The 120,138-nt window shown below is 40.7% G+C and overlaps 1 protein-coding gene and 1 long non-coding RNA gene across 2 annotated transcripts; one reads left to right on the forward strand and one right to left on the reverse strand.

The window, feature by feature from the left end:
• Positions 1 to 20,241: 20,241 nt before the first annotated feature.
• Positions 20,242 to 105,010, forward strand: Galphai (G protein alpha i subunit). Its single transcript, XM_065230552.1, has 6 exons — positions 20,242 to 20,871; positions 74,244 to 74,428; positions 93,415 to 93,701; positions 93,821 to 93,915; positions 93,975 to 94,163; positions 103,480 to 105,010. The coding sequence occupies exons 1-6, from the start codon at positions 20,757 to 20,759 to the stop codon at positions 103,668 to 103,670; spliced, it is 1,062 nt and encodes a 353-aa protein (XP_065086624.1). The 5' UTR covers positions 20,242 to 20,756; the 3' UTR covers positions 103,671 to 105,010.
• LOC135708489 (uncharacterized) lies at positions 88,803 to 89,691 on the reverse strand. Its single transcript, XR_010518299.1, has 2 exons — positions 89,473 to 89,691; positions 88,803 to 89,095 (listed from the first exon to the last, which is right to left on the reverse strand). It is a non-coding gene; the product is annotated as an uncharacterized LOC135708489 (long non-coding RNA).
• Positions 105,011 to 120,138: the final 15,128 nt, after the last annotated feature.

Raw genomic sequence — 120,138 nt, forward strand, 5'->3', positions numbered from 1 at the left:
TTAGTGAATGGGATCGATATTTCAACGCTTAGAATTCTTGAAACCATGAGGATTCAAACTTCAATTTTATTGTGCGAGAATTAAAGCGATTTCACTACGTCGTTTACACAAGCCGTAAGACTTCTTTTCACAATCAATCAATTAATGCAAAGCTTTCTATCGAAATTTCGACAACATACAAATCAGAGCCTTCACCTGAATAACATTACACCATAAAAAAATAGATGGTTGACTCTGGATGAGGAACTTAATAGAGTTCTTTAATGTCATGCACCCATAACAAATCAAAACACCCTCACAAACGCATTAACAAGTACGACATTATGAATCGATTTAATTTTTTAATGTTTGGAATATTTGTGAACATTCTCTGTTATAGCAACATCGGTTTAGAACTGACTTGCCTGTCTGCTGATAGGTTGATTTCCAAACTGGCTCCAGTGTATTATCAGGCCATTAGGGTCATATCAGATCTCCTCCCATCCACCCCCAGGTTGGCAGCCTGCCTGGAGAGTGGAAGGTTGCCTTTTGAAAAGTACATTGTTGCATCTGTTTGCAAGAAAGCGATTGGCTTTGCAGAAAAGACTATAGGGACAAGTGACGGAGTATCCCTTCTCATGGAGGCGAACGATCTCCTGAATATTACCGCTAACCTGGAGCTCCCCCTGTAGCCAGGGTCCACTGGTGTGGAGCCAGAGGTTGGAACTCACCCGGCCTGTCCATCGATACGGCGAACAGTTTCCGGGCGGGAACCAACTACCCTGCGCTAGTGAGAACAGTAGCCGAATTACATCAAACCAAATACAACAATCATCAAGTACGATACACCGACGGATCCCGAAGTGGCGGTAGAGTTGGTATTGGAATTTCCGATCCGGAGCTGTGCACCTTTTACCGACTACCAGACCCATGCAGCGTTTTCACTGCTGAAGCAGCCGCCATTCTCGTAGCTGTCACCCTACCCTCGAACAAACCGATCGCCATATTCTCCGACTCTGCCAGTGTTTTAGCAGCTCTTCAGACAGCTAAACACCCCTGGATCCAGCAGTTCACACCTAAGTAAACAACCTTTGTCTGGGTCCCCGGACACTGTGGGATCAGAGGTAATGAGGAAGCCGACCACCTGGCGGCATCCGGAAGACAGTCCAACTTTTACACCAGAAAGGTTCCGGCCCAGGACATAAAGCAGTGGATCACAATCACTATATGGAACTGCTGGACTAACGAATGGATGCGATCTCAAGACTTATTTATCCGGAAGGTAAAAGGGGATACCAGGAAATGGGAGGATCCACCTGAACACCGACTTCAAGTCATTCTATCTCGGTTGAGAACCGGTCATACCAAAGTCTCCCACAACATGGGAGGCGGAGGCGGATTCAGACGGCAGTGCGATACGTGCAATGTTCCACTTACAGTGGAGCATTTCTTATGCGAATGCCCCTTTACGGGATCTCAGGTAACATCAGGGGTACCCTGAGGGATGACCCATCCAGCATCGCTGCACTATTCTGCTTCCTTCAAGAGGCAGGTCTGATTAACCAAATTTGAACACCCAAGCAACGACAACGGACAATGATTCGGACTCAAAACTATACCTCGGCAACAAATACTGACTCGGACACGGATGAACGAAGATATTGAACCAAGCAAAGCACGTACAAGGACACGGAAATGGACGAATGACGGCACTAAAATTAAACACAGCGACTACAAAGGAACAGGACACGGAACTTGACCACTTGACCACGATTATTCAAAAGGACAGTAACATCGGTAGCATTAAAGGAAAATTCCCAACTTTGAAATATTAAATCTCTTTTATTATAGAGACTCCCTTCTGGAGCTCCCGCCCATCTCCTAACTCCGTATCCTCGGGGTTCTCTTCTAGAACCTCATCTCCCTTTCCTATTAGCTCTTTAATTAGGGGGACTCCCGTCTGAAGTCCCCACCCCTCGTTTTTAAGAGATGAACCAGACCAAGGCTGAAAATCTCTCTAATAAAGCAAAAAAAAATTATAGCAACATAAATTTGGCTGGTATCGTACGTTTTATTTAGATATAATCCAACTCACCGAACTGTTGCAAACATGTTAAATAGTATGTTAAAATAATGTAGCTATTTTTCAAGACATCATTGGAAGTTAACCACAAGAATTGTTTACGTTGCAGATGAGTGGAAATTAAAATGAATGATTCTTACTAAACTGCAACAACACCACAACGATTTGCTTGTTGTCCTCTGCTGTCCGAAGAAGTCGTCTCCATTCTACTCGATCCATGGCCACACTTCGCCAGCCTCGTAGTCTGCGAAGGGTCCGCATGTCACCTTCTACTTGGTCGATCCACCTTGCCCGCTGCGTGCCTCTTCTTCTTGTTCCTGTTGGGTCGCTTTCTAGAACCATTTTCACTGGGTCGTCGTGCGGCATTCTTACGACGTGCCCAGCCCACCGTAGTCGCCCAATTTTTGCAATGTGGATGATGGATGGTTCTCCCAGCAGCTGGTGCAATTCGTGGTTCATTCGCCTCCTCCACGTACCGTCATCCATCTGCACTCCACCGTAGATGGTACGCAACACCTTCCGTTCGAAAACACCAAGGACGCGTTGGTCCTCCACGAGCATAGTCCAGGTCTCGTGGCCGTATTGGACCACCGGTCTAATCAGCGTCTTGTAGATAGTCAACTTCGTGCGGCGTCGAATTCTATTCGACCGGAGCGTCCTCCGGAGTCCAAAGTAGGCACGATTCCCTGCCATAATGCGTCTTTGAATTTCTCTGCTGGTATCATTTTCGGCGGTCACCAGTGTGCCCAAATACACGACCTCATCAACCACCTCGATTTCGTCACCGTCAATCTGAACTCGGGGTGGGAGGCTAACATTGTTTTCCCTAGTACCTCTTTCTTTCATGTATTTTGTCTTCGATGCGTTGATGGCAAGTCCAATCCGCCTAGCTCCAGCCTTCAGTCTGATGTACGTTTCCGCCATCATCTCAAAGTTCCGTGCCATATTGTCAATGTCATCGGCGAAGCCAAGGAGCTGGATGGACTTCCTGAATATCGTGCCACTCGTGTCTATCGCAGCTCTTCTGATCACACCTTCTAACGTGATGTTGAACAGCAGACACGAAAGTCCATCACCTTGCCGTAACCCCCTTCGAGATTCAAAGGGACTCGAGAGTGTCCCCGATACTCGAACAACGCACATCACTCGATCCATCGTTGCCTTGACCAATCGCGTCAGTTTGTCCGGAAGTCCGTACTCGTGCATAATCTGCCATAGCTGATCTCGATCGATTGTGTCGTATGCGGATTTGAAATCGATGAACAAATGATGTGTGGGCACGTTGTATTCGCGGCATTTCTGCAGAACCTGCCGAATCGCGAAAATTTGGTCCGTGGTAGCGCGGGCACCCATGAATCCCGCCTGGTATTGCCCCATGAACTCTCTTGCATATGGTGACAGACGGTGGCATAGAATTTGGGAGAATACCTTGTAGGCGGCGCTCAGCAGTGTGATCGCGCGGTAGTTGCAGCAATCCAACTTGTCGCCCTTTTTGTAGATTGGGCATACGACACCTTCCATCCACTCCTCCGGTAATATCTCCTCCTCCCAAATCTTGGCAATTACCCAGTGCAGCGCTCTAGCCAGTGCTTCACCACCGTATTTTAATAGCTCACTTGGTAGTTGATCTACACCAGTTGCTTTGTTGTTCTTCAGCCGACCGATCTCCTCCTCAACTTCTTGAAGATCAGGAGCCGGTAGCCTGTCGTCTTCTGCGCTTGCTCCAAGGTCTGTTGCCGTGCCACCTTCGTTTTCTGCTGCATCACGGTTGACGTGCTCGTCATAGTACTGCTTCACAATCACCTCACACTCGTTCGTGAGAAGGTTACCGTCCAAGTCCTTGCACATATCGGCTTGCGGCACGTAGCCTTTGCGCGAACTATTTAGCTTCTCATAGAACTTCCGTGTGTCGTTTACGCGGTACAAATTTTCCATCGTCTCGCGATCTCGGTCTTCCTGCTGACGCTTCTTCCTTCGGAAAACCGAGTTTTGTCTGTTCCGCGCTTGTCTGTATCGCTCCACATTCAATCTCGTGCGGTGTTGCAGCATTCTCGCCCGTGCTGCATTCTTCTCCTCTACTAACAGTTTGCATTCGCCGTCAAACCAGTCATTTCTTCGGTCCGGGATTGCAGCACCTAGTGCCGCTGCAGCAGTACTACCTATGGCTGAACGGATGTCCCTCCAGCCATCTTCAAGAGAAGCTGCGCCAAGCTGCTCTTCCGTGGGTAGTGCAACTTCCAGCTGCTGCGCGTAGTCCTGGGCAACTCCGGCGTCCCGTAGTTGCTCAATGTTGGGTCGCGGCGTTCGACTTCGACGGGTGTTATGCACCGTCGAGAGTTTTGAGCGCATGCATACTGTAACTAGGTAGTGGTCCGAATCTATGTTCGCACTGCGGTACGTGCGGACGTTGATAATGTCGGAGAAGAATTTCCCGTCGATTAGAACGTGATCGATTTGGTTTTCTGTGTGTTGGTCAGGTGATCTCCAGGTGGCTTTGTGGATATCCTTGCGGGGGAAAAAGGTACTTCGAACTACCATACCCCGGGAGGCTGCAAAGTTCACGCATCGTTGCCCGTTGTCGTTCGATACGGCATGCAGGCTGTTTGGCCCGATTGCCGGTCTATACATTGCCTCCCGTCCTACCTGAGCGTTCATGTCGCCGATGACGATTTTGACGTCCCGTTGCGAACAGCCGTCGTACACCTGCTTCAGCTGCCATAGAACGCTTCTTTCTCGTCGTCGGGTCTCCCTTCGTGTGGGCAGTGTACGTTGATGATACTGTAGTTGAAGAAACGGCCCTTAATCCTCAACTTGCACATCCTCGCGTTGATCGGCTGCCAACCAATCACGCGTTGGCGCATCTTACCCAGCACTACAAAGCCGGTTCCCAGCTCGTTGGTGGTGCCACAGCTCTGGTAGAAAGTAGCCGCTCGATGCCCGCTTTTCCATACCTTTTGTCCCGTCCAGCAAAGTTCCTGCAGTGCTACGACTTCGAAGTTGCGTGGTTGAAGTACGTCATAGATTAACCTATCGCAACCCGGGAAGCCGAGCGATTTGCAGTTCCATGTTCCGAGTTTCCAATCGTAGTCCTTATTTCGTCGCGTAGGTCTGTGCCGATTGTTCCGATCCGTATTTCTTCCTTCAGTATTTGCAACTTTGTTTTTTTTTCAGGGCAGCTTGTTGGGCCTGCCCCAACCCCCTGTCTCGCCGGGGGACCATCGTGCACAGCTCTGTTTAGAGTCCCACGCTGGCACTAGGACGGTGATCAGCCGCTCCTAACATGGAGAACAGACACCGTTTTGAGCCGCACCTCCATGATGAACAGACGCTCAGGTTTGGTGAAGCATTTCCTCTATCACCGTACTATGGTTACCGCGCCAGTGTTCGCGTCGCACCTCTTCACTTTGCTATTGCCGGACTGGCAACATTGCCCAGGCTACGCCTCCCAGCTGTGTCCATGTTTCAGCTGGTAGTATTTTGTTATCATATGACAAAGGAGGCGTGAAGTAGGAACTTGTGAGGACCAGGGCTAGGTATTCAACTCCTTCCAGGTTGTCAACTCACCATTTTGTAGCCCACAATGCTCAATAGGTACAAAAACCATATAGTTCACGCTATGTGGAATTGCCCGGAATTTCGACCAATCGAAACATACTGGACAATTTCAAAGTAGCGACTTTGACGAAGCGGCTGGGCAGTCAAGGACATCCAGCAAATGCGGGTAAAATGAAAGAAATGCGCTGATTCCGTGTCCGTTTCTACTGTGCGGGCGCTGTTGAACTCCATCAAGAGGAAAGTTCGAAATTTCTTTCGATCTGGCGAAATGTAGTCATCTAATGCTGTAACTTTGAAGTTTTAACAAAAGTCCTGCAAAGCAACCATTTTAAACTTATTGAATCACGAATGCCAGGTCTTTTTGTGCGTACCAATTTACTTTTAGTCAGCCTTTGCATGGAAATACAACAATGCACTTAAACAAATTATGACAACAAAAAACCGGCATTCAATGAGCATATGAACTGGGTTTATTTATGTGTTTAAAAATGTTCTACTATACCTACAACAAAATATTTAACAATTTTCCGAAAATTTTGAAATCATACCAAGATGTAAGGGTGGGAGGGGGTTAACTAAAAATCTTCCAGTGTCTTCCAAGGGAGGAACTCACAACCCCTTACATAATTTGTGGAAGACCCCTTTCTACAATGCAAAATACAACCCAGCACACATGCGCTGCAGTCATTTGCGTTCATCTCTGCTGGGGATATATTAATTCTCCCACAGTGCGAAATCAAACTGTCAAGCCATCTCTTTGTTTGAATCAATTTTCACTTAACACCTCTATCGATTACGCATCAAGTCGAGATCTTCCCACACGGAATCAAGGGAACAACCATCAGCTCGACCGACGTCACTCGTGGGCCCATCAAGATGTGTTTCATCTCCTTCAACCCTAATAATACTCACGCTGGCTGACTTGGCTTGGCTTGGCTTGGCTGTATGGCTGCTGACTCGACGGATGCATCCGTCGGTCGACATACCATCGAACCTGCTCCGACCATTTTCGTTGTTCGCACCACCGAGTGAAACAGTCCAGACCTGGGAGACACGGGGTATTCCAGTACCGAACGTGGTAACGTAAATATTTAGATTATCGACCGGGTTTAATAATTCATAATTCGAGAAACTCTTCCTCTCTCTCTGGATCGGTCTTGGTTCTCCCATCACACCGATCACTGATGCTGTTGTGTGTGGCTGTTTCCACTGGGTGATGATGACGGTTCGAGGTTAGTTCTAAAGATCGCATACACAACCTGACACCGATAGCGCTTCGAGCTTCCCGTTTGCAATTGGCCCCGAGGACCTCCTGAAGAGCTTCGAGTTAAACCTCGTCATCGCCTCAATTTGATATTCATTAGTTCGCTACCTATCTTCAAGTGGTTCAAGTAGCGTTAGAAAATTTGTCAAAAGATCAACTCCTTCAGAAAGCGATCTGTCTGGTTTGCTGTCGTGGCTAGGACCAGGGCGTCATTAATCAAATCCGTTCGCATGAGCCTCGTTCGAGGGTCATTCTTCAACTTGTCGTAACTAACGCAGTGCTTGAACGCGTCGTCAGAAGAAGGGGAAGTCTAGTTTTATTACCTTTTCTGGTGTAAAACAGATAAACAGTAGTTTGCTCTGCCTTTGTCTGGTGCACTGCAATAAAGAAAAACACATGTTACATGTTACAAGGCATTCGAACATGATGTATTGTAATAGTTCAAGCAGACTTGCATCGAAGCAAGCGCACTGCAATACAGGAAAGACAAGTTAATCATAACAGATTTTTTATTAATATTAATGAAATTATTTTTTCGATGTAGAAGTCAATAAGATCATTTTTTTTTTTATTTTGCCTGGTCTCCTTTTTTGAACGAACAAAACGCAAGCCCAACACCCCACCCGTTGGGTATCATAAAAATATCCCGTTGCATCGCTCAATGTTTCGCATGTTTCGAACTATGGAATGCATATTGCCATGTCATAAAACTATCCAGCTTCATTTCGGGATTGGTGAGCAACCGCTTGCAATCGAAATGCGATCGGTTTTCAAAGTCCAACCGAAATAAAGAGCAGAATGATATTGGCACTTGAGCGGCACTTGTAGCCGCCTACGGTAGAAGGGCGTAGAATGCTGTCATAATTGTTTGAAATTTCATAATGCTCAACTTTTGCCGCCGTCCGACCGGCTTGCCGTTTTGATGTGGAGCGGAGTGGCACCCTTTGTGGCGAAATGCGCGTCCAATATAAATTCAAGTCAATGCTCATTTCAAGACGATTATTTTTTAAAGTCGAATCCTGGATGATCTTGATGAGCATGTACAATTGAATGGCGAGTTTATTTACTTAAAATCTTCGTTTCAATGTTTGTTTGTCGTCGCATGATACCACTTCTCAAAACAATATGTTGTAGAATAATAATAATAATAGGAACTAAAGCATCTTCAAGACCACACAAATCTGGTATGATGCATCGATGCATGTGTGCGTCCTTTATTTCATCGTCGGTTTCTACATTTCCATATTGTTACTTTGGAAGGAAAATATAATAATAAACATTAACATTCAGGGAATGCATTCGTTGAAATGACAAACTTCCGGAGGGCTAGAGGCAGAATGCGGAATGTTGTTTCAATACAATTTTGAAAATATAACCCGTAGCATGGATGATGTTTTACGTTAAGTTTGATGTTTTAGTGGTAGGTAATCCAGGATTTTTAACAATATATCCATCGTTCGATGATTACGCACAACAAAGAGATCCTGATTTTCGTAAGACTTATAGGTATTATACTTTATAGTTTACACAAAAGGCTTTGATGATGATGATGGTCCCACCTCTTACCCCTACAAAGGTTTGAGCTGAACGATTTATCTTTAAGATCATTAAATATGACATTTTAACCAGGTTAGCAAACAAAATCGAACTGGTTTCAGTTACAGTTATAAATTCCCTCTAGAGTATACAGTTGCTTAACAGCGATATAAATGAGGAAAAGCTCAGGCTTTCACCTCTTAGTTCGCCTTTTTGTCCACCTAAAATATTCATAAGTATTACAAGCAATCAAGAGTTAATGAACAATCAACAAAACATCCTATTACACTAGAAACCCCGCAATCTGATGCTATCATGATTTTCAGCAATGTCAGGAATGCTCACGAACCCTTAACATTTGCCAGAAAACATACTACCAACTCAAGGTTTCTTCCAAATAAGCTTCAAAATTGCATTTTTTTTTTTATCAAATGTTAAATTTAGTGCTCTATATCCGTAATACGCGCGCGAGGCTCAAACCTTTGTAGACTACTTTTTTAAATTAATCTACTTTAAATCAAATATTAAAAATCCATCATCATTATCGTGGCGAACCGAAATAGTTTTTGCAGTGCTACAATAATTATTAAAAAAGGTCGTTATGACAGCTATCCATATAAAATAATCTGTTAGAGATAACTTCGTCAAGATACATAATTTGTTTTTTTTTTTTTTTTTTTTTCCTTTGGTTTGTTTTTTCCGTCGATCTTGTTTTCCGTGCTGAGCACCAATGCTACCGACGTGCCAGGAAGGCAGCTCCCACACCTGGACCCTACTTATCGACCCATCAACTCATGAACCGGGGACCAACGGCTTTACTTCCCATCCGAAGGAAGGCGTGATCAGAGATGTTATGCCTCAGAACATCCCGGCGGCGCCGACTGGGATTGAACCCAGGCCTGCTGGGGTGAGAGGTAATCACGCTTACCACTACACCACCGGCGCCGTTGACATAATTTTTCAATGCATAAAATAAAAAAAAAATCACTGGATAACTGTTCAAACGACAGATTTAACGTGGGAACTGCAGTGTCTTTTGAATTCTGTAAGTGTTGCTGAACGTTTGATATGCCTAGGCATCGAATTGAAAACATTTATTCTTTTAAAATATAATTAATTTTGTGAAGCACAAGTCAAGAAATGTGGTGTTCTTATTTCAACCGCGTTTCTAGTATTATATCTATGAAAGTCACTTCCTCTTTCAATTCGATCAAACAAATATCGAGGCAACAAACCGTTAACTACTTTAAAAATGAACACCATAGTCAAATATACAATTCTCTGCTTCACCGACAACCATTGTAAGGCGTCTAGCATCAAAGTTGAGGAAGTGAATCTATTATATCTAAAAAGCAAACGCATTATTTTATTCTGCAAGCGCTGTAATCTCGATATTTGTGTTTCATTGGACAGAAATAAAATGGATGGGCAAAAGTCTAGATGAGGAGAGATGATTGATTTGTATAGCTGTATTTTACTGGCAATAGTTAAATCGTTTTTCAATCGACATAGAATTCCATACTTCTTGGCAATTTTCTTGATGACATTGTCAATGTGAGAGTTGAACTTAAGCGAAGACAACAAATCAAGAAGACTGGCAACTCTTTCATTTTCTCATACAAACGCTATGAGACAGGTACAATCGCGTCATCTGTCGCTCAAAGGTAAATGCTTCGAACGAATTTGATAGCAAAGATTACATCCTCAGAAGAAAGGTTTGTGTATTTGCTAATTTTTCTAAGCGTTGCTTCCACCTTCACTCAAGCGCAGCGCTATTGTATCTGTCGCTTTGATTCTGGAAAAGTTGCCAGTCTTCTTGATATGATGTCTTCGACTTAACCCGAATAGCACACTTTCATCACAATAAGTTACAGCAACCTGTTTATGAATGAAATAAGTCGTATATAAGTTTCTACAATTGATTTGTAACAAGCGTGATACTAGGGAAGTGTGTCATCAATAATCACGCCAAGATATTTAATCTCGTGAACGCGATCAATAGTCTCATCATCAATTACAACAGAGACGTTCTCATTTAATCGATTCCGCGAAATTACCATAAATTAATTTCTTCTAATTCTAGCATCACTGCTCTGTGTGTATAGTATTCGAAATTCCCGGTCTTGTTTTTTCCTGTTATTTTCTGTGTGTTTTCAACTCGGTAAATTTTGATTCCGATCTTACGACATCCGGTTAAGCTCCGTTAATAAAATCTGTAAGTGTACGATCTAGTTCTTCGTGTCGTGGTGATATAATATCACTTTCCGCGAGTGTTTTGTTTTCATTGGTGTGCCTAAACAACAAAGGCCTAGTACCATAGAGGTAACTCTAAGACTAGAAGGTCCCGAAATAACGTTCCCAACTTTTTGGCTCAGCTCTGGTACTCTCTTCGGTCCCAGGCTAATCGATTCACCCCTCGAAACATAGGAAAAACCACTAACCCCTCATTTTATCTGTCAAACTTTCATAGCCGCCGATTTTTTTTATTAGAAGCGACACCTGCTGGTGAAAAGTGCAAACTACTACTACTGAACTTTGCATCTTGCGTGCTTTTATCTGCTCGAATCTCACAAATTTGCTTGCGGACGATGTAAGCGTAGGCGCATTACCATGGAGAAACACTGCGGAAAGTGCTATGAGGCGATTACGGGCATCGATGTGGTTATTGTGGAGCTTTCTTCTATATCATCACCTGCTCGGGAGTATCACGTGCGTTGCAATCATATTTCACATCCAACAGTAAAAACCTGTTCTGGATGTGTGACAACTGCGCCGAATTGTTTCAAAACTCTCATTTTCGAGTTATATCGAGCCAAGTTGATAAGAAATCACCTTTAAACGCGCTTTCGACTGCTATTTCTGAGCTACGAACCGAGATTAAGCAAATGAATACAAAGCCCATTGCGCAACTCCTTCCAGCTACAAACTCTCTCTGGCCAACTATCGATCAACGTAGGGGAGCTAAACGTCCCCGTGAAATGGAATCAACTGCACGGGATCCTGATAACTGCCATATTGAGAGCAAACAAGTGCAGGATAATGTTACGTCAGTTCCCATTTTCAAAAACGATTTGGAATCAACATTTTGGCTATATCTGTCCAGACGTCACTGTGGAAGCTGTACGCGCCATGACGAAAGCCAATCTCGAAATCGACAGTGATCCACCGGTAGAGAAGCTCGTGCCGAAAGACAAAGACACCAACACGCTTTCGTTCGTGTCTTTCAAAATAGGACTCGATCCTTCGCTTAAAAGCAAATCACTTGACCCTGCTACTTGGCCTGAAGAACTGCTGTTTCGAGAGTTCAAGGATTACGGGTGCCAAAAATTTCGTTTCGCTCTGAAGACCAAAAAACCAATCACGCCGTTAGTACCGCCGGAAGCTCCATCATCCCCGATTACTCCCATTATGGAGCAGAGCTGATCTCTTCTAGCCCGGGACGCAATAAATCAAGCGATTTGGAAGACCTTCATCCCCCCACTACAGTCCAGCCTCTCCTGCCAGCGCTCTTCAGTTGTCCCGGCCCTGTGTTTGGGTGCGGAGATGGGGTCTTCCACACCGCTTCAACAGGCAAGTACACAATCGATTCAAACAATTAACTTCCGGTAATGCCCATCGCTTCCAGCCGTTCATCGCCATCAGATTTGTTTACAAACATGGATGTTCATGGCATATCCAGTCGATCAACATTATCATCGTCATTAGTTATGTCACCGGGATACACGCCTGCAAATCTCACGGAAGCTCCTAATCCCCTCGTCACAGTCGAGCCACTCCTGCCAGCGTCCATCAGTCATCCCGGTCCTGTGTACGATATTGGTAAAAAGGTCTTCCAGCCTGTTATCTCAGGCAAGTATACACTCATTATGAACGTCTCACTTCCGGTAATGCCAATCGCTTCCAGCCGCACATCGCCAGGATATTTCAGTTCAAGCTGTCGCCGTTGCTTCTCAGATTATCTTGGCGAATCCAGTCGAACGTTGTTCCCTACTCTCACATCATCAGCACTGACGCCGCCGGGATACAAGCCTCACGGAATCCCCTAATCCCTTCGCAACAGTCGAGCCACTACCGCCAGCGATCTGCAGCCATCCCGGTCCTGTGTGCGAAGTTGGTGAAGGGGTATTCCACTCTGTCGCAGCAGGCAAGTACCCCCACAACATGAACATTCCGCGTCGAGTGACGTTTGTCGCTTCCAGCCACCTGTGCTCGTCAACTCACTTCGACTCAGCCACACGTCGATGCATCACAGATGTTCCAGTTCCGGCCGTCACAGCAAATCCAGTCAACCTTAAAACGTTCCATCAATGCCAGGGAGATAATTCCCCCGCTGCTCCTGAATTCGAAACGCAAAAAACATCTTCTCAACGCCTCATTTCTGTGTACTATCAGAATGTTAGAGGCATGCGAACCAAAATTATGCAGTTACGTTTGCTTCTTTCCAGCTGCGACTACGATGTGCTCGTCTTCACAGAAACTTGGCTTCGAGCCGATATTGATAGTGCTGAAATTTCATCCGACTATACATTTTACCGTTGTGATCGTAGTGCGTTAACTAGTCAGCATTCTCGCGGAGGAGGAGTATTAATTGCGGTCAAAGCTCATCTCAACTGTGAGGCTATTCCACTGTTGAATTGTGACCACCTTGAGCAAGTCGCCGTCCGTGTATGATTGGATTCTCGGTATCTTTATTTTGTCGCTATTTACCTTCCATCAAACTTATGTGCCGACCTGTACTCTGCACACGCTAACGCAGTGCAGCATATTGCAAACTGTGCTTCTGCCGCTGACTTAATTGTATCTCTGGCTGACTTTAACCTCCCCAATTTGCGTTGGCAATTGAACGAGGATGTAAATGGTTTCATTCCCTTGAACGCTTCTTCCGAGCACGAACAGGCACTCACTGAAACTATGTTTGCTACTGGTTTGCAGCAAGTTAACCGATATGTGAATGCGAACGGAAGGCTTCTCGACCTTGTATTCGTCAGTCTTCCAGAGCAACTAGACCTCATTGAACCCACCACGCCTCTGTTGCCCGTAGACAATCACCACGTACCTTTTGTTTTGCTGTTCGATGAGAGTATCGACGATTTAGTAGTATAGAACTAGTCGGACGATAATCTTTACTACGATTTCCGCTCGTGTAATTTTGGCCAGTTGAAAACGGCTCTAGCTGCCATTGACTGGGATTCCTTACCGCTAACCGGGCCATTGGATAGAACATTATCAGCATTCTATGACAAGCTTTATGCAGTGCTTAACGACTATGTTCCTCGGAAAAGACGATCGTTCAATTCAGTTTTCAGCAAGCCATGGTGGACCTCTGAACTACGGCATCTTCGTAACATCCTAAGAAAAGCACGTCACCGTTTCTTCCTTTCGAAGTCTGAGAGCGACCGTAATTACCTTCGTGAAGTAGAGCTGCAGTACAAAACAATTCTATTATCCACGTACGATAACTACTTACTCAGGATCCAGGACAGCGTAAAACAAAACCCATCGTGCATCTGGGATTTCGTGAAAAAGCGGCAAGCATCTTCTCGCATCCCATTCTTCATCAAAACAGAATGGAAACTGCATCATTGGAACGTGTGTCGTCCATCTGTGACCTTGGCGTTACCATCGATTCAAGGCTCAGATTCAACGAACACGTGAGCATTACCACTGTCAAAACTTTTTCTGTGCTGGGATTCATCCGTCGCCACGCTTCCGAGTTCACCGACATCCACGCTTTAAAAACTCTCTATTGCTCGTTGGTTCGTAGCATTCTGGAGTACGCTGCTACGATTTGGTCTCCTTATTATGTAGCTCATGTTCTCACGATTGAACGGGTGCAGAAAAGGTTCTTACGGTTTGCACTGAGAAAACTTCCTTGGAACGATCCGACCAATCTTCCTCCTTATTCTGACCGATGCAAGCTCATAGGATTGGAACCACTATCTGTCAGACGAGTAACGATGCAGCGGCTATTTATTTTCGATGTCATTGGAGGATCTATAGATTGCCCTGAACTTCTCGCACAGATCCCGCTCAACATTCCTCCTCGAAGGTTTCGGAGCTCAGCTTTAATAGCAGTCCCATACCACAGAACAAACTACGGCTACAACAACCCTTTCGATTCGTGTCTTTGCTTGTTCAATGTTGTCTGTGACGAATTCGATTTTAACCTGTCTAAAAACGTTTTTAGAAATAGGATTAGTAGTAATTTCTAGTTTATAAGTAAAATAGTTCACTCTGTACGACTAGTCGAAGACGGTGATAAATAAATAAATTTAGTTTTACTTGTATTCAATTTTAACTGCTTACACTTCAACCATCTACTTAGATACTGCAAATCTTGATTCAAGTGTGAGGCGGCAACTTCTAAATCCTTAGCTGCAATGAATAACACAGTATCATCCGCAAAAAGATTTATGTCGCAAAACCGTAAAACACGTCGCAAGTCATTAATATACATAATAAATAAAAGGGGCCCTAATACACTTCCCTGGGGCACTCCAAGGTTATTCCCCACGGGACTGGAAACAGCATGATTAAAAACAATCCGTTGAGCTCTGTCAGACAAATAGCTTTCAAACCATTTATATGCAGTACTCGTAATTCCAAAGCGCTCGATTGCACTTAACAGGAAGGGCCTAGAAATTGTTTCAAAAGCGTGTTTCAGATCCAAAAAACAGCAACAATCGTATCTTTACGCTCCAAGTTATTTTTCCACTTCGCTTCCACTTCCACTATTTGCAAACAGTACTGCGAAGACCGTACATGTGTTACTTTCCACTCTTCACTCATCTTGATAAGATCTGCTTTGGATAGTTTTGAGTTCTCAGGCTCAATGTATTCGGCGAAAACTGGGTGTCCGTCGATATCGTGCTCAGACCATATTTCTGCTAAAGCCTCACCTGCGTTCTTGAAGTTCCGTTTTTCCAACTCCACATCAACCGTATTTCCCCGACCGTCAAGGTGGTTACCCCACTTGTCGTGAGGAAGAATTACACCGCAAAGTGAGCGTGATAAGGGTGCCATTCTTCTCTCAACAACATTAAAGGCGGATCTTCCTGCAGCATTTGTTGCCATGAAAAAAGCATCAAGTTTGTAGAACTTAAAATGATGAATAGCGACCTCTATTGTTTTGGTGTAACGACTGTTACAATCACAATTGGTTTGATGTCTCCAGACGATGTTTTCAGAACTGAAGCAAAACCAGGCAGTTCCGTGAGACGATTAAAATCGAGAGCGTGTGCGGTTGACGAAGAATGTTTCGCTGAACGCACAGCAACGTATGTCGGTCCAGACGATTCCACGAAGCCAGGTTCTCCAAATCCATATGGCTATATTGTCACGCCTAATAAATTGAATAGATACAACACTCAAAAATTAGCGTTCAGTGTCCATTTCAAAATTTCAATTACCTGCAATGACGGATGGTATCAATTTATGTTTGTTCGCTGCCACCCACTCGTGATCTGGCAATCGAACACGGTAATCAAGCTGCATTAGCATTGGTGCTTGGTTTTTTGCCGCCGTCACACCCAAGGGCACACGACCTTTGTCATCTTGGCTTAGTCTAGCAACATCTGTAGGGCCGAGAAAGCTGGCCAACTCATCCAAATTCCGAATTGTTGAAGTGCAAAACCAAGTATCCTCATGAAATATATAGTGGTCGTTGGTGGCACGAAAAAAACCGCACCGGGACGGTGCTGATGTGTTTCTTGGCTTCGTGCGAACCATCTCTTCGAGATCTCAAATGATAATAAAGGTAAGTTCGAGAAAGGTTGTGCCCGTAATCTCTGAAACAATATAGATAAAATGTTACTTCATGATCACATCAACATAGAATAGTATTTACTTCACTTTCTCGACAAGATCATCGAGAGTTTTAACAGTTCGCAGCTGTTCGAAACGGCGCCGTTCATGGGCAGAAGCTCCATACTGTGCGATTTCCAAAATAACCTTTAGTATTTCATCTTCATCGTCCCGGCGAGGTCTTCCCGGTGCTCGATGGATGTTCATTTTTGCGGCTTTAGCTGGTTCGTTTTCTAGAATTTCCTCGGTCTTGCGCTTTTTCTCACTCCGAAAATTTTGCTGACGTTGCTGATTGTCGATCAGTTTTTTGAGCTCTTTCTCCAGGTCCGTTTTCTGCTGCCGAAACTGGTGCAAATCCTTCTCTTGTTGCAAAGTAATGACATTATTTTGCAAACGAGTTTCAGCGTTGAGCACATTCAATTTTGAATTTAGCTCTTCCTGTGTATGACACTTGTACGTGCGGCTCAGGCCTGGCTGCGCAGGAAGTGGCTCCGTAACTTTTTCTGGCGTCGGGTCTTCGAGTGCTGGGGGTGTAGTTGTTTCCACGCATTTTTGGGATGATCTTTTTTCTGCAGCTTTTTAGAAGAATTGCAGATAGCGATTCTTTTTCTCCGTAGCCAAACGAATCAGATCCTTCTCCTTATCTTCCAATCGTTTGGGGAAGTCTTGTAGATGCTTCGAATTGTTCCAAAACTCTGTGCAGCATTTCTGGATTTCCTGCTTGTTTTTGTGCGGATATGCTTTGCAATAGCGATCAAAAAGACGTTTGAATGACAAGTTTTTGTCCATATTAGCCTCACTAAGCACGAAAAACACGGTTTGAATTTGAATTCTTGAGCAACACAATGCGCGACCGGAGTACTCGAAACGTCAAAATTGAAGCAACACGGTCATACATTGTTAACACGAAAAAGGTAAAATACACTCAGAAAAAAATCTACCAAACAATGTGTCAATCTGAACTAATTTTTTTTTTTTTTGAAAAGGGACTTCGCGTTACGTAACCAGATTCTAAAATACCACCACCCCCCTCTTATAACGTAACAGAACATAACACAATGCGAAACCCCCTCCCCCCTTAGCGCGTTACGTAATATGCAAACGAACCCTAAAAGAAATGAACAAAAATTGTCGATTTTTTATGGGTTTACCTTCACCCGTACTGACGAAACTACCCATGCAGCATCAATCATAGTAACTTATGAGTCAGCAGACAAAATTTGACAGCTCTATCAGTCGAACTATAGCCGTGATGGCAAAAACAGTGAAGCACCTCCGTTCAGAAGTGTGCGCGTTCAAAGAACGGCACCCCGCCGCGTCGAAAACGTACATCGTGCGGCACTTTGTGGACGCCGGATACGTCCGTTCTGGCATCTACAACATCTTGGCACTATTAGAAAACAATCAGAGCATCGAAAGAAAGCCCGGTTCCGGACGGCCGACGACCCTGAGCGACAAGAAGCTCCAAAGGATGTTGAAGAGGAAGACCGAGGGATAAGTGGCTACATCGCTGCGTGCGCTTGGCCGGGAGGTCAGTGCAACCGGCCAAACAGCGAAAAAGTACCTGGCGAACATGAACATACATGTCAGGAAGCGAAAGTCACGTCCACTGGTTTCGGAGCTGCAGGCAATGACGCAGCGGCAGCGGCTGAATATGATGGTCAACTCGTTTTTCCCGGCGAATCGCGACGTGACGGTGGTGATGGACGACGAGACCTATCTCACCCTGGATGACAACGACTGGCAGGGCACTTCGTATTTTATTTCCCCCACGAGGTGAAGTTCATTTCACATACCAAGTTCCCCAAGAAGGTGCTGCTGTAGCTGACAATCAGCGAGAAGGGGATGTCAAAGCCGCTTTTCTTTCGCTCCGGACTGGCCGTGAACGGGGAAATTTACAGTGCGAAATGCCTGCCGGAAGTTGCGTCGTTCATCAAAAAATACCATAAGGGCGAAGACGCGGTGTTCTGGCCGGATCTGGGCGTCGGCTCACTACTCGAAGCGATCGTTGGGGGAGATGGACCGGCTGAATATCGATGTGGTACCCAAGTCGGCGAACCCGCCCAACGTTTCCCAGCTGCGTCCCATCGAGAATTTCTGGGCCAACATGAAGCGTAACCCAACAAACAATTTTAGCTGCAGCTTAGCTTATACAGGCAAAAATTAGCTGCATAAGGCAAGTTTTGGCTGCATAAGCTAATCTGCAGCTAAAATTGTTTGTTGGGAAGATCTACTCCAACAATTTTGTCGCGAAAACTGAGGAAGAATTGATAAATAAAACGAAGAAAGAACTCAAAAACATGCCTACACGCATGTTTTCGTCCGCCATGCCGATTTTTCCGGTTAACAGTCGGAAGGCCACTCGCAAGGGCGTAGAACTTTTTTGCAGGTAAGCTTAAAAAATTACCTTCCATGGGAAATTTATCAAAAGAAATTATCTGTCTTAGTTTTTTTATCACCATCCGAAAAAAGTCCATTTTTTTAATGCAAACGTTAATCGTTCCAGCAACTTTTTGAATAGATACCACTAAGGGTTCCTTCCAAATTTGTGGCACATGTCCAGTTTGCAATGATTCAATAATAAGGTCCAGCAAGATGTGGCCAATGACATGAAAGCAATCTTGAATAACTCTAGAATTAACATTAGCTACTCCAGCCGATTTTCCTAATGAAAAACAAATAACTGTTATTGGGTGAAAACCTTCGAATGTACAACTATTATTAACTGGCTGTTTTATTTCGTCAGGTTCATCGACCAATTCAATGGATTGATTGATCAATGAAACACTGTCTAGCAAATAATCATTAAACTTAGATGCAATTACTTGGTCTGACTGAAAGCTATGGACCGCGGTTTGCAATTACTAGGTTTTAATAACGATTTCAAAAATTTTCAAAACCCTTTGCTGTTGTTTTGATGCTGATCAATCTTCCTTTGAACATATTCACAAAGAGTATTCTTTATCGATTGTGAATACTTATTACGCGCGATTGTGTACCTACTCCAATGCTTGTCATTATTTGATCTACAAAACTTTTTGTACCAATTGTCCCTTTTCCGTTTAAGACGCAAAAGATCCAGATTCTACCAGCTGTTCGAAATTTTCAAAGAAACAAACTTTTGCTCAATTAGTTGATTGGTACACGTTTTCAAAGCGTTATTAAGAACAGCTGTAGATTCATCTAAGTTACCGGCCGCGAATGGAAAATCCACGCTCCTCTCAACAAGATTCGAAACTTTACAAATCGTCGTTAGCGTCAAAATGGTCTAAGACATTAATCATTAATGTCTCATGATCGGTTATTTTAAAATCAGTATCCGCAACTGTACAAATGGAATCAAAATTTGAATAAACGTGGTCAATTATTGTGCCTGGAAATACGCGAATAATCATTTACCGTTTGCTTTAAATTGAAAAACTCAGCTAAACGCTTCAAACGATTCGAATTATCGTTATCACGCTAGTTCTCTAAAACTTCAACAAAACGCTGATCACTAGAACTGGAAGAATGATACAAAACACCATAATTATCCATCTTCATGCCATTGGATCAGCGAAGGGTTCCCACAAATGAGAAGCTACTCTACCGTAAAACGCCAAAAATTTTATGTTTTAAAAAATAACTACCCACAATGTATTTGTAATATGTAATCATCCAAAATAAAATAAATTTAAAAATTTCCAACATTTTACCGATTGTTACTGATGAAAATCAAATCCTGGTCCATCCCGGTTTCTACGATTTAACACTTTTGACAACTGCACAAAAATAAACCATATAACTGCCATTTCAAATACCCGCCCACAGTACATTTCGCACTGGAAATCATCCCTCCAGCAGTGCTTCCAGCTAAACTTCCCCCCATAAAACGGCCGCAGCCAGAAATGGTTCCCACTGGCGACGAGGATGATACACAAACACAACGTCAACGGCAACGGGCGAAAGTAAAGCAAAAAAAAAGTTATACTGAACTGCTTTCGTGACTCACACATCACATCACACCAAGCAAGGCGAGGCGAGTAAACTGTCCGTCAGTAGCGAAAAGCGAGTCCCGCGAGAGAGAACCATATTTTCAGCCGTCGTCCATCCATGCGTCGTCGCCGTCGTTGTCGTTGTTCTGTGCCCTGTGCTTCTTCTTCACCGCGCTGTTATTAGTTGTTCTCCGGGATTATTGGGTTCGGTTCCCAATATTTTTTAGTATTATTTTTTTAGTTTGTGGTATATCTCTTACCAAAGTGCAAAAGCAGTGCATTAGAAAGGGGTTTCAGCGTGTATAGTGTTCAACAAGTGTTCCCTGTGTGTGGAGTGCAGCGAGAGAACCTCCCGAAGCGTTAGGTCCCCATTGAAGCCTACTGCTTGGGGCACCTACAACAACCACCAGCGAGGAAAAGCGAGTGAAATTTCCAGTGTCTGTTACGGTGGTGTGCGCTGGGTCTGGTGCTGATTCAAAGAGCGAGTTTGGTGTCGAAGAAAACCACGAGCGCTAAGAAGAGGTGAAAGAAGCCGAGCAAGTGAAAGAAGAGTGAAGCAAAAATGGGTTGTGCAGTTAGTAGAGATAAGGAAGCCATCGAACGTTCGAAAAACATTGACAGAGCCCTGCGAGCCGATGGAGAACGTGCGGCCAGTGAGGTGAAGCTGCTTCTGCTAGGTAAAGATTGATCCTGAATTAATTCTAAGAAGGTGAAACCCGGTACGTCTAGCCAGCGGATAGGAAATCGCTGGGGACAGCGGAATCGCTTGCCGTACAGAGAAGAAGAGTAGCTGTTAAAACGTTATACAGATACACACCCATAAACTGACAGCCGATCTAACGCACACAAAAGCACGCTGAATCACAGTGTTGTATTTTGCAGTGTTGCTAGACACGGCACTAAACTCCATTCAATGGTATGTTTTTGTTTTGGGAAAATGCATTGGATTAGTTCACTTCTCTGTCAATCTGTCAATATCTGTCAACGAAGTCACAACCAAACCCAAGCATCGCCAACGACAAAAACACCTTAGAGGTTTTCTCAAACAATTAGCCCTCAGTTTGATCTGGTTGAATAGATCACTCAGCTGGCAACCGCCGTGTGCCACAACGTAACCCCACACGTAAACATCGACACCGCATCGGGTGAAGAAAAGAGCAACAGTAACAACAACCAAACCAACAGACAGAAAACGCGTCAGTTGGTAAAGAGGGGAAGTGAAGCTATTTCATCACCGAAAGCTTCCGCTGTAATTAGTAATCCCTCATGCAATAGTAATTCCGTTGAAACGCCACTGCCACCGACCTGTTATGGGAAATACGTTGCACAGGAATATTCCAAAAAATTTCAAATCCCATCCAAAGAACAACTCCAAACCTTCCATGAATGTTCCCGAGTCACGAACATCCTCGTCCCCGTTGCTCCACAACTCACCCGTTCTCTCTTCTCCAACGTAGCACGTAGACGATCATCAAAGTAACAGTTCGCACGCCGATTGATCCAATTTTTCCAAGAAAAAGAGAGAAGATTCGGAAACTGATTCCAATCTGATTCAGTTTTATTTTTTTTGCGAAAAGTCTGAATCACCCGTCAAAGACCGAGACTCTTGTTTGCCGAAAGAATCATGCGTCCCAGTAGAGGGAGATCGGCCTCAGATAAATACTAAACAAAGCTGTTACGTCGACAGGGCGATTGCATCCAATCCTCTCCGACTAACAGAGTGATTCATTTCAACCACCAGGAATGGAATTTATAAAAACAATCCCGCTGTGCTAGAAAAAGGGTGATCTCCGTTTACGGCTAGAGACAATCGAGCGGGGAATTACGTGTTCGTGCCATTTAAGGGTACTGGCGGAAAAGTTTATAGGTCGAGTTTTACTTCGCGTGGACCGGAGTCTCTTCGATAGGAAGAAAACAAGATTTTCTGTGTTTCAAAGTTACAGACACAAAGAAATTATCTAGAAATACACCGAAAACGTACGACACATGACTAAGGTATCTAGTTTATGTTCATGGACAAATTTATCGCTAAGCCAGTACATTAACTACGATTTTTTCCACAAATAGTTTGTCAATGGTAGTTAAGATAGACCATTTATCATGTAAATTTATCTGGATTCAATTGGTGACCAAATCATTATTAGACTCATGCACTAAAAATAAGTACCCAATGAAATTAACGAACTGGTCGAAATATAGAATTTTTTTTCAGTGGCTCAGCCGGCCGCATATGGTTGAAATCGTCGAATCGCTTGGGAGAAAATCGAAAAAAAATTAAGTAAAAACTGACCTAACTAAAATGACCTAGTTCAAAATAATTTCCATCAATTCATCTTTTTTCCATGATTGGACCTTGTCGACCTTGTTTCCCTATTGAGTACCAATGGTACCGACGCCAGGGAGGCTGCTTCCACACCTGGACCTCATCTATCGACCCATCAACTCATGGACCGGGGACCAACGGCTTTACTTCCCTTTATGCCTCAGAAAATCCCGACAGCGCCAACTGGGATTAAATCCAGGCCCTTTGAAATAAGAGGCAGTCACGCTTGCCACTACACCACCGGTACCGCTTATTCATAATGAAAATTCTCGAACCTTGACACAGAAAGTTTGCACGGTTGTTGAATTAAATTGTTCGATTAAAGGACTGGTAGCAGGTCACTTTTTAGTGGTTCAGTCACTATTTTCTGGTCTGGTCTGTCGCTAAAAAGCCATTTTCGTCCCCAAAAAGTTACTAAAGCTACTTTTTACCACCATTGTTGAGAGTAAATAATTTGTCTTACAAAAATCACATCAAATCAAAACTTGATTTGGTAGAAAATTTGTGTTAAGAAGATAAATTAAAAATCAGCATGTAAAGTCAGTTGCGGGAAGAGTTGCTAACAAACATGCACGTTAAAGGGCCACCCACATCCGTTTGTGTTGCAACGCGGTGAAGTAAATTTGACAGTTAGACAATAGATTTAGCTGTCACTTTGCCGCAACGCGTTAGATCCGGATTAAATGTAGGGGGCCCTTAACTGTCTAATTGGTGTTGACAAAATCACTAATAATTGGATTTTTGTTTTCTCTTACTCCGTGATCTAGACTTAAATCCAGTATGTCCAAAACGTGCCAGATTTTTTTTTTTAATATTTGTCCTGCCTGTGATCTCTAAATTGTCATAGATTTATCACAAATATTCTGAGGTATCAAAACAAAATTCAAACTTCGTGATTTTAAAAGTTTTCCAAGCCTAAGATGTCAAAAAATGGCCTAGGAAAATGTTCAAGCTCTAGACATTTTTCAAAGACCAGTATTTTGAAAAATCTTTGAAGCCCGGTAGCTTCAGTATTCCAAACATCTAGGAAAAAATGCATTGCTGAATCTTGAGTTCTATTATAAGTCAGGGCTGGTAGCAATCACTAATGTTAAAAATAGTGATTTCAGTGACCATTTTGATGAAATAAGTGACCAAATAGTGACTTATACTTGTAAAAATAGTGACTTTTTTTTTTTTTTTTTTTTTTTTTTCTTTATTAGAGAGATTTTTAGCCTAAGGCTAGTTCATCTCTTTTAAAAATTACAAAAAAGAATTGGGACCTCAAAAGGAGGATCCCAATCTTGGCAAGTGGGCATTTAGTTTAATTATATAAAATATTGTAAAACACTACCAAAAGGGCCAACGAATTCAAAAGCACAAACAGAAAACACTCAAATGTTGTAAAAAAGATTCGCGATGAGGGCGTCTGCTGAAGGCGATGAGGGCGTCTGCTGCCGGGGACTCGTCGCGAAGCAGACTTTGTATGCTGGTTCCCTCCAGACCGAAGGCAACCCGAAGGTCCTCGAGCTCCACACAGTTGATGAGGATGTGTTCTACGGAGGCTGGCACTCCGCAGGTTTCGCAGGTTCTCCGGAACGGTGTTCCTCCGAAATTATGGGAGGCCCTGCTATGCCCGGTGCGCAGCCTGGACACCACTTGCTGCTCCTTGAGGCTCGGTCGATCCTTCCAGGGATCGGTGGTCGCCTTGATTTTTCGTAGTTGGTGAGTTCGATTGTTCCTCCACTCGTTGTCCCACGCTCTCCGAACCGTCCGCTTGATCCATTTTTTGATGTCCTGGAACGGAACATTGTCAGAGAACCTGGGTCCGATGGGGCCTGAGCCGGCGAGGTGGTCGGCGATCACGTTCCCCTGGATGCCACAGTGCCCGGGTACCCACATGTATACGGTGTTGGGCGGCGCCTGCGTTACCGTCCCTTGTATCCACGGATGCTTTGGTGCTTCATCGGTTAGGGCCATTATTGCGCTTTGTGAGTCGGTAACGATGAGGATCGGCCGATTGGCCGGAAGGGAGGTTGCGTGAAAGACGGCCGCTGCCTCAGCGGAAAACACCGAGCACTGGGCCGGAAGTGAATTGCTGACGACCAAACTATCTCCTGAAACCCCCATTCCCACTCCGCTGCTGGAGAGCGAGCCATCAGTGTACCTGATTTCGTGATCTTGATAGTGCGCCCCGAGAGTTTCGACGACTGTCCGGCGCAAAGCCAGTGTATTGTCTCCTGCCCTGAAGCGGTCCTTGATTCGGCTGTCGATTCTGATCTGATGTGATTGCCAACTTTTGTCTCCGTGCCAGTGCACCCTGGCCACTGGAGGGAGATCTACGTCGGCGACCGTGCGGAGGAGTCGGTTCGCCTCGTCGAGGAGAAAGATCCTGCTGTTTCCCGACGTTTTAGCGAGGAAGGCAGCGGCTTTGGTAGCGGTAGCTGCGGTGTAGACGAGCCGAAAAGGCAGAATACCGGCTTCCACGCACGCGGCGTCGGCCGGGGTGGAGGGCAGGAGACCGGTTCCAAGATTTGGACGGCTTTCTCGGCGAAAAATAGTGACTAAAAAGTGACCTTAAAGTAAATTTTAATGAAAACTCTTAGTAATTTCTGAGGAGCTTCAGAGGGAAATTCCAAGGGCATTCTGAGCATAATTTCATAAAGTTTGTGGGAGAAAATGAATCCGGAGCATAAGTCCTTGGATTTTTTTTTTAAATACTAAAGGAGGATTACAATTAAATCTGAGAATTACTCCAGGACATCTTCACAGGAATTTGGAAAAAGAATTCAGGAGAGTTTGCCAACCAAATTATGAGAAGAAATCGAAGTAATTTGTGAGGAGAAATGCCAATTAATTCTTAGGTGACTTTCAATGTGAGTAGAATTCCAAGGGAAGGAGTGAGATTGAAAAGGAAATCTGAAAGAAATCTGTAGTTTGAGAAACTAGCCTGAGACTCACAATACTTCTCATCAAATTCTTAAGCTTCCCTGAACTTTTTAGGACTTCCTAATGTTTCCTAAATTTTTTCAATGATCATGGATCTCCTCTAAACGTTTAACAATTCGCTGAAGTTCTCTAAACTTCTTTAAGATTTATGTGACTTCTCTACTGTTAACGGAACTGCTCTGAGGTTTTTTGTTCTTTTCTGAATTTATCAAAACTTATCTAAAGTTTTAGCAGTTCTCATGAATCTTGTTGTATTGCGCTGAATTTAATTGAACCGCCCTAAAAATGATTAAGGTTCAGTGAGCTTCTGAACGTAAGCGAAGACCTCAATTAACTTTTTAACGTCTCTGAAGTTATCTGAAAATCTGGGAACTGCTTTAACTTCCCACTAATTTTCTAAAACTAAAGGAACTGGCCTCCCCAATGTTCATAAAAAATCCGGAAGTTCACGGATCTCTCCTTAAGCTCCATAGATTTCTATAAAGTTCTCAGAAGGTTTGTGAAGACCACAGTCTTTCTGTGAAGTTTTCGAAGTTTTTTCGAAGTTTTTTCTAAATTTCTGGAACTTTTGTGCTACCGCAATTTTCATGGAATTAGAACGAAATAATTAATATAGTTCTATGATTTTCATTAAAGTTTACTTCCCTTAAATTATCGACACTTATTTAAAACTTCTTTTATAGTCTAGACTTTTTTGGTGGTATTTAAACTGCCTAAACGATTATTGAATTTCCTTAAAGTTCTCTAGACATCCCTGAACTTTCAGTATTTTTTTAAGAACCCGCAACTTTACTGAAATTCAATTATTTGCCTTGAAGGTTCGACAATTTCCCTTAAGTATTATAAACGGTCCCTAATTTTCCCTGAACTTATCAGTGGTTACCTAAAGTTCTCTTAATTTGTTGTTTAATAATCCGGCAATTTGTTTGATATATATTCATAATTCCCTGAGTTTCTCGCAACTTCTTTAAGGTTTTTACAATTTTCTTGAAATTGTTTGAACTGCCCTTTGATTCTATAATCTGTCTTGATGTTCTCGAAGCTTCCCTAAAACTTTCAATTCTATTGAAGATCTCGGTTCTGCTGCTTGAAAATAAATTGAATTCCCGTAAAAACCTTTAATTTCCCTGAAATTCTCTGAACTTCTGTGAAGTTTCTGAAATATTTCTGAAGTTTTCATAAATTCTCTGAAGGCCTCTGTACTTCCTTGAAATTCTCGGAACATCTTAAGGGTCTCGATTTTTTTTCAGCATATTAAGAACCGCTTTGATGTTCTTAAGGGGAAGCTTACCGGCCCGAAAATAAAAAAAAATTTCGGTACATTTTTATTTCTTTAAAAATATTGGGAAAAAATATCAAAAATCAAAGAAAATCAGTTTGTTTCTTAGATTTTTGTCAAAAATAACATGTAAATTTTTTTTTCTATCTCATCATGAAAAAAAAAATTGGACTCTCAGCAAAACCGAAAAGTCGATGTTTTGTGGTTTTTTGAGTCCAACTTTATGCCATAATGACTTATAAAAAATGTTTTTGAACGTGAATTTTCTTTGAAAAATTAAAAAATATGTGATTTTCTTAAAATTTTGATATATTTTTCCAATATTTTTAGAACAATCAAAACGAAATTATTTTTTTCGGAGCGGTGAGCTTCCCTTTAAAGCTTCCAGTAAGTTCTCCATATTTTAAGCGTATCACCTTCGCTTATGTTCCCGCAGTTTGTTTATGAAGCTTTACTGAAATTCTCATCATTTCTTTTCATTGCTCATTAATTCGCCAAAGTTCCTACGAGCTTGAAATAAATCATTAATTTTTTTCCTTGATTCTGGCACTTTGAAAATTTTTAATATCTTGAACTTGTACATGCAATATACAATTGAATAATTTTAGATCTTGGAATCACTCAAATTGGGTAAGTTTTTTACAACTTTATTAAGTGAGAAATTAAGTAAGTGTTAAACTTCAACATTCAATGGATTTGAATGTAAAGCTGTTTCTTTAAAACTGATTGACATGTCTTAAAAACTTTTGGGTAAATTTCTGTTGTTTTTGATCTACAAAAAGTAATATTTTTAACGCATTTAAAAATTTAGCTTCATTATAAACCTGGAATTCATCCGTTAAAATATTGGAAAAATCTGGAAGTCAGATAATTTTATTAAGACAAATGAATAGACACCCTGTAGATAGAGAAAGACGATTAAACGTCTGAAGCAAAGAATGATCAATCTTGAAATAAATTCACGCTAAAAAAGTTGAAAAAAGTGACTGATTACAAGAAATAGTGACTTTAGTGACTTGGCCTTTAAAAAGAGACTTTTTAGTGACTGGCTTGAAAAAAGTGACTCGCTACCAGCCCTGATAAGTCCATTAAGTCTTTGTATTGCATTTTACTGGAATCAAAAATGTCCAGATTTTAGAAAAAAAAAGTATCTTTGTCCAAGCATGAGCATCAGCATGACAATGATTGACCGCCCGGGGATGCAACTCCGTTATTGCCTAATCAGCTATAATTACACAGAGAACTAATAGACGTTGCTTGGCAAACATCCTCAATGTGTAAAAACTAGTGATCTAAAACTAGGCAATACCAGCGCCGGCCCAGAAAACTTTGTAGAAACTCAGGAAACTTTGAAGAAGCTCAGAGAACTTCGTAGAACCTCATAAAAACGTAGCAGCTCAGAGAACTTCGTAGAAGCTCAGAGAACTTCGTAGAAGCTCATAAACACTTCGTAGAAGCTCAGAGAGCTTCTTAGAAGCTCAGAGAACTTCGTAGAAGCTCAGAGAACTTTTTGTAAGCTTCGAAAACTTCGCAGGAGCTCAGAGAACTTCTTAGAAGCTCAGATAACTTCGTAGGAGTTCAGGGAATATCGTAGAAACTCAAAAAGTATTGTAAAATTCAGCATACTTCATAGAACTCCAGGGTTTGATTTGGGAACTTAGTTTCGCTCAGATGTTTAGGAAAATTCATAGAAAAAATTTAAGGTTTTTCCTGAAGTTCAATAAAAATTTAAGCATTTTTTCCGCCCCTCAGGAATTTTTGGTGGCGAATCCCGAGCAAAGTCGGTTAACAAAATGAAAGCAAATCGATATTAAAGTTTGCAGTTTCCATCATAATGAAAACTCATTTTGATTTCAATTGTCGCGACATAAGTCTGATATCATATTGTGATTTCATTATGTAGTCAAAACTTTTTAAATGAAAGCAACTTAGTTCTGCTCTTAACGTCTTGTTTAAAATTTAATTTAAGTTCATCTGTTGTTGAACTAATGATTCTTGTTTATTTGTTTTGTTTAACACATTTTAGATCATTCCTGACTTGCCCGGGGAGAGATTTGACTTATTTAACTTTTAAGTCTTTCAGCGTGAGAAGCATGGATGCTAACCATTTATGCCAGGCCCGTATTCAGTTAAACATTATGAATGCAAAATGAGTAATCAAATTGATTTCATTGAAAGCAGGATTAGTTTTCCGTTTGCTTCAACAGTGTAAAATTTTGCTCTCATTTTTGCTGTGTTAACCGTTAAGTCAACCAAAATGAGATCAACTAGAGTATTCAAAATAAGTTACATCATAACAGCAAATTTTGATTTCAATTTGATCTTCAGCTTTGCTCGGGATGCCCCCTTTGCCACCTGCTGAGTACGGTGCTGCTAGTAAAAATTGGCAAAACATTATTTCGAACATTTACTTCGAAAATTTTGTATGGGCCCAATATTAGGGACACTTAGGCCGACATTGGGGCCAATAATCCTACGATTTACATTTTCATTGACCATACACTTTATTTAAGTTGTGCATTATCTGTAATAAATTCCTGTAAAGGTCTGATTTTCCGAAGCGTTTGAAGTCCTACGTCCAAAAACGATAAAAATACACGACCTCTGATTTGATCGGATAATTCTCAGACAAATGTCAAAAGCATCTGGCTTTGATTACAAGCGGCTCAGTTATACATTGAAAACTGCGTCCAAATACACTTTTAACCAGACTTCATCAAGATTCTGCATTAGCATAGCATAGCATAGCATATGCGATTGTACAAATCGTGGGTGGCTATATAATGGTCAACTAATACGTTTTGCAGAAAATATCGAGTGTTGACGCAGAAAATATCACTTGGGATTAGTGATTTTCCCCACACGAAAATAAAATCTACAATACAAGCATCGCATTATACACCTGGCCACATCCTTACAATCGCAGGGGAAGGGAGGGAAAGTTAATCCAACATCTACTTAAGAAGGTGCAGGGAACCCATACTACCTTCATAGGTGTCACAGGAAGGAAAGAGTTGTGTTAGTGGGAGGGTGAATGATTTGGCAACTCTATTCGTCAATATAGAGCATTTGATAAATCAGTGACAAAAAATAAAATATAAATAGATAAAATGGAAAGATCTCACCCGATTGGCCTAGAGACTTTGCAGCGTCATGTTTTCAGAAATGCTTTATTTAATTTTCCTTGAACCACCGTAATCACTGATAACGCTCTTCTAGCTGGTACGTACAAAAGAACGCACTCCACGCATAATCAAGGTCATGTATTTTCGGACTGTCTTCTTTAACACCACACAAAGAAGTTGCTCATCGCAGCAACAGAAAAATATATCAGCATGATAGAGGTTGTACGGGGCAACAAAGAAAAACGCAAGACCACACCAAGCACCATTGCATAAGCAACAAGAGATCAAAAAAAAAATCACGGTATTCAAAACTTTTAAATGCGATCACCAGTTCACCTCCAGTCACTCGAGAACAAAACGCATGCGAAAAGGTTTTCAGCAGCAAAAAAAAGCACAGAAGAAACAAAACACATCCGTTTCGGTCGCTGGTTCAATCAGCACCACTCATAACTGTTTCCGGAGATATGACCGGAAAATGTGCCGGTTTGTAGAGGCTGTGACTAAATTTGACCTGAAACGGCAAACAAACTTTTGAATTTAAAAACCAATAAATGTTCCATAACAAATTTAAAAACGCTGACTTCATCAAGATTCTGCATTAGGAAAAAAATCCTTGATTGGCTGTGGGTCTGGACGATATTATTTCAATATTCTAAGCACTCTGATTAATTTTTAAAATCTTAGGCATACCTCCAGGCACAAAAACATACAAATCAAGATCTTTCGTAATCCCTTACATCTAAGTACTACCACTCGTTTTCAAACAGATTTGAACAAAAATATCGAATGTTTCTACTGAAGATGACTTCTAAACTCATTTACCTTTCCATAAGTACCGTTGGATCTGATAAAGCGCCAAAAATTGCTGTGTGCTTTGTTAAAAACTATCTCTGAACTTGATTCCAATTTCGTCCAAAACTTCTTTTGTTTTTGAGAACAATGGTTGTAAATATTCCTACTTTGCGCTCTTAAAGATTCTGTTTTGTAGCGTTTGAACTATAGTCAGCGTTTCAAGATATACCAATTTATCGGTATTTGAACCGTTTTTAAAACTTGATACCAATATATCGGTTCCTAAAAATACCGATTTTTGAGATTTTATACCTATTTAAATATTATTTTTTTAATAATCAAAATGATTATTGCCTGCCTGCGCTTAAATGACAAATGTGAGAGACTTTTATCTTTAAGAATATGTCAAATTTAAAATACTCAAAAAATTCTCCTCCTTTAAAAATTTCTTATTCTTGCTACTCATTCGACAAGTGATTCCATTTCCTCGGCGTTTTTGGTTACCCAGGAATCGGAAAACAGCTGATGGCGCATCCCGGTAATTCCAGGGAATCGAGAAACACTTTTATCGTTTCTGTGACCAAAAACATCCGTCAGAATCTTCATTTTTTTTTAAGCTTTCTGAAGTTTATTTAATAGAGGGAAGACCCTTGCAACTTTCTTCAAACTTTCTCCTGGAATTTTCTTCAACATTAGCCTTTCGGAAAGTTATTTGACTTCCCAAGGAAGCTCCTTTAGGCTTCGCTCGAAAGGGCTTTTCCCACCAGACTTTCTTAAGAAGTTTTTTTTTCCCAACTTCCGCAGGAACTTTCTTCTAGCGTCTTCAGGCAGTTTCTTTCGTCTGCTCCAGGAAGTACCTTGAAACTCCTACCGGAAGTATCTATCAAATCTTCCCAGAATGTCATCCATTAATCTCAAGAAGATCGCGATTATTTGGTTGAATTCCTTTAAATTAAGATTTAAGACATTAATAATGTATAACGGAAATGATAATTTGGCTCCGTAAAATTTATTCGATTGAGCCTGTACAAATAGAGTAATAAACAAAAAAAATCCCAGATGTTTCTTTCGACCTTCCTCTGGAAGTTTCTCCATGAACTTCTTCTGGAGTTTTTTGCGGCTTCTAATGGAAGGTTTTTCCGAGCATCCCCCGGAAATGGCTACTCCAGGAAATCACTTCCGAATTCCGAACCTTTCTGGTTTCCTCTGGATGTGTCATCTGATTTCTTCCGAAAGTTTCATTACAAAAATTTCTCAGCATTTTTCTTGAAAGTTTCCCGGATGTTTTTCCTTCAGAAGCTTATTCAAACATTCCTGGAAAGTCCGTTTTTAGTCCAAAAGATTAAATTTTCGCGGAAACGGAAAAAAATGTGAATACCGATAAAGACCGATTTTTTAAAGAACCTTTGATACCGTTAGGTTTGAAAACAATCTGGCAACGTTGACTGTAATTGCGAATCAATCATACTGACACTACTGATTAGTGTACGCTGAAATCATTGATGTTTTCTACTCGATAGAACGGAAATTGGCGATAACGACGAAGTAGCATACTACCCTACTGATGTTTAGTGATTGTTCAAATTTCGATTTAATAGCCTATTGATCTGGTGATCCATTTGGCCTTATTGCGTTCGGCCCAGTGAAAAATGGGCTAACCGAGCAGGAACCAGTATCTCGATACCTTAAATTGGTATAGATTACCCAAGTAACAATTTAGCAGCCTTTTGGCTTTCGCACTGATTTATTGTTGTTTTATAATGGAAATAAGCAATCTTTTTAGCTTAAATACAGCATTTAAAAGTGCAACACATTCTTGGTCAGTAGTTCAGCATTTTGCTGTTTTAAAAACTTTTTAAAGTCTGACGAAAAAATCAAAACGGGTCTGATTTTAAAAATGAATTTAAAGTAGCAATCTATCCCTGTATAAAACTGTTCAGTTAGTCAATCATAAAATTAGACCAAAATACTCCATAAAGGTATTTTATCATTATAAAAGCAATTATAAAACCGTTCGGTTTCAAACGGGAACAAAAAATGTTTATATTGCTGCTGCGGTAGTAGGAGGAATAATTGTAGCGATGCTGTCGGCGGAAAGGAAAAGGACTCCAATTCCAGCACTTCCTGGGAGGCCCAGCAGCTATGACTTAACCGGTCAACAATGACAGAACAGCCGACTGAGAAGAGTGAGTGAATGCGGTTCACGAAGCACTGGAAGCCGTCAAATTAGACGCTTAAAATGGATGGGAATGCCCCAAATATTGTCAATGGCGTTTGCGACACGATCTGAATAAACACAGACCAACCTTCTCCAGAAACGCGTTTCGATGATGATTCTGCCGACAGGAAACTTCAGAAGCTGTCACTCAGCTGGAAACTGACTGCCTTCCGAACCATAGAAGTGGCTTCATTTGGCGAAAGGGTCAACTGTTCCAAAAAATCCAAGCAAGCGCACATTAACTTCCTCGGATCATCCGGGAGAAGGGAATCTTTTTGGGAACGATTGAGCTTCCATCTGTTTCAAGCTATGCAGATACACTTCCTGATTAACTGCTTCCAATGGATGATAATCGCCTTTATTGAGGATGCCACGCAACATGTTGTTCCAACGCAGGAGTAGAAGCTCGGTGCAACAAAACTATCAAAATAAAAACAAATTTTAACGTTTAACTTTTTCCAGACACCATTAATCCCATCATAAAACCAAACGGAATATAATCAAGTAAAATGGCTTCAGATAAATACAATTCAGCCTGCAAATTATCTTCATCAAAGCCAAATTAAAACGTTTTGTACTGTTAGCGATATCATGAAAGCAAAATAGCTTTAGCCATTGGAAAATCAATTTTTATGCCAAATGGCTTTTATTGTAGTTTTGATAAGGATTTCAAATGGTTTTCAATGCTTTCGTCGTATAACCTTTTGCATCAAATCAATCTTGAAGTTCCTCGAAAATATGCTCTTCAAAACCTTCTTCAGGGTGGGCCAACTAGACAGATTCTAGTCTTAATGAGGTTTTGGTGGATGTAATAAAGGCAAAGCCGTCTTGACCAGGGTTTTATGAATGTTGTTTTATAGTAGCCTTGTAGTATTCCATAAAACGTATAATGTTACTTAAGGGGGTAGTCCACTCTGGTGGCATGAAAAATAGGTCATTTTCACGATTTTTTTTTTTTTAGGGTAAATAACGATCAATTCAAAAAAGGAATGCATGGTTTTGTCAATTGAAATGTCCTCTTTAATTGAGATTTTTTTGGCGCGATTGGATGTCTCCAGTAGCCACTGCACCAGGTTCCCCAGGAGACATCCCGTCTGAGTCGTCGTGGGGCGGGACGTCTGGTGGTCACACCACTGGAGCTGGAACAACGAATTTTTTTTTGTGGTTATTCTCTGATAGATGACCCAGTCTTGTACGTAGCCGTTTTTGATTTGGTTGAAAAATAAAAATTTGGCGACGTTTTGAAAAAAAACAGTCCATTTTTGTACCCTAAAATTGGAGATGCAAGCTTTTACCAAAAATCCATTTTTGATTCTTTTGAAAATCGGCTACGTACAAGACTAGAAAAAAAGGTACTTAACTCGAAAATTCAACCGTCGTTTAAATCGAATGAGCCGTTTCTAAAATACAGCGCCCGCCAATTTTGAAAACATCGTTTAGAGATAATCGCGGCAGCAGTTGGAACTACTAAGACACGCCGTTTCGCCGGTAACGGGCGGGTACTCCGAGCGCTCACCTGAGCGCGCTTGGAGCGTCTGGACACGAGTCCACTAATCGGCCTATAACTTTGGAACGATGTCACTTGCGGACTTGCGGTCAAGTCTATGTCAAAGTAAACATTCCAAAGTATTTTTTAAGCAAAAAAAAAAGATTTTTTGAAATTTCCAGAGTGGACTACCCCCTTAAGTAGCCAGACCAGCTCAGTGGTAGACGCGTGGGCAACATGTTATACCGTGACAGTGGGCCCAGCACAGCAAAATAAACGATGCTGCCTACTGTCAACCGCTGCTGTTAGTATAGGTCTTACCATAAAATGTAGCATTATAAGACTTCAAGATAAAGTTCAGAGATGCTTTCAGAAAACTTCCAAGACCAATCCAGTGAAGTTCGAGGTCAACTGTAATGCAGCTTAATAAAAAATATGCTGATGGGAAATCCTGAAGTTATCTATTCAGTTCAGACAACTAGGACCTATAACTACAAACAAAGTGACATAGGACTAACTACCGTAGAAATCAATTAAAATAATGTGGTTCTCGGTAGTAAAATTTGCTTATCAGCCGCCAAATGCGCTAGTATTTTTATTTTTAATTGATCAAAGTTAGACTTATGTACGATGCTCTTTGACAGTGTGCTAAGAATATATCAATTTGTCAACAAGGTTTATGCGTTTCAATTGTGAAGAGTGAAAGTGAAAGAGATAGAACCAAAACATTCTAGTACATTTGAAGAAAATTCTAGTACAATCGAGTGGTAGTGTCAACAATCAATACGAAAGTATTAGCTGCTTCAATGAGCTTGGAACTGAAGGTTTGGTACTTCCTGAGCCAAAAGATTAAGCATGTTTCTTCGGGATCCCCTGGTCTTAGTGTTAGTCTATTGTAGTGTTGCTATGTGGTACACTGAACAGCAGGTTCGGCAACAAAGTTTTCGAATCACTCCGTCTGTCACTTCGTTTGTGCTATAACAATATTGAGCCAAAATCGTATTTATGAATGACATTCATAGCATGTCGTTCAATTTTACTCGAAATTTTGGGTTATGGTAAGCCAAAGGCAATCACTATGCCATCCATATGACAATATGGTGACAGCAAGCAACAAAACATTTTGATGACACAAACAAAGTAATGGGCAAATTTTAGTTTTGTCACGTTCCGATTCAATTGTTTCGCAAATGCATGACAAAGATCGCCTAAAACATTGCCTTTATTGTGGCTCGTTCTTCGTCACCTTTTCGAGTACATAGATCTACGGGCGAATCTAGTGGACCATTGCCATTAAATCCATAAAACTTCTGAGACAAGTACAGAAAACCTAGACGCAAGACCAGTGATCCGTTGATTTAGCCCAGTAAAAATGAAAGGCTAGTCCAGATTGTTCCTGGGGATTGATTTTGAGAATTTAGAGCTTTTAATAGCTAGCTCGAATACCTTTCTGTTTAATCTGTTCTATCCGTTTACTTCGGGATTTACATATTGTCGTTCGTTTTTCGTCTTCTGATAGAACTTGTAGATTTATTACGAAGTGGAAAATACACCAGTTGTTTAAATCTGTCAAAATTATCATGGTATTCTACTATATTGGGGCGCTTCAAATATAGCATCCACCAGAATTTCGATTTAGTTTTCCAACCCCTTCCCATCCCCTGTTCCACGCATTTCCAATTCCTAAATATACTGTCACAACTACAAGGACCCCTCCTCAAGAGTCGACGTCATATTTGAATCGCCCCAAATGTTCATACAGCACAGCTATCGGCTGTTCTGGAGCAAGTGTTGATTCCTTATTGTTCGAATCAGTTTGGAAATCACCTATTTGCAATTCCAACGACCAATTAACCTTGACTCACATTTGACGTTGTAAAATTCTGTCAAAAATCAAACCTCATAAAAACCATCCCCAAAAATTAACCTTGCCGATGCCGTTGAGTTTTACAACGTCGGATGAGACCACACCAGTTGGTGCGTCAATGTTGTGGACATGACAGCACTGCCCTCCATTATATACACGGCTGATGGCTATAGAGTACAAATTGCTTGACACGATGAATTGGCCTTTCTCTGAATATAGGGTAGGTGTACCAGCTATGGCTGTACGTTCCTATTGTTGTGTGTTGCCATTATGGCCTATGGAATTCCCACAGGCCATAATTGCAACACACCACAACAGGAACATATAGCCATAACTGGTACATCTACCTTATGTGTCACACACATGAAGTCAATTATCGCACCCGGCAAAGTCAAACCTCTCGGGCGCGCTTCTCCCTAACTACATACGATTTGTTTCATTCATCACATCGCATCGGTGCTTGATGGTGTTTCTCGTTTCTGGATATCGCTGACAGACACCGTCGCCGGTTGGCGAAAAATTAAACAAGTGCCCCCTTCATCCATCGCACCACAATTTACACACCCACCCGTCAAATGGGCAAGTGCAAAGGGTCGTCACTTAGCTGCACATCCTCGCGCTCTCGTGGGGGTTAAGCACAAGTGAGCAGCATCTTCTTAAGTGGTTAAAAGGGCCACGCGCTGGAAGTGTGGTTTGCGACGCAATCCCAGGGCAGGCAGGCACAGTGGGGAAATGTGATTTTAAAATTTCTAATAACTTAAAATCTCAACTTACTTGGTTCCCAATCAGATTCAGTCAAGATTATGATGGGCTGTAATTTTTAAAATCCCACACGTGTGGAATGAATGCACAGCATATTTTCAATGAACTGTTGAGCAGTTTCACGCCAAATAACGAATTGGAAATACTCGACTCTCCGGTTTGCATGAAATTCTACAGAATTATTTGCTCATTCACATTTTTTCTAATGTTCAGCCATTTTTTGTGGGGAGGGTGAGGTTATACGTTCGGTAAACGTCACTGGCAGATTTACGATAGCATTGGTTATGTTATATTTACAGTACTGGACAAAATAAATCATACACCCATAGAATTTTTCTTTGGAGCTCGATATATCAGGTAGATTCAAGCATGCAATAATGGTTTGTTCTGCAATACTTCTGTATGTTTTTCGCTAACACTGTGCAGGTAAAGAATATATTCAATATATTGTATGACTTTCTCAATCATCATTTATAAGTTGTAAAAGAAGAATTTCGAGTTGGACAAAATAAATCATACGCCTGATTTCTTATTGAAAATTCTTGTTTAATTCAACTTTCAACTTACATTTTAACACTCTCAGTATTTGGTATGACCACCCTTTGCTTTCAACACTGCTTCCAACCATCTTTGCATACTTTCGACGAGGTTTTGTAGATATCCTGAATCGATATTCTCCCACGCTGCTTCAAGTAAAAAAAACGTTTTTGTTGGAAACCGATGCGTTATCCACTTTGTTGTCCAAGTAAGACCACAAATTCTCAATTGGGTTGAGATCGGGAGATTGGGGAGGCCATTCCAGCGTTTTGATCCGATTTGATTTGAAAAATGCCGTTGTTTTCTTCGCTGTGTGCTTTGGGTCATTATCTTGTTGGAAAATGTAATTGGATTCCAGGCCAGTTTTCAGTAGCGAGACTTCCAGAATTTCACTTAACAAGTCAATGTACACATCTGCAGTCATTATTCAACACCAGACCACGCAAATGCTCCCCATACCATGATATTTCCGCCTCCGTGTTTAACCGTCTTTTGAATGTATGGTTCCTTAAGAGTGTCACCGGAACCTCGCCAAACCCTTGATCGCCTTTTCTGTCCTAATAACTCAAATTTGCTCTCATCCGTCCACAGAACTTGTTTCCAGCAGTCCACAGTCATTCCGGCGTACTTTTTAGCAAATTCCAGTCACTTCCGTTGGTTCCGCTTGTTGATAAAAGGACGCTTCGATGCCAAACAGCTTTTCAAACCGCTCTTTCAAAGTCGCCGGCGAACAGTACGTCGACTTACATTGAGATCCATCGATTCCACAATATGCCTCGACGAATACTTCGGATTCTGCTTAGCCATTCGAACAATTGTGATGTCATCACGATTACTTGTCGCACGATGCCGTCCTTGTCCGGATAAATTCCTCACAATTCCTCGTTTTTCGCACTTTTTCCATATGTGCTGAACAGCTCCAACTGAGATCGAGTACTTTTCGGCAATTTTCCGAAAAGAAATTCCTTTTTCACGATCGCGAATCACCAAATTTCTAACATCGAGCGAAATCTGCTTTCCCGACATTTTTTCACTTTTCAAATGACGCAAACAAAACACAATGGTGCGATGCGCACGCTTCCCGGAACAAGAACTGTCAAAAATTACGCCGTGATGCCAAATCTTTAGATTTTGTTTTTATTCGATGGCTAAAAAATAAAACCTTAGGAGTGTATGATTTATTTTGTCCAAGCACAAAAGTGAGCATATATTTATTTAAATTTGTAACAAAAATAGCAGAATATTATAACAATTTTCATTCAGCTAATTGAATGCACCATGAGAAATACTTGAACTCTTCTGAATATACTGCTGAAATTGCGTGCAAAATAGCAAAAATATAATATAATGTACTTTTTTGGGTTGAGCGTATGATTTATTTTGTCCAGGACTGTATATTTATATTTATAAAGTAAAGGTGTATGTGTGTGTGAGTGTCTGTGTGAGTATTTTAATAAATAAAAATGGATAGCTTTCACCAATTTTGTGATGTTTAAAGCTGCTTCTTGTTCTATTTGAATTCCTTGAAATTCATGGGATTCCATTGGGTTGGGCTTCTAGCCAGTTTCGATTTTTTCCAGATTTGGCAGACCTTTCTTCATCATTGGCGATTCTTGAAAAATTTCCGTGTAACATCGTACTAAACTCCAACCGAAACTCATCAGATTCAGTTAAGATTCAGATGGACTGTAATTTTAAAATCTCAAACGCATTCCGCACAGCTGATTACTGTAGTACTATCTCACTTTTCTAACGCATTCTTGATGGATGACTAATAGCGTTGACATTATTCCAACCCTTCGGCGCGTCAAACTATCAAGGATGTATTTCACACAATTAATACTGCGTAGCTTCCGAACATTAACTCAAACACAACTTTGTTGATTGATGATAAGCGTTGGATTGGTGGGTTTATATACTGATTAAATGGCAGTACCCAGGGCTGTGGAGTCGGAGTTGGAGCCAGACGCATTTTTGAGCATAAGAAAAAAAAACTGAAGTTTCTCGGAAATTGGTCGACGCTCAACTTTTTCGGCTCATAATAATTCGATTGGATTTGAGTGTCTTTCATGAAAATTTACCAGTATCATCTACGCATCTAACAAACCTCTTCGTCAGTGATGGGCAACTGAACCAACCGGTGCGCACTGCGTGTACCCAGGTCCGCGCTAAGTGACAGTTATTTTTTATGTACGTCTAAACTAAGTAAAGGGCAAGTTAGGCGGACTGCGGAACCGAAATAAAAAGATCACCGTTTTTGTTGTACTTCCAGAGTAAACTGAGCCCAGCTCTATGTATTCAATGTATTTTTATGCAGCTGGCCGTGCTGCCAGTTTAAGGTTTATAAACATAGTTTCGTCAATTGACGTTTGGTATCTCGTGAAATGTGCAGGTATACAACAATTCTTCCCCTTTCGAAAGTTAACAAATTCTATATTAAAAAATGGACCATTGTCAAACAATTCAAGATTCAATTTATACAATTCCTTAGTCGTAGTAATAATCTTCGAGCTTTTTTTCTTTTCTAGCCCTCTTTGACCTTCTTGGTTCCTCCTCCTTTGTTCCCAGCTGCTTCCTTTTTCTTCCCCCCTTTGGGGCCCTAACCTCGTCGGATCTGTCGTCTCCTGCTCTTCTATCACTAGCTTCCTCTATCGTAGTACTGTCGGGTTCACAGTTCGTGTCCGTTCGTGGTGTATTCACCGTCACTACCAAGTTCGGGAAGTCCCAGACAACCTCCCGGTACGGCCTAAGCTGAGAACGGTGCCTGGAATATATTGTGAGAGTACTTTTTAATAAAGGTTGCTTTTAACCATCTTAAAAGAAGGGAAGGATTGTGGTTTCTATACCACACTTCTTCTCCAGCCTTCAGTTTATCAATTGCATCATTTGAATGCCTCGGGATTGTCCCGACCAACTCTTGCTGGATGCTTTCATCCTCAGGCTGTGGTAAAGCTAATTGTTTTTTGTAATGTTTCTTTGGGTTTACCAAATCCAAAAGTGTCTTTGGTGCATAAGAGAATATTCTTTCTGATGGAAAATACCCATCACTAGTCATGTTTTGGTTTCTGAAGTTAAATAAGAAGAGGTTTATCTGATCCTCTATGTCTATCGCTGCTATCTCAGGTTCCAATAGGAATCTCTTCAGTGTCTCTTTAACTGTTCTAACTAATCTTTCAGCTTGCCCATTACTAGCCGGATGATATGGTGGACTTTTCATCACCCTGATACCTTGCCTCTCGAGAAAACTTATAAATCCATGCGAGTTGAAAGGAGGACCGTTGTCCGACACTAACACATCTGGCAATCCAAAACGGGCAAAAAACGCCACTAGTCTTTTTAATACCTTATTACAGTCTGTTCCGTGCTTCATCCATTCCACTTCAATCCACTTAGAAAAACTGTCAACTATCAACAGGTAGGTACGATGCTCAAAAAAGAAGAAATCCACATGAATTCTACTGAAAGGCCTTGTCGTCGGTGTCCATTTAGACATATCCTTGGCCTCCTTGTAAGCAGTCATGCCATTGCAAGCGTCACAGCCTGTCACATACCTTTCAATGTCGTTATTAATGCCGAACCAAAAAACCATGCGTCTCGCTAATTGCTTCATTTTCACTATGCCCGCATGATTTCTATGCAAAAGTTCCAGTATTTTCCTCTGATATACCTTTGGTATAATCACTCTGTCCGCGTAAAGCAAACAGTCATCCACTAATTCTAGGTCTTGCTGATTTGCGTAAACATCAGCAAAACGCCTTTCCACTCGATCAGGCCAACCATTGAGCATAAAACCTTTGATTTTCTGCAAAAATTCATCATCTTTAGTACCTTCAGCTATCATTTCTGAACTCATTGGTATATTTTTCCCAAAATTTATACTCTTTATAACGTCTACATCCAATTCCTTAGGAACACCCTGCTGTAATGGGAATCTTGAACAAAAGTCGGCGTTTCCTAACTTGTTTGACGGCCTATAAATGATATTGAAGTCATATATTGACAAGTCCAAAATAAAACGTTGAAGTCTGGTAACATATATCGAGTTTTTACCCACCTTCCCAAAAATTCCTACCAATGGCTTATGGTCCGTGTAAACAGTAAAAGGTTGTCCATAAAGGTACTTATGAAATTTTTTTATAGTGCATACTAAAGCTAACGCTTCCAAATGTAAAATGGGGTATTTTCTTTGTGCCTGATTCAATGAAAAGGACGTGAAGCTTATTGGTTTCTCAACTTCATCCACTACATGAGCTATTAATCCCCCCAGACCATAACTTGAAGCATCTGTAACAACCACTATTGGTTTCTTTGGGTCAAAAAATTCCAAAAGGTTTGCCCTCATCAATGAGGTTTTACTTTCCTCAAAAGCCCTTTGGCAATTGTCATCCCAGATATACTTGACATTATTCTTCAGCAAATTGTATAAATGATATAATTTAGATGATAATTGGGGGATGAACTTATGATAATAATTAATTAAACCTAGAAAAGATTTCAGTTCAGATTTATTTTTCGGAGCACTCGCTTTTTCAATAGTAGAGATTTTGTCAGGACAAGGCATCAATCCTTTCTCACTTATAATGTGCCCCAGATATGTAAGCTCTGTAACAAAAAATGGCATTTTTCAAAATTTACCTTTATGTTAGCAATGGCTAATCTTTCTAAAACTAAAAGGAGCTTTTTCTGGCATTCTTCCCTCGTTTTTCCAGCAATTAAAACATCATCTAGGTAGCATGACACATTTGCAATCCCTTCCAACACTTTATCCATTACCTGCTGAAAAATAGACGCACTGGAAGAAGCGCCTTGTGGCAGTCTATTGTAGGTGTACAAACCCTTCATAGTATTGATCACCACAAAACTCTTGGACCTTTCCGTTAGTTCTAGTTGCGTATAAGCACCTTCCAAATCGAGCGCGCAAAAAAAATTGCATCCCGCTAAATTGGCAAAAATGTCCTGTGCTGTTGGTAAAGGATAGGTGTTGGGTACGATTGACTTGTTAATTGATACTTTACAATCAATAACCAGCCGTATATCATTATTTTTCTTCATCACAATAATGATAGGTGATGCCCATTCGCTGGTATCTATAGGTGTAATGACTCTTTCTTTTTCTAATTTGTCTAAATATTCACCAACTCTGTCCCTCAACCTATATGGAACATCATACGCTTTTTTAAATATAGGAGTCTCATCTCTCAGCACCAATTCTGCTTTAAAACCATTAATTGGTTTACAAAAATCCTTTTCAAATACGTTACCGAAACGCTCTCTTAAATTTGTTACAGTACTTCCCCCAGATTCCTGATTCAAATGATTGATTACCAATGATTCAGTGAAGAAATTCCTCCAACTGGGATAAAAAACGTCTAGCCAAGTTCGACCTAATAATGGAAAAAAATCATTTTCACAATCGAGCACCAGCAAAGGCATTGGCTCCTTATTTCCATTAAATTTTACCAAAACTGTTGCTTCACCCATAATTTTCAGCTTAGCACCATTTACAACAATAAGCTGTTTCCCATATCCTCTCATAGGATTGTCAAATTTAGTTAGATATCTCTTTCTACTAATAACGGAAACGGAAGAACCACAATCTACTTCCATTTCAAGGTCTTTACCTTCCACATTTACTTGCACTAAACAAGGATTGCTTATTTTGTTAATGGACGAAACCAACATACATTGCAAATCACCTGAGTCACTATCCTCTTCCTCCGACTCGTTTGTGCGCATCCGCTCGAGCAGCTCCGTGATGTGCCTATCCGCTGAAGGTCCTGGTCTATAGAAATCCACCAGATTCACTGCGTCTCTGTGAAGGTTTTTCAGTTTAAAACACTTCTTCTTTATGTGACCCTTCATCCCGCAGAAATGGCATATCATCTCTGAATAATCCGGCCGCTGTCCCTGTCTAAATTTTTGTCCATATCGGAATTCACCGGACCCTGTTGTTGTGTTTCTTCCGTCACTCCTTTGTGGTGTCGTTTGGTAAGGCGTGTACCCTAGACGGTTTTTTACCGGTCCCTTGTTATTGCCTGCCTCGTGACGCGCCCAATCGTAAGTCCTTTCTAATTTCCTTTGTGCATAGCCTTTACCAATGGCTCCTACCAGTCCTTCATCCTTATGACCGTCTGCTGTTCCGGCATTTGCTCTAGCAACCTCCCACGTGGCTATCAATTTCTCAGCATTTTTCAAAGTCAGTTTTTCCTCACTTAATAGCTTTTGTCTTAGGCCTTTGTCCCTCATTCCCGCTATAATACGGTCCAATATGGCCACTTCCTTAAAATTGTTAAAGCCGCAAAATTCAGCTTGAAGCTTGAGAGATAAAACAAAATCTTCCATAGTCTCATCTGTGTTTTGCATCCTCGTGCTAAATTTATAGCGCTGGACCAAATCTGGATCTATTTTGTTAAGACGACTTTTGAGCTTGGAAATCAAGTCATTAAAAGTCGCCTCCTCAAAATTACCCGCGGGATAAAGTAGCTTGATCTCTTCAAACATGACTGGCCCACTTAACGTGATGAAGTAAGCCATCTTGTCCTCATCTTTCACTTTATTTACCCGAAAAAAATATGTCAGCCGAGTGAACCAATCGCTGAAGGAAGCACCACGACGATATGGTTCAATCGTGAAAGCCACGTTAGAAGAACTCATGATTTATGGCAATATTCGAGGAGTTTTTGGATTAGAACACAATTTCAGGCACCAATCTTTGATAATATCACCAAAAAAAATATATAAGGTATTTGCCGAATAATAAAATGATCATATAATGAATTTCAATGCCGAAAACACAATATAGTCGTGATAATAAAAGGAAGAAAAAAAAATAAAATGGACCCTATTTGAAATGGAACTTAGACAAAAAGGATCAGGGAACAAAACGTTTTGACTCACCAAACGAATCCAAAATGTCCCCGCTAACCTTCAGCTGACCTCCACGTTCCGAGTATGCCACCAACGGAACGGGTTTGCAGAACTTCCTGCTGCGCACAAGTGGAGCTTTTCCACCACTAAAAGCCGTTGCTTCCTTCTTGATTAATTTAGCGGCCTCCGTATAATCACACTCTGTGATATGAACACTAGGGACAAACTAATTGGCTGCCGCCCGGAGCACTTTTCGCTGGACCTTTATTAATTAGACGAAATAAAACACTCTTATAATTTGTTCAATATAAAAACCAAACCTAAAAAGAAAAGGTGTTAAGTCATTAAAACCACTTCTGGTCACCCTATCAACCAGTCGTCACAATGGAAACGCCTGAACAAAACACTATTAGAGAATCCTGTCTCTCTCCAGAAATAATGTCGGTGATGGCGATTTCTGCCAACAAAAGATTTCACCGCTTTAACCTTTTCACTTTACACTCTACTTACGGTTTTCCACCCTGCCTTCGATACCCGGAAAGTTACCGGCAAATTTTACCTTCAGCGCAGTAACCCAAACGGAGGAACAATTCTGGTGTAGGTGGGCACTGTCGCCGTCGTTGATAGTGCACTGCCGTATGACAGCTACACACCTCGCACCACTAAGCTCCTTTTTTTTTCTCCTAAAACTTCACTTTCACTTTTCGTGACCCCACTATTGCACGCGAATGTTCTTTTTTTTGCTATCGTCGCCAATTTTATGTACGTCTAAACTAAGTAAAGGGCAAGTTAGGCGGACTGCGGAACCGAAATAAAAAGATCACCGTTTTTGTTGTACTTCCAGAGTAAACTGAGCCCAGCTCTATGTATTCAATGTGTTTTTATGCAGCTGGCCGTGCTGCCAGTTTAAGGTTTATAAACATAGTTTCGTCAATTGACGTTTGGTATCTCGTGAAATGTGCAGGTATACAACAATTCATAAACAATTATTACAGAAGAAAACGAAGATGTGATTTGATATGCCGCTTGATATGGTTATGAGAGTTGTCCCAGTCTTATTATCCACCAGTTTCTGTGCTACATGCCCCTGCCCAGCCAGCATTTGGTCAACCGTTCGAGAGTAGTATCTGAAGGAGGCTTCAGAAACCTGCTTCCTACCTAGCTCCTTCCAATCGAAATTGTTACCCATGAACCTCGACCCCGCCACGAGCAATTGGTACCCAATACTAACCTAGATTTACTGCTGTTTAAAATGTTAATTCAAAAATTACGGATTTTTGGCTCCGCAAAGTGTCACACACGTTAGCAAATTTGACCATATGGAACCATAATCCGGAATATCCAGAATAGCAATGAAATCAGGAACTTTCCTACTGACCGAGTGGCAAGAAATTTATGTGAATGATTGATTTTAATTTGTTTGAACATTTTTATCAACATATTTGGCAACACTGAAGTGACCCCCGTGTAAACTCAAACAAAAATTACATGAAGGCATCTATCTCCGAGCTACACACTTAGTTTTTTCTACCGAGCTCGGCTGTGCAAATCTCGGCAAAATAAGTTTCACTGAGATCTCAGCAAAAGTGACATTTGATTGCTGAGTCTCGGATAATGCTTAGCTGAATCTCAGCAGACAAATGAAATGTTTGCCGATATCTCAGTAAAACTTTTTTTGCCGAGATTTGCACAGCCGATCTCGGTAGAAAAATCTAAGTGTGTAACACCGCTTGTCCTAGGTTTTACCGGAATCGGGGTGACGTCTAGAGACTGGTTACAGAAAAAGTAAGAAGTTGTATCCAAGACACGACCGTAGATTTGACGTAGCATCACGTGCTCGGTATCAATATTCGGCGACTGTGTTAGGGATACCACCTTTTCCCACCACGGAAACGCCTCGTTTTCTGATGACACAATTACGCATTTTCGACGATTTTTTTGGTTTATTCAATAGATAATAGAAAATGTAAAAATCGTTTGGAGAAATTTTTTGCTAAAATTTTCAATTCACCAGATATTTGCGATCAATCATTTAAATTCGAGATTTTTTTTATAGTTGAAGATGCTAATTTCAAATAACAGACTAAAGTGGTAATTTTTATACGATAGATGGAGGAGATGAAAGTCTAGAGTTGATAGTTCCATTAGAGTACGGCAGTGTGAAAATTGCATATAGATAGTAGATAGCGAGCTAGGACAACTTTTAAGCAAGGTGCAAATCGTTTTTTTCATCTCTCTTTACCAAACTCCCCCTTTGGAGAGGGATGGTGAGGGGTGTAGTAGCGGTGCGGTTTCTTTCTCTTTCTTCAGCGAATGGACGCTCTTGCGGGCACATTTCGTTGTGTACTGGATACCAATGTTCAACGCCACGTGCCAAAAGCACCGCTGCTACTGCTGATGATGACGACCGACCGGACACACACACGATGATTGAATAAGCACCGTTCAGCGAGAGCGGATGGAATTCGATTTTGAAATCTCTGTTAGGGAAAGCGCTTTTTGCAGGATATCGGAGATAATTGTGATCACCATTGCAACAGTTGGACATTTGCGCAATTTTCAATAGTGACCTATTGAAAATTGATAAAGTGTTCATTTTAGCAGGTTCGTAGAAATTTTTTTAATCGAAATTAAAATCAATCCGAGATTGTCAAAACCTGACCACTTTTCGTAACGCGGTCGATTGTAGTTTTTTTTTTAAATTGCACCTCCAATATGTCAACCCCACTGTCAACCTGGGGTGACGACTTAGACCTGTGCGCCGGTCATTTCATCGGCGTGTCAGGCAGAACATCCCGGCAGCGCCGACTGAGATTGAACCCAGGCCTGCTGGGGTGAGAGGTAATCACGCTTGCCACTACAAAAGTGGTTGTTCTACAATTTTCGTCAATTTTCTAGTGTCCATGATTTTAAATACTCCTATAGTTTGCATTTTTATTAGAGTCATTTAAAATGTATATTATACACCCAACCGGGGATGTAAGATTCGCTTACAATTATGTGGGATTCATCATCAGAGGATGTTAGTGGAGACCGCATTTTCTCGCATACTCGACTTCGTATGCTTTTTCTGCTGGAGAGATTCGAGGCAAGAGTGTGCGTCGTTCTACAGTGTTCTACAATGAGCGTCGTTCTACAAGCTTACTGGTATAGTCGAAAGCGTAGATAGAACACGAACCATTACATCGCCTGCATGGTCGATTTCTAACATTCGTTGCGATGAACAGAGGATGATAGGAAACGGAACTAACATTCAGTGTAATAGATTTTTGGTTTGCCTGTACATGCTGATGCGGAGCCAGAGGTTGAAACCTATGCGGACCCACTACCGACTTGACGATAAAGAGGAGAGGAACTTCAAAGTAGGAGATCGGTCGCAGAGCTCCAGAGAACCAGGTATAATAATCACATCATCCGGTACTCCGGTGGCTCAGTCTCGTGTGGTGGTGGCAGCATCGGAATCTCCGATCCCCATATGTCCATATGCCATCTACTACAGAATCAATACTCCATCTTCTGGGCGGAAGCTGCCGCTGCCTTCATCGCCGCCACTACTCCATCAAATAAGCCGATTGTCGTATTCACTGTATCCGCCAGCGTAGTACAAGCCCTCGACTCTGATCTAGCCAAACACCCGTGGATTCAAGCCATCCAAAAATACGCACCCCGAAACACCACCTTTGTCTGGATCCCTGGACACGTTGGCATTCGCGGAAACGAGAAGGCACACCATCTAGCGACCTCCGGAAGATAAGCGGCACTATTCACCCGGGAGATCCCAGATCTAAAAAAAAATGGGTTAAAAACTCTATCTGGAATTCATGGTCAACCTCATGGTCCCGATCGAGGGACCTTTTCATTAGCAAAACTAAGGGTGACACTCGTAAGTGGCAGGTAATCATGTCGAGGCTCAGAACGGCTCACACTAGAAAATCGCACAATTTCTCCGAAACGGGCCTTTCCGGAAAATTTTTAAACTCTGTCGAACGCCTTACTCGGTGGAACACGCTATCTGCACACTTCGTGGCAAAAAAAGTTTCACTGAGATCTCAGCAAACATTGTTCTCTAAGTTCTGTGCAAAGTTATCCTGAATCGGATACAGGAGAAGATCGACGCGACTCTCCGACGGCAGCAGGCAGGAATCCGTGCCGGAAGATCTTGTGTGGATTATATTGTCACGCTCCGCATCATCCTGGAGCAGGTCAATGAATTTCAAGAGTCCCTTTATTTGGTATTCATTGACTACGAAAAAGCTTTCGACCGTCTCAATCACGAGAATCTGTGAGGAGCCTTGAGACGCAAGGGAGTCCCGGATAAAATCGTCAACCTCATCGAAGCGCAGTATGAGGCTTTCACGTGCAGAGTACTGCATAACGGAGCCTTGTCCGACCCTATCCGGGTAGTCGCTGGTGTGAGATAAGGATGTATACTATCACCGCTACTGTTTCTCATCGTAATCGACGAGATCATGGTAGGTGCAATAGACCGTGTACCGAACCGTGGGCTGCTTTGGCAGCCTATCACCATGGAGCATCTCAACGACTTCGATTTGGCTGATGATGTTGCTCTACTAGCACAATGGCGCTCTGATATGCAGAGTAAGCTCAATGACCTAGCCGAACGCTCCTCTGCGGCGGCTCTCACCATCAACGTCAGCAAGACCAAATCGTTGGATATCAACACGGGCAACCCTTCCAACTTAAGTTTCCAATATCTTGGCAGCCAAATAGCGTCGGACGGCGGGACCAAGAGCGACATAGGTGCACGAATCAAGAAGGCTAGGGCTGCCTTTGCGAGTTTACGAAACGTATGGAGATCCAACCAGATAAGTCAACGCACCAAAATCCGAATTTTCAACTCGAACGTGAAATCTGTGTTGTTATACGCCAGCGAGACGTGGTGTGTATCAGCGGAGAACACTCAAAAGCTGCAGGTCTTCATCAACCGATGCCTGCGATATATAATTCGAGGTTGGTGGCCTCACAACTGACAACTCACTCGAATGTCGAGCTCCATCCTCGATGTCATCTTAAGCCGATAGCAACAGAAATTCGAGAGCGAAAGTGGAGTTGGGTCGGCCACAGACTTCGACGGGGCGGAAACTAAATCTGCAAGCAAGCGCTGGATTGGAATCCGGCAGGACATTGCAGCAGAGGCAGACCCAGGGGCTCATGGCGGCGGAGCCTCAATAAGGAAATTAAGCAAGTCGATAGGAATCTGACCTGGGCCCAGGTCAAGGCAAAAGCGAGCAGCCGCCCAGGATGGAAGTCTTTCACGTTGGCTCTTTGCACCGCTGGTGGTGCACAGGATCCTTAAGTAAGTAAGTAAGTCAGCAAACATTTCATTTGTTTGCTGAGATTCAGCTAAGCATTATCCGAGACTCAGCAATCAAATGTCACTTTTGCTGAGATCTCAGTGAAACTCGGTGGAAAAAACTAAGCGTGTGCCACTGCCCACAATATCAGGGTCCCCAGGGGCTCTGCGTACCTACCCTGCTTTACCGCAACGAAACAGGACCTTCCACATAACATCACAATGACTCCCGGCAACCACACAACAACTCTCGAATATCTCACAGAAGAACGCGATTAAGGAGACTTCTAGGCAACAAAATGACTACAACATTGACAGCAAACAAACATTTCAAACTCTGTAAAAGAACCCCTCTGGGGCCTCACTTGTTTCTTGAGACCCCCTTCCGCAATCCCCTACACCAAACTCTGTAATTTGGGGAGTTCCCTTCTGGAACTCCCAGCCTCTCTCACTAGAGAAACCTCGTTCTGGGGTTTTCAGAGACGAACCAGCCCACGACTGAAAGTCTCTCTAATAAAGGAAAACAAATATACATGCTGACGATATACTTTTTGAAATACTTCAGTTATTAACACTTGTTTTAATGTTTACTCAAAATTACAAATTACCGTTTATATTTTCCCAGAATTACTTTACTTTTCTAAACAACTTTGTATCACACGTCATCTCGATCATAAGTGACGTTTTAGTGCTACAATTTATTGCAAAATGCCAAAGACGCCATTTTGAGAAAAAAAATACAACATCCAAAATGACCGTATTTTTGCAAAAATATGAATGATTGCCCATAACGCATAATTATACAACGTTTCATGCAAATCTGAAAAGGTGAATTTTACCAGACCTCACGGTTTTGTGGAGTCCGTAGTAAGCACGACTTCCCGCAATAATGCGTCTCCGAATTTCTCTGCTGCAGTTGTTATCCGACGTCAGTAATGATCCATGATAGGTACACAAATTCATCCACCACCTCGAACTCATCTCCGGCGATTATCACACTTCTGCCAATACGAGCTCTATCGGGCTGGGTTACTCACCTCGGATGCCTCAAATTGAAGAGTTTTTATTCAGCTTGCTTGATGGGATAATCATTTTGGCTTTCCCGAAAACAGACTCCTAGGGATTCTCCTAGTGTTTGTGCAGAATTAATTTTCTTATTTCAAGTTCCAAAATCTATTTAAAGTTACGCGTTGGTCAATGTTGAAGAAAGATTACTTTCAACCAGGTTTTAAAAATGTCGCATAGGTCGAAATCTTTTATTTTGTCAAAGGACAGCAGTCAAATCAACGATTTTCTCTAAAGCTGGATTTAGACAGGGTAAGTCAATTGATCAACTCACTTGAATTGAAAAAAAGTGGAACCAGGCTCAACTTTTCAAGCCAATTGAATTCAACTGAGTTGATCATTTGACTTGCCCTGTCTAAACCCAGCGTAACGGTTCCTATCTAGGAAATTCAATTTGAAACCGTTCCAAAAAATGATTGCTATTCCCAGTTACTAATATTCAAAGGGATTTACTTCTTCCATCAAACGAGAGTTTTACACGCCTTTCATGCCAATGTCAAAAGTCCCCATCCGCGCAGTTCACCGAAATTCCTTTCAACTCCAATATGGCAATCTGCACCACTGGCTTACGGGTTGTGTAGTAGCCTCCGCCAAATACCAACATTGGCGAAAAGATAGAGATGTTGTCTGGATTTATTTATTTTTTTCGCTGCCGATTCTTTCTTTGCGCTCTCCCGGCTGTATCAGTAGAAGATGCTACTGAACTTGATCGCGGTCGTTTCATATCGCACTTTGCTGGCGAACTTATGCCGTTGTCTATCTGTGACTGCTGCTGTTGGTTGAAGCGAGGTTGCAGCAACATTGAAACAAAAACAAAAAATAAAGAAAGACAAACAAAGACGGCCGGGAGGTGGTAGGGGAAGAGCATCGTCGTGTCAAGTGGCAAAAATCCTACTACACTTGGCTGCTTGCTGCTGGTGGTGCGATTCATTCATTAATTTAGCCAGCTCACTTTACGCGTGGCATGTATTCATTGAAAGGGGGAAGATAGGAATGCATTGTGTGCGGAAGTCAGTTGCCATTAAAAAAAAGAACTAAGTACGTCAGTACAGTGGTTCTAAATTCGCAGGTTTTTGGTGAATTAATTATATGATTTGAATAGTAGCTATACTGAAGATCCGAGAGATGTCGCCCCTTCAGTGGTAGGAAAATCATTTTTGCAGTATGGAGAATATCAGAAAATCCACGATTTGTGACTAAATATGCTTTCACAGAAAGAAACAAATAAACGAGTGTTTACCTTATCACCATAGTAATGTACTCGTGCAATTTTCATGCATCTAAAACTGCCCATAAAGACGATAATGAATAAAAACTGAAAATTTCCATGTATTTCCAAATGGTTTCCTACCATTCCCATACATTCGAAAGTGACTGGCCCTCTGGATGTGGATGATGTCAAAGACAACAAAACATGATTAATTTACCGACTCCGACTCCAACTGCTCGGAATTTAACATCGCTAACTTCGATTTCGAGTTCGAGTTTAACTAAATACATTAAAATTTAACTACAATTTACGTTTGCTCAAGAATTCAAGACAACATCAGGAAAATGAGTAAAATTTTCAAATCAATGTTAGGTACATTTTCAAAAAAAAATTCATGGGAAATGAACTGAAAATTTATTAATTGATTTGGAAGATATTTACTCGACTAAGATAACTTATTCACAAGTTTCTAAATAATGTTTTTAAAATTACTTAACTATATATTTTTAAAGATCCTTAGCGGGCGATGTAGTGCTAAGCGTGACTGCCTCTCACTACAAAGGGCCTGGGTTCCATCCCAGTAGGCGCCGTCGGGATTTTCTGAGGCATTTAATCTCTGGTCACGCCTTCCTTCGCAAGGAAAGTAACACCATTGGTCTCTCCCAGGTCGATTAGTTGATGGGTCGATAGGTAAGGTCCAGGTATGGGAGCTGCCTCCCTGGCGTCGGTAGCATTGGTACTCAGTACGGAAAACAAGATCGACGGAAAACAAATCAAGGAAAAAACAAGATCCTTGCTTGCTAATAAAACGAGAAGGTAATGCTTCAATGGCTTTAAAGGAATATGGCCGATCAAAACTTTGCTTTAATGCCGGTAAAATTTATATTTTTTTTTATCAAATCTGTGGCCTTAAAATATATTAGACAAAAAAATTAAAAACAAACCCTCACTACGTTTGCATAGAAAATGAATACTAATTAAATGACACAGCTTGTAACGCGAAAGGTGAAATTTCTTTCAAAATTGATAACATTTGGCACAAATTTAAACGAAATCGGTCTCAACTTTCCGATCACATTTTCCAACATAAATGGTAAGACGTTTAAACGGAATTTGCGCATCTCACAATGAAATTATCAATTTTTTTATTAAAGAAATTGGTGCAAACTCAAAAGAAATGTTCTGCAACTTCTTAGTAAACTGAAAACAATTGTTTACCAATTTAATCGAAAATGATCATAGCTTTTGTAACTATCGGTCAGAATTCTCAAATAAATCAAAAAAAAATATTTTCAAAGAAATTGTTAATGAGATTAATCATTTTTATTTTTAAATCAGCAACTTTCAATGAAATATCTAACTTTTAAAGAATTAGATATCATTTCTTTAAAAAAAATGTCTCAGTTGCTCAAAGTAGTGAATTATGTTAGTAGGTCAATCACAGCTTCTATCAAAATCAATCAAAACTTTCAGCCTAATTGATCTCACTTACTAATAAAAATGGACATTTTAACTAGAGTCTGCATATAAGAGTCACGTCAAGATAAAAACAGTGGAACTCGCATCAAGGTTTTCTAAAGATTTCCTTCCCGAACTGCATCACGACTTCTGCATCAACTTCAAATGACTTCTAGCGAGAAAACAAATTGACGGCTGTAGTAAATCATTATATCAGTGACTATCTAAACAACAAATATTACAAATTCTCATTACTGATCATAACCAAACGCATCCCATGACAATTTAAAGCATCTTGTTAGTTATCATTTAAATAATCGATCGATTATATTTTATTGCATTTCGATTTCATAGCATCGTAAGCTTTGTGTTTATTTCGTACGATAGGTAGCCGGTTCAGCGGGGTAAAGTTTGTGTATGACAAATAAAATCTGTCAATTTCACTTCCAGAGTGTCACAATTAGCGATTAGCTAAAAACTAATAGTACGCACTCATGACGATTACTCATTACAGCTAAAATAGCTAATTGTGACCCTCTGAAAGCAAAATTGACTGGTTTACACAAACTTTACCTCCTCATCTTGCATCTTATATATAAAAATTATTATTATATCTCATCGTTTCAACGGCGCCGGTGGTGTAGTGGTAAGCGTGATTACCTCTCACCCCAGCAGGCCTGGGTTCAATCCCAGTCGGCGCCGCCGGGATGTTCTGAGGCATAACATCTCTAATCACGCCTTCCTTCGGAAGGGAAGTAAAGCCGTTGGTCCCCGGTTCATGAGTTGATGGGTCGATAGGTAGGGTCCAGGTGTGGGAGCTGCCTTCCTGGCACGTCGGTAGCATTGGTGCTCCGCACGGAAAACAAGATCGACGGAAAAAATAAACCAAAGGAAAAAAAAAAAAAAAATCTCATCGTTTCATAAATTCGAAAAGTAGTATTTTAGCTATAATGAGTATGTTCAAGCCTGCTTCTCAGTGCTCAATATTACCCGTAATTTTGCCTACCTTATTCCTCTTCTTCGATTCTCTTCGATCCTTGTTTGGACCCTACCCGAAGAAATCCTGCTTGGACATCGACTTGGAAAATTCCTCTTCAATCCTCCAGATTCTTATAGTAATCTGCTTAAAAGTCGACTCGGAAAACGTTTTACTGCCACCTAAACGCAAAAGAAAAGGGCAAACTCTTGATCCCCTTCTGATGAAATTTATTTAAGCAATCATGCTCACGGATGATGAGAATGATCCATCATCCAGGAAACAATTACAGTAAACTTTTCCGGCTTACTACCAAGAAGGAAAAGGTCCCCCCTATTGTGATAACTACTTCCGATTTCTATGCTCTTCGCATGGACCTTTTAAACTTCGTTAAATTCAAGTTCTCACTGCAAGACTCCGTTGAGAACGCAGGACATTAAGATTCAAATTTCAACATAATTTGGAGATCCCGAGCACGTTGTCACAACAACTATATATATCACATGATATGATGGGATTTCACGAACGAGAGAGGAAATATTCAGTTGAGAAATCATAGAATAGCTCGTTAATCTGAACTGCAGGATGATTCAGAGAATCTAAGATATCATTCCAGGGGCCTCATAGCCTAGTCAGTAAAGGCACGGTAATACCAAGCCGGATGCGGTAAATTTGATTCCGAAGGAAATTTGTACGACGTTCCTGGACATAAAGTATCGTTGTGCTTGCTTCACATTATACAAATTCATGCATTGGTATTAGCATCGAAAGCTCTCAATTAATAACTGTGGAAGTGCATTTAGAACGCGTTAATAATAAGAAGATGAAGATATAATTCCAACCACACCAATAAATCTCACACCTCAAGATCCATTCTCCATGACGATTTGGGGATCTTTTGATGCCACGTAAATGCTGTTTCGAATTTCGCATGTTGAATACAAATGTTTCGACAAAACATCCTATACGCCTCTTTAGAACCTGAAACAATTAATCAGATCAGTGGTTCTCAAACTATCGTTGACTGCGACCCTCTTACTCATAATCTCACGACCCACCAATATTGTTATAAAAAAATGGACCCAATGTTAAAAAGGCTTCAGATACGCCAAAAATGACAAAGAGCATGAGCATGAGCATGATTGACCGACTCTGTTATTGCCAGATCAGCTGTACTTACACAGAGAACCGATAGACGATGCTTGAGACTAGCAATCATCCTCAATGAGTAAAAACTGGTGATCTCAAACTAGGCAATACCAGTGCCGGCCGCACCCGTACGCAGGTCAAGAAAGGAATTGCTATGAATGTGTTGACGTGACACTCGCTTTGATGGAAGCCGAAAAATCCTCTGCATTTCCACGAGGAATCACTGGGATGTTGGGTAAGAGGGTAGGGTTTGCAGCAGGGTTCGTTTTGGTAAATGATAAGCTGAATTAATGTCCTAACGACAGGGAGAGGTTACTGTATAAATAAATAAAAAGGAATGATCTCGCCCAAATAACCAAGTGGAGCTGTACCAACAGCAACCGGTACAGCCTCGTAGACTTTCTTCGACCCATCCTTCAAACACAGACGTCAAAATTCCGGATAGTCGTTCGTCAGATACCTAACCTAAAACAAACAGAAAATTAGCAAGTTTTCTTAACACTCACCTGCAATCGGAATCCAACTTCCCTTCGGACCCGTGTCGAGTTTCTTCAATCCGGTCGGTCGGAACATTCTTTTTCCTCCTCCAAGGGCACATCTCCGGCACAAACGGCTCATGGAATTCATTTTCCGCTTCCGTCCGATCATCACAAACTTTTCCAGTCTCTAAAAAATGCTACGAAATTTCACGAATGGAGACCTCCTTCAGCTTCTCTTTGATGTGGACAAATGATAGGAAGTTGGAAGTTCACTAGAGATTTTGTTCGTAACTGCCACTTGACTCTTAACTCGAAGTAATTTTCAGCGACTGCAGCAACACTTTATTCCATACTTGAACTATTTATCTCACCAACAAATTTCTGTGCAGACCAGGTTTGCGATTGTTAAACGCCAAAAATGACCAAGAGTCGATAAATTAGTCCTAAAACTTTAAAAATTTAAAGTAAAATATGGCCTAGAACCACCAAAATTATTCTACAAACGCCAAGAATGCTGTGCTGATCAGGGCTCTACATTTTCGAAACTCTAAAATGAACCCGTGTTTTTTTTCTCTCATACATACGTGTTCGACGCTTCATTGCTATAACGCCTAGCTAGACTATCAGCAAGAAATGATAGTGAAAAAGAAACACGCTTAGAAGGAAACGCTGACTGTGGAACTTCTCGTCGTTGCTTTGCTCATATGCTCATCGCTTTCAATGTAACTAACGTCGATTTTCTAGTTAAACGAACCTCATTATGGCTTTCAATCCCCTTTCACGAACACTCTATCACCGATCTTTCAATTTGTTTAAAATGCGTTATGTCCCGTTTTTGATCATTTTTTTTTTGATAAATATATGGATGGAAGATAAATTAAAAAATATTACGTGATATCTTCACGTGTTTTCACGTGAGAAATGCTTTAAATCTGTTATTTTATTTTCCGTCATATACGTCATGAAACCTCTGTTGATGTGTTTCACGAAAGAGAAAACTATCAAAGTCGAGCGCTCTTTCGCTCATCCGTTTCACCGAAGCTTGAAAGGAAGACCAATTGACGAGTGCACGGATGGATTTGAGTTCACTCACTCGACAAAAAGTGACACAACAGCGGGGCCCTGTTTACTATAAATGAACACATATGTGTTCATTATTAGTAAACAGGGCCCCGCTGTTGTGTCACTTTTTGTCGAGTGAGTGAACTCAAATCCATCCATGCACTCGTCTATGGAGCGACGGGAGAAAGAGAGACAAGCGATTGAACTTTTGTTTGTGAACGCCGACTGAGGTTCTAGAATGCTGCGAAGCTGTTCGACTTTAACAGAAAAAGAAAGCCAGCAGTCTCTTCGTCGCATCGATTTGGTCGATTGAAGCTGATATTGTGACGCCCTGGTGCTGATGAGTAGTCAACGGCTACTTAGCATCAGCCCAAAAATTAAATAATTTTCAATGACAACACCAGGAAAAGCGCAATCGAATTTGGAGTAGGGTAGATGTTCATATGTTCAGATGCCATACTAAACGTATTTTTGCAACGAAAACACGTAATAAGAGATAATTTGGCAAAACAATAATGAATGAATTAACATAATATCGATAGCTGGACTTCTTTTTCAAATTAAAATGCATTTTCATTAACAAATTGTAACTATCTGGCTGTTTGAGTACTTTTTTTGAAACACATATTTGTTTAAATTTTCGCCACCCTTGAGATCTAATTTTCGCCTCAATCAGGAAATGCATGATCCTAGCACAGACAAACAGACATAACACATCGAATATTTCTGCATCGTCGCTAAAACATTACCGCCATCTGTTGAGCACACTATGGTGGGTATTACGCAAAACCGATGGCGGTAGTGTGGAAACGTCAAACGCAAGGGAATTGACTATGCGCGCAACAGGTGGCGGTAGTACCAACTAAGATACTTTTAAATTTACCGTTAAATGCTTGTTCGATGAACAACTTGCAAGTGTTATGTCTGTTTGTCTGTGATCCTAGTCTAATGTTTCATCGTTTAACTACTCAGCCACGAAAATAATGAACAAAAATAGCTAATAAACCAAAGTAACGTTTATTTAAACTTAAATGACAACTAAAATGAGAAACATATTGCTAGTTACATTAGTTGAAGCATAGATCACCAATACAGCTATTGAGTGAGTAGATCTAGTTACAATTAAGCTTTCTTTCTGCGTGCTTTATCCTTCAGATTTTGCATCAAGACTTTTTCTTTTTGCTTCGTTTTCTTTTACGCTTCTGCTTAATTTTTTTTTCTGCATTCGAATGAGTTTCCTGTGCTTCTTATCTTCCTCAGTTCGCCTTTTCCCTTCTTCCTTTTGCGTGAATTCTTGAACAAATTCATCGGAAGTCAACACGTGATAGCGTTTTGATTTATATTCTCGCTTAGAAGACCGTTTTGGAGATGGCGGTGTATTTAAAAAAAATTTCAATGGTATTCTGAAAGGTCCTGGAACTGCAGCATCAGGAGTCAACATTGGTGTTTGGTCAAGACTAGTTTGTGGTGTTCCTGACTCTTCAGGTGTATCTTTCTCACCTGGAGGAGCTTCAACTAGCTCAACATAATAAAAGTCACATAGTTGTAAATTGCCTTCGATGCTCTCTCTATCTGTTTTCATTATGTCCGGGTAGTTTTGCTCTATGACTGAAAATATTCTATACAATGCCGTATCTTCGTCGCTGTCCAGGCAAACAAAATCTGCTCTGTACTTTTTCATCCTTGCCCCACCAATAGCTACGGCGCATTCTTCGAGTGTCCTTTTCGCTTGTTGTAACTGACGAGACATCTGTGTAGGTTCCGGAGTCGACTCACGTTGCCTAGGATCAGACGGCGGTTCTGAAGACTCATCATGAACGGCAGCCTTTTTTAAGTACTTGGATGAATCAATTGCATTTCGATTCCACGGATGAAGTCCTGATACTTTGAATCCGTTCTGAATGGATTTCACAGTAAGAGAATTCCGTTGACAATCTTGCAATACTGTGGCAAACTTGTGCGCATTAACAGAACTTTCAGGATTTCCATCGCCGAACCGTTCTACAGCATTTTGCCAACCATTTTTCAATGGTTTAAATGCAGCGACATCTGCCGGCTGCATTATCCTGGTAACATTACATCAAAATGATATTCAGCTCTCGACACATTTGTGAAGTCTCTACATTTATATGGCCACTGTGGCCGTCAATGATGAAAATGGCAGGTTTTTTCACCTGTTTAGCCACCAGATGGAGATCCAAGACATTTCGAATGTAGTCACGAAAGACATTAGCAGTCATTCACCTGCTATCAGACTTGGCGATGGCCCCATTTCGGGGGAACTGAATCCACCACAGATTTTGGTATTGTTTTATAGGGGTAAATGATAGTGGGAGGAATAGTTTCCCCAGAAGCGAAGAACGAAAACATTGTCGAGTTTACTGGAGCATCGCTCAACATCGTAAACATTGCGACTCCCACATAAAGCGAGACAGGTTTTTGTTTTGGGGTTCAATTGAAATGAAGTTTCATCTCCATTTATAATGCGCTGCGGATCTTGAAGTATTTCCGTAAGTCCTTTCGCAGCCAAGAAAGCTTCTATCTTATCGAACCATGAATGTATATCAGAAATTTTTCGATGCCGTTTCAAGAGCAGCTGCATCCATGTTGACCTAAAATAACAAATAATACATTAGTGATAATCTCATGAAGCCAAAAATAATTCATTTTACCTGGAGTGATTTTGGGAAATTTCTTTGCTCTTGGGTTGGAATTCAAGTATTTTTTCACACTGTCCAGCAGCATCTGTTTCGATACGGGAAAACCCTGGTTCTGCATATCAAAGATCCATTCTACAAGCTCGAGTTCTTCCTTTTGGGTCAAAACTGTAGCTGGACCTGGACGGAACACTGTTTGAGTTTTCTTCGCAAGCCGCGATCGAATTGTCGATCGTGGGATTCCGTAATGTTTGGATGCCTCAAGCAAGCACATCTCCTTGCGCCGAATTTTATCAACCGAAGCCGCAATCTCAGCCTCAGAATATGTGTTCCGGTAATGTTTCGGCCTCTGAGTCTGATGTATAGTGACTAACTGGCTAACAAACTTAGAGATTATAAGCAAAATTTGCTAATAATTACCATTTTTACACAGCAGCGGAAAGGTGCAGCTCAACACATGACTCAAAATTTTTGTTTACAAATAATTTCTGATAGTTCACACAGAGGAGGCGAAAATTAGCACTAGGCAGGTTTTCAATTCGAAGATTTCGCCCGGGTCAAATTTTGTTTGCTATATTTCGCCACCTTTTATTTTCTAATTTATCTTTAAAATAAATAGTCTTTGCACTAACCGTAACTGAATTTGTGCAGTAAATGATGTAAAAAAGATAATGTATGTGCACTTTACGTCCAATATGATTGGTTTGTAGAACTTTCCCATTGATTTCTCAATTGCTATTTTTTCAATGGATCGTAAAATAATGCAATATTGAGTCACTATTTTTTAGACACAAAATTTTTCGACAATAATATCAACTACCGTATAATTTGAATATATTGAGGTATCAATAACAATTTTGTGCATCCATTTGCAGTGTGGTTAGAGTTATAAAATTATTGTTAATTAAATTAATCGTAAAGGCGAAAACCAAAACTGTGGCGAAATATAATATTTCTACCCTACAAGAAGCGAATCAAGTTTTACTTGGCAATAGAATTTGGATTACGAGAAGCGAAGTCAAATTTAACTTGGAAAAGTGCAATCGAATTTGGATTACGAGAAGCAAATTCAAATATAACTTGGAAAAGCACAAAGAATTTGGAATACGAGAAGCGAAACCAAATTTTACTAAGAAAACCGCAACGAATTTGGAATACGAGAAGCGAAGTCAAATTTAACTTGGAAAAGTGCATTCGAATTTGGATTACGAGAAACGAAATCAAGTTTAACTTGGAAAACTGCAATCGAATTTGGATTATGCGCAACGAAGCAAAATTTTACTTGGAAAAACACAACGAATTTGAATTACGAGAAGCGATGTTAAATTTGACTTCGATAAGCGCAACAAATTTGGAATACGAGAAGAATTTAACTTTGGATTTGGATTAAAAAAGCAAAGCCAAATTTAACTTGAAAAAGTGTAATCGAATTTTACTTGGAACAGCGCAATCACATTTGGATTACCTGAGGCAAATTTCAATTTAACATGGAAAAGCACAACGAATTTGGATTACGAGAAGCGAAGCCAAATTTTACTTCGAAAAGCGCAATGAATTTGGAATACGAAAAATGTACGAATTTGGAATACGGGAAAAGTGCATTCAAATTGAGATTACCAGAAGCAAAGCCAAATTAACTTGAAAAAGAGCAATCGAATTTGGATTACCAGAAGCGAAGCCAAATTTTACTTCGATAAGCGCAACAAATTTGGAACACGAGAAGCGAAGTCAAATTTAACTTGGAAAAACACAACGAATTTGGATTACAAGAAGCGAATCAAATTATTCTTGGCAATAGAGTTTAGATTAACAAAAGCAAAGGCAAATTTAAGTGTAATCAAATTTTACTTGGAAAAGCGCGATCACATTTGGATTACCTGAAGCAAATTTCAATATAACATGGAAAAGCACAACGAATTTGGATTACGAGAAGCGAAGCCAAATTTTACTTCGAAAAGTGCAACGAATTTGGAATACGAGAAATGTACGAATTTGGAATACGGGAAAAGTGCATTCGAATTGGGATTAATAGATGCAAAGCCAAATTAACTTGAAAAAGTGCAATCGAATTTGGATTACCAGAAGCGAAGCCAAATCTTACTTCGAAAAGCGCAACCAATTTGGAATACTAGAAGCGAAGTAAAATTTAACTTGGAACAGTGCATTTGAATTTGGATTACGAGAAACGAAGTCAAATTTAACTTGGAAAAGTGCAATCGAATTTGAATTACGAGAAGCAAATTCAAATTTAACTTGGAAAAGCGCAAAGAATTTGGATTACTAGAAGCGAAATCAAATTTTACTTCGAAAAGCGCAACGAATTTGGAATACAGGGTGCCTGACGAATTTTTGCAGTAAATGGCATATTTGAGAAAAAATACACCAGTTAGTTATTCTAGCAATGAATTTTGTGCGATTTATTTTCTTTCGCAACATATGGAAGTTGTAAGTAAATTTATTCAAAAAAATTGCCTTCCCTTTCGACGACTGTAGTTACACGCTTCCGGAAACTGCAGTATGCACGTTTTAAAATGTTTCGATCCATAGATGTCATCACTGCCTTGATTTTAGCTTTTAGCGACTTAAGTGTGGTGTGAGGGGTTCTATTGGTATCCCGTTGGACGACGCCCTATACAAAATAATCCAACGGATTGATATCGGGACTGCTTGGGGGCCAAATTTCTTCCTCCCAAATTTACCAAATATTTTCCGTAAGCCATTTCTGTGCTTTATTAGTAGTATGAGCAGGTGCTCCGTCTTATCACTTTCGAAAGCCTTTTTTAATATTATACACTGTTCTTTCAGACACATTTACCGACCGAATTATTTCTTTCATGCATACTCCGGCGCGCAACAAAGCGACAACGGCTGACAGATTGCTCTCTTGTTTCGACATCTTTACGTTTACTCAACATTGTGAGTTTAAATCTTACACCTAACAGTATAAGCTATCCAGTGCTGCCGAATATATCTAAATCATGATGCACAAGCATGAGAAATTACTATTTGAAATTTACTGCAAAAATTCGTCACGCACCCTGTACGAGAAGCGAAGTCAAATTTAACTTGGAAAAGTGCAATCGAATTTGGATTATGCGCAGCGAAGCCAAACTTTACTTGCAAAACACAACGAATTTCGATTACGAAATGCGAAGTCAAGTTTTATTTCGAAAAGCGCAACAAATTTGGAATACGAGACGCGAAGCCAAATTTAACTTGGAAAAGTGCAATCGAATTTGGATTACCAGAAGCGAAGCCAAATTTTACTTAGAAAAGCGCAAAGAATTTGGATTACGAGAAGTGAATTGAAATTTTACTTCGAAATGCGCAACGAATTTGGAATACGATAAGCAAAGTCGAATTTAACTTGGTAAGGCTACCATCAGGTTTAAAATCTGCATAATAAATTTAAAAAAAAATATGTTCACCTCGAAAAGCGATACACTAAAATGGCACTTTCAAATGCTAGTGTTAAAAAAACAGCTTTTATATCAGAGTATATTATGAGATACTTAGTTAAAAATTTGAAATTTAAGCCGTTATAAGCAAATTGGAGCAAAGTTCGTCTCAGTTTTGAGTTCATTTAATTTTTATTTTTTAACTCCTACGACCAAGGCTGGTAGTGCTGATGCGACATACTAGTAGTGACTTTAGTGACTAAAATTACGAAAATAGTGACCAAATAGTGACTTTTATATAATGAACAAGTAACCAATAGAGATATTTATATGGTGACTCAGAAATCCAAATACGGTTTGATATTGAAATAAACTAAATTTTTTGCCATGGAACCTAAAATTACATTTCATAAAATCCTCTAATTATATCGAATCTCTCAACAGCAGTTGAAGTGATTTGAATAATTTTCTTTTGATGACGTTATTCATGATGACCAGAAAATAGCAATTTGAAATTTCCCGGATTCTCTGGAGTTTTGTAAATTATACTGGTTGTGAAATATACATTTATACTAATGTATAAACCAATGAAGCCATTAGGTTAAATAGGGCTAAAGGGATCATTAGTAAAACAGCAGTATTTTTCGTAGATTCTGCTTTCGAAATATTAAAAAGTTGTATGTATCTATGTAAGTTAACCTTGATAATTTGCTATCCTCCTTCTCTTAAACTTTCCTCTGAAATAAGCTGAATAAAAATAATACTGCATTCTTGAAATACTCTGCAGAACAATCCACTAAATTGGAACTTCTAATGTTTCTTCCAGGAATTCCCTGAAGGTTCAGTTCAAAAACCATTTTAGATTTACTTGACTTCTCCCATGGTATTTCCTCAGAATTCTCAAAACAAAAATCCATCTCAGAAATCACACCAGACTTCCTTTATAACTATCCGCTGAGTTTGGAGACCTTTAGAGTTCACGGGATTTCCATGGAATTCCCATCACAGCTCTTAAAAAAATATCAGAACTTATCTTAATTAGAATTTGGAGCAAAAATCCTCATCCAATCGTCATAAAATTCTTTTTTTTTTAACTAGTTCGTTTATTTACTAGGCTCAGTCGTGTGTGACACTTTGCGGAGCCAAAATCAGTAATGTTTGATTTACATTTTAAATAGCAGTATTTCTAGGTTAGTGTTGGGTACCAATTACTCGTGGCGGGCTCGAGGTTAATAGGTAACAATTTCAATTGGAAGGATATAGGTAGGAAACTGGTTTCTGAAGCCTTCTTCAGATACTACTCTCGGACGGTTGACCAAATCCTGGCTGGGCAGGGGCAAGTAGCACAGGAACAGGAGGATAATAAGACTGGGACACAATGGCGGGAAATTGTTTGGAAAGGAGGGGATAGTCACATCAAACTCTAACATCAGACAAACAAAGGAATTCGTAGATCGCTTGCATGTAGGGAAGATCACGTGTTCCCAATACATCTCTTACTTCACGGAAGGGTTGTCTACCTCGGGCCACTAGGGTATCCAATAGTCGTGCTCTGGAGGCGTCATTACCCGGGCAATACCAAACTGCATGATCGATGTCATCATAACCGGTTCTGCACCTACATATATTGCTGTCAACGAGGTTTATTCTATAGAGATGTGCGTCTAGCGAGTAGTGGTTGGACATAAGTCTTGACATCACTCGAATGAATCCCCGACTTACATCCAGACCTTTGAACCACGCTCTCGAAGAAACATTTGGAATAATGGAATGTAACCACCGCCCAAGAGAATTATTTGTCCAATCGTTTTGCCAACTTAAAAGAGAACTCTGACGTACTAATGGGAAAAATTCATCATGTGAAATTCTTCTATCATAAATCTCGCCTTGTTGTGCGCCCACCTTTGCGAGAGAGTCTGCCTTCTGGGATTGAGCAATGTGAGGGGACCCATACAAAGGTAATCATATATGATCTTTCGACCAGCAAACTCATCTGTTCCCTTACCTTTGAAAGGAAATAAGATGAGTGCCTACCTTGTTTCATCGACCGAATAGCCTCAATCGAACTGAGACTATCCGAGAAGATGAAGTAATGGTCTATGGGCATATCGGAAATCATCCCCAATGCGAAGTTGATTGCTGCTAGCTCAGCAACATAAACGGAACAAGGTTCCTGAAGTTTCCGAAAGGCGGTTGAGTATTCATTGAAGACGCCGAAGCCAGTGGATCCATCAATGCGTGATCCATCAGTGAAAAATCTTCTATTGCAATTGACTTGTTGGTACTTTTCAGCAAAAATGCGGGGAATTGAGATAGGTCGAAGTTGATCTGGAACTCCTTGAATAGCCTGTTTCATGGAGAGATCATAGCCAATGGGGGAACTGTAGTTAGTAAAGCATACACGAGAGGGGTTATAGCAAGGAAGGCTAATATCCGATGACATATAATTAAGATAGATTCGCACGAATCTAGACTGGATGCTCAATTCGAGCATTTCTTCGAAGTTTTCCATCACAAGGTTGTTACTGACACTACATTTAATCAATATTCTTAATGAGAGCTCCCAGAAACGGTTCTGCAGGAGTTTTATGCCCGCTAGTACCTCTAGGCTCATATTGTGTGTTGAATGCATACAGCCAAGGGCAATACGTAAACAACGATATTGAATGCGTTCCATTTTAATTAGGTGGGTTTTTCTTGCCGAGAGGAAGCAAAAAGAGCCATACTCAAGAACTGAAAGAATAGTCGTTTTATATAGTTTAATGTGGTCTTCCGGGTGAGCACCCCACCATGTCCCGGAAATTGATCGTAGAAAGTTGATCCTTTGTTGACACTTTTGTTTCAAATACGTAATGTGGGTACCCCAAGTGCATTTTGAATCAAACCAGACTCCAAGGTATTTGAAGGTTAAAGATTGGGTAATGTCTCTGCCCAAAATATTTAGACGCAGTTGGGCTGGAAACCGCTTCCTTGTAAACACTACCAATTCAGTTTTTTGCGGTGAAAACTCGATCCCTAAATTTCTTGCCCAGAGAGACAGATTATTTAGGGAATTTTGCAATGGTCTTTGCAAGATTTCTGCACGTGGACCTCTCATGGAAACCACGGCATCATCTGCAAGCGTGCATTGATTATCTAAGCAGTTATCAATATCTTTGACATAGAAATTATAAAGTAAGGGACTTAAACATGAACCTTGGGGTAAGCCCATGTAGCTAATTCTAGAAGTTGTCAGTTGACCTAGATTGAAGGTCATTTGTTTTTCTGACAGCAAATTATACAAAAAATTATTCAAAATACCGGGTAATCCACTACTGTGCAAATTGTCTGACAGTATGTCTATGGAAACCGAATCAAATGCGCCCTTAATATCCAAAAAGACTGAAGCCAATTGCTCCTTGTGCGCAAAGGCCAGTTGAATATCAGATGAAAGCATCGCTAGACAATCGTTGTTTCCTTTACTCTTCCGGAAACCAAATTGCGTATTTGAAAGTAGATTGTTTGATTCAACCCAATGGTCAAGTCTTAATAGGATCATTTTTTCTAATAATTTCCTCAGGCATGATAACATAGAGATCGGACGGTAAGAATTGTGATCAGACGCTGGTTTCCCAGGCTTTTGAATAGCTATTACTTTAACCTGTCTCCATGCTGGTGGAACTATATTGAATTCCATAAATGAATTATATAGGTTAAGTAATCGTCTTTTAGCGATATCGGGGAGGTTTTTTAGAAGGTCGAATTTGATCATATCGCTTCCCGGAGCAGAGTTATTCGATGAAAGAAGTGCCATTGAAAATTCCAGTATTGTGAATGGTTCATCCAGAGAACCGTTACTTCGGACTGTATCCCGTAAAGTTGGTTGTGCTGGAACAGAATCTGGACAAACCTTTTTAGCGAAGTCGAATATCCATTGGGAGGAGTATTCTTCACTCTCATTGGAAGATGACCGGTTTCGCATATAGCGAGCCTTTTTCCAAAGCGTTGTCATCGAGGTTTCTCTAGAAAGTCCCTCGATAAAAGTACGCCAGTAGTTTCGTTTCTTTGCTTTTAGTAAGTTTTTAAGCTTTTTTTCAAGCTTTAGATACTTTTCAAAAAGCTCAGATCTTTCATGTCTACGATAATCTTTAAAGGCATTGGATTTCTCAAGATACAACTTTGTGCATTCGTCATCCCAGCCAGGGGTGGCGGGTCTTCTTTTGAGGGATGCACTTGGAACACGTCGTTTCTGAGCTTCTAATGCGCTTTTGTAGATTAGCTCGGTAAAGAAACGATACTCTTCCAGTAGTGGTAGAGGATCGGTAGAATCAATACCAAGAGTTACCGCCGATACAAATTTTTGCCAATCAATGTTCCTCGTGAGGTCAAAAGGAACTTGAATTGACTGATCTGTTTTTAGAAGACCACTTTTGATTGAAATAATAATTGGCAAGTGATCACTACCATGGGGATCATTGATAACCTTCCACAGACAATCTAATGATAGTGAGTTAGAGCACAAAGAAATGTCAAGACGGCTCTCTCGAGCAGGAGGGTTTGCTATACGTGTTGCTTCACCAGTGTTCAAGATAGTCAAGTTGAAATCGTCGCACAAATCATAGAAAATACCCGCTCTATTGTCATCGTATGATTCGCCCCAACCAGTACCGTGTGAGTTCATATCGCCCAGTATTAGAACTGGAGATGGAAGGATATTAACTGAACTCCAAAGCTGACGGCGGTTTATGGAAGTCCTTGGAGGGACATATACAGAAGCTATGCAAAGATCTTTGTTCTTCACATTTATTTGGCAAGCGACAATTTCAATGCCTGAAATTATTGGGATTGAGATTTTATAGAAGGAGTAGCACTTTTTGATCCCCAAAAGTACGCCACCATATGAATCATCTCGGTCCAGGCGGATAATGTTAAAATCGTGGAAGTTTAGTTCATCTTCAGAAGAAAGCCAAGTTTCACAGAGTGCAAATATATCACAATCAGAATTGTGAATCAAATACTTGAACGAGTCTAATTTGGGTATTAAACTACGACAGTTCCATTGTAATAAAGTGATCATATCTTGATCCTCACTCGACGAATTATCCATCGAAAGATATGAATTCACCAATGAGGGGCCATGATGCAGTCAATTGCTTGAAGTAGTTTCCGACTATAGGAACAAGCAGGTCAATAAGCCCTCGAAGTGGCGATTCGTCGAGAAAGCCGAGGGCATTCAAAATGTTATCCACAATGTCCTTAAATTTAATCTTTCCTCGCTTGGACGGGAGAGTTTTCTTTGAATTGCGAGTAGACGTGGTGTTTATTTTTGGTAATCTCTTACGATTACCTTTATTAGGTAGCGGCGGGGTGGAAAAGCTGCAGCAAGGATCAGATGGAGCAGCAATTACCGATTTGTTCGGCTTTTTCAATGAATCCCCGCTACCTTCAGATTTTTGCATGCTTTTGAGAGTGGTTTTATTTTTTTTCCGGCGCACTCCCGGGGAGCTAGTCGGCTTCCTTTTACCAGGGGCGTGTACCTCCGGAGACTCACTCTCAAAAGTGTTTTCATTTTGAGCGGCTGATGCCAACGAAGCAGAGGTTCCATTTTGCAACTTAACCATTTCTGCAAACGTCAGCTTGGAGCGTTCTTTTATTGAACGCTTCACATTGTTGGTACGCTTCTTGTACGCGGGGCAGTCCTGCAAAGCATGAAGAGGTTCTTTGCCACAGTAAGCACATTTAGTTGCTTCCTGTTGGCAAGCACCCTCCATGTGGTCTTGGCTACATTTGCCACAACGGGGCTTGTTGTCACAAAAAGCAGCTGTGTGTCCCAACTTTTTGCAGTTGGTACAATTGTATACCCTTGGTACAAAAAGTCGCACCGGGAAAAAAACATTTTCAATTTCTAAAAACTTTGGGAGAACCGATCCAGCAAAAGACACCTGTAGTGAGCCTGAAGGGGAATAAGTCTTTTGACCATCTACCGTGGTCGCTGAATACAATATCCTGCAACCCAGAACGTCCACGGTAGATGTTGCAGCATTTTGAAGGCGCCCCATACCTTCCATGACGTCATCACACGTCAGGCTCACTGCAGAGACCACGCCGTCTATCTCCACATCTCGAGATGGGATGTAGACGTAATACTCTTCATTATAACCCTCGTCGTCAGCAATCTCATTTGCGACTTTATATGTGAGTGCAGTTATACGCAGTTTGTTCCGATTGAATTGACCTGATGAAATTCGGTCCCCGGGAAACGACGCGTCAACGTTCTTTTAATCCCTAAGAAGTTTAGGGCTTTCTCTTTCTGCCGACAGTAGACAACCCAAGGCGAAGCAGAAGACGCCTGGTAATGACGCTTTCTAACTTTATCATTGGGAGGCTTGACGCCCCCCTGTGCATCATCCATACGAAATTTAAAACTTTCGTTAGAAAGTAAATAATTTTATTTTTACTTTTTTTGATTTACGAACCACCCTATGTGGAATCGTTTACTGGGGGAGAGACAGACGATTCACAAGCAAACAGTCAGAGGAATGGGTATACAAAAAAACAGATACGTGCTACTATTTGCCCTTACCGTTTCTACTGCTTTTATTGTTGCTGCTCTGCCACAATAGATGCCGGTCGTACACACCGTCCGTGCGGTGGCTCACTGCTTTCTGCTGGTTATTGTTTCCAGTTGTACACACCGTCCGTGTGTTTTGCCGTATGCCGAATTTCGATATCGTCGAAGCGGGTTTTAAAGGTGGACAGTCCGACCGTAGGCTTCGCCAGGATCGGCTGCTTGCTCCAGAAATGCGCGAGTCACCTGAGGCACAAAAACTTTTTCCGGAAAATAACGTTTCGCGGTGAAAAAAACACTTTCAAAGCTATGCCTTGTGACGAGACAACAGACCCTGATGTTGCTCATTCGCTAGCAGAACGAGGAATGGTCATAAAATTCTTCTCAGAACTCTCTTTAACATGCACCTGGAGCTCGTCTCTCAATTATCATGGCATTCATCCAAAAATTGTTTTGGAGCTGAATTTTGCGTTCTAATCCGAGGGGGGCGACACATCTAAATCTCAAGTTTAGATGGTCAACAAATCTCACACTAGCGAATCAATCTTCGAACAATCTTCTTTCATTTGTCGCATCTACTTGCATCGCTCATCAATTTTTTGCAGGAAATCTTCAGAATCGTCATCAATCTTCTTTCTATCTACTCAGCGTGCGCGCAGCTAGCCACAGCAAAACACAATCTTTTTTGCATCGTAGATAGAGTCGTCCCCCTCGTTCTAATCCCAGTTTTAACTATATGGTTAAACGTGGTTTAATATTTAAGCGGAGGCCCTCAGAGCACCTAAATTTACATGAGACTTTCGTAGTGTGTAGTTTGGTATTCTTCTCTGAAATATTTTGGTGTCATCCGTAGAATTCCTTTGAATTCTTTGGAAATTTTATTAAAATTTCTAGATAATTTTTAAAAGACTTCTGAAAATCAAGCACCGACCGGTATCCTTGAAAAGTTTCCAAGGTTCATAATGTATTTTCGGATAAAAACGAAGTTTATTTTCCCCGATTGTCCTCGAAATTCAAGGTTTTTCGCAGTTTTGTGCACGGTGTTTTAAAGTTCCTTGGTTTTTTTTTCCGGTCGCCTTGGTAATAATTGTTTATTTTTAAACAGATATGCATATTTCTACTGTAGACTTCCCAAGTGCCAAGCACTCAATTTAAACATTTTGATAATGTTGTTGACATGAGAAAAAGTGACTTAAGCGACTATTTTTAGGGAAATAGTGACTTTAGTGACTTTTCGGCGCAAAAAATGACTGACTTAAAAATAGTGACCTAGTCTGACTAAAAAGTGACCTGCTACCAGCCCTGTACGACCTACTTACGAGCAGCTCGCGACCCAAAGGTGATTGAGAAACACTGTCCTAGATCATTCCCAAGAAAAGCTTTCCAGAACTAATTTAATTTTTGTGAATCTATATCCAAAATGTTACATAAAGTGATAAAAGTTGTTTTAGCTTAAGAAAAAAATTAGACTGAAACGGTTAAGGAAAAAACAAAATAAGCGGATTTGCCTAACGTGTTTATGCCTAATGGGGTACACTCCATTTCTTTACGTATTTTATCCAAATTTCCCATACAAAATTCAACCTAAAAGCGCCAGCTCATCTTACAACCTAAAGGGTGATACGGTCAAAATTTGGTCAAGGGAAAACGCGTGTAAATCGGTGAAATCGTTTATTTAAAAAATCAAATTAAATTTCTTTTTCACGTTCAATTAGTATAAAATTCAGGAAAAATATTCAGTTAGGCTTCCGCTTTTCCAAATCCGAATTGCCGGGCCTTACGCTTGACCCCTGCCATCAGATTTTGTACAGCCACCTTGTCCACCTTCTTCGCCGCAGAAAGCCAGTTTGCCTTGAACTGCTGCTCGCCCTTAGCAGTTTTTTTGGTCTTCTTTAGGTTCCGCTTGACAATAGCCCAGTATTTCTCAATTGGGCGGAGCTCTGGCGTGTTGGGAGGGTTCTTGTCCTTGGGAACCACCTGCACGTTGTTGGCGGCGTACCACTCCATGGCCTTTTTACCGTAATGGCAAGATGCCAAATCCGGCCAAAACAGTACGGAACAACCGTGTTTCTTCAGGAAAGGCAGCAGACGTTTATTCAAACACTCTTCACGTAAATTTCTTGGTTGACAGTCCCGGAAGCTATGAAAATGCTGCTTTTCAAGCCACAGGTACAGATGGCTTGCCAAACCAGATATTTCTTTGCGAACTTTGACAGTTTCATGTGCTTGAAAACATCTGCTACCTTTCCCCTTCCTTTTGCCGTATAAAACTCCTGTCCCGGAAGCTGCTTGTAGTCGGCTTTGACGTAGGTTTTGTCGTCCATTACTACGCAGTCAAACTTCGTCAGCATCGTCGGTACAGTACAGCCTCCGGGATCGCGCTTTGGCCGTCGTATTTTGTTTATCATCGCGATTTGGAGTCACTACCTTCTTGTAAGTCGATAGTCCGGCTCGTTTTTTAGCTCGATGCACGGTTGTAGACGATACACCCAGCTTATTTGCGGCATCTCGGAGAGAGAGGTTAGGGTTTCGCTTGAAACTACCGGCAACTCTCTTTGTCGTCTCAGCGGCTTCCGGTTTTCGATTTCCCCCCGATCCAGACTTCCTGGCTGTCGACAAACGTTCCCCAAACACTTTAATTACATTTGTAACGGTTGATTTGGCAACTTTTAGCGATTTTGCCAACTTTGCGTTCGAGTAGCTCGGATTTTCGCGATGCGCGAGCAAAATTTTGAGACGCTGCTCTTCTTGCTTGGACGGCATTTTGACAACTGAAGAGTGAATTCCAGAATCAAAATAGGAGCAACATTCTACACACACACACCTTCAAAATGAGGGGTGTTCAGGTTTTTAAAATGCAAAATTGAAAGAAATACGTCAAGTTGATATTGACCAAATTTTGACCGTATCACCCTTTAATGAGCTTAAACTTTCAGAGAATGATTTTCTCACCTAAAGAAACAACTCTAGGGGTTGGCCCGTGGAAAATTAGAACTTTGATTTGTGTGGGACAGTCTACTACACATAGAATGCCAAGGCAGTCTGGTTTGAAATCGCTCTTCTCTTATCCTAGACACCTACATGTATCCATTATGAAACTTATTTTTTTAAATTATACAGTTTGGTACAGAGCTAAAATAACCTTATTTCCTCATATCAATGTGTAATCAAGTTATTCAATGTTTGAGCTGGGAAAACTTTATGGAATACCAAGAACTACCGGAATCGATGCATTAAATGGTTAAAGGCTCTGAAGCAAATCAAATACGAATCGTTCTTACCAAGTTGACTTTCCTTTGCTTCCTATCTCCCCGCAAAACCCTATTAAACTCCAATAAGATGCAAAACGGAAACGCGAAACTCGCACCAGGGCACAGATGTCACAAAAACAACCGCCGCCGCCACCGCCGTCGCCACCACCTTCTTCGTGAAGAGCATCGGGTGATGCGTAACAAACGAGCGATTAATTGCCGCCTGTAGAAATGGCGCTTGGGAATTATTCACTTCAGCTTGGCTATGTACTGTGTAGTACTGATAGCTGATATGAGAGCGGGTGAGTGTTTGTTCGTGTTCATTCTCTTCTTGGTGCCAATTTTTTTTTACTCGATCGTAAAATAAATGGCACACGAACTAAATTGCAGTCCGGATTTGGATTTGGTGCTGACGATAGCTATGTTTTTTTCGGTTAATTGATTCCAAAATCAAAGTGATGACTGATTGCCTGGAAGATACAATCGATGGATTATGGTTGCTTATCTTATCTACGTACTGCAGCCAAAAATGGATTTCAATAATAGCGTCTAGTCTTGTATTAAGACTGTTGCGAATGAACACCGGAATTTTAATATTAATCACTAATTGTTGGAAATCCTAAATGCCGTATCATCCATAAAATCTTTGCATCAGCACAGTAAAAGATAAGCTACTCAGAACTGCACCTATAAAGCTCCAGTGAATCATGCTCTTGATAGATTCATCACGAGTCCAATTAAACTCCCCACAGCCACGCTTGCTGATGACTGTCAATTGCATCCATGTCCCCTTTGGCGAGAAATGCACTTGACTGAGGTTAGAATATAGCAGTTGGTCGGTCGGTCGGTCGGTCGGTCGGTCCATACAGCAAACTTCAGAACAAACACCATTAGATTGATCCCTTTGCACATCGCTGCAGCATTCCACATTCTCAAACACGTTACATGATATCAATCTATAGTTAGGTCTGCCTTCGATACCCATCAGCAGCCATCAGTTGTGCTTGACTCAAATCAACCAGAGCAAACACACGATAAAAAAATCACGTTTGATTAGAAGCGCTGTGCACTCTCCTTGAACTCCTCGATCCCATTAGGAAAGTTTTTCTCTTTGAAACTGGAAACCTCTCGTCTGACGAAACTTATCAAATGATCTCAATTATTGTATTCCCATCCAGATCGGTCAATGTAATCCAAACATTCATTCGCCCTTGAAAATCCAACACGTTAACACACACACACAAAAATACTGATTGCGATTATTGTTCGCATTCTCTCCATTTTTCGGTTTATTTTTAGGAGCGGGCGAATCCGGCAAATCTACGATTGTCAAACAGATGAAGATCATCCACGAGACGGGCTACTCACAGGAAGAATGCGAACAGTACCGGCCAGTAGTGTATAGCAATACGATTCAGAGCCTGATGGCGATCATCCGGGCGATGGGCCAGCTGCGGATCGACTTTGCCGACCCGAGCAAGACAGTAAGTGTGCAATCTGAGTCATAAATGCCGTTTTTCTTCTTTTCCTTTTTTTTTCTCTTTTGATGATGGATTAGGCATTAGGGTGGTTCAAATTATCCAATTTCAACCTTTTGCAAAATTGTGTCGCTACAACTTTGCTGAAGGCTACTACTTTTGCAATCTCAACATCTTGACCAAATCGTAGATTTTGAGTTCCTTTTTTTCTAAGTCTGAATTATCTTGATAAATCACTTTTGCTTAAACCTTTTGCTGGATTTCTATGGAATTTCCTCAAGAATTCCCAGAGTTTATTTTAAGAAAAAATAATAAAGTAATGATGGTATATTGTAATTCACTTCAATTTTGTAAGCCATAACACTCAAGGAACTCTCAGCAGATCACTCTGACAATTCTTTTCAATTTGTTAATAATTCTCACAAAAATCCGCATATTTTTTTTCTTAACCATTTCAGTCCCAATTTTTATCTAAGGCTTGTTTTACGGAACTTTTAACACTTTGTGCAACATTTCGGCTATAGATGCAAAAAAAACAGATTATTTTAGAAAGCATTTTTTATGGGATGATCTAGGTCGTCCTAATTATTCTGGAGATTTGTTCTTCATATTTTCAGGTTCTAAAGAGGCGTATAGGATATTTGGAACGATATCTTAGAATCATCCTGCAGTTCAGATCTTTATATTTCTCAGACTCAACGAGGCATTCAATGATTTCTCAACTGAATATTTCAACCCTTACATATTCGTGAAGTCTCATAACATCATGTGAGATATATGATTGTTGTTACAACGTGCTCGGAATCTACAAATTATGCTGGAATTTTAATCTTAATGTCATGCGTTCTCAATGGAGTCTTGTGCAGTGTCCTGAGTTGCTATACGAATCTGGGGAAATGCGTGGGACCTCACCAAATTATGTGGGACATGATCTGTATAAGAACGTATAAAGGACACTGGCGTGCACAGAGTGGGGCAAGGTGGGGCAATTGCCCCTTTTATTGCGCCAATTCCTGAAATTTGCACCACAAAGGTGCAGGAATGGACAAACTTCAATGAAATTTTTTGGTCAAAAAATTGCACCACAGTGGCGCATACAAAAAAATTCTGGTGTAATTTGTTTTTTTCAAGGGTGTTCATGCAAGGTTAAAAGAAGAGGGTAAATTTAAGGTTGAAAAAATTCACCTTCGTTGTGGTAAATTATATAAAAAGCTTTTTATTGAATAATTCTGGTGTAAAAATATCATCAATGAATACATCTGGTGGAAAAATTGAATCACGCAAAAAAAATTGGAGGTGCACATTTAACTGAAAATTTCTGGTGGAACGTTCGCAACACTGTGGTGAATGTAGAAGCAAGGTTTATTCATATTTCTGGTGCATAATTTGCATCGTTCTGATCAATGCAAGCTTCATTGAAAATTTATGGTGAAGCTACCATGAAGAGGCAAAGCCTGAAAATTGCACCACAAAGGTGCATGGTGAAACAAACTTCACTGACAATTTTTGGTGCACCGTTCTAGTGAATGGAGGAGCATGCTTTATTGAAAATGTCTGGTGCAAAATTTGTATCGCTCTGACAAATGAAATGAACAGAAAATTTCGGATGGAACACTTGCACTGGTCTGGTAAATGAAAGCACAATCTTTATTTAAATCAAGCTATATTGAAAACTACTGGGGGAAAATCTGCATCGTTCTGGTGAACGGATAGGCAAGCTTTTCGGAAAATGTTTGGTCTCAAATTTGCATCCTTTTGTTCAATAGAGGAACAAACTTTAATAATAATTTCTGGTGTCAAATTTGCACCATTCTGATGATTGGAGGGAAGCTGCTTTACTGAAAATTTATGCTGAAAAATCTGTAAATAGGGGCAAGCTTTAGTTGGTGGAAAACCTGCAACATTCTGATGATAAGAGAAGCAAGCTATATTGAAAATGTCTGGTGGAAAATGGAAAAAGGATATCTGCACCAATCAGAAGATTGGAGAACAATTTTTATTGAACATTAACGGTGGAAAATTTGCATCGTTCTGGTCAATTGAAATTTTCTGGTGTAAAATTTTCTGGGGACAGTTGTATTGAAAATTTCTGGTGCAAGATTTGCAACAATCTGCTGCATGGAGGCGATAGCTGAATTGAAAATTCCCGATGTAAACATTGCACAGATCTGGTGAATGGTGGGGCAAGCTTTATTGAACATTTCTGGTAGAAAAAAAACTACAACGTTTTGGTGAATGGACGGACAACTTAAACTTGACTTCCGAGAAGAACCTCAAAGGTATTGAATTCTGAAGAAAAGTTCCAAAAGAAATGATTTCTGGGGATGAGGAGATCGAAGTAGGCAGCGCTGCGAAAATGACGTGTTTTGTTTTGCTGCGTCGTTTTCGTTCTTGTGAAAATGTGGAAAATTTACAATTTCAGTGTTAAAAAGTGTTAATTGAATGTACAGAAGTTGTGAAAAGTGCATTAAGTGAAAATCATCAAATCCTTCCCTTTCCATTGCATGAGGTGCCCTCCGTTCCGAATAAAGCGCAGCAACGTTCAGCTAAGTTTATTTATTTGCCTTTTAGTTCCTCTTTCCTCTATAACAGCACTTCCCAGCGTGCGGCCTGCGGCCCGGACGTGGTCTCTGGATCTCAGCAATGATATAACTCTAGTGGAATTTTGTTCATCATTATGAGTTTTAGCCCAGGAGGAATCAGAAATATTCAAAGATGCAGCCATTTAAAAAATACAAGATTAGGAAGATTGGACAGGACTTATCCCTCTAAATTGAGACGATCATTTAAATTACTAAATACCCGTCAATCTTTTATCTAGAGGCTATTTGAGCTACGGTCTAACTCCCGGGTCCAAGCTTCTTGCGTTCATAAGAACTTATTTCATACATAATGCCACTGCCAGACAGTGGGAGTTAGATTGTAAACAAACACACGTGGCATGGCAGCCGTTTGAAATGTCATTGACCAATTCAAACGGGGAAATATTCCGCCAGAATTAAGGAGCGAGCTTTTCCATGATTTCTTGGATTCTCAGGACTATCCCGCACGGCCAATGAGATCAACTTAAATTTGAGTTCAGTTTGCTCATAATCGCAAAGAGTGCAGAAACTCAGCGAAGAGTAAATTTGCCTCATGTTTTCCGTTGGAAAAACTCAAAAAAAAATGGCAAAGTTTTTCTTAGTCTATGAAGACTGAGAGAATCCAATCTTTACTTTTCTCATATTCGGGAATTTTTTTTCCTGGAAATCCTGCAAAAACATGAGCAAATTTACTCATCGCTGAATTCCTGAACTATTTCCGATTTATGAGTAAACTGCACAACCGTTTAAGCAAACTCAAAATTCGCTTCTTCTCGTATACGGGTAGATTTTATACATAATACCACTGCCAGACCACTGCCAGACACGAGTGTGATTGTAGATACATACAGTACATACAATAAATGAACGAATGAAAAATTGCATCAGTCAAATGTGTCAAAATTAGTCTGTTTTTTTTATAAAATCTTTATTCTAATCCTAACATATAAACATGTCTTACAAGCTAAGCTATTCTAAACTAATTACAGGCATTTATTTCTAAGAAGAATTTGAAGCTAGGCAAGGAGATCATATGTCGTTCTGTTTCCAAAATATATTGACTAAACTGAACAAATTTTTTTAGAATCATAATTTTGTCATCCCTGCTAAACTCTTCTAAGGTTGGAGCTATCAAACTGGAAAAGGTTAAGAAGCGCATTAAACGAGGATCAAATCTGTTTAGTAAATGTCTAATAAAATAGTTCCATGACTGATTGACCGAAAAACGTTTACAAAATATATGCTCAAGATCTTCGAGGAATCCGCATGATAAGCAATTAGGGTTGTCAGCAATACCTATGCGATACAAATGAGCTCTGTGATCAATTTTCCTATTATAAAGTAAATTAGGAATAGATTTTTCATTTGAGTTCAGGTTCTTTAAGTTAATATTATTCCAGACACGTGGCCAATTGTTTTGTTCTTTAATTTCAATAGTTGGTCTAGGCAATGATCCAATTTTATCAGAATATAGTTTTGTCATAGAAAAAGGTTGTGTTAGATCATGTTCGTAAAACAAATTCATGAAAGAAGGATACATATGTGGTAATATAGTAACAGGTTTCCTAATGACTACTGACTACTGATATTAGGCAGAATATAATTTTTCAACAAACACGTGTCGGTCGAATTAGGATTTATCCCAGGCTACTATTCTAGAAAAACGTAATTGATAGATATTGGGCGGAACGCGTCGGAATGTTTAGAAAAATAGGGCGCACGCTTGATCCGGTTTAAGATACTTTGTTGACTGCTTTCGGGAACATGATTTCATTTTAATAACTTGTTTACTTGTTTAACCAGGGCTTAAGCAATCGTCACGTCGGTCATAGCTTGTTATGATAGCCTGAACAATGCGTAAAGAGCAAACCGCGAAACATTGAACGTCGCGTGAAAGTGGAACTTAATGAAGGCCTAAGTGCTTTTTCGTAACTTTTAGTTTTCGGATTAGAAAAATCATCGGTTGCAGGACAGTGTTACCGATTTATATAGGATAATCCAAAGCTATGTTGATCATTATAACATTAAATTTTGAATAACAAATGATAAGACAATCTTATTCAAATGTCGTAATAATACCTCTGACCAAGGAAAAATGATTTATATAGTTTTCATAAAAGTTGACGATACAAATACTAATGAGGAAAGGAATTCCGCATTTCCTTTTCCCAAGTCCTTTTCCTCTCCTTCCCTTCCCTTCTTCTCTTTTCAGAAAGCGAGTAATGGCGCTATAACCATATGCCATATAGGGCTAGGACAAGAGTTAGTGCTCAGGTCCCAACCGCTAGAAGAAAATGGTAGCGAGCAAGGGCGCTATAACCTAGGCGAATACAGCATTCCCTCCGTATAGGCTACGTCCGCACACCGCTCTCTGTTGTCCTTCGACTGAGGTCGGCTGGATCAATTGAGGGATCGCAGTGGGTTGGCGGTGCCGTCCACGCTTGTACGGAGGGAGGACTGTACGCTCGAACACAAGGGGTAAATACCTGTGTTCCATCCCAGGAGATCGGACAACCAAGGAGTGTACATTAACTTTCTTAGCTCTGTCACTCCCAACGATTTATATAGCCTATTTTCAAATCCTGCATACGGAGCGGTTGGTACGGTATGTCCCCGCTCTTTGATTACCTGTGGATTAAATGTTAACCACTGTCTATACTTATTAAGTAGACATGGTAAACATTCACTTCCACAAAAATTAACTAAACGCTACACAGTAGGCCTGGCCGCTTTATTGTTTGTTTCACATCCTTGATGTGCAGCAGGCATTAATAATGACAAGAAAAATGATAGATGTATCATTTTCCAGGATTCTTTCAAGTACTGGCTGTGTATGTGTAGACTAGACTAGACTAGACTAGAAAAGAAATGATTTCTGGGGATGATTCCATGAAAATTCTGCGAATAATTTCTAGTGAATCCTGCAGATAGTTCCAAGATAATTTCGAAAAGAATACCGAGAGAATCAAATTTTGAATGAAATTCCGAGGATAATTTCAAGCTCATTTTCATTCTGGAGGATACAGAGGAAATTCTTCTGAAAATTTAGGGGAATTTCAGTTCCAAGGTGTTCTGAGAAAAAAAAAGTTCTATAATATTCCGAGAAGAACCTCAATGATATTGAATTCCTAGAACAGTTCCAAAATATTTCTGAAGAGAATTCAAAGAAAATTCTGCGGATAATTTCCAGTACATCCTGCAGAAAGTTCCAATATAATTTCGAAAAGAATACCGAGAAAATCAAATTTTAAGTGAAATTCCAAAGGGATTTTAAGCGAAATTTCAAGCGGATTCCGAAGAAAATTACTAGCGCATTCAGTTCCAAGGTGTTCTGAGAGAAAAAATCATAAAGAGTTCTAAACATAATTCAAGTAAACTTCTGAGAAGAATTTCAAAAGAGCTCTTAGGAGAGTTCTAAAAAAATCCGAGAAGATCCTCAAGGATATTGAATTCTGAGGACAGTCCCAAAGAATTTCTGGGGAGTATTCCAAGAAAATTCTGAGAATAAAGACCTAGTGTTATATTTCCAAGATAATTCCGAAAAGAATACCGAGAAAATTAAATTTTGAGTGAAATTCCAAAGGGATTTTGAGGAAAATTTCAAGGGAGTACCGATAATTTCTAGCTCATGCCGGGAATAATTTCTGGATAATACTGGGGAAATTCTTCTGAAACTCGAAGGTAATTTCAGTTCCAAGGTGTTCTGAGTAAAAGTCAAGGAAAGTTCTAAAAATAATTCCAGAGGACTTCTGAGAAGAATTTCAAAAGAGTTCATAGAGTTCTAAAAAAAAAGTTTTTGGATTCCCTAATTGAAAAGTAGGTATTAGTTTGCAATTGAACCTTGGTCGATTGTTGTCTTACTAAAAAATCGTCTAAGAATCTTCTCTGAAAAGGTCAATGAACAGCTTTAAGTGTGTTGGTTTATTTCCTTTTAATTCCGTTATAATTGATTATCTTTTGACAGGCACGCGTATTTCGTCTACTACTTGCAGACTTCATCAGTGCCAAGCACTCAATATCACTGATCAAGATTGGATTGATCAAGAGCAATATACTGTTTGTTCACTGCTATGTGCACTGTTTGAACCTTGTACTTGTCGACGCAGTGTGCATTCATCTCGGTTTCGTAGGGGATCAAGAAATTACCATTTTCTTTTGCGGTTAGGTGCCAAATCGACTTCCAAGCAGATTACTATAAGAATCCGAAGGATCGAAGAGCAACTTTCCTATTCGATATCTAAGCAGGATAACCTCGGATAGGATCAAAGAGAAATAAGAATCGAACAAGGTAGACAATTTGGGGGAATATTTACCACTGATAACTGCTGTTTAAATGTGTTGTAATGCTCATTAGGTAGCAGTAGCACGATGCAGACTGATTTGTTGATTGTACGAATCTGAAGATCTATATCAGAACATATGACATCATGTAAGACATGTTGTATGTCATGGCAGACAAAACATATTTGGAAGGCTTCGTTATCTCTAAAATATCTTCAATACTCTTGTATTGACAAAATATCATAGGTTATCAGATAGTCTCTTATCACATCAGGTTGATCAGTCCTTCAGATATTTTCATATTTCATCAGGATCACCAGGAATTATTCCGCAGACCCTCAACTGATCAAAAAATCAAGCGAAATCCTTCAGATATTCTTTGATTATATCCGGAGAACTTTGAGATTTGGGCGTAATTGCTTTTGTAAACAAACACGTCTATCGCCGATTTCTCGTAAATTGAAACTCAATCTCGCGAACAAACCATAACAAATGATAGATGAATAATTTCTCTACCTGTTTGTGCCATTAATTTTTTAGATTGAGCTTTAGTTTGCGAAAAATTGGCGATTGTAGTGTTTTTTTACAAAAGCAATTACGCCCTAATCTCAAAGTTCTCCGGATATCTGACTGATGACCTTCAGTCTATGAGATAGTTTCTCATTATATAACGTTTGGTAAGGATTTATTCCGAAGAACTTCAAACATTATCTCATCATACTTGGGTGTTAAGGAATTATTTTGGAGATCTACAACTAATCATGAATTCAAACGTCAGAATCAGAATTATATACTTTTATTTTGAAGCCCCGAGAGATCCCAAGTAACAATTCAAGCTGAACAGTAAGAACATAAGCTGATTATTGATTGATTTAAGGTGTACAAAGCTGATTAACAGCAGGCTGAATATACAGTTGATTAGTAGTGCATGAAGCTAATTTTATCCCCATAATTCAACCTCAATAAGTTAGCTGATCTAAAGATTGAACAAGCCTTATTTTAGCGCAACACTACTCCACAGATTTGTGTCATTGAGCAATGCACTACAAATATTTTGATAGCCTGGTTTGTTAAATGCAATCAGTGTCACTCGTTGCATTTCCGACATTTTAGTTCTTCTAAATTCACTGCCTACCTTTCTAATTCCAAGCAGCGGTAGCAGTAGAGACAAGGTAGAGGAGCTTTTTAGGAATAGCTACAGGTAGAAGTGGGCTGCAATGACGTCGGAAGTATTAACATTTATATTTATGTTTTTTGACTGCTATATTGCACTGAATTTTCAGACAGAGTTCCAAAAATACAACTCAATTATGGCACTAAAATAGTTTCCACATGACCATCGCAATAAATCGCGCAAATGTGTCCACATTGAGTTAACTGCACTTGAAAATGAGAGGAATGTTTTATTGTCACCAGTAGTGGTTTACAATTCTGCATTGCTACTCTTCCGGTTGCTGTTGTTCAACTTAAATTTAACGTGTTCCATGTTAATGATCATAATTTTGCCACATATATGCTTAAGTGGTCTAGTAGGTTTGATTGATGCCTGTGATCAGCGACTCCTGGTTCGAATCCCGAAATGCAACGGTAATTTTTAAACTTATAATAACAATATAAATATGTAAATCCAATTAGTCAGCACCAGTGTTGGGAAAATATCAAAAAATCAAATCTCACCAATGCCAAAGATCACGCTTGATTTTCGTAGACAAAAATCAACAAGCAAACAACTGCGGTTGATTTTGCAAGCTGTGATATCGCAGCTCGGAACATCAAGCTAACAAAACTCACCAACTGCAAATTTCACCAAACTGTGGTGAGATTGAGTTTAATGATTTTTGTTTTACACCCAAATGCAACTTCCGTAACTTCCAATAACGGCTTGCAGCAGTCCCTTCGCGTCTGCCATCGGTGCAGATTAAAAAGAGATAGCAAACTATGCTTTCTCTTTCTAAGAAAATGATGTGCAATAGAATCATTTTTGTGACGAGTCAACTCTCAGCTTGATGTTTGCACGTTGTGAATAGTCTCGCAATATCAAATGAGCTTGTAAAATCAATAATCAATACCAATATTTTGTTCCAATATCACGCGTGATATTCGAGCCCATGAGAGTGGAAAAATATCAATTTATTTCTGATTTTGCCAACACTGGTCAGCACCTTGTTGCAGTCCCATTAAAAATATATAAGATATGAAACGGTCTTTCATTATTATTATTTTCTTTATAAAACTAGAAGGCTGAACAAGGGTTGGAAAAGCCTGTTATTTAATGCATTAAAAAGCATATAATTTATATAACTGTTAAGCTTTTGGCTGATTAAAATCACCAGATTTAGATATTTAAAAGCTGAACAAAGGTTAACGTGGTATATGTACAACAATTATTCAAACTAAGGCTGAATTAAAATCGATTCAACAACACTTGTTAAGCATCAAATTGTTACCTGGGATGATATTCTCTCATCATATTAGATTAATGGGAAATTATTTTCAAGACCTTTTTCATCTCGTTCGAAGTCTTTTACATGTTCTCTGATCATAGTTATCAAGTTGATGAGAAATTATTTTGTACATATTCAGCCAAAGCATATGCTCTCATTATATTACGTTGGTAATAAATTCTTCATATATGCTCTCAATGTATAAGATTCATTGAGGATTGTTCTGAAGACTTTGAATTGAGACCATAAAAGCTTCAGAAATTCACTCACTATCTTAGGTTGATCAGGAAATATTATGACGACCTACAACCGTTAATAAATTTATCCTAAGTCCTTCAGATATTCTTTCTTCATGGAGAAAATAGCTCTAATGTTGGCCTATTGATCTAAGATTGGGTCCATCGCTAAAAATCTGCTATTTATCAATTTTATCTAAATGAACGCGTCATTGAGATTTTTGTACTAATGGATATTTTTGGTCGCTTTTGAAAATTTAGTCGATTGCTGAATTTATGTATGGGCCCAAATTAGGGGTATTTAGGCCGATATTACATCCATTTTCCCTAACAAAATTATCACAAATTATTCGTACGGCTTCAGTCCTTCAGATATTTTTTCATCATAGGGTTTTTGATCTAATTTCCGTCCTACTAATCAGAACCCGCACTTTACCTATTTTTTCTGAACGAGTTTAAACAACGAGTGGAATATTTCTGCCAAAGATGACTTCTAAATTTATTCACCTTTCCATACGCACCGTTGGATTTGATAAAGAGTCACACATTCGTTCTACGAGTTTCAATTCCGTCCTAACGCATTGAAACGCCATTAGATTTTCTTCGTCCTACGGAAAAAGGGGATTCGCTAGGAGTGCTTCTTTTGTTTTGAGAACAATGAACGTAAATATTCATACAATGCGCTCCAATAGGATTTATGTTGTAGCTAATGAACTAACGCATCGGAACAAACCTATAATTGGTTTTTGCACGGTAACATCATTGATATTATTGATCTTTTCTGATCGATAGAACGGAAATGGGCGATTACGACGAAGTAGCGCACTACCCTACCTATAGGTAGATCAGGAAATTACTGAAGAGGGTTACGGAAAGTACAATGTTCAACACCACCATGCCACGCTCAATGTTCACTCGGCTGTCGACAGAAGCAGACCACTCTCGACGTCTGTCACGCGATCGTCTGCTTATTCTGTAGCAACTATTGTGTGGTCCTCCTCATTGTTCTTCGTCAGCAGTTCTTTCAGTCGATGCGACGTCGACTTTGGAAAGCAACTATTTCGTGATGAGTGTGTGAGTGATGACCACGTTTTGCGTCCATTGCTGCAATGGAAGCGCTCTGCCCCTCGTTGGCGATACTGCCATACAATGAAACCACTGGAAGCGGATCCCGTTCTGATGGAGGAGGCTTATTGGACAGCGGAAGATAAAGTGTTTATTGTGCTGTGCCTTTTGACTATAGTTTTACGATGTTTTGTATAGTAAATAAGAATCCTCGGCTCTGTAAAGTTAATTCGATTGAGCTTTATCAAATAAATAAATTAACAAACCACCATGCCACGCTGTCTACCTAAGATGTGTTGCCAATACAGCTTCTACTCCACATGATATACAGTGAGGCCATGCGAATTTCTGTGGATTTGTTAATGGGTCATTGTCTGGACTGTAAAATGGTTGGGAGAGCCCGAAGTGATTTGTCATTACAATTATGTGCCTCACATGATATTTTGGAGCACTACAAGACGCTTCGGGTTTGAAAATTTGATCAGAACAACGCACAATACCTCGTTGAGATTGTGGAGCGTCAGGATTTGATCTTCCGGATCAATGGGAGAAGCATGGTAAATTCATCTGTATATCTCAAATGATGTTATGAGGTCCCACAAAGTTCTATAGATTTGCATACTATATCAGGACATCGCGTAAGACTTTGTTGAGCCAGTGGAGTTCAATATCTAAGCTACAGGATAATTTGGCTATCTTAAAATACGTTGTCATTATAACTATGCCCGAGCAACACACATGTTATATATCAGTTTATATAACCTTTATATGACTGGATGTGGTTGTAAAGAAGTTTACTCAACATAATTATATGAATGGGTGTTACTTGGGTGTATTCCACCTTATAGCATGGGGCTCCACGACGCTCTACGGGTTCAATTATCCTGTAGGATCATCTAAACTCCAGGCACTTTGGAGAACTTAAGATATTTTGCCAATGCAAGTCTTCCACATGATGTGATGAGGTAGACTGAGCTAAGGTGAGTCCCCATTTAGGTGTAAATGTAGAAGACCAGGTCGAATAGCCCTATTCACTACATCACTAGTTCTGGGAACTACAGAAACGACCTGAGGGGCCTTGAAGAGATGAACCAGCCTCTGGCCGAAAGTCTCGCTGATAAAGATAACCTAACCTAACCTAACCTGAGGGAACTTCCAAAAATTTCATCTTTAGGGACCTTCGAAAAATTCTATCAAACACTGCGATCTCACAATATCAGAAAGATATTAAAATATGATTGCATTAAAAAAACTTTCAAAATCGTTCCCAAGACATTATCGGAGTTCTTCCAGAGCACTTGCAGTGAGAGGGTGAGAGGGGTCTTCAATAAAAAAAAATTGTAGAATCACGACTCCGTAAAACTCCCGCGATTGAGCTTTTCAAATAAATGGATTTTAAAAAGAAATATTGATCAACCTCTTCCACAGCATCTCAACGATGCACTTCCAGTAGCCACCACACAAGCGTACGTACTGCTACCGATATTCTTATTGCTTTCGAGCTTTCTGTTAGGGGCAGAGGATTTCATCCGGTACACCTCCGCCTTACATATATCCCTATTCCTAGCATAAAATGTAGCCCCCTTCCGATTGAGGAAATTAAGCGACCATGCATACACCTCGCAGACCTGTGTACATGTCGCGGTCCAATTCCGCAGGGAACTTCTCCTGGATGACAGGCATAATGCATACTTGTTTCAAATTTGAACTTGATGAAGATCACCTTCTCCTCCGCAATCCTGTAGGGGAGAATGGTATAGAACGCACCCCCTGGGCAGAACGCACCAGCTGACTTTCATTTGTGTTTTTCATGGCTTTTAAGTAACTTTTTTGTTGTCTTATCAAGCAGCACTTCTAGCATAGTATCTGAACTCAAAATCCTGCATGATAAATCCTAGAATTGGATTTAAAATTCCAAGAAAAACTCAAAATAAAATGAAAAAGTGCGTCTTACCCCGGGGGTGCGTTATGTACTGTTCTCCCCTACGTTGCATCCATGTTAACAGCATTCGCAGCCAATGATTTTACGAAATTGGTTATCTGCCCATGATGCTTTGCCGCTCCATTTGGATAGGCAAAACAAAGGGCGCACTTTATTTCTACTAGGGTTAACTACCCCATTTCCGGCCTATTAAGCACAATCCGCACTTAGTCTTTCTTAATCTATCGCAGCTTAGCACCAAACGGAATGTTATTATTACTGATGGCTTCAAAATTTATTTACCTTTTAATTTTTATTTAAAATTTATTTAAATTTTGTATGAGCCGTGGATAATTGTCAAACCTCCCCCACTGTCTACGTAGTTTATGACTTACTTACTTACTTACTTAAGTGTCCTGAGCGCCATCCCTGGCGCAAAGGGCCAACGTGAAAGATCTCCATCCTGGGCGATTGTTTGCTTTCGCCTTGACCTGGGCCCAGGTCAAATTCCGGTCGACTTGCTTAATCTCCTTGTTTAGGCTTCGCCGCCATGAGCCCCTGGGTCTGCCTCTGCTGCGATGTCCGGCTGGATTCCAATCCAGCGCTTGTTTGCAGATTTCATTTCCGCTCTTCCGTAGAGTGTGGCCAACCCACCTCCACTTACGTTCCCGAATTTCTGTCGATATCGGCTTCTGGTGACACCGTCGATGGAGCTCGGCATTCGAAATCCAGTTGTGAGGCCACCAAGCACGAATTATATACCGCAGGCATCGGTTGATGAACACCTGCAGCTTCTGTGTGATCTCCGCTGATACGCACCATGTTTCGCTAGCGTACAGCAGTACAGATTTCACGTTAGAGTTGAAAATTCGGATCTTTGTGCGGAGACTAATCTGATTTGACTTCCAGATGTTACGTAGTTTATGAACAGACCCCTATTAGGTGAAAACAGTTACACTTTGATAACAAAAAAAAAAAGGGCTTTCAAAGTGGTTTTATGTTACTTCATACGCGAAGTTTGCGATTTTCAGAGTTGGTTGGAAATGCTATCTAACATGAAGCTTTAGTGTGATCATTTTTTAGCTAGAGAATGGTCTTAGAAGAGGGTAGGTAACGGAACTATCTACCTACCCTCTTCTAAAACCATTCTATAGCTAATAAATTATCACACTAAGCTTTTCATGTTAAATAGCATTTCCAACCAACTAAAAAAAACAAGTTACTGTTTAAATTTTAACAAGTCAGTTCGATCGCTAGTTTTAAGTTGTTCAACACTATTATTCAAGCTAGTTTTAGTAACCTGATTCGCTGCTGTTCGGAAAAAAATCCCTTAACCTAACTAAAGACTGGACTCGGAAAAAATGAGACACACAAAAATGATCACCAAAAAATCATTTTAAATCGGATACTTCTCAAATTTTCAGGGATTAAATAACTATATATTAGCTATGTTTTGGCATAATTTATTTATTGAATTTCCTCCCCCAAGCTGAATGCTCGTACATTTCTCTTAACACTGCTCATGAGATCTTGGGCGAGGCTTTGCCCATCTTCCTTACACAGTTTCTCCCAGTTTTTCTTGAAAGCTTCACCGGTTTTGAATGTTTTTCCGCTTTTCTTCAACTTCTTCTTCATTATCGCCCAAAACTTTTCGATCGGACGAAGTTCTGGTGTATTTGGCGGGTTCACCTCCTTCGGGACCAAATTAACGCCCTTCGCTTCGTACCAATCCATTACAGGCTTGGCGTAATGGCACGAAGCGAGATCCGACCAGAACAGCGTGGGACCACGGTGAGAGCGGAGGAAGGGCAGCAAGCGCTTCTGCAAGCATTCCTCTCGATAAATCTGCCCGTTTATGGTGCCGGTTGTAACGAACGGCTTGCTGTACCGTCCGCACTCGCAGATCGCCTGCCACAACATGTACTTCTTCGCGAATTTGTCCATCTTTCTTTCCGGAACTTTTCCGGAACCTCCATGCGGGACGTACCGACAAAAAACTCGAGGCCGGGGATTTGTTTGGTGTCCGCCTTGATGTATGTCTCGCCGTCCATGACGAGACAGCCTGGCTTGACCAGCCACTCACGGTACAGCTTCCACGCACGCAATTTGGCCACCGTGTTTTGCTTGTCAGTCCGGTTTGGCGCCTACCTGACCTTAAAAACACGTAGCCCAGCCCGCTTCATGGTCTGCTGGACGAACCACTTCGACGAATTGACCTTTTTGGCCACGTCTCGGGTGGAAAGGTTCGGGTTATTCTTAAAGTACTGCCTTATCTTCCGCGCCTTCTCTGGGTATTCCGTTTTCGGTGGTCTTCGTCTCCTGGAACATCTTCACAACGCGGGACACGGTGGAATGGTGGATTCCAAGCCTTTTGCCGATCCATCTGTGCGACTGACCAGGATTATCGATCACCGCGCCCAAGATTTGCTGGCGTAGCTCTTCTTGTTTCGAATGCATCTTGAAAACTAATTGACAGATAAAATTTTGCACACATATACTTAACACTCTAAACTAGTATTACCCAAAAATTTCATTAATTTTTACCCACGCGATAAAAAGCTACACCCAAAACAAAGTATCGCATTTTTTCCGAGTCCAGTTTTTAGTTGCGTGGGCGAGAAAACTGTCGTGAGAAATTGACGATTTAAGTCATGTTTTTACATAAGCACTTATGTCTATTTAATAATTGGCCCTTTGAATTGATTAGAATTGAGGCTACAAACAATTGAAACTTAGTTAAATGCGCTTGAAATCCACGAAAATTTCGAAATTTGCGACACCCAAGTAGTCGTATCAACTCTGCATTTTGGCCAATATCTGATGAATAAAAAAAATATTTTAAGCAAGTAAATTTACTACTGAACCTTTAAAGATACTGATATTTATTAAAAAAAAATAGAGTCAGAATCACTGTCTGTTTTTATCATTTACCATCACACACAAGGAGTAACGCTACAACCCAGTGTACATGAATTGCGTACGTTTTGAATATCTTTGCTGTGAAGTACGAGCGAAACGAACAAATGAGTTCATTAGGGGTATTCACGTAGGGTCGTATTATTAACTAAGCATATTTGCTAAAAGTTTACCACTGCTTGTATGTGAACGAACCATGGTAACATTGCTATGTTTGGATGCGTAAAGTACGGACTGTCAAAATCATCTGCCATGACTACCACTCGTGCAAAAACAAATTAGATGCCGGCTTCTGTTTACAGTTTTGATGACGTACGGCGCGAGCGGCACGAGAAACGAAACGAAATGCGAGAAACGAAGGGTGCGCTGATTTTGTTACGGTCATGACATTATTTTTTGAACTATTCAATTGCAAAATTGGATTTAATTTTTAAAGTTTTCTTTTCGTTTGATAACATATTTCCAGTCACATAAAACGAAGAACAACAACATCATGAACTCATTTATGTTGGTGATTTATTAATGTAAAAACTACATTTTAGAACCCCTCAGACGTGGTATTCTAAAAAGACGTAAATGAATACACATCAAAATCGAGGAGTATTGACAGACAGCCCTCGTAAGTCTTTTTCCTTTGAAAATAAAACGAGCTCGTAAACATTTGGGTATATATACACGGTATACAAGAAATACACTAAATACCATTCGCTACGTGAATACCCCTATTATACATCTACGAATACGCGTTTGTTGATATTCACCATTGCTTGATTATCCAACCCAAAATTGTCAATCCCTACCCTGCCATCCATTTGTTACCTCTAACCTCTAGATAGCCGCGAGTAATCAGCCCCCGCTTTACTAACGTTAGTTCTAAGTAATTTTGTTATCTAAACAATGAATATCGGCTCCGCAAAGCTACAGCAAATGAGCCAAGAAAAATAGACGCATTATTAAAAAAAACCAAAATTTTCAAAATCAGAAGCGATTCTCAAAAGCAAAATAATCAAATTCATTTTGAGCAAAATGATTATTTTTAATATTGTCGACTCCAGAGTCTAAAACCTAGATATTATCATCAATTCAGCATGACGCAATAATTTTCCATCGATCTGTGTGTAAAGACCAACACGACACGTTCTTCAGAGCTACATATGTGTAAAATGAAAATAATAATTTTGCAATTGATTTTCAAAATCATCCCCACCAAGATGAAGATGAATAATGATATTGACAACAGCACATGCAATTAAACATCCAGCCACAAGTGAACAAAAACAAATGTTAACTTCGATAGTCAGAGATTGCCTTGATCAAGAGAATGTGTTTACGTCAAAATTCAAATTAATGCAGGTAGTTGATCTATCTGTTAAGGCTGTCTTCATTTTCAGCTAAGTTGAGTGTAGAAGGAATGATTTTTATCAGCACTGGTCTGAATCATTCAGATGTTCAACAATTCGCACTCTGGGCTATTGAAAATTTATCGCGACTTAGCAAAAACAAAATATCCTGAGCTTTCCTGAAATTAAGATTCCCAGACGTAAAATTTTGTGTGAATCCAAAAAATGCCCTTCTTTATTTTGATACTAGATGAGACTCACCCTAGTAGCTCAACCTAGACTCCCGGATAACTAGCTCAGTAGCATGAGACCCCTGAACTGTGTCACAGGGCCGGCATGTATGCTACTGGGTAATTCGGAGGGGCTATGCGGAACATAGTGTGCAGATATGGGATTACTCTAGTGATGGTGAAATTAATTGAAAGCTAAAGTGTGGGTGGACAAAGTCTAGAAATTTATTAAAATGGTATTATGGTGCGGATTGTTTTATTGGGCTATTGTGGGGTGTGTTCTATGGGTTTCTGCTTCTTTGGTACGTACCGGTGGGGTTTGCTCGACGATGGCGAGCGCTCGCGGGTGGTGATTGTCCTGAGGCCGATGTTGTTTGATCGCGATGGCGGTCCGTGGCTTGATCACTCCGTCGGCAATGGCGGATCGGTGGCTTCAACTGGGCTGGAAGATGGCGCCTGGTGACTGGAGCTGTGGTCTCGACAATGGCGGATCGGAGGCTTGTGTTTGAGCGTTGCAATGGCTGTTCGCAACCAGGGAATGTAGCGATCCCTGTGCAGCTACCGAAGTTGATTTTTCTGTTAGCAACGGCGTATCCCTTCGTTGGCAAATATCCGCTGACCGTGACAAGGCCACCTAGGTCGAGCCGAGAAGGGTCTTCCTCCTTAACGATTAGGACTTCCGAGTCCGAGGATGCTCTCCTTTCTGGCAATTACAAGCCGGAGAGTGGAAGGTCCTTGAGTTTTAGACCAAGACAGTCGAGACTGACTTGGTCGAAACGTGCCGATTGTGAGGATATTCGTGGAACAAATAGAAAAGGTCCAGAACGGAACAGAAGGAGGTTGTTCACTGAACTTTGAGGCACTTTGTTCGGTTCACTATAGTCTTGACTCCACTCACGACTTGTCACGACCATCCCAGCTATCAAAAGCCCTCCTTTTCCCATCCAGTTTTCAATTCGTTCCTTATTTCCTCCATTTTCCTTCCTTGTAGCTTATCACACCCCATCCAAATCATCTCCTTCGCCTTTTCAGTTTTTCTACCACAGTTGATCACAACACCCTTTCGATCCTGTCTCGTCCAATTAAGTTTATAAAAATATCAATTTCAATCTAATCCTACTAACACAAATTTATACATTTTTCAATTTATAGAAATTTTACCAACAATCCTACTAACCTAACACTGACACTAAACAAACACTACAGTTTCCTAAAACAACATGCACAAATTAAAACCTAGGACATTGTAACTAAACGGTTACAATTTCAAAACCTGACCCGATTTTTTATCGCTGACCCTCACTACGACGCTTGACCCAGAATCTTTAAAATTTGCTGAACCACGATAGGTGGAAAATTTAGTTAAACCCCCCCATAACAAATGACGCAACCGTAGCGTAAATTCTTCATTGTATCATGTTGAGCTAAGCTTGGCAGAAAAAAACGTATTTGTTAAAAAGCATGCATGCAATAAGGCCAATTTATGTTATATTTTTAATTAGACCAAATTGTGCTTGAACATTTAGCTAAGTAGCATCCGGAACAATTTGTCCAAGTACTTATATCTTGATTATTGGAGAAATTTGGCTAAAACTCGGAGCCTTTAGTTTTTCTAAGTCCCAGAATCTTGAAAATATAGTCAAGCCCAGGAAGAATGTTTACCATATGCACCAGTGGAGGTGCCCAGGATACTTGGGTGCGTGGAAGATTAACAATTTTGTAAAGATCTTGTTCTAGAATGACGCTCATGATTGTCGAATGGGTTGGTAAATTTCAATGAATATATTATCTGATAGAGTTACATTGATATTTTGAATAGCTCCCTTCCATCAGAACTTTATTTCGACTTGCCAATGTAATAGGATTACTTATTTGAAATATTTCCACTGTTCCGACATTGATGAAAATTTGGGTTTGAGCTGTAAGTATGTATCATCAAGTCAACTAACAATGTTGAATATCCCTCTCCCCTTCCAGGACATTGCCCGCCAATTCTTCACATACGCCTCCGCCACCGAGGAGGGCGAACTGACGCCGGAGCTGGTGTCGCTCATGAAGAAACTGTGGACCGATCCGGGCGTGCAGCAGTGCTTCTCCCGGTCGCGCGAATACCAGCTGAACGATTCCGCAGCCTATTACCTAAACTCGTTGGACCGCATCTCACAGCCAAACTACATCCCCACCCAGCAGGATGTCCTCCGGACGCGGGTCAAAACGACCGGCATCGTCGAGACGCACTTTAGCTTTAAGGGTATACACTTCAAGTGAGTATGACACGAATAACACCCGGTCCGACGACGACGCCTCAATCAAAATATCCGCTCATTTTATTTATTCGGCAACTTGTCGCTTACCATAATCTCCCTATTGTGTTTGATTGCAGAATGTTTGACGTGGGTGGTCAGCGGTCAGAACGAAAGAAATGGATACACTGCTTCGAAGGTGTAACGGCAATCATTTTCTGCGTGGCGCTGTCGGGTGAGTTGAATGGTTTTTGTATGCTTACTATGCAAATTCCTAATGATCTAATCCCGTAGGGTACGACCTGGTGTTGGCGGAGGATGAGGAAATGAATCGAATGATCGAGTCTATGAAGCTATTCGATTCGATATGCAATTCAAAGTGGTTCGTCGACACGTCTATCATTCTGTTCCTGAACAAGAAGGACCTGTTCGAGGAGAAGATCACCCGGTCACCGCTCATCATCTGCTTCCCGGAGTATACCGGTAAGTGAACCATTTGCAATGCATCTAGATTCTAGAACATTAGACAGGGTGTCTACTACCCTGAATTACCTGGAAACCCGGGAATTTTTTTCCTACAAAAACCAGGAATAACCAAGGCATTTTGAAACTCTCGTATCAAGCATCAAGCAATACTTAAAAACAAAAATACAATACATGTATTAAAGTACGCCAATGAATTTCAAAACATTTTAAAATACAACCACTGTTTCTTCCTCGCTATTAACTTTTACTCAATTCCTGGATCTCAACTTGTTCAAGCCCGACCAGGAGAAAATAACTTATTAATACCAAAGTCAGGTATGAAAATAGCATAACTGGCAACCTTAATATGGTATTGACTAGCCTGGCATAAGAGTTACCATACCAAAAATAATACCTCAAAAATGTTCTACGAACTAATAAATAATATATGTAGTTATTATAATAACTGGCGGATAGTTAACGATTTTTTTTTTTTGAGTCCAGAATACCATAATTTGTTATTTAAAAAGTTGTTTAATACCAATCCAATAACTCTTTTAGGTGTTATTGTTTAAAAACTAAAAGAGCGTGTTTTGTTATTTTGGTATTTATTTTATATTTTTCAAAATATTTCGATAACTGACTAAAATAAAAACTAGTAAGCAAAAATAGTACCAAAATCATACCTATCATGCCTAATTAAGACATTCATATGTTATCGATTATTTATCGATTCTTGTTCGGGCATGGCCAAACCTTTTAACTCTTCTTTCTCAGGGTGTCCAGCCATTAGGCCGAAGGTTATTAGGCCGGATGGGCATTAGGCCGAATGTTTTTTTTTTTTTTTTTTTTAATCTTTATTTTAGAGATTTTTAGCCTGAGGCTAGTTCATCTCTTATTAGGCCGAATGGTTGCCATCTTACCCAGACTTGAATAAATTTTGACGAGCTTCCAGAAATACTTATGATAGTTGAAGATGCTTATTTCAAATAACAGACTAAAGTGGTAATTTTTATACGATAGATGAGGAGATGAAAGTATAGAATTGATAGTTCCGTTAGAGTACAGCAGTGTGAAAATTGCATATAGAGAGTAGAATTTATACGATTTGTACCTTCTTAAAGTTGTCCTAGCTCGCTTTCTACCCTCTATATACAATTTTCACACTGCCGTACTCTAACGGAACTATCAATTCTATACTTTCATCTCCTCATCTATCGTATAAAAATTACCACTTTAGTCTGTTATTTGAAATTAGCATCTTCGTCCGGTCGTTGCTATCACGATTGTGAATTTACGTGTTTGGCTTTCGCACCGATAGTTGCTAAACTTATCGTCGAACTTCGAACTGAAATCGATCACAGAGGCGATATTCATATACCTAACTACGAAGACTGAAGATTGAAGGTTAAGATCCAACTACAGACCCAGGTACTCAAGAAACGGTCCTCCGGAAGATCCGAATAGCCCAGAGATTTTTGTTTTAAATCACTTGTTGTGATGCTACATGAACGAATTTGAATCTGGGACCAACATGCGCACACTGGTGGTCACGAAACTGTCCTCTGGGAGATCCGGAACATCCATAAAAGTGGTTAATTCGTAAAAATGATCGAAATATCGATCTTCGTATGCTCATCTTATAAAAGTTGCGCACCAAAAAGCATAAAGGCATTTTCGGATGCCCATCTGGATTACTAGATTACATATTTTAGCTTGTGAATTTATCAAAAAATCAAGACCAACAATTGAAATGGCCTTAACTTCATTTTGTAAACAAACCTTGTAAGGCCATTTTCTCGAGAACCGAAGTCCGCAAAGGCAAACCAACATAACGAACAGGTAGGGGAAATCCTCCTCTACCCGATTGTGGTTTAGGTTTGCGAATGAAGGTTTCGGTTCGCGAGAAAATGGCCTTACAAGGTTTGTTTACAAAATGGAGTTAAGGCCATTTCAATTGTTGGTCTTGAAATGTTGAAACCTTTAAGAAGTTCTGATTGATAGAAATGTGAGGAAGTTAAAAGATCTTTAAGCAAGGCAACCTAATAGATTTCAGGAAAATTTACTTCAGCGAAGATCAAGAGCTTCAGGGCAGTTCCATTAAATTCAGGAAAATTTAAGCTTAAAGACCTATGAGTAGATTACGTGAACTTCGGGTAAGTTCTGAAAATGTTAGGGCAGTTCCATTCGTTTCGAGAACTTTATGGCAGTTCCATTTATTTCAGTAAAATAAAGGAAACCATCAAGAAGTTCCGAAAATTTAAGGATAGTAAAGAAAAAACTTCAGGGAATGAACTTAAGAACATTAAGAAAGCTACACACAAGATCCATGTTTGAAGGGAAGTTTAAAAATCTTCTGGGCAGTTCCATTAATTTCTGAACAATTCCAGGAACATCATCAGGAGAACATAAGGAAAGTTCCGTAAACTTCAGGAAACAATAGAGATCTTCAGAACCCGAGCAGGAACGAATATCTCGATACCTTAAATTGGTATGGATGAGCCTGACATAAGAGGTAAAATACCAAAAAATAATACCAAAAAATGTTCCCACAATACCATTCCAATACCAAATTATGATAATGCAATAACAAAACAATACCACCCAGGTATTCTTTCGGTATCCAAATATCAATTTTTGGTATTTACAAAGTATTTTCCATGTAATTTTTTGGTATTATTCTTTGGTATTTTACCTCTTATGTCATGCTGGTCAATACCAAATTTTGGTAGCAAATCAGAATTAGGTATTCATTAGTTATTTTCTCCTGCTCGGGAAGAGTCTTAGTAATGAAAAGAAGTACGAGAATTTCAGGAAATTTTTTAGGCAAACTGTGGGAACAAAAGAAAATTTGAGAAATTCAGGAATAATAATTTAAAAAAAAAAATTCAGCGATGTGAAGATAACTTGAGGTTTAAAGAACTGCCTAGTACCTCAAAGAAGTTAAACTAGGGAACTTTAGAGAATTTCAGAGATATTAACGGCACTTCCAATAACTTCATAATTTCATAACTTCATGAAATTCAAGATATTCCAGCCTTTCAGGGAAGTTCGAAGATCTGTATGATTAAGGTCCGATAAATTCCGGTCAATTCCATAAACTTCAGAAAAACTTAGAGAATTTTTTTGACAGTTCTATTTAGTTCAGGGTAATGCCAAGAACTTATAGAATTGAGAGTACTTCAGGAATGTTTCGAGAGCAGAAGGACTGATTAGAGAAACTAAGAACAGTTCAACTAATTTAAATGAAATTGAAGAATGTTTAAGAAGTTCCAAGAAACTCAGGGTATTTCCGAAACTTCATCAAAAACTTCATCAAAGTATCATTACCTTTATTTAAATTTCAAATACATAAGAGATTTTACATGAGCATCAGGAAAATGTGAGATCGTTTAAAGTGAGTTCCATGGTTTTCAATGCAGTTTAAAGAACTGAAAAAATGTAGGAACTTCAGCAACGATCAGATTATGTTCAAGAAAATCACAAGATCTTTTAAAATGTTCGGAAATCTTCAAGAACGTCTAGAGACCTTCAGAGAAGTATATAGATTTTTTGGTAGTTTCATTTTATTTTGGGAAATTCTCGGAACTTCGTAGATGATTAGATATCTTCATATCAGTTTCATTTATTTAAGGAAAATTGCAGGATATGTCAAGAAATTCAAAGGAATTATGGGATATTTTAAGAATTTCATGAATTTTGCGATGCTTCAGAAACAATGTGAGGTCTTCAGGAAATTTTATAAATATGATTATAATTTCACGAACAATAGAAAAATCAATGAACTTCAGGGAAGATTCAAAACCTCACTTAAGTCCCAATAAACTTTTGTGGACGTTTAAAATCTTCCAGAGAACCACACCGCTACCTGATTGCATATACTAGTCCTAAATTCTAATTCATACATGTAGCTTCAAAATAAGTGAATCGTGAAACTCTTGAATCTTTTTTTATGAATTGATCACTTTTACGTCTGTTCCGGATCTCCCGAAAGACCGGGTTGTGGCCAGCAGAGTTCGCATGCTGGTCCCAGATAAAAATTCATTAATGTAGCATCAAAATAAGTGATTTAAAAAAATACGGAGCTCTAGGATCTTTTCTATGAATTGGCCCCCTTTACGGATGTTCCGGATCTTTCGAAGGACCGTTCAATGGCCACCAGAGTGCACATACTGGTTTCATATCCACATTTATGGATGTTCCGGGTCTTCCAGAGGAATGCTTTGCTGTCCCTTGGGTCCACATTTTTGTCCCAGATCCAAATTCATTCATATATCACAATTTTCAAATGAAAAACAAAACACACATTTCATAGATAGCAACGCTTGGGCCGGTTGCTATCGTGCTGCTATATTTGTCAACCCACTGTTCACCGAGAGGCAGATTGTTATTTCCCGCACTTGAATAGAAACCCCCAGTGCGGCTACTGCGTTATGGTGGAGGTTGCTAAAATAGCTTTAGCAATGCATTGGTGCGGGTGCTCTAAGGGAGGGTTTACAAATGTAAGATAGACAATGCATTAGGTATTGGAAAAGAGTGACAAAAGAGGGGAAGGACAGTTGATTTTCCCTAACATTCAGATAATGTATGCTCCCTTAGATATGTTTACAGACTATTGCAAATATTGTTAAGAGAGCTCGGGCTGTGATTTTTTGATTTGAGATTTTCCGGAATAGACCTATTCCCTGAAGATTGGAATATTCAGGTTTGGCAGTGTGGTAAGCAATTAAAATGTGATGTTTTTAAGTATTTTTATTTTTTTCTTCAAACTTGAGCAGCTCTTTCGAGCTATACTGGTTTTGTAATTTTTCTTCTCTAAATTATCTTCTCTAAGTGTTCGGTCATCTTCCCTAATAGCCCAGCGTCGTTTCTTAACAACCACTGAACCAAATTGAACGCAACAACCACCTAACGAAAGGTTCCATGGTTCTATAGGATGCAATTGAATATTTTTTGGATTTTCGAGAGAAGTTGAAAGAAACTTTCGTACGAAGTCGGAAATAGCTTCCGAAAGAAGTCGGTATAAACTTCTGTTGGAAATCAGATGAACCTTTCCGGAGAAGCTGTAAGATACTGCCAGAGGAAACCGGTAGAAACTTCCGGGGCAAGGTAACAACAATTTCCGAACAAAGTTGGAAAATATAATTAATTAATTTGCCTTGAAGTTTCAATAATTTTCCTTAACCATTATAAACACTCACTTATTTTCCCTAAACTTATCTATTCTTACCAGAAGTTCTCTATATTTGTTAAATAATCCAGTAAATTTTCTGATATATATATATATATATATATATATATATATATATATATATATATATATATATATATATATATATATTCATAATTCCTTGACGCTTCTGACGTTTCGGATCAATCATAGAATTCTTGGAATACCCCATAATTCCACGGAAAACCTTGTAAGTCGCTGCAAATTTGCTCAAGTTAATGGGATTATTCTGAAGCGGATCAGGACTTGGTGGAACATTTCTTTTATGTATCCACTGAATTCCTGATCCGGAAAAGGGATAAACAGGCACAGAGGTTCGTATTCCGAGAGTGTCCAGGACAGCCACCGCAGATTTTCGTGATGGATGTTGCCACATTTGGCGCAGTGTGCTGACCGTGCATCGCACAGTATCTGAAAAACAGGAATGCATAGGGAGTGTTCACTCGGCTGTCGACAAAAGCAGGCCACTCTCGATGTGTGCCACGCGATCGTCTGTTTTCGCGGCAGCAACCATTGTGTGGTCCTCCTCATTGTTCTTCATCAGCAGTTCTTTCGGTCGATGCGTCGTCGACTTTGGAAAACAACCGTTTCGTGATGAGTGTGTGAGTGCTGACCACGTTTTGCGTCCATTGCTGCAATGGACGCGCTCTGACCCTCGTTGGCGTACAACAATTTGCCATACAATGAAACTACTAGAAGCGGCTCCAGTTATGATGGAGGAGGCTTTTTGGATAGCGGAAGATAAAGTATTTATTGTGTTGTACCTTTTGACTATAGTTTTAAGATGTATTGTATAGTGACCAAGAATCCTCGGCTCTGTAAAGTTAATTCGGTTGAGCCTTATCAAATAAATTAATAAACAAGTAGGAGTACACGGACCAATTCCCAGATGCAGCCAGGGCCATCATCGAAAACCATTACGTTGACGACTATCTGGATAGTGTGGAGACGGTAGAAGAAGCGGTAGAGCTGATAGAGAAAGTGAAACATGTGCATTCCAAGGCTGGGATGGAGATTCGAAACTTTTCGTCGAACTCCTCAGAAGTGCTCGAGCGTGCCAAGATGCTTCTTCTCCGGAACAAGAGCTACACCGAAAGATACACAAATTCATGTCTTTGTCGATTTAGCCGCATCTTCGGAGCACGAGTAATGGGAAACCTCAATGCACACTGATGCACATCGTTGAAACCCCTCTCAATTCCGAGGCTTGAGTTGCAAGCAGCTTTAATCGGCTCACGACTGCTGGACAGCGTTTGCAAGGCGCTGACATTGCCAGTGGCCGCTCGATTCCTCTGGTCAGACTCGACAACCATTCTCGCTTGGCTGAAGTCCGAGACTCGACGATATCATCAGTTCGTCGGCTTCAGAGTAGGAGAAATTCTGAGTACGACTACCGTTGATGAATGGAGAAAGGTTCAATCGAAGGTAAATTTAGCGGATCAAGCGACGAAGTGGAGAGACGGACCCAGTTTTAGACCCGACGACTGGTGGTATGTAGGGCCGGCTTTCCTGATGGAACCGGACGAGAGCTGGCGAAAGGAAAATTCGGAGGAGTATTCGACAGCAGAGGAACTGCGAGCAGTCTTTCTACATTATCGAGTCATATCGCCACTGATCATAGATGTTCATCGATTCTCCAAGTGGTCGAGGCTTCAGCGGACGCCGGATACGTTGTTAGAGCGTTGTTAGTGTTCCTAGGCCTGAACGCTGAGGGCCCACTTACGCAAGGAGAGCTGCTGAAGGCCGAATCCCTGATCTTTCAACAGGTGCAAAAACAAGCATATGCGGATGAATACGTCACGCTTAGCTACAACAATGAACACCTAGACGCGGAACCGAAGCAGATCGATCGCAAGGTCGAGTGCATTGTACAAGTTGAGTCCGATGCTGGACGACGATGGAGTTCTTCGGATGAATAGCTGTATCGCAGCAGCACCGATGGTAGCCAAGGATGCGAGATTTCTGATCTTCCTCCCCAAGGGTCATCGGATGACGGAATTGCTCGTAGAATGTTATCATGTTCGTTTTCTACATGGAAACCACGAAACGGTAGTCAACAAGATAAGACAGCGGTTTCGGATTCCCCATTTCGCTCGGTGGCCTACCTTCGCAACAAACAGCAAAAGCAGTGTCAGCATTGTCGTGTTCAGAAGGCAGTGTTCAAGGGCATCGATCATGGCACCTCTTCCTGGGATCCGGCTGACTGCCTATATACGACCATTCACGCACACTGGGGTGGACTACTTCGGTTCCGTCTTCGTAAAACAAGGACGAAGCACGGTCAAGCGTTGGGTAGCGCTCTTCACGTGCCTGTCAATCAGAGCATTGCATCTCGAGATCGTCCACAGCCTGTCCACCCAGTCGTGCGTGATGGCCATTAGAAGGTTCGTGGCACGCAGGGGCACGCAGGGGTATTCAGACAATGGAACCAACTTCGTAGGAGCGAGCAACTTGCTTAAGGAGCAGCTCAAGGCAATCACCGAGCATTGCGCTGTAACCTTTACGAACGTGAGCACGAGATGGCTATTCAATCCACCCCTAGCGCCACACACGGGAGGACCGTGGGAGCGCATGGTCAGGTCGGTTAAGGTGGCAATGGCGGCGATCGCAGATCTTCCACACCACCCCAGTGATGAGGTCCTGGAGACTGTTGCGCTCGAAGCCGAGTCGATAGTCAACTCAAGACCGCTAATTTACATCCCTTTGGATCATGCGGATCAAGAAGCCCTCACACCGAACCATTTCCTGCTCTACTGGACACAAGGCATCAACCAACCTAGTCGGGACCTACAGCACGAGTATGCAACTCTGAGGGACAGCTGGAAGCTTTCGCAGTACCTGGTTGATATGTTCTGGAGCCGCTGGCTACACGAATACCTACCTACGCTAACACGCCGCACCAAATGGTTCCAGCCAGAAAAAACCGTTGAAGCCCGGTGACTTAGTGGTTCTGGTCGATGAAGGCAAGCGCAACAGATGGCTGCGAGGGCGAATTCTGGATGTCGTGACAGGAAAGGATGGGCAAGTTCGCAGAGCAGAAGTGCACACTTCCCGGGGAATGGTTAGTCGACCAGCAACCAAGTTGGCGTTGCTGGAAGTTCGTGAAATGCCTGAAAAATCGGAAGAGAAGTGTTCGAGTGAACCGGAACTACACGGGCGTGGGAATGCTGGCGAACCCACTGGGCAGACTCCGCCGGCAGTCAAGTGAGTCCCGGTTACACCCTTTGCGATTTGTGCGGTCGAGCATAAGTGGCAGCGGATTAACTGTCAAGAATAATGATGATTGAAACGGAAGGAAAGAGAGACTGAAGATCATAAACAAAGTAAATGTATTGTGAAAAGAAAAACGATTTTCCAAATTGAAAAATTGTGAAATTTAATGAAAATTAAGGTTTATTCCTGGTTGAATTTATAAAACTATTGTATCGAAAAGGTAACTGCTGAAATGTAAAATGAAGTGTATCTATTTAATTTAATAATTGTTGGAAACAGATTCGTACGTGGGAAGTAATGAGAGAAAGCTAACAGATAGGATCCGTTAAAATACCAAAATGTGAGTTTTGCTATCAATACCAAACTAAAGCTAACACAAATAATAAAATTCCAGCTTTGAAGCTGCTAGCACTATACCGAAATACTTCCCTCAACACCTAGCATCACTGGGCTGAACAAATCCCAGTATATGTTAGGGAAAACAGATATAACAGTTTGAATTTGTTGCAATATCTCATTCTCTTTTACGCTACCCTTCCGGAATGTGATGAGGGTATCATAAAAGTGTAAAAGGGGCGCAACACTGAGAGTTCGCCACCTAATCAAAAATCCTGAGTACGGTTCGGCCAATGTAAACAGGAATTCAAATGGGACTCTCCGGATTTTAACGACCTGTCCACATAAGCTCTGTAAACAGTTCGCGAAACTTCAATGAGTTGTTAACTGAACTTCTACGACAGGTCTAGAAGACTAAATAGCTATACGTATAGCAAAAATTGAATTTCGTCTCCGAGAGTTCTCTGGAAAGTATACGGAAATCGCAACGCATTTCTTCACGCAGATGTTATTTACAGTAAACTAATATAGTCGACACTCCTCTTTTATTTGCAGGCTCCAACACGTACGAGGAAGCATCCAGCTACATCCGGATGAAGTTCGAAAACCTGAACAAACGGAAAGAGCAGAAGGAAATCTACACCCACCTGACGTGCGCCACCGACACCAGCAACATTCAGTTTGTGTTCGACGCCGTATCGGACGTGATTATCAAGAACAACCTCAAGGACTGCGGGCTGTTCTAACTTTACAGAAAGGGGAGTGGCCAGGAAAATGCGCACAAAAAAGCAGATGGAAACACTTCGCTCTACTCTGTACACTTTATCTCTTTCTCCGTCTTTCCCTAAACCATCATTGAGCAATCGTCTTAGCTAAATAGGGAACGGGTAGAAGGCACAAAGCAGGCGTGTTGATTCTGATTCATTTTCTGCGAACAAAGCAAGTTGTTTCTGTTACTATGGAGCTTACTTTCGGTCGTTATGCGCCGAAGATGATTGCGGAAGAAAATTTACACTGAGAGTGGAATAAGTTAGTTACATTGGCCTTAGAGCGACAAGATCGGACGCGCCCATTCGCGATCGTGAAGAGGAACACGCTTATGTTTATAAATAATTTCTACTTATGGATCTTAATTTAAATAACGGAACGACTAATTTAAAAGATTAACGTGGAACAGTTTAGGGGAATCCATGAGAAGCTGAACGAAGAAGAAAAAGGATAAATGTTTGTAAATCAAGAATCGCTACGGACAAGAAATACAGTAAATATATTTTTATATTGTATAGGGAAAATATATGGAATTCGCTGTACGTTGTTCAATTAAAAGAAGAAGAAAATATTAAATAGTGTCCACCTTGTTACTGAAAAAAAAACAAGCAAACACGTGCATGTAATTGTTATACTACATCAGAAAGATGAATGATTTTCCTCCAATCGAAGCAAAACAGCGCAAACAAACTAAGTGAGAATAAGAACATATTTATACCTTACTGTTAGGTGTTATCTAAGAAACCATGATAAGCAAGAGACGAATTTAAGAATGTATGAAAACAGGGCTCTCGCCATATATGACCTTCACTTCCGATTGCCCGCTTCAGTTAGCAAACACGAAACCTAAATATCATGCGCTTTCGCGCAATGATACAAACAAATCATATCCACTGTGTAGCTATTTATTATTTTAGCTTTTAGAAAATGCTTTCACCCCTCCTCGGTTACGATTACGTTCGCAGTGTATGCAGACATTCTAGCTTCAGATGAAATATCTCATTCCAGTAGAAGCATTTCATTTTAAAGTATCGTGCTATGACTGTATTTACACCCGTTTTCGATAAAAAATTTAATCTACTGTAAACCTTAGGTTGAATCAAACATTTCTTCAAAGACGAAATTATCGCAAATTTACAGGTTGATAATCCTCTCTCTAAGACTGAAACTCTTTCTCACCCTAGAAGAAACCCGTTTCGTTGTACTTTATACACCAAACTCGATAGATTATTGGCAGAACTGCTGAAAGGCCCATTTGGTGATAGTTACATTAGAACACGCAAAAAAAAACAACGACAACATTTTGATAAAGGCAAAATATTGTGTTAGATTATATTTTTCGCCCAGGAAAATTCGAAGCAAAATTAAATTTGAGAAAAAGAGCCAAACTATAAAGAATCCTTGACAAAGCTTATAATAGCCCTAAAGCTGTCCAATCAAAACTGTAGACTAAATCCAATGTCAAATTTATAATGTTAATAAATACCTAAATAACGTATATGCAACTCCTAGTTACTGTGAGAGACAAAAAAAAACACACCGCAGCATGCAACTATCCACTAAAATGATAAATTATTTTGTACTACCTGTACGTACCTACGTATACAGATTTATTTTTTTATGACACTACAAAGATCACTCTCTCCTCTCTTTACGAAAGTATACATTTAATGCACAAGAATCGAACAAAGAAAAAAAAGCGCAAAATCCACCTGATTATAAATCAACTATCTCCAGGGTAACTATTAACTAGCACAAACTAAACTCAATTGATCGTAAACGTTTTAAAAAAAAAAATACATGTGGTAATTAAACTCCTCACTGACAAAGAAAAAACCAAGCTTAAACAAACAGAACAACTACTGTGTGTATTGTGTAGATGTCCTTCGCTTATATACGTACCTATAAAGAGAGCAGCAGATTATAGAGAGCAAAAAGAAAAGAAACAAAAACAGGAAAACATCAAAACAAAGCGAAACTCACATATTTTGGAAGCAGTTTTATTTTACCCCCAAATATTTTTCTTCTTCCTTATTATCTGAAATAAAGGCAGGAAATCATGTTTTGATAAGAATATATATCTATATATATATTTGAAAAATAAATCGTTGTATTTTTTATTAAACTAGGAAATGATCGAAAAATCCAAATTGTTCAATTTACAAACAGTAAAATCAACCGGTCAGCACTCGTGTTTATTTCAGTTACCATGGGACGTATTTTGTGGTAAGCCCAATGGGTAGGTCACTCAGCACAGTGTGCCAAAAACACAGTACGGCCAACCGGTGGAAACTAACGATTTTAAATTGGCTCACTACTTGACTAGCCTATTAGTCCCAAGCAAACGATTAACGTACCCCATTCTAGTTGAAATTCTAGTACTACGTAATGTTTATTTTGATTCACCATGAAAGTTTGACAGATAAAATTAGGGGTTATTATTTTTCCTATGTTTCGAGGGGTGAATCGATTAGCTTGGGACCGAAGAGAGTACCAGAGCTGAGCCAAAAAGTTGAGCACGTTATTTCGGGACCTTCTAGTCTTAGAGTTACCTCTATGGTACGGCACACCATGGCTCACTCGTTTGGCACCCATGGTACATATTTTTTGTGATCTCTAAAGTAACTGGCATCACTGCATTATACTGTGCATGCGCAGTGACGATGTGTCAAAATGTGAATGTTGACACAAACAATTTTCGGTATTCGTAACAAATAATTTCCAACTCACCCTTACCATAGAGGTAACTCTAAGACCAGAAGGTTCCGAAGAAACGTGCTAAACTTTTTGGCCAGCTCTAGTACTCTCTTCGGTCTCAAGCTAATCGATGCACCCCTCGAAACATCGGAAAATCCACGAACCCCTCATTTTATCTGTCAACCTTTCATAGCGAATCAAAACAAACATAGTGTAGTACTAGAATTTCGATTAGAATGGGGTACGTTAATCGATTTGCTTGGGACCAATAGGCTAGTCAAGTAGTGAGCCAATTTTAAATCGTTAGTTTCCATCGGTTGCCCTTACTGCTATGATCCGTAACCGGAGCAACGGAAGATACCAACATCACGACGATGGCCAGGTAGAATAAAATATGAATCTTTGAAAGCCAACGCAGGAGTGCAGAAACTGCCACGGAATTGGGAAGTTTCCCAACTAACATTTTCAGCTTTGTAAGCCAACTTTTCCAGCGTTGTGCTGTAAAGTAGCTGAAAAGAAGCTGCAGATACAGCTACAAGCAAAAGCTAGCAAAATAGTTTTGGACAGCGTTTACTCAACTTTCTCGCAACCATTTTTCAATTTGTCAGTCGCACTGAATAACATCAGCCAATAAACGCTAATGTCACTTCTATACACACACTAATCAACTTTCAACTTGTAGCTGCAAAACAAAGCGAACAAAGTGAATATATTACTCATTTGATGGCTTCTAAACAACCAACCACTCTTGCTGAATAACATAAACATCAAAAGTGCTTTTTCAACAACTAAACAACCTGTACTCAGCTTATAAACTGTGTTAGAGCAACTTCGGAAGCATTTTCACAGTCAACTAGGTTTATTTTTAGACGTGTGCAGTTTTACAGCTTTTATAACTAGTCGACAAAAGTGATTCGTGTGCACTATTATAAAGCCTCTACTCAGCGATTTTGTTGTAGAAGGGAATGTTGTGTGTTGGGCGCCGCACGCTTTGAGTTGGAGAAGGCTTTCTTTTAGTTCAGATCGGTAACCGAACCATTGAGGGCTTCGAAAAGTAACCTCCTGTTCGGACCGAAAGACTGTCAGAGTCAGCTCTCAGTCAAAGATTGTCTTTATTCAAAAGAATTATTCATTTATATATGTTTTTACATTTTGGTCTTAACCTATGCTTTGTATATGAGTGAGCGAGACATCTGGAGTGACTATCGGCAAAAAGGTTCTTGACTGCTGTGTCAGAATTTTGGTGGACTATGGATCTATTGAGTTGTGCAATTTGACGCCACCCGTTGGAATGCCCATCGGTACGGCCACACGCGGGGCGAAAAGAGGAGAAGGAAAATAGCGCTTATCGGTGTGTGGTATTGCTGTGTCACATATGGTTGCAATTGAATAATTTCCTAATTTCGGTTACAATGCATTTTTGAGGCGGATGGCCTTTACGACTGGTTGTTGATGTTTGGTGTGGATTGATATGGATCGACAGTGGTTCTCAAATTAAATATTACTACAGTTGATTTGTTTACATAAGTTCAATGTGTTGGCGTAGCACAGTTGGTAGTGTCAAGGTTTGCCAATGAGGTCGTCTTGAGTTCGATTCCAGGCTCCGGTGCAGGGTAAATAATTTGGTGATGATTTGTAACTAATTTCGATTAATTTGATTCACAGCAAAATAAACTCAATAAATTCCTTCATAAAAAAGCGTAAACAGTATTTAACCCGCCTTCAAGAGAAAGCTGTGTAGTGATTATTGGATAACCGGGAAAAGGTTGAATAAGCGCCTTTCAAGTTCACACACAACTAAACAGCAGGATAACAGCTGTATAGAAACGTTAATGGATATGCAATAAGAGCTTCTCCCGACCGTTCCAACAGCCATAAGTAGCTGACTAAGTTCGCCAGATTTGCTTGTATAGAGGTTGAGTAAAGGTTTCCTCATATCGTATAACGTTTGAATACAGCTTGAGGCTGTATAAATGAAATGAGTAAAGCGTTTACATTGTGAAAATTGTTAGTTGGGTTATGCACTTCTGTATTGACTTCCAGATGTTTCACGGATTTTGAAGCAAAACAGAACCACCAACCGGCCAAATCACCAGGAAGCATTTAACGCTCAACCTGGACTAGTTCAGATCAGCCCAGTGGCAGGCGCGTAGGCAACATGTTATACAGTGACAGTTTTACACTTTGAAAATAAATTATAGTTTTTCTCGATTGATCGACGCATCCCGAAATTACGGATCATGGAACTTGAGAAAAGAAAATTAATTGTGCACAAACATCAAGTTCTTCGTGGTCTGCCACAAAAATAGTAAAAGTGTTAAAATTCCCAAAGTCAACGGTGAGTCTTGTAATCAAACGTTACAAGGATACTCTGAGTGTGGATCGAGCACAGCACATCTATCATAAAAGTGGCACTAGGGACAAAGAGCTGAGGAGAAAGGTGTTGAGGTACGTGAAAAACAACCCAGGTGTCTCCATACGTGATTTGTCAAAGAAATACGATTCCAACTTTTCCACTTTGCGTGGAAGTCTTTTTGTGCCAGTAAACATCCGAATCGCTCACTGAAACAAAATTTAGTGACCAAAAAGCGAGCACGATTACTAGACGAACGAGTTTTGACGAAATTTGATGGCTGTATTTTAATGGATGACGAAACATATGTCAAAATGGATTATAAACAAATCCCCGGACGAAAGTTTTACCTGTCGACTGGTCGTGGGGATGTCCCTTACAGGTATAAAATTGTTTTTGCTGATAAGTTTGCTCAGAAACTAATGATTTGGCAAGAGATCTGCAGTTTTGGCTTTAAAACCAAGGTTTTCATCACATCTCACACAATGACGTCGAAGGTTTACATTAAAGAGTGTCTGAAAAAGCGGATTTTACCCTTCATTCGGCAACACAAGACCAACGTTATGTTTTGGCCGAATCTAGCCAGCTGCCACTGTTCTAAGGAGGTACTAGAATGGTATGCTGCAAACAATGTTAATTTCGTCGCCAAAGAGATTAATCCTCCGAAATGCCCTGAGTTCAGACCGATCGAAAAATATTGGGCAATTGTCAAGCGAAAACTTCGAGAATGCGGTAAAGAAGTGACAAATGCACAACAAATGCGTTTAAAGTGGAATAAGTTCGCCGGTACAGTGTCACCAGCGACTGTGCAGCTCATGATGGCATCGATCACAAGTAAAGCATAGTATACAGATCGAAGCAAAACGAAATTTGAAGCACGTGAAAAATCATGAAATTTCGCTAGCGAAAAAGGTTGTGAAAAAATGTTTGTGGAACATTTTCCAGTTTCCTTTTTTCGCAGTTTACAGTTCATGTGAAACGAAATCGATCAGTTTACACCTCCGGTGAAGTGAAAATCTGACAAATACGCTCTCCCGAAACGTCAACTTTTCGCTTAGCTGCTGCTCTTTTCGCGAGCGCTACATGCGCGAAAAAAATAAACGTAAGCGAAAAAGATGCGATCCACAACATTAGATTTCGCTGGATCGTATCTGTTTACAGTTCAAAGCGAAGTGAAAAAAATTCCAATTGCGTTTTTCACGCTGGTGAAAAATTTGGCTTTTTTTATAAGATTTTCGCTTCGCTTCGATCTCTATACAGGCCTTAAAGTGCGACAGTTCGTTCGAAACGGTGAAATGTAATAACTTGTTATATATCGTTTGAAAGCTGAATAAATACCCTTTTGTTTGACGTTTTGATCAACCGTGTAAGTTATTTAATTCTTGAGTTATGATCACTTGAATGCGTCCAAATTTACTTTGAATCGGGCTTTATTTGAAAAGTTTACATCTGTCAAATTTAAATGAAAATTCACCATTGGAACATAACCTTAGTAATCTTGTTTTTATCATCAATTTATTTGTAAAGGCTTAAATGCGGTAGCTTTGCGGAGCCAAATTAATTTAAATGTAATTTTTTATAATTTGTTTTACAACTAAAGTTAGTAGAATGGGGGCCGAATACTCGCGGTTTACTCGAGATTAATAAATACGTTTATTTAGAGGATTGGAAGGGGCAAAGGGAAAGGGACATTGGTAAATCTTCTTTCTGCTTCATTCGACGGATGAGTGTCTAAGATGGTCTGCTTTCTCATTGCCCGGGATAGAGCAATGAGAAGGGACCCATACTAAATATGTGAGCTGTTTGATAAAGCACTCAGTGACGATCGTATTTCGTTCAGGAAATACGTCGAGTGCTTCATCGGCCTCATAGAACGCATAGCCTCCAGAGAACTTAGACTATCCGAAAAAATGAAATAGTGATCAGGGGGACGTGAGGAGATCTGCTCTAACGCATAAAATATAGCTGCTTGTTCTGCAACGTATACCGAACATGGTTTTTCAAGCTGATATGAGGCACTATGGAGATCATTGTATACACCAAAACCAGTGGACGTATTTATTGAGGACCCATCAGTGAAAAATCTCTTCTCGGCATTGACGTGGCGGTATTTCTTCGCGAAGATGGATGGTACAATCAGGGGCGATGGGGCTCTGGTATTCCTTGAATTTCCTCCCTCATTGAGAAATCGAATCTTACGGAATAACAACTAAAATCGTGGGATACTTCATTGGTATTGAACGGGGAGGGGCTAATTTCCAGAGTCATGTATTCGTAGTACAAGCTCGTGAATCGTGTTTGCGGATTTCGCTCAAGCAGCTTCTCAAAATTCTCGATCACCAACGGGTTCATGACTTCACAGCGGATAAGGAACCGAAACGACAATTCCGCGAACCGATCTGGTAAGGGAAGTACGCCCGCAAGTACTTCCAGACTCATTGTATGCGTCGAATGCATACAACCTAGTGCGATTCGTATACAACGATATTGAATCCGTTGCAGCTTCAAGATGTAGGTGTTCGCCGCCGATTGGAAGCAAAAGCTACCATACTCCAAAACCGATAGAATGGTGGTTTTGTAAAGTCTTATCAGATCTTCCGGATGGGCTCCCCACGAAGTGCCCGTAATACAACGAAGAAAATTGATTCTTTGTTGGCACCTCTGACTCAGATACGCAACGTGTTTTCCCCAAGTGCATTTGGAATCGAACCAGACACCTAAATACTTGAAATACATGCTGTGAGTGATTGCTTTACCCATAAGTTGAAGCTGCAACTGTGATGGATAAAGCTTCCTAGAAAAAACAACCATCTCAGTTTTCTCCGGAGAGAATTCGATACCCAGATTCATTGCCCATGTAGACAAATTGTCCAAGGTATCTTGCAATGGTCCTTTTGGTGGTTTTGGCCCAACAACGGAGATCACGCCGTCATCTGCAAGCTGCCATAGCGTGCAATTTTCGGCAAGACAATCGTCAATGTCTTTAACATAGAAGTTGTACAGAAGGGGACTCAGACATGAGCCCTGAGGGAGGCCCATGTAGCTAACTCGTGAAATTGCCGAGTTGCCATGAGAGGAGCTCATTTGTTTCTCGGACAATAAATTGTACAAGAAATTTTTGATAATTGGTGAAAGCCCACTGGTATGGAGTTTGTCCGAAAGGATGTCGATGTAAATCGAATCAAAAGCCCCTTTAATGTCCAAGAAAACTGAACCCATCTGTTGTTTTTCAGCGTAGGCTAATTGGATTTCAGTTGAAAGCAACGCAAGGCAGTCATTCGTTCCTTTTCCCCTTCGAAATCCAAATTACGTATCTGAGAGTAAGCTATTCGCCTCGACCCACTTTTCCAAACGAAAAATAATCATTTTCTCCAACAATTTCCGAATGCACGACAGCATCGCGATGGGACGGTACGAGTTATGATCCGACGCGGGTTTACCGGGTTTCTGAATGGCTATAACTCTCACTTGTCTCCAATCGTCCGGAACAACGTTGTGCTCCAGGAATTGATTGAACAAGTTCAACAAGCGCCTCTTAGTGACGTCTGGGAGGTTCTTGAGCAAGTTGAACTTGATTCGATCCATTCCTGGAGTCGATTTGTTGCATGAAAGAAGAGCAATTGAGAATTCAAGCATCGAGAACGGGGAGTCCATGTTATTCTTTTCCACCGACGTATCGCGAGTGTTGTTTCGAACCGGAACCGAATCAGGGCAAACTTTGCGCGCAAAATCAAAAATCCATCTGTTATTTAGAGTACTCCTTGTCCTCATTGACCGACGATGGCGCGTTACGCATTCTCCTGCCGACATTCCAGAGCGTTTTCATGGAAGTTTCTCGCGTTAACCCTTCGACGAACCGACGCCAGTAGCCGCGTTTTTTTGGCCTTGATCAAGCTCTTAAATTTTTCTTCCAGTGCCGTGTACCGCTCAATGTATTCGTAGGAACCGTGCTTACGAAGTTGTTTAAACGCAGCTGACTTCTCATTATTTGCGTTGGTGCATTCCTTGTCCCACCACACAGTGGGAGGACGTTTACGAATGGAAGCACCAGGAACTGGCTTCGTTTGAGCTTGAAGCGCGCAATCCACTATGAGCCGCGATAGGAAGGAGTACTCATCCAACGGAGAGAGAACGTCGACCGATTCCTTAGTAATCTTGAAAAACGTTCAAAACCTATGTTTTGTTTTCAGTTTGATCGAACGCGATTTGTTTTGCAGCTCCAAATGGTGCAGGAACCCAAAAGTAAGTAAAGCGGGTCAAAGTAGTTTTCATTTACTAGTGTGGAATTCGTATGGCATTTTCCATTAGCTTTCTACCCAAAAGTAAGTTAGTTGTATCCAAATGTAGGTAAATATGATTATGCTCAACGTTGGGCTCCCACACTTTACTACCCCTGTGGGGTGGTTTTGCTCCTCCGTTTTTGACAATATGGATGGAGAAATTGAGACAAACTAGTCTAAAGTAGGTAAAAGTCAACTGGCTGTTGGGAACTTTTTCTTACCGTGTACGAATGAATTTTTTTACGTTTAATCGACTTTCTCTGTCTGATGCTATTTTCTGATTCTCCCTTTTTTGATTTCGTGTTCCGTTCGTCCTACTCGCACTTACTTGTTATTGTTAATATTCGCTTATTTTTGAGGGCTAAGAATTACTCATATCATTGAACTCGATGGCTGTAGGACTGATCTCTTTCTGTTTACCTTGTGTACCTAATAGAATGTCGGACACCTAGGCAATCGTATGAGGAAAGTACACCAGTATTGGGCATAGGTTCCTATTTTCGCCACATCTCAGAAAACCGATTAAATTACAATATTCGTGCATTTTGTGGTCAAAATGTTTTTGTACACCCATGAATGTGATTTGTACCAACAAACTGAACGCAACTGAACATCTCAAAATTGTAAACAACGTGAAATATCGTCTAAAGGTGGCCAAAATAGTAACAGGGCCAATACTGGTGCGTTTACCCAATTTAAAAAAAAATCGGTTCGAAAGTCCGAAATTTGCGCATCAAAGCAAAGCCAAAACTGGTCATGAGACACTTAGTTTTAAGATCCGCAATTACAAAAATGATGATGCTAAAAAAAATGTCATGCAAAAATCGACATCTGTGATTCAATCGTTACTTTGATTCTTCAATTGCGCATGGTTTGTTTTCATTAATCTCCACTCACAAATGTTTCAAGTTTCGGAAAAACCTTCTTAAGGCGGCCTACCGATAATTACCGATAAAAGTTTTGAGAACCTACCGATAATGAAAAAAATAATCTGGCCACCCTGGATTCATCCTCTTGCGACTTTGCATCGCGTCAGCAGTGATCACTGCGTTTGAGTCCTTTTTCGGTCGTTGGTTGTTGAGTAGGCAACACGTGTGTGATTGCTGCACCGTGCTGGGTGATTCTCACCCGGAGCAACAAGTCAGTTCCCACACAACGTAACACTTCTACGGATTGATATCGTGCGGTTACCAGAGGATGATTTTGAGAAAATTGAACTGTAACGAATTGATTTCCTGCGTCATCCATTCCGCCTCCAGTAGTTCCTGGATGGTGATCCGAGTTTTAGGATTCTTGTCAACGAAGAACAACAACACGTACAGTGTCACACAGAGAGCCCACATTTCCAGTACAGGGCAGGAGTAGCGGTTGCCTACCAACACTTCCAGACTGCAGTACTCGGTCGTGCCGTAGAAGGTAGAAAAAAGTAACCCTTCCTGTACGAACGTTGCCGATCCGAAGTCATTCAGCTTGATACGGAAATGGTGATCGATGATAACGTCCTCATCTTTGATGTCTCGGTGCAGAATGTTCAATGAGTGCATTCCCAATGTTCCTCACCAGCGTGTAATGTTTGCTGTACTCTCCGTGGATCAAATCTTCATCGCACTGCGACATACGGGAGACGAAACTGGGCCGACCAGAGTGCTGCGCAGCAGCAGTATTCTTGATGGGCTGGCCATTCTGTTGATCTGGCATTGGCGTGGCCATTGTCTTCGACAGCTCGTACGGTTTGATATACAAAAAAAAAACATTTGAATTGTCAAAATACCGGGTTGCCAAACATACAATTATACCCAAAAAAATCATTCCGAAGACATGGCACTCTTGGTACAGCGCGGCACACTTGAGGCATACTGAGAAAAATGTTGGCGCAAAATAAGTGTGTAGAGTGGGACCCGGTTCCTTTCAAATGGTCTCATTATTTATGAACGGCCCTTATATTTGAAATGACGTTTCACATGCATCTAGTGATGTCCGATTTTTACTCGAATAATCGATTACAGTACTTGTTCGCTAACTGGCCGTTCGTTAACTGGGCTGTAGTCCAGTTAAAAAGTAGTTTATTCGTCAAAAATAGACATCACCTTTAGTTTGACGTTTCGTTGTCAATATTGGTGAGGGAAATTCGAATGGAATATTAAGTGTTGATATAAATAAATTAGAAATTATTTTCATTTCACACTGATATTAGGACTTGAAAGCGTTTTTAGCGAAGCCTGTCTAAACTCGTGAAATCAAGGGTTAATTAACTCTGCACACTGTGCCAAAACACAGCACACTATTCGGCGCAATAGGGCACACTTTGACTAGTAGCACACAAACGATATAATATAAAATGACATCACTGTTGAGTGTTGACGTTTTGCCAATCATTGACTACTCGTTTGAATACTTTATTTATTCAAAAGTGAAGCTAGTGAGAGAATTTAATGTCATATATAAAACTAGTAAAACAACGATTCAATCAAGAATTTAAGAACAATAAACCGGTTTCGAGGATCGCTCAAAAAAAATTTGAGAGTATTCTCTAAACCGTGAATATCTTTAAATCCAGCAAAACTCAGTCCGTCTCATCCGATTCACAGCAAAAATCCCAGTGGCTCGTGATTTCATCCAGAACAGCTTCTATTCGGGATTGACTTCGATCTAGTTCATGGCCATGGACCATGGCCGGTCGAGAGGATCTTGTCGATACGGCAGTCAAGACGGCTGAAACTGGTTACCTCCAGCGACCGACGGTTGGTCAAAAGCTACCTATGGTGCAAACTAGTTGGATCCCGTGAGTGTCACTTCACGGTGAAGTGACAACTTATCACTCACGGTGTAGTGATTCCCATTTGATTTACACGGAAATCACTTCACCGTGAGTGACAAGTGGTCACTTCACGTCGTTTATAACGTCCGTTTATACATGTTCGCAGTCATTGGTATTCAATTGATATTGGCTACGATGGGATAGTCACAGGACTTTATAGGGATGTCCATATAATTTTGTGTGAAGTTCCAGTACTGCTGGGGGAAGTCAATAGGTATTAACCTCACATATTCCATCAGACCTGGATTGGAGTACGATTACCTTAGTGCAATAGTATAGGATTCATAGGAACGGATCATTGCAGTTAAAAATGCAATTACATTCTATTCCACGAGTCCGACATCCGGTAATTTTGCTGCTGCATCTCTGTCATCATCCTTCTGTAGAACTAGCTCGTATCAAGGGACCCCAGAACGATGGGTGGTCTACCGATCGGTCAACTGTAAGGCCTTGCTCATTACTGAAAATTTGATTTGAGGCTTTATTAAAAACTGGCCCTAGGATGTTGCTCCTAGGGATTGAATTCTTGCCCGTTCAAATTCTGAGTTACTTTAGTCGGGAATAATTGGACGGAGAGCAGGTGGTAATTTCAGCCATTATCAACCGGGTTACGCCTTCGTTTCTGTACATCTGCAAGGAATCAGCAGCAGTGAACGGGTTGAACACCGTACAGGCAACCGGTGGAAACCAACGATTTTAAATTGGCTCACTACTTGACTAGCCTATTGGTCCCAAGCGAATCGATTAACGTACCCCATTCTTGTCGAAAATCTACTACTCCACTATGTTTGTTTAGATTCGCTATGAAAGTTTGACAGATAAAATGAGGGGTTCGTGGATTTTCCAATGTTTCGAGGGGTGCATCGATTAGCTTGGTACCGAAGATAGTACCAGAGCTGAGCCAAAAAGTTGAGCACGTTTCTTCGGGACCTGCTGGGCTTAGAATTACCTCTATGGTACAGATTTGATGGCTTCCACTTCCTCTTCCACCTCCCGATCCGCAAAGGCACTAATGAGAATGAAGGGAAGCCGTATGCTTGCCTTGATCCATCAGATAAATTGAGAATGTAAACACAATAAAAAAAAAGTTTCTCGGGGTTGCCAAACTCATGGAATATTGACATATTGATAGGCACACTTTGATTGAAACCACGTTCGGCATAGCGCTTGGCACAGCTTTCGGCACAGCTCAATCATTCGGAACGGAAATTGAAATTGAATGCTGTGAATATAACAACAAAACACTGCTTCAATTCAATGCGCATTTTTATTGCAGGATCGACAACGCAGAGAACCCATACTGTTGGAGACGGTGTGCGTGCTGGCGGAAATGTGCGATCATTTGGCTATTCCATGAATGTTCCGGCCATTGAGAAGCTGAAGGGACGGCAGAATTACACATCGTGGGCGTTTCTCATGAAAATGACGCTGATTAGAGAAGGCACCTGGAAAGCGGTCAAACCTGCGGAGGGACAGGAAGCTGATCCGGAGCTGAGCGATCGAGCGTTGGCCACAATTTGCCTGAGTGTCGAGAGGAAAATTTTTAGTATCGTGCAAAAGGCTACTACAGCATCGGATGCGTGGAGCAAGCTGCAGAAATCGTTTCAAGACAACTTGCTGATCCGAAGATTCGGTTTGCTGGACAAGCTGACCGGAGTGAAATTGGGAAATTGTAGCTGTGTTGAGGACTACGTTGACGAGCTTGTGAGGCTTTGAGGTGAACGACCAATGGTTGGCGTAACTATTGCTAAAAGGACTACCGAAATACTACAACCCAGTGATCATGGCTTTGCAATCATCGGGAATCGAGTTGACGGCGGTACTCGTTAAGGCAAAGGTACTTCAAGATGTGCAGTGGCCGCCAGACCAGCATTCTATTCGAAGCAGAAGTCGCGGCGTCCGAAGAGTGGAGCAGATAAGAAGGAAGGTACGTGCTTCAATTGTAAGCACCAGAAACAAAGTTTATCAAGAGGGAAGGCTCTGTGCGCTACGCTGGCGGTTGGAGAAGAAGAAGACTGGTACTTTGACTCCGGAGCCACTCCGCATATGACGAGGACGATGAAGAATTTTGTGAAGCAGGAAACTTTTGTACACTCTATCGAAACGGCAAACAACCAAAGCGTGAAATCAACATCGAAAGGTCTGGTGAAGCTGGAGTTGCAAGAAGATTTAATCGAAGTTCAGGATGTATTGCAAGTTCCGGATTTGGCAACCAACCTTTTATCGGTGAACCGAATATGTGAGGCTGAGTGTAATTTTTACGGCTGAAACTTGCGAGGTTCGTGACGAGGATGGTGATGTTATCGCTTCTGGAATGGAGACTGGAGGCTTATACCGACTGAACACGAAGAGACCGGAATCCTCTTACTTGATAACTGAGTCCTATATCTGGCACAAGAGACTTGGGCATTTGAATCAAGGCAGTTTGCGGAAACTTGTCGCGATGGTTGATGGCATGGATTTGAAGAATGAACTGAAAGTGGACTACGTGGCAAAGGGTTAGCATGCTCGAGACTCTTTTCATTCTAGTTCATCCCGAGCAGAAGGTCTGCTAGACCTTGTACACTCCGATGTGTGTGGTCCAATCGAAGAAGCCTCGTTTAGAGGGAACCGTTTCTTCGTTACCTTCGTCGTTGATGCGAGTCGAAAGGTTTTCGTTTACTTCCTGGAATCAAAGAGCCAAGTAAAGGATGTTTTCGAAAGGTTCAAGGCCATGAAGGAACGGCAAACTGGACGAAAGTTAAACATATAGCGTTCTGACAACGGTCTGGAGTATATGGTGATGAAGAAAATATTGGAGCGAGACGGCATTATTCATCAGACGTCCTGCCCCTATACTCCGGAGCAGAATGGTATCGCTGAGCGCATGAACCATACGCTCGTGGAGAAGGCGCGGAGTATGATCAATGATGCGGGACTGTCGAAGAAGTTCTGGGCGGAAGCAATCTCAACCGCCGCGTATTTGGTCAACAGAAGTCCATCACAAGCGCTGCAGATGATGACACCAGAAGAAGCGTGGTCCCTAAGGAAGCCGATTCTTAAACCATGTGAAGATATTCGGTTCCAAGGCGATGGTCCATGTGCCGAAATCGAAGAGGAAGAAGTTTGATTCAAAATTCGTGGAAGGCATTTTTGTCGGGTATGCGGAGAATTCGAAAGGATACCGGATTTATCTTTTGGAGAACGATGACGTAGTAACCAGTCAACATGTGATCATCATCAACGAAGGTCGAGCAGTGATGTCAACCGAGAAGCAGAAACCGGTGGAGTTCATGGAAATTGTCACCTGGATTGATGAAGTTTTCGATGTACCGGAGCAACCAAACGTCGAGAATACTATCCCAGAGGAGCAAGATACGGAAGGACCGTCTGAGCCTGATAATCTGATGGAAGGTCCGTCTAACGCTTGTACGGTTTCTGAGATTGAGCATACTGATTCGTTGAAAGGTCCGTCTAACGCCGCCTGCATCAGCGCTCCTACCGCAACAAGATAGACCAGCTGGTAATGAGCAGCATGTGTTAAGGCGCAGCGGTCGGGAGCGCCAAACCCCAGGCAAGTATTTGGATTTTGTATGTTTTAGTCCATTGTCTGGCCGCGTTATTTCCCCCACAGTGTGCGGACGAGCATATTATTGTTGACAATCCCACGAGCTACCAAGAGGCGATGAAGCGTCCAAAACGTGAGCACTGGATTGCGGCCATGAAGGAGGAAATTCAAGCGCTTGAACAGAACGAGACGTGGACGTTGGCTGACTTACCGGCCGATCGGAAGTGTATTCGCAACAAGTGGGTGTTTAAAACGAAGCGTGGACCGGATGGAGCAATTGAGCGAAACAAGGCACGTTTGGTGGTCAAAGGATGTTCTCAGCGACCGGGAATCGACTACGACGAGGTTTATTCACCGGTGGTCCGTTACTCCACCATTCGATATTTGCTGGCATTATCTGTGAAACACGACCTGGAGGTGGAGCAGATGGACGCAGTTACTGCATTCCTGCAGGGGAAGCTCAAGGACGAAATCATATATATATGGATCAACCTGAAGGCTTCGTGATCAAAAGCGGCAAGGTATGTCTGTTGCGGAAAGCACTCTACGGCTTGAAGCAATCCAGCAGGGTCTGGAACAGCCAGCTCGACGAGGCGTTAAAAGATTTCGGACTTACACGCTCGGATGTCGATACTTGCTTGTATTTCAAGATAGAAGGAGGAAAGATGCTTTTTTGTGACCATCTATGTTGATGGCTTCCTCATCTTCAGCAACGACCCTCAGATGAAAGTCAAGCTGAAGAAATGTTTGA

This window comes from Ochlerotatus camptorhynchus, unplaced genomic scaffold (genome assembly GCF_037179485.1).
Source record: "Ochlerotatus camptorhynchus isolate MF236.1 unplaced genomic scaffold, CSIRO-AGI_Acam_v1.1 ptg000330l, whole genome shotgun sequence".
Lineage (NCBI taxonomy): Eukaryota > Metazoa > Arthropoda > Insecta > Diptera > Culicidae > Ochlerotatus > Ochlerotatus camptorhynchus.

Bases quoted from the DNA above. Each gene is read 5' to 3' on its own strand.
- Galphai (XM_065230552.1), top strand. From the start codon at position 20,757: ATGGGTTGTGCAGTTAGTAGAGATAAGGAAGCCATCGAACGTTCGAAA. The intron at 20,872-74,243 runs GTAAAGATTGAT...GTTTATTTTTAG, and splicing joins GGTGAAGCTGCTTCTGCTAG to GAGCGGGCGAATCCGGCAAA. The intron at 93,916-93,974 runs GTGAGTTGAATG...CTAATCCCGTAG, and splicing joins TTTCTGCGTGGCGCTGTCGG to GGTACGACCTGGTGTTGGCG.